This window comes from Neofelis nebulosa, chromosome 10 (assembly GCF_028018385.1).
Source record: "Neofelis nebulosa isolate mNeoNeb1 chromosome 10, mNeoNeb1.pri, whole genome shotgun sequence".
NCBI classification, from domain to species: Eukaryota; Metazoa; Chordata; class Mammalia; order Carnivora; family Felidae; genus Neofelis; species Neofelis nebulosa.
In genome coordinates, this window is record NC_080791.1 from 105339692 (window position 1) to 105445291 (window position 105600).

Genomic DNA, 105600 nt, shown 5'->3' on the forward strand with positions numbered 1-105600 from the left:
CTGGGCTGCACCCGCCCAAATCCTCCCCTTCGGGACTGAAGATTTATTCTCCCAGCTGCGGGCTGCCGGGAAGGTTGTTGGCTAATAGCACTCGGCCATCAGCCCTCCCCGGGCTGAAGGGAGCTGCCTGGCCAAGGTCGCGCCCCTTTCCTGGGTCAACACGGGGGCCACAAAGCCCTGGCCCTGGGCCCCAATTCAGGACAACTCTGAAGGGCCATCCTAGCCTCAGAGGGGGTTGGCTGAGGCCTCGGGGCTTCCCCCTCCTGGCTGCCCTCCCTGCCTCCCGCCCCTCAGGTGCCATTGCTGAGAGGGTGCCCTAGGGAAACCAACCCCTGCTCCTGTTTAATTCCAGAGTCTCCCACCCAGGGAAACCAACCTACAAAGGCTCCTCCTCCGTCCGTCTTTTCCCTTTCCAGTGTAGGAGTCCTCCCAGTATCGAAGTCAGCAGGTGCTTACACGAGTACACCCCCCCCCCCCGCCCCCCGGTTCAGCTCAGGTTTTTTTTTTCCCAAGCCGGGGCGTGGGGTGGGGTGGAGGTGGGGTGTTACTTTCCCACCGGTGGGCTCGGAGTGACATTTCCCCACCTTTCCAAAGGCGAGAAGTGAAGGAGTAGGGCAGCCGGCGGCGGAGCGGGGAAGACGGAGACAGCCTTTAATAGGGAAACCTCAGGGAGGGACGAGGGACGGCTGGAGGCACAATCCCAGGGGACTCCCAGGCCCTCTGACTCTTCTCCTCCAGAGCAGGGAGCTCAGCAGCCCCAGCCTTCCTTCCAAGACAGGCCGCCGTGGTGTCCGAGGAGGATGCGACCGTGGAGAATGCCGTTTGCCTCCTCTCACGGCACATTCCAAATGCTTCTTGGGGACAAGGCTGCATTGGACCCCGGGGACGTTTCCCCCCAGGAGCCCCGCAGCAGTGAGCCTCTGGCGTCGCCAGCCTCGGTCGCCCCAGAGCCTCCCTGCCAGCGCCCAGGGCCCCTGGCAGTTTTCTGTGTCCGAAGTCTCCCAGGCAGGGCCCTGAAGCCGAGGCCGGCTTACCCGGTGGATTCCTCCCCCTCTGAGGTCCCCGTGCGCGGGGGGCTGGGGCTGGCCATGACTGCCAGGGCTGCAGACAGTCTGGAGGCGGCGGGAGAGAGTCTGCGAGGCCGGAGGAGGGTGGCGGGGGTCTCTGAGGGGCTGGGGGCCGTCGTGGAACGGGCTGACGGTTCAGTCAGGACGATGGCAGGCGGAGAGGGTTGTCTGGTCGCTGTCTGGGCTCCAGATGAGGATTCAGGCTCTGGGGTTACAGGAGGAGGCCCAGGAGCTCCAGGAGCGGCTAGAGGTAGAGTGGAGGCTCTTGGAAGGATCAAAGGCCCCGGGGAGGGCTGGGAGGCCCCCGGCTCCCCTGGGAATGTGCCCCCAGGCCCCGGATGGGGTGAGGGTGAGGCCTGGTCTCCTGAGGGGCTCGTGGGTAGAGTCTGCGTGGTGGTCACGTTCGTTCTGAGGAGGAGCTGGAGAACATGGGGCACTGGTCTCTCAGGCAACGCTGCTGGGGGGCCTGGGCACGAGCTACAGTTCACCGGGCCCTCAGTGTCCCCACGGGGGCTCCGAGCTGCCTTGCCAGACTCCACGGCTCTTCTTTCCAGGGAATCTAGAGAAAAGAGGAGGAATCAAGATGCACATGGGTTCTCCGGACAGCCGAGGCGGCTCTGGGATGAGTTGCCCTGGGGACGGAGGCCGCTCACACCTGGTAAGGACCAGCTGGCCCCTGCCTCCAGGGAGAGACCAAAAGGGAACCTTGAATAGAGGGGGGCAATCCCCCAAAGTCACTCTGCCAGGCATTGGCTCGGTGACGTTGTATAAGGCACATAGCTCCCTTGGGCCTCGGTGTCCTCATCTGTAAAATGGGCATCATCACAACGTACAGAGTCACTCTGAGGACTGAATGAACGGTGCATGGGAAATCTCAGCCTAAACCCGGATGTTAAGGACGGACGGACGTTGGGTGATAACCATGTGTCCGTGGAGGTTCGTGGATTGTGGCAAACGGACCATCTGGTACAGGATGTTCGTGACAGGGGAGGCTGTACCGTCTGCTCATTTTTCCGTGAACCTAAAACTGCTCTAGAAAAATAAAGTCTATTGAAAAAAAAAAAAACTTTTTGGAGTCTCAGCCTGGAGCCTGGCACGTCATAAGGGCTTGGCACACGGGCAGAGAACAAGCAAAGGAAGAGGCTTAAGCCGAGAGAGCGAGGAGTGAAGACGCATAAGAAGGGAGAATATTGGAGGGGCGCCTGGATGGCTTGGTCGGTTGAGCGTCTGACTTCGGCTCAGGTCATGATCTCACGGTCCGTGAGTTCGAGCCCCGCATCGGGCTCTGTGCTGACAGCTCGGAGCCTGGAGCCTGTTTCGGATTCTGTGTCTCCCTCTCTCTCTGCCCCTCCCCTGTTCATGCTCTGTCTCTGTCTCAAAAATTAATAAACGTTAAAAAAATTAAAAAAGAAGGGAGAGTATTGGAGAAAGGTATGATCAGAAGGAGACAGATGCTGTCAAATCCATAAAACCTGGAATGATTACATTTTACTTTTTAGAATTTTTAAAAAAATTTTTTGAACGTTTATTTATTTTTGAGACAGAGAGAGACAGAGCATGAACAGGGGAGGGGCACAGAGAGAGGGAGACACAGAATCTGAAGCAGTTCCAGGCTCTGAGCTGTCAGCACAGAGCCTGATGCGGGGCTCGAACTCACAGACTGAGATCATGACCTGAGCCGAAGTCGGACACTTAACCGACTGAGCCACCCAGGCGCCCCTACTTTTTAGAATTTTTGTAATGTTTTCTTATTTATTTTTGAGGTGGGGGATAGAATGCAAGCAGGGGAGGGACAGAGAGAGCGGGAGACGCAGAATCCGAAGCAGGCTCCAGGCTCCGATCTGTCAGCACAGAGCCCCACGCTGGGCTCGAACTCACGAGCCGTGAGATCGTGACCTGAGCGAAAGTCGGACATTTAACCGACTTCATTCCAGGTGCCCCTGGAATGATTTTAAAAATCATCTGAAAGACGGACACACAAGTCTGAATATACCCGAAGGCACGGAACTATATGCTTTGAGTGTGTGAATTAAGTGGCGCATGAATTACATCTCAAGAAAACTGTTATGTTTATTAAGTAGCAAAAGGAAACAATTCATATTCTATTTCAGCAAAAAGTGGCTTCTCCCTAAAAGGAGCTATTGTTAGGAAGAGGCACATGGCGAATGGAGCCAAAGGTGGAGTGTCCCGGGAGAAGCGGCCAGGCTCTGCACCTTACCTCCTTGGGCCTCTGTTTCCCCTTGTGAAGGCAAGACAGCACGGGGCAAGGAATCGGAGAGACCCCGGCTTGAGCCCAACACCAGCAGCTAGAGCTTGAGTGGTGATCTTGAGGTTTGTGGGTTCGAGCCCCGTGCGCCCCAAGCGCGGAGCCTGCTTGGGATTCTCTCCCTCTCTCTGCCCCTCCCTCAGTAGCGCACGTGCTCTCTCTCTCTCTCAAAATAAATAAACATTAAAAAAAAACAACATACAATAGCCACACGTAAGGTACTTTACGGGCGTGTTAAATTGGAAAAATTAAATTCAAGGCACATGGTATAGAGCTGGAGGACGTGTGGGGAGCCGGCTACCCCACGGCAAGTTGCCGCTTGGTCGAGGGGCCCCGTCTGGTGACGCGCTGTCATGCTGCTGGGGTCTCCGCGCCACACCCGCCCCCCCTAGTGCCCCATGGCCCAGGATTCCACCTGCTAACCACAGGGCCCCGACACAACTCACAAAGTGTGAAAAGAACAAAGTTGTCGGACCCAAGATTTTTCACAGCAGGTCCATTATGGATAGACAGAAAAAGAAGAAGAATCGAGAAACTGTCCAAACGTCAGCTTAAAAGTCAGAGGGTGAGCAAACCGGAGTATCTGGGGGCTTTTTACAACGGCCAGCTCTGGGCTACGTCGGTACTTTAAAGCCATGTGTTACATCACTTTGTCTGGGTCCTATCTGTACCTCTGCAGAAAGAGCCACACGGGTGGACCCTCATGATGGAGTGGACAAAAAAATGAAAATCGTGTTCAGCAGTCAGGACAACGCAGGAGCTACAAAGCATCAACTCTGGGCTCAAATCCTGGCTCTCCTGCCCGTCAGTTACGTGACCTTGAGCGTGCCCCTCCACCCCTCTGCGCCTCTGTTTCCTCACCAGGAAATTGGAGATGGTCACACCTAGTATTCAGGACATACTGTTGGTTACTCCCCTGCCAAGTTGATTCAGTTCCTAAATAGTGGGGTGTTTTTGTTGTTGTTGCTGTTGTTGTTGTTGGAAAAGGGAGAAAGAGGAGAAAAAGAGATTAAGGGAGGAGGTAATGAAGGAAAAGGGACACAGGTGTCACGGATGTGGCACAAGGGACGCTGGATGAGGATGAGCAAGCCCAGGCTTGTCTTCACCGCGTGCTGGCGGTGTGGCCTCGAGCCAGACGCGTTCCCCCGCTGAGCCTGGGTGTCTCACACCCAGCCCTTTACAAGTTCTCCGTTTCTGGCAAGAGCAAAGTGCAGGAAGACAGTGGAGAAGCCCCAGGGCCCAGAGGCCCGCTCACCTGGACAGGAGGGACAGCAGTCCCCAGGGGGCATGGAGGGGTCCGAGCAGGCCCGCTGGCAGGGCACCTTCTCGCAGCTCACCTCTCCCAGCTGGGGAAGCACAGGGACACAAGTGAGGAAGCCCCATCCCGTCGCAGGACGGCACCCCACACGCCTCTTACGCCCACAGAAAGCTCCTGGGACAGAGGCTGAACAGCAGGGCCGCTTTAAGGAGACCACAAAGAGGGAGGATACCATCAAATCTGGAGGCATGCTGGCCGGCAATTAAAGCTGGGAAGGCAGGAGGAAGGCGGGCTTATGTTGGCTGAGGGGACTTACAGTTTTGCAAAGGGACAACAGGCCAGATGCAGTCCCTGGCCGGGCAGCCCCTGCGTCCCCAGGCCCAGCTTACCTGGCACGTGCACTGGGTACAAGGCTCATCGTCCAAGGTGAACACCTGGCCGTTCACCACCTTCCTTCCCTCGTAGTTGCAATCTGCAGGGGCAGAGGGGACAGGGCCATGAGGGCCAAGGCCCAGCTGGGAGCCTCGGACATAGGGGTGCTGGTCCCACTCACCTCTGCAGACCGGGCAGCATTCCCCGTCGGGGTGGAAAGGGTAGGTGCAGGTGATGGGGCAGTCCACCGGGGAGCAGGCCACCGAGCCCAGCTGCGGGACACAGAAAACACACAAGGCCTTTTGCTCCGAGCAGCTGATGGGACACTCGGGAAGGACAGCCGCATAACCACGGAGCGACCATCGGAGCCACCACGGTTGGGGGAGAGGTTCATTCACTCAGTCTGTCTTCTCGACAGAACGCAAGCCCCACAGAGCCAAGGGCCTGGCCTTGACCGTGCCGCTCATCTTTCAACAGGTCCCTGCCGATCAAATCCACAAAATACCCAGGAAAAGGTGAGCACCAGAAACCGAGGAGACAGAAGGACCCAGAAGCCTGAAGCTCCCGGAAGCACGTGAACAAATAGGGCCACTCAGAGGCCCGAGACGTTCACCCTGAGTTTCTCTGTTTCTGTAGATCTTGTCCCTTTCCACTCGGCGTGCTCACTCGACTGGCCTCGGACGTTTCCAGCGTGACAAGGAATAGGACTTTTTCCCCCATTTTCCAAACACTAAATGATGTTAACTATCTCGCATGCTTTTTCAGACTGAGAGGCAGCCTGGCTTAGGGGCAAAGGTTCACCTCCTGGAGCGCAGACTCAGAATACTAGGATTCGATTCTTGGCACTTGAGTGGACCAGCGTGAGAATCTTGAGGGAAGGACTTCGTCTCTCTGTGCCTCAGTTTCCTCACCTAGCAGATGGACATGACCCTGGCACCTACCTCAGAGGATTCCCCCGAAGATTAACTGAGCTCATGCAGAGAGAGGGCCGAGAGCTGGATCGGCACACAGCAAGAACTCGATAATGGGAGTATATCACAGATTCCAGCTCAGAGTCCTGGGCTTGAGGCCTTCACCTGCACCCTCAGCGAGCACGCACATGTTTACTACTGGGAGCCCCCAGGACTCCCCCTGATCACCCAGAAGCGGAGGGCTTTCGCTGGGCAGGCTTAAAAAATATTTCTCTGGCCCCGAGTAAAGATTCACCCTCGGTAGGGCCGGAGGGAGCCAACTTTCACCGTGACCCAGGATGACTTTTCTCTTGGAAGGTTCTGGATTTTGCCTCCAAGGTTCATGAGCAGGGGTCAGTGTCTGTGGAGTTTCCACAGATGGGGGTCAGGTCTGGGTGGTCCTTACCAGGCAGATGCAGCTCAGACACGGGTCCAGCACGGATGGGAAGGTCTGGTTGTTGTAGAAGATTCTACCTGTGTAGGTGCAGCCTGCCAGAGAAAGCAGGGGGTGAGCGCCAGCCAGGAAGGTGGCTGGTGACCAGGTGCCTGCCAAGGATGAAGGTCCAAGAGTTTTCTGGGAGCAAAGGTCAGGCCAGCCCCAGGCAGTCAGCGAGGGGTTTGGAGAAGAGACAAAACACAGGTCTGGATTGGGCGCGGACTTTTTTTTTTTTTTTTTTTTTTTTTGGCACTGGACTTAGCAGAGGGGTCAGAGTGGCTCTTCTTCCAGGGAGGGAAGCATTTCCTCCCCTGCCCCTCACCGGGCAAGATCAAGCCGGGGGGACTGGGAGACACAACCTGAGAGCCCGGCACCACAGCCATCCTCTCTGCTCCCCCATCGACCCCCCCACCTTCCAGAACATTCCCCCACACTGCCTCCCTCCGCTTCCCCAAGCCCGCAGAGGCCAGATCTGAGGGCTGCCACCTCGATGCCATTTATCACATTCGAGTAAGTATAAAAGGAGGTGACAGGACAACAGGTAACTCTTTTTTCATGTATATATGTTAGATACATTATTTGTTACTTACAGATACATGTTATAGATATGTTATATAAAGATACTTATGTCTTGAAAAGAGATGAAAAAAACAAAACCATGAGGCTAAAGATGATAAGGGGCCTTTTAAATTGTTTTTATTTTTGCTCTCTGTATGTTCTTCAATACTTTTGAAATAATAGATCAGGTGAAAATTAATATAAAAAAAATAAGTATCAGGGAGCCTGGCTGGCTCAGTTGCAAGAACGTGTGACTGTTGAATTTGGGGTTATAAGTTCATGTCCCATATTGGGTGTAGACATTATGTAAAAATAAAATTTTTAAAAATGGAAAAAAGTATCATTTTTTAAGGTTTACTTATTTTGAGAGAGAGAGAGAGAGAACACTCATGCAAACAGGCAGAGAGAGAGAGAGAGACAGAGAGAGAATCCCAAGCAGGCTCCACACTGTCAGCGCAGAGCCTGATGAGGGGCTCAATCCCACAAACTATAAGATCATGACTTGAAATCAAGAGTCAGACACTCAAGTGACTGAGCCACCCAGGCACCCCCAAAAAGTATCATTTTTATATTCTCTCACTGTTCCCTGTTTCACAGGTATGAACCTTTGTCACCCCACCTAGGCTACAAACTCAGCATCTTTCTCTCTGCTTCTAGCACCCAGACCGGGCCTGCCTTGGGCAAACTGCTTTACGAACCACCCCCCTCACTTTCCTCATCTGTAAAATGGGTTTCTCCCATGGGGCTGTTGTGAGGATGACCGGAGATAAAGCCTGTGTGGTCCTGTCTGGAGGAACCTGGGGCAGGGTGAGCCCAGATGTGGGGGGGAAGGGGTGCTGTGTAGCCCCACAAGCAGGGAATTACCTGCTGAACAGTCCGGACAGCACTGTCCAGGGATCCGAATTGGGTGAGGGCAGGAGTCCACGCAGTCTGTCCTCTTGCAGCTCACTGAGCCATCTGCCTGAAGGAAGGAAGAACTTCACCCAGACCCCACCTGACACACCGGGCCCGGCCTCCTTGCCCGACCCCACCCTCCCCCCCACCAGAGAGGGCAATGCCTCAGACTGGCCAAGGCTTGCCTGGAGGGCGCCATGATGCAGCTAGGACGTGGCAGGTACCCCCACACAGAGGACCGGCTCCTTGGGAAAGGGGGTGTGAGCCTTCCGGGAAGGCTTCCCTATCTAAGGACAAGGAAGGTCAGAGCAGGGTTTTGGTCTCCTCGGCTTCCTGTCCTTCTCTGGCAACAGCCAAAGCTCACCACCACCCCATCCAAATTCTCTCAGCTTTTCCCTGGAACCCTGGCTCACCCCAAACCTATAGAGTACAATAAAATCCTATTTTTATAGAAAACTATTCCACCGGAAATGTCTATTTCAGAAGACAAAAGCACCACATACGGTTTCTTTTCTTCCCTCCGAGAATCTGAACGTTGACAAAGCTTTCTTAGACTACGAGTGCCCTGGGTCAGTCACAAAGGGGAAAGGCAGCGGAGGTACCCTCCTCCCGACTGTAATCCCAAGGAAACGTTCCCAAGTTCTGCAAGGGTCTAAGGCTTTTTAACAAATGGCGCATCCAAGGTACTTGGGGGCTGTGCCTCTCAAAAGCCGGTGTGCACATGGGTCACCAGGGATTAAAATGCAGATTCTGAGCCCGGAGGTCTGAGCAGCCTGGAGATTGTGCGTGTCCAACAGGCTCCAGGTGATGCCGAGGACACCGCCGGTGCAGGGACCTCATTTTGAGAAATAAAGCTCTAAGCTCCGAGGCATGAATCAAGAACTCGAAACAAAAGCCGACGTGCGTACTTAACGAGCCGAAACAATAGTGTTTCTTGGTAAGTGGCTATGTTGGCATATCGGGGTCAACCGGACTCTAAAGCTCGAGCACCCCCTCCTTATCCATTTCTGATGAACTGAGGTCACAGATTCACATTCCCGAAGGAAACACTGCAGCTTCGCAGGAAAGGCCTGCACTACTGAGCCGCGGGCTGTTACGCCCCTTCAGTTACCTGTGCCCGGGGAAACCTGCTCTTGGGACCCGAGTCCTCGCAAGCAGCGTGTGGCACCCCATTTAGGCAGGCTGCCAAGCTCCGCTGTTCCAAAAGAGCTACCGAGGACAGAAGAAACTGGGTCCCAGCCCCTCCTGTAAACATGGAACCTGCCAGCATGGGAGGGAGACGAGGGGCGGGCTGAGGCGGCCCGGCTTCTGGAGCAGGGGGTGCCCGGCCCGGAGGGCCCGCGCAGGGCAGAAGGGCTTGCTTGGGGCGAGGCAGGGACCGCCGGGGGAAGCAGCTGAAGGCGTGCACGCTGTCATTCACCTGGCAGATGCATAACTCACAGGGGTCACCGGGAGACCAGATCTGTCCAATAGGAAACTCAACCCCGTTGTCGTCGAGAGAGCAGCCTGGCCGGGGGACAGTGAGGGAGAAAGCTCGGGTGGGCGCGAGCGCCGAGGAGGTGCTGAGCGCCCGCCGGACCTACAGCAACACCCCACCAAGGACAGCCGCCTCTGCTCGCTCACACTGCCCAGGCAGCTCCCCAGGTGTCTGTCCCGCCACCTGCTGGACCCAGGGGCTGCCCGCAGCTGTCTGTGGGCTCCCTCAGTTAGTGACTCTTCCCTCCAAACGTGTGCCCAGTTCACACAGGCACCTCGCACAGACATACACTTAACCTACAAACCCATAAACACACATAAACCTACAAACCCATTCACACACACATGGGCACACTCGCACAAATACTGCAAACACATACACACACACACGCACACACACACTCACAGAGACATACACGCTTACAGAAACACACACCCTAAGTCTTTGCACGCAAAGCTCAGCCTCCCTCCTGGAGGGCATTGCCATGGGCTGGAGGGCATCGCCCTGGGGTGCAAGGCTGGGGGCCCTCACCTGTCATGGGTGTGGGCTCCCGGCAGGTGAAGCAGCACTGTCCAGGGCCCAGCCACCACTCCTCTCGGGGACAATCCAGTTCCGGACATGGTGTGAAGGAACATTCCACCTCCCCGTTCTGGAAGAGAACCAGGTACACGGGCCAGTGAGGGCAGCTCCCGGACCTGGGCCATCTGAAAGCTGAAGAGGAGGCTGCCAGGCTGCTGCTGTCATTCTCCTCAAAGTGACAAAGAATCTCCAGGGATGGGGGTGGGGGTGGCCGGGGGGAGGCCAGGAGCACGTTCTGGGACGTCCCAGCTGTTGGGCTGGGGGTCTCCGCCTGCCCGGGCCATAGCCCCAGCACCTCTTCCCTTCACTTGTGCAACAGCCTTCTGCTCTCACCCCAGTGCACCCTCACTCTGCAGCCACAGAACGTTCTCGTGCACCAATATGATCGCACGGCTCCACCAATTAAAACCGGTCATCAGGTCTGCCAAGTCCAGAGCCCTCAGCCTGGCCAGAAAAGCCCTTCCTGAGTCTGTGGGAGAGGCTGTGAGGCCCCCTCCTCCCCGCGACCCCTTCCTCTAAGGACTGCCTTTGGTTGACAGCCGCCGAGTCCTTCAGGTGCCTGGATGGTTCCTTCACCCCCATTTCCCGGAGAGCAGAGGGAGTGCATACAACTGATGCGAGCTCCCTGATCTCTGCACACACCCGTCTCTGCCGTGCAACTCCTTCCAGAGCTCCCTGTGGAGTCAGCCTGAGACCCCGTCTTCACCTGGCTCCTTCCTCTGCCCTTGGCTGCCATTCCGAAGATGACTTACACGAGAATCCTGCCCCAGGCCCTGCTTCTCAGACCCCAACTCAAGGACCCTCCCTACGCACAGCTGCCTCTCTGGCCTAGTCTCTTGCACTCTGTGCCCCAGGCAGCAGGGACACGTTCAGGCCTTAGAACGGGCTGTGCGTTCTCGCTTCTGCCGGGCACACCTGCCTCAGGCTCCTCTCCCTCACCCCTCAGGTGTCAACTTAACATCCCTCCTCCAAGAAGCCTTCCCTTCCGGTGAGGAGCCCCGGTCATCAGCCCACAGCCCACCTAGGCTGTGGGCTCCCTGAAAGAGGGGACTGGGGCTGTCTTGTGCTTAGCTGTGTCCCCAGCATTTGGCATTGCTCTGGGCACACAGTAGGTACTCTATAAATAGCTCTGCTGAACGGTGAACTCCAAGGAGACTGTGGGCAGGCCTTGGTGAACGCGAGTAATGCCCCTGCTGCCTCAGTTTCCCTTCTGCTGTGTGGCAGCTCCTAGTCTCCTGGTCGAGGCATGCTGGGAAAGTCCTGCGCCCTGCTCCCCTCCCCCACCCACCTACCTGGCAGACACAGGTGGTACACTCATCACCTCCCACACTGAACACAGCCCCGTCTGCGTACCACCGGCCGTGGAAATAGCATCTCACTGCAGAGGAGAAAGGGAGAGGCAGCTAAAGAGAAAGGGGAACAGTGGGGAGGGGAGGGGCCCTCGGGAAGCTAACACTCCCACCATGCCCTCCAGCATACCCCACACTCAGGGAGCCAACCGCTCCCCTCCAAACCCTTGACAAAAAAAAATAAGCTGTTGCTTAAAAACTGATGGAGAGTGAGTCATGTGCAAACTAAGGTCCTTAACCAAAAAGGGAGGGAATCCCGGAGTAACTAAAGAGTAAGAAAAAAAAAAAAAAAGAAGAAATGAAAAGAGACTGGCCCAGACACCCAAGACAAGGTCTGGGACAAATGACATCCCCTGGAGGTAGGGAGGAGTCAGTGAGAGCCTCTCCTCTGAAGACTGCCCCCCTACAGATAAAAACAGCCTAGGGGCGCCTGGGTGGCTCAGTCGGTTAAGCCTCCCCTCTGACTTTGACTCAGGTCATGATCTCGTGGTTTGTGAGTTCAAGCCCCGCGTCGGGCTCTGTGCTGACAGCTCAGAGCCTGGAGCCTGCTTTGAATTCTATGTCTCCTCTCTCTGCCCCTCCCATGCTCATGCTCTGTCTCTCTCTGTCTCTCAATAATAAATAAACGTTAAAAAAAAGTTGTTTTTTTTTTTTTTTTTTAAAAAACAGCCTAAAAATTGGCCCAGGTCCCCCTGGCTTAGTCAGACCGCCTTCGGTTCAAATCCCAGCTACGCAACCCACTAGGGAGGGATTCAAGGGGACATACTTAATTTGTCTAAGCCACAATCTTTTCATCTGTAGAATGGGGTTGATAAGAGCTGACAAAGGCTCCTACTTCATAGGCAGTATATTACCTATTCAGAAATGTCTTAGCTAAAAATAATACTTAAAAGTTAAGAAAATAATTTTTTAGGGGCGCCTGGGTGGCTCAGTTGGTTAGGCATTCGACTTCGGCTCAGGTCATGATTTCACAGTTCGTGGGTGTGAGCCCCACGTCTGGCTCTGTGGTGTCAGCACAGAGCCTGGAGCCTGCTTGGGATTCTGTCTCTCTCTCTCTCTCTTTCTCTCTCTCTCTGCCCCTCCCCCACTCGCACTCAGTCTTTCTCTCTCTCAAATAAATAAATATTTTTTAAAACGTTAAACAAATTTAAAAATTAAAAAAAAAAAAAAAGAATTTTTTTAAAGAACACCAGCTTTGAAATCAGGCAGCCTTGATTTCCAGTTCTGTTCTGATATTAACTGGTCGTTATGTCTCTGGGCAGCAATGACTTCCGTGAGCCTCAGTTTCATCATCTATGAAATGGGCCTCTGAATCGTACTCCCTCAAGGCTGTGCCACATGGATTCAATGAGATCAAGGGCTGGCAGGCAGCAGCACAGAGCCGTCGGGGAACATTTGTGATGATGATGAGGTCATCCCAGGAAAAGAGAACCACATTTTCAACAAAGGACCAACTCATTAGTGGGGAAGGGGAGACGCCCTTCTAGTCTCAAGACAGAGCCATGCCAAGGATGGACTCACACCCCTTCCTGGCCGTGCTGAAGGCGCCTCCTAGAGCAGGGGCAGACTGGGCTATGAGCCCAATCTAGCATCTAAAGCACTATGCACATAGTAGGCGCTCAGTTAAGCTGGCACTTTGAAATGCTTCACTTGATTGGAGTTTCTGAAGCAAAACTCAATCTCCTTCCCCTGCTCTGTTCACCCTGCTCCCAAAAACACACACAAAAGCCAAGTCCCCCACCCGGAACCCCAAAGACTCACTTACCTGGAATACAAGTACAACAATCTGACTTCAGGGGGGTCTGACAGGGGCCGGGAGGACACTCAGGGGACATGCAGGACACATTTCCGGCCTGAGGAGGGGAGAGATGGTGGTGGGTGGGGGCAGAGGGGAGGAGGGGAACCAGGCCCCAAGGCCCCTCAAGCTCATTCCCTATCTCACACCACCCCTCAAGCTTCCTGTCCAAGACCAAAGCCTCCAAAAGGAAGCCATCCCAAACCTTTTGAATGCCACCATGGTGACAACAAGGACAGTGTGCAGGGACTTAGTTCCTGGCATTTGCTACGGTGTGGTGAGAACATCCTCCCACGGCACATAAAAGCTTCTGGAAGGATGCCGGGAAGAGGCAAACAGAGGTTCCTCCATCAAAGACACCTTCCTGTACATCTGAGTTTTGAACCATGTGACTCTATTGGCTATTCAAAGAATTAAATTTAAAACTTACTTTTTTATTAAAAAATATTTTTAACATTTATTTATTTTGAGAGAGAGAGAGAGAGAGGGAGTGTGTGTGTGTGTGTGTGTGTGTGTGTGAGCAGGGGAGGATGAGAGAGAGAGGGAGGGCGAGACAGAATCCCAAGCAGGCTCTGCACTGTCAGCACAGAGCCCGACGTGGGGCTCGAACCCACGAACCGTGAGATCAGGACCTGAACCAAGAGTCAGATGCTTAACGGACTGAGCCACCGGGGTGCCCGTTAAGACTTAATTTTAAATTTGAAGTTAAGGCAAAAAAATAAAAAATAAAAATCCCCCGCCTCAAAAAAATAAACAAATAAAAAAATAACCCTCCCCCCCCCCCCCCCCCACCTCTGGAGCAGCAAGAGGTGAGTTGCAGCGTTTGCTCCTCCACGAACGAGTCGTGTGACTCTGGACAATGTCCATCACCTCACTTAGCCTCAGTCTCCCTATCCGTGAGATGGGGTAGAAGAGGTGGCTCTGTCAGGGATCGCTGAGGATACACACAATGACGTGATCCACGAAGGTGCTTGGCCACTGCGTGTGTGTGGCGCACAGGAAGAGCCCAGTAAAGCGTGGAGGTGGCTGTCTACCTGCCTCGCCCCCCATCTCACACTGTAGCCTCTGCGGTCACCTCCAGGCCAGTGATGGTTAGAGGCTGGTAGTGAGGGTTGGCGATCAGAGCCCGGGCCTTGGATACAGACAGACCTCTTGGCACCTCCCGGCCTCGGTCTTTTCATCTGTGGAACAGGGACAGTAAAGCCGACCCAGACGAGCTGCCAGGAGCCTCGGGTAAGGCAACAGATGAAAGGCCCCGAGCCCCGTGCCTGGTGCACACTGCGTGCTCATAATCAAATCTGTGTGACGGCACCTGGCGTCACAGTAGGAACACAGTAGGTGCTTCATAACCATTCTTACAGAAGTGAATTTGCCTAAAGCGAAATAATACTCTTAACAAGCTGCGTCTGGTAATAAGCCTCCTCCCTCCCAGATGTGGATACCTTTATTGTGCTGGCAAATATTTTGCCTGGAGAGAAAAACAGCCTCCCTGGTGGGAAGTTTCCGACGGAGTTTCATCCCCTCCCCTTCCTAGACAGATGGACCCTGTTTGCCTGTTGGCTCTTTCCTGCTCAGCAGAAGCCTCCCTGACTCCACAGACCCCCACGCCTTTAAATTCGACAGATTCCAACCAAAATCCACAACCTGGGAACTCTCCTTCCATTTGACAAGCTCACTTTTAACACCCGATCTTTCCCTCTTCCTCTAAAACCCCCAAAGGTTAGGAAAACACCCGCGAGGCTTCAGGGCTCTTGTGAGGCTCACCATGCAGACACAGACGGTGCAGTTCTCATTGGCAGGTGAAAACACGTCCCCTTCGGCTCGGATGACGCCACTGTGAAAACAGCCTTTGAAAGACAAACAAGAGTGGAGGCATCAGACCTCTTCAAAGTGGTGGAAGCTTGAGATCTCATTACTTTTCCAGGCATAATGTACCTGGAACATTCTCTCACTAGCCAGGATGTCCCGGGAGTGGCAGATCCAGGCACCCAGAACTGTGCAGTCCTAGGACCCCCCCCCCCCCCCCCGGAGGGGTAAGCCAGAGACACCCACATCAGATGGCCCAGGAGGGCTCCATTGGTGTCTGTAAACCTAGAACTATATGCAGGACCTGGTATATTTTCCCCATAAGGCAGGAAAGGCAGCCAGACAGCCCTGGGTTCAAAACCTGGCCTGTCCGTTCAGGAACCCGGGTGACCTTGGACATGTCACTTAGCCTCTCTGGACTCAGTTGTCTTTACCATAAAATGGGAACACCACTGTGGGCAGGGACTTGGACGGATCCACAGCCATTCGCAATCAGGGCTCAGTATAGAGCAGGAACGTGGTAAGAGGCCACGAACATCCTGAAGACACCACTAAGTGTATGCTCATTCTAACCCTTAGGAAGATGTCTTCACTGCTATTTCACTCGCAGTGGCCTCAGCATCTCATCACCGGAGCTTCAGAGAACACAGCAGTTCCGGCCCCCCCATCCGCCCAGGTCTACTGAAGGAGAAGCTGCATTGTAACAAGATCCCAGGGATTCGTGTGCAGAGTGAGTTTTGCCAAGCCCTGTTTGAAGGACTCGTTAAGATTCACGGTCATTATCCTTGCAGCAACGGGAAGCCGATGAAAAACTGTAAACAGATCATGGGAGGGAATTGGAAAGAGGACAGGATTGATGAAGGATCCCTCCTCTGGTTGTGGGAGGGGAGCTGGGACAGGGAAGGGGACATCTGGAGAAGGGAGATGTGGAGGAACTCACTGAATGAATGAATGAATGAATGAACGAGGCTCAAAAAGGATCCCCAAAAGATGGAAAGTTCCCCTTGAGGGATACCACAGCGTGGACCAGTGGGTCTCAAAGTGTGGTCCTTGAACCAGCAACTTCAGCATCACCTGGGAACTTGCTGGAAACGCAAGTCCCCAGGCCCTACCCCATGCCTAATAAATCAGAAGCTCTGGGGGTGAGGCCCCCAGATTCTAGTGATTCAGGTGATTCTAATGTACCCCAAAGTTAGAGAACAGCCTTTCAGCTGCAGAGGGGCTGGGGAAGAAGAGAAGCAGGATCATGAGGGGGACTCTTAGCCTCCCCCAGACCAGCTCCCACCTGTGCACGACGGGCAGCAGCCTCCATCTTCGGAGGGAATCGGGTGGGAACAAGCAGCTTCACACATCACCTTTTCACAGCTCACCTCCCCGTTCTGGAAGCAGAAGCAGGACTTCCAGCCATCACAAGGCCCCGGACACTGGACCAGAGCAGCCCCCAGGACCCCTTCCACCTACCTGGCACAGGCACTGGGAACACCCGGCCTCTGTCCAGCGGCTTCCAGACTCATAAGTGGCTCCCAGGTGCCAACAGGCAGAGGACCCTGGTGCCAACCACGTGGCCTCTGGGCCCCTGGGCAAGTAAGGAGTCACCTCCTGTAGTTGCGAGGGAGGTCCCAGGGTTCCCAGGAGGGAGGCACTAGGCACAGGAGTGGCCACCAGGGTGGCTGGCGGCCAAGTGTGTGGTGCAGGGGTGGGAGACGGCAGGCTGGTGGTCCTGACGCCAGCTGGGGGCCCCGGGGCTCCGGAAGGAGGGCTGTGTCCAGGGGAGAGGGCAGGCCGGCCCGCCTCCGGGAGCAGCAGTAGCATTTTGGGCGGGTGCTGCAGGGGCTGCAGGATGGCAGAGGGGGCCAGCACGGCTTTGGGGAAAGCTGAAACGGAAGCACGGGGGTCTCTTGAGGGAGGCAGCAGCAGTGGCAGGAGGCGAGACTGCAGCCCACCGCCAGTCACTGAATGTCTGTGGGCCAGTTTTTCTTCATCAGCATAAGAGTCTAATACCCCAGTTCACCCTAATCCAAGGAGGCTACAGTGACCATCACACAAGGCTGAGGGGAAAGCACTACAGGAGCAGGCCCAAGTGACAAGTTGGGAGTGGGTCCCCTGCTGCCCCGCCCAGACGTGGCTTCCCAAGAGGGGATGCTGAGGCTGGGGATGAAGGAACAGCCCGGGGAAAGCTTGCCATGGGCTAGAAGGAGCATCTTCGGCATTTAGATGATCGGAAACGCATGTTTTTAGGCACACTGTCAAAGTATGGCAGAGTGAACTGACGCCACATCGTCCAAAGTGTCCCTGGGAGCCCAGGTTACTGCGGCTCCTGTCACATGCTCCTCTCCCCGCCCCCCCCCCCACCTTTTACCATTTGGGGGAAAACAAAAGGGTTAGGGAAACAGTAAAATGACAAGGGAGGACGAATGGGTAAAGAAGTAGAAGGAAGAAGTGAGAAAGAAAGTGAAGAGTTGGAAATAACAAAATGAATTGAAAAAGAATGGGTAGAAAAGGAAAAAGGCCCAGCGCTGGGAGGGCAGGGCCAGGGCAGGGGCGTGGCTTGGGTGGGACGGGGGGCGTGGCCTGGGGAAACAGGTCTAAGGATGGAGCTGGAGGGCGGGGCCCGGTTGGGACGGGACCGGGGCCTGGGGGGACGGGCCTAACGTTGGGGCTGGAGGGCGTGGCCTTGGAGCTGTAGGGCGGGGCCTGGGGAAACCGGCCAAAGGTTGGGGCTGGAGGGCGTGGCCTGGGTGGGAGGGGGCGGAGCCTGCGGGCTGGAGGGAGAGGGGGCTGGGTGGGACGAGGGAGGGGGGGCTGGGTGGGACGAGGGAGGGGGGGCTGGGTGAGACGAGGGAGGGGGGGCTGGGTGGGACGAGGGAGGGGGGCTGGGTGGGACGGGGGCGGGGCCTGGTAAAACCCAGCCCAAGGTTGGGACGGAGCTGGGGCCTAGGAGGGCAAGTATGAACGGTCGCTCACCTTCACAGGACACGCGGTCAGCTCGGAGCCTGAAACCAGGTCGGCATGTGCACAGGAAGCTGCCCACGGTGTTATGGCAGGAATGGTGACAGACTCGCCTCTCCAGAGGCCTCCGACACTCGTTTACATCTGCAGGAGAGCCTCGCTGCCAACAGCCGCCTTGTTGAGGCTACTTCTTCCTCCATCCCTGAGCCCAGAAGAGACTGGGAGACTCTCCCAGCCATGTTCTGACAGGGTCCATCCCTACCTCAGAGTGTGGGAGGTGACCCAGATGTCTAGGAGTGGGGCCACAATCTACTGCTAGTCCCTTTGGAAGGTTCACACATCCAGTTGGCGTTTAATGGAGGCACCGGTGACTCATCCCCCAGCACCACGCAGCAGTGGTTACACGCTGGCTGGTGGGGACGAGCCCTGCTGGGAATGTCATCTGCAAACCTTCCACCATCCCACGGGCCAGGTTTGAGATGGTTCAGCCCCTTCTGAAAAGAGTCTCGAAAATCACGGCACTGCTTCAAGGTAGGCTTCGGGACAAACACCAAACTCCGCCAGAACAAGGTCTGTTTTCAGGCCCACGGGATCCCACCTTCAACCCATGAGCCAAGCTTGAGCCAAACATGTCAATCCCTTTCTGGAAATATCTGCTAATGGGCTGAGAAAACAGGGGTCTCCTTCTAAACCAGAGGAACCAAGACTAACACGCTTTATTTACCAAGGGGAGCAAAGGCAGTCAAGAAAATGGGTGAGCAGAGAGGAATCCTTGGGGTGTATCTGGGAGAGGGGTGGAAGAGGAACATAACAGGATGAAAGTTGCATGTGGCCAGGAAAAGTCCAAGACAGGGTCTTCCGTGAGGAGCCACGCCAACCCCAGGAAAAGGCAGGCTCTGAGCAGACGCTCAAGTGCTTACGGGCTCCAGGCAGCCAGGAGGTCCAGACTGCTGGCCCGTCCCCGTCCCTGGGCTCGCCCTGTCCAGGTGACCGGTGGCTGGCAGCCTAACCATGAAGACAACAGGGTCCCCCCACCTTACCTACACAGGAGTGCCGGTTGCCATGGAGATGGAAACCCGGTCTACAGGAACACCTGTAGCTGCCGATGCTGTTTCTACACCTCTGCTGACAGGGGGTCCCGAGGCATTCGTCAGTGTCTGGAAGGGACCAGAGCAAGCCTGAAGGTCATTCCCCCCACCCCACCCCCCGCCCACGGAGTATCGGAATGGTGTGCTCCCCCGTCTTCCTCTCCTGTTTCCATCCTCAGGGCCGTGAAGGACCATCTTAAACCCTCTCTTTCTCACCACCCACATTCAGCCTATCAGTGACATTCTCCCTGGACCAGCCCTCTTCTCTCCATCCTCACTGCCCTACCATAGCCTGGGCTGCCTTTGCATCTAGTCTGGAGAAGCGTAATGGCCTCACGCAGCTCCCCTGTGCCCCTCCTAAGCCATCTGCTACCTGGCCTCCAGGCTGTTCTGTGCAAAGGGCACCTCTCTGATCAGGCCACTCTCTGCTCCCACAGGCACCACTGTGGTACAAATCCTGCACCATAGCTCTCGACCCCCCAGGCAGCCTTTCCTACCTCCTTCCCTGCCCCTCACCTTTGTTCTGCCATCGTCTAAATGCACCATGTTGTTGGGGGCCTCCCTCTTGGCCCATGTTCTTTTGTCTGCCTGGCATGCCTGTGCATCTTGACTAGGGCAAACTCCTACTCATACCTCAAAACTCAGCTTCTATAGCACCTCCTCTGTCAAAGCTTCCCCAGACCATCGTTTGAAATCACGAAAAGCTGGAAATAATCCACATGCTCATCAATAAAAGAAGAGTTGGTAAACTAGGGGGTGTTTGTGCTGCAGAGCAGCAGGCAGCAGTTAAAAAGAACAAGGCAGTGGGGCGCCTGGGTGGCTCAGTCAGTTAAGCGTCCGACTTCAACTCAGGTCACGATCTCACAGTTCGTGGGTTCGAGCCCCGCGTCGGGCTCTGTGCTGACAGCTCAGAGCCTGGAGCCTGCTTCAGATTCTATGCCTCCCTCTCTCTCTGCTCCTCCCCTGCTCATGCTCTGTCTCTCTCTCCTTCAAAATAAATAAAAACATTAAAAAAAAAAAAAAAAAAAAAGGAACAAGGCAGGTTTGTTTGCCCGGATGTGGAGACACCTTCGCGACAGGTTGCTGAGAGGAGAAAAAGCAAGGAGAGGAACGACTGGGTTCAAATCCCAGCCCTAACATGATCTTGGGCAAGTTACTTAACTTCTTCAATTTCTCAGGGGTCCTATCCGGAAAACGGAAGTAAACAGTACCAACCTCACAGGATCAGTTTGAAATGGGAGTGAAATGCCAAAGGCACGCAAAGTGTGAGCACGGTGCCAGAATCCAGTTCTGCAACCGTCTGCTGCTCGTCTCTTGTCCTTAATTAGGTTTAGATGAGGTCTTGAGGCGGCTGGGGGGTGGGGGGGACCCTCGTGACGGGATCGTGCCCTTAGAGCTTGCTACCTCTACTTGTAAGAACCAGCAAGAAGTGACTGGCTACAAGCCAGGAAGGGCCTTCACCCGAAAGTGAATGGGCTGGCACCTTGACCTCGGATTTCCCGGCCTCCAGACCCGTGAGAACAAATTTCTGTTGTTAAAGCGGCCCACGCGGTGGGATTTTGTTACAGCAGCCGGAGAGGGCTAAGACACCAGGGTTATTCCCCAGGCAGAGTAGAGAGAAGGAGGGGCAGAGAAGGTCTGGAACTAGCAACTTTTAAAACTTATTTTCCCATTTATGACCATTTCAAACAATAGAAAATAATAGCGCAGGTTCATGGGGCAGCTTTCCCCTCATCTGCCTCGTTTAAGAGAGAATGCTTCCTTCTGTAAGTCATCTTAAAGGGAAGGGTGACTATGTTCAAAGATCTCCCTCATCCTGTCCACTCAGGAGCAAAGACTCCTTCCTCTCCCCGGAGCTCCCCCAGCACTGACTCCTCACCCCAACCTCGTTCTGCCTCTCCCCACCAGACTGGGGGCAGGTGGAACTAATGAATGCAGGGGGTGAATGACTGCAGCAGGCACGGCGTCCCACGTCCCATGTCCCACGAGGCCCTCCCTCACCTCGGTGGCCTCCTCCGCCCAGCCCCTGGCTCTCCCCTAGGCCTCTCCAGCCCCCTCCCTCCACCCTGCCGTGCCGGGTCAGAGCAAGGGCCCTAGGGTCGACATGCCAGGATTCAAGCGGACTCCAGTGTTTACTGACAGAACGGCCTTGGGTGAGCCTCAGTTTTCCCATCAGCAAAATGGGGGTGATACAATATCTCCCTCAGGGGACCACGGGGAAGGTAAGACGCAGTAATGCACGGATGAAGTGCACATGTTGGGCTGGGTAGGGCCGCGCCTTCAACTCAGAGCCCAGCAGCGGTGGTCACCTGTCCCTGGGCCACTCACCTCGGCAGCTGTGGCGGTCGGCAGACAGCTGCATGCCGGGCCCACACTCACACACAAATCCGCCTTCTGTGTTCACGCACTGGCCCTCGCAGGAGGAGCTTAAGCATTCGTCAATGTCTGGGAAGAGAGAAAACATCTTTGCACGGACGACTCTGAACGTGGCTGCGTGCAGGGAAAAACTCTACCCCACAGGGACCCTGTCCGCGCAAGAAGCCCGCCTTCAGCCGGGTGGAACCCCCACCCGAGACAGAAAGACCAGGCCCCAGGAAGATCATCGGCCATGAGGGAACCTCCAGGAAGCAGAGGCCGAGAGGCCAGGCTCCTGCTCTGTGACCCATGCAGACCAGATGACAGAGAGCATGGCTGAGACAGAACGATTTTCAATGGCCCCACCGCAGGGCGACCCTAGCAGGGCAGAGGAGACTGAACGGGGAGGCTCACTAAAGTCCACTAAATGTTTATTGAGCACCACCTGTACACAGCCGATCTGGAGGGGGGGCCATTGAGGACACAAATGTGACCAAGACATGGCGCAGACTCTCCGGCTGGTTACGGTCTGGTAACATTTAAGAGCCACGACACATGCCTGTGAGGCCAGCGCACGGCCGGGTGATACGTGCCCCCCCAGGTGACGCCCGGCCCCAGCGGCCACTGGAGGAGCACTGGGCAGAGGACCAGGAGGCAGCAGGAGGAGGGGCCAGGCACAGAGACAGGGGCAGCGGGAGACAGGGCTGGAGCAGTGGGTTAAGGCTCGGCTGCAGAGTGCCGATGAGGCTCTGAGGCTTCTGCCCAGGGTGGGGTGACTGGATCCAAGTATCCTCCGGGGGGTGGGGGGGGCGGGGAAGTTCAGGCCTGCAGGGTGAGGGGCACCAGGGGACAGAACTCCCCACCCCCGCTTCATGGCATCCCTTCCTCCTCTAAGAACTGTGGTCCATGGTGGCTCTCAAGGACCGACAGCATCTGCAACCGCCCACTGCAGTCTGCATCCGAGTCTCCCGCCCCCTGGCCCCGTGCCTGCAGGGCACCTGCGTTCTCTCTACTTGCTCTCCCCACAGCGGGCCCCTCGGGACCACAACCGCCGCCTCTAGGAAGCCCACCTTGACTAACCCCATCCCACCGGGATCCCTCGTGGTGGCGGCCAGTGCTGCCCTGCTCGGTGCTAGCTCTGACACTCTTCTCTGGCTTTTCCTTGACCCAGTCCCCTGGGCAACAAGAAGTGTAGGCAGGAAGTACTCCCCATGAAAAACATTCAGGGGAGGATGAATTGCTTCAGCCTGCCTGAAGAGGATGTTGCAATGGGCCCCGAGCACCAACACTCCTTAGTGAGACCCTTGGCCCAATGGTTTTCCTTCTGAGAATACTGAGAGAGGCCGACGAGAAGCCTCCTTCCTGCAGCATTACTGACAGCGAAACACTGCAGGCGACCTAAATGAGGGACAGCAGTGACAGCAGCCACAGGCGTGGCCGGTAAAAATTCTGTTGTAAGGACTGTTCCCCACTCACCATATAAGGTGAGCAAAATAAGGAGCAAAAACTATGGATAAGGCATGACTGATGCCAATTTATAAAACACACAAATATGCATCACGCACACACACACACACACACACACACACACACACACACACACGGCCAGGGAAAAGGGAAGAAAAAACAAGTTCATTTTAGGAACAAATATCTAGGGACATCGGGGACATGTTTGTTTTCATCTTCTACCCTCCTTTTACTTTCCAAATGTTCCAAAATAAGTTGTTTTTCACTTTTATATTTGGGGAAGAGACCTTAGTTTTACAAAGTCCAAATTCAAAAAAAGGCTTTCTTTCAACTCTCTGGAAAGATATGCAAGAAACTGGTCCCAGAGGCTGCCTCTGAGGAAGGTAACAGACTTGGCCTGTAAGAACTTTTTTAAAATCACATGGGGCGTGTGGGGGGCTCAGTCGGGTAAGCTTAGGACTTTGGCTCAGGTCAGGATCTGGTGGTTCATGAGTTCGAGCCCCGCCCCGGGCTCTGTGCTGGCAGCTCGGAGCCTGGAGCCTGCTTCGGATTCTGTGTCTCCCTCTTTCTCTCTCTGCCCCTCCCCACTTACTCTCTGTTTCTGTCTCTCAAAAATGAATAAACATTAAAAAAAATTTTTTTAAAGGGGCGCCTAGGTGGCTCAGTCTGTGAAGCGTCTGACTTCAGACTTTGGCTCAGGTCATGATCTCCCAGTTTGTGCATTCAAGTCCCGTGTCAGTCTCTGTGCTGACGGCTCGGAGCCTGGAGCCTGCTTCAGATTCTGTGTCTCCCCTTCTCTCTCTCTGCCCCTCCCCCACTTTCTCTGTTTCTGTCTCTCAAAAATGAATAAACGTTAACAAAATTTTTTTTTCATTAAAAAAAAAGAACTTTTTGAAATCACAAACGAATCACACTTTTACACAGTAATTACTGAGGTTTTCTTCCCTCAGTGACTCAAACATCACGTTCCCAAGGGAGCCTTCCATGGTCAGCCCTGACTCCAGTCCTGGTTATCTGTCCCCCTGTGGGTCCGGCTCCAGGCACTTCACCACTTAGGGTCCCATCGCACGGGGCTGCGGTTACCCTTACTTGTCTCCCCTCCTCCGATTCCGAAGCGGGGGCCAACCCATGACTCGTCACCGCAGCCCCTCGCTCCAGTTCCTGGCCCCGAGCTGCCCAAATATCTGTCAGATGGATATTTGGGCATCTGGAGGGCTGGCACCTCCCTGCCCACTCTCAAACCAGAGCTCTCCCCGGCTCAGCCTTGCCCTGCATCTCTCTGCAGACTGTTCTGGAAGGACGGCAGAGACAGAATCCCCTCGCGCCCCGTCCCCGCCAGCTCCCAGGTCTCTCACCCGTACACCTGATGCCGACAGCTGTCTCTGTCATGGTGAAGCCCACGGGGCACACCCGGGCCACCTCCTGACAGCCGCCATGGTTACAGGTAAGGTCACAGCCATACTCTCCACAGGGTCCGTGGGCTTCTGAAACAGGCAGCACACGGGTGAGCACACACCATGCCCCACTCCCGGCCGTCCCCACCTCAATTCTGCTGGGAAGGGGCTGGGGAGGCAGAAAGGCCCGATCGTAAATCCAGCACTGCCATTTACCATGAAACCCTGGGTGAGCCACTAACTTCTGTGCCTCAGTTTCCTCATCTATAAAATGGGGATGAGAACGCCCACCTAGGTGGTTGTCGGAAGATGATACTCTAAGACCAAACCCCGTGCCTGGCACATAGTCTCAGCCATGTCCCACCCCCACCCCCATGCCACCCCGTTACCTGGGCAGGTGGCCCCTTGCTCTCCGTCCTGGCAGGAGCAGACGTTGGGAGCAATGCAGATACCCCTCCCGCAGCCAAAGGAGCAGAGGGCTGAGAGGAGAAATGCAGGTGAGGTAGTGGGGGCTGGGGCCCCCAATCTGCCCTATTTAGGCCAGCCCAGGGAGTGAGCGCCCTGCTGTGGAGGATGTTTGGGGCACAGGGACAGGCACTTACGAAGGGTGCAGTGCCCACTGCCCATGGATGGTGCCCAGCCAGGGCAGCAGCCACTCCCGAAGCCCGAGAGGCAGACGTGGGGGCCCAGCCGGCGTCTGGAAGAGAGGAGAGAATGCTTTTCCACATTTCTGCACCGGGCAAGGGACTGGTCTACCAGGCCGTGAAAGTCTCCCGGCCAGTCAACAAATAGTTCTCGAAACCTGCCAGAGGGGCAGTGGGAAGTCCCCAAAGAAAAACGACGCAGACAGTCTCTCCCGGAGGCAGGACAAAGAAAAAGGGGTGAGAGAACAGACATCAGCCTCCTACAGATACCTGCCACATGAACAGAGGCAGAGTGGCCGGGAGAGAGGGGCCTCAGCACTGACGGGGAAAGATGGCAATGGCTGAAGAGCCCCAGGCATGGCTGCCGCAGGACCTTTGCACCTGCAACTCTCTCCGTCAGGAAGGTTCTTCCTCAGAAACGCACCCAACTCTCTTCTGCCTTTACCCAGGTCTCTCGGCTCATGTACCTTCTCAGAGAGATCCTTCTTGCCCACTCTTATCTTGCTTTATTCTTCTTCATAACACGTACTTTCTGGGGCATTCGGTTACTTATCAATTTGTTGATTCATTCATTGTGTGTCTCCCCTCTCATTCTCTGAGGACCAGGGCTTCATCTTTTTTGTTCACCTCAGTGTCAAAAGCGATGCCCGCCGGGCACACAGTATGTGCTCAATAAATGGCAGTTAAGGGAAAGGTTGAGAAAGGAAGCCAGCAGAAGAGACAAAGGAGGAGGCCAGCCCCAGAGAAGCCAGAGAGAGGTCATTCCCCAGGTGACATCAATGTGGTGGTGGGGGGGGGGGGGGTGCCAGCAAGCTGCCCAAAACAGCAAAGGGGAGCGTGTGCCTGACCCTGGGTGAGGCATAGCACTACAGCCAGGAACAAGTCACTTTCCCCACCTTCAAGGGGCTCTGGGCAGACAACCAGGCAGAAACGAAATAGTGTGACAAGTGCCACAATGGGACAGGCTTTGGAGTCCCAAGGAGGGTCAGGGGAGGCTTCCTGGAAGGACAGAATCTAGGCTGAGGCAGGAAATAGTAGAGTAGGGGCAGGCTGTGAGAGCGGAGGGGGGTGGGGGGTGCTCCAGGCAGAGGGAACAGCAGGTGCACAGTCCGGGAGGGGGATGGAGGTGGTGAGGGGAACTGGTCCTGCGATGGCTAGGCGCCGAGATGAAGCCCAGCCTGGTTAGAACTGGGAATCCCGGCACCGCAGGAGAGGGACAAGAAAGCCCTGCCCTACGGAGGCTGCTGGGAATATGCTGCCACTCAGGCAGTCTACGGAGCACCCAGAACACCCGCCACGTGCTAGGTGCCGCAGCAGGCACTGGCCACATGGGAAAGGCAGACTCACTCCACGCCTGAGAGTATCTATCAAGAGCGACAAGTGCTCCGGAAAGGGGAACTTTCGGCACACGGCAGTCCAGAAACATCTGCAGCAGACGGTCCCTGGAGCCTCAAAGACTCTCCCCTCTCTGAAGTTATCACAGAAGAAGCAAAGACGCGCGGGGCTGGGGGGCTGGGGGGCTGGGGGTGGGAGGTGCTGGCAGTGATGTCCCACCCGCTACCCCTTGCTAGAGCGATTTTGTCAGCAGCCTGGGAAAGAGGAGCCAGCGGCTCCGGCTCCTCAGACGGGGCTCTGAAAGGGGCTGGGGTGCCACCAGAGCGGCGGACGGAAGGATGCTCGCGAGGCTGGTGGAGCCGCGCCCTCAGGTGGGCTGCGGCCGAGCGCCCCGAGGAGCCTCCTAGGGCTGGCGGTGACGGGGAGACAGGTGGCTGGAAGGCTGTGAAACGCCGCGGGGGCCCGGCCCATCTGGGCAGGAACTGGCGGTGGCTGCGGAGCACACGTGCGAGCTGCGAGCCTGGCGGGGCCGCCCCCCTGCGCGCCCCCCGAGGCGGTGGCCGCGGGCCAGGCCGCCCGCTGACACCGTGTTCCCTCGCTCGGAGCATCACGCACACGCGGCGGCCCGGCCTCCGCCGGGAGGGGACTCGAGGGGAGGGTGGCATCAACCGGGAAAGAGCAAAGGGGCAAACACCCCACCCCCGCCCGCGCGCGCGCACAGGCGGAAACCGAAACGTGACCCAGGGAGAGCCCGGCGGTTCCAAGGTCCAGGGGCGTGCGTGCAGCCTGGACGCAGAGGAAGCCCCCAGCCCCGGCGCGGCCGGGAGGCCCGTTCGCCAGCGACGACCAGCCGCTCCGGAGACCAGGTGGCACGCCCCGGGCTGCCCTCGCCAGGGGTCCGCGCGCCAGGGCAGACTCAGAGGGGCTCACTCAGCGCCTGGATCTCCATCCCCCCAGGTTCTTGTCAGGACAGCCCCTCCAGGGGCGCAGAACGGGTTCCCGCCCGGAGCACAGGCTGCTGTCTCTTTGTCCGGACCCCCCCCCCCCCACGGGCTGCGCCCGCGCACGGACAGCGCCCGGGAGGGGAGCCCCGAGGCGCGGCTGCCGGCGGCTCCGGGGCGCCCTTCTGCCCCACGCCGGGAGCGCCCCTGCGGCGGGGCAGGGGAGGGGCTCGAGGCGCTTACCTCTCGGCCGCGAAATGCCCGGGCGGCTTCCTCCCGGTGTAGCCGCGGGCCGGGGCCCCCGGCAGCAGGAGCGCGACGCAGGCGGCCCGGAGGAGCAGTCCGGCCCACATGACCGGCGGCGGCGGGTCCCCCCGGCTCGGCTGGGCTCCGGCGCCGCGCGCGGGGGAGGGGGCTGCCGGCCCTCGCCCCTCCTCCTGGCGCCGCGGGGAGCGAACCAGCGAGCCCCGAGCTGGCACGCAGAGCCGAGCAGGGGGGCTGGGGACTCCGAGAGGAGGGGCCGGGGGCCGCGAGGGGACGCGGCGGACGGCTGTGGCGGGAGTGGGGGGGTGGGGGTGGGGGTCTCTGGCACCTCTGAGCGAAACGCACAAAAGGCAGCGCCGCCGGCCGGCCGGTAGCCTCTAGGGGAGGCGCGGAGCCCGGGGCGGGGGCAAAGATCAGGGACCCCTGGGGGCGGGGTTTCGGCCTCGGCCCACACCCCCTGCCCGGGTTTGGGAGTCAGCTTCCTGAGAAGGGCTGTGGGCGTCAGACTGAGGCCCTGGGAGGAAAGAGACTCCCGGAGCAAGGCTGGCGCGGGAGGCTGTGCGCCGGGGCATTGCCGGTCTCCGTGGAGCGGGAGTTGCCTGTGTTGTCACGAGAAGGTGGGACGCTGGGTCACTGCGCTGCTGGGCAGTTCTAGGCCGGCTCCCAGCCTGCCAGCAGATCAGCACGCGAACCCTGGGTGCGCGGGGTCAGTGGATCCACCTGCGCCCCGGCCAGGGGGCACTAGCGGGTCTTGAACCCACAGGCTGCTCTTTGCCCATTTCTGCAGCTGCCCCAGGCCAACAATCGGAGACTGGTAGGCAGGGGGAGTGGATGAAAATCGGGATCGTCCAGCTGGGAGGAAGCTGGAAGGATGACCAGATTGTGTGCCCTCTGCCCTGTGCAGGAATCTTCCCTAGCGGCCCCGTTCCAATGAGTCAAGCTTTTGCTCAAACACTTCCAGGGATAAGGAACTCCCTGTCAAAAGGCAGCCCAATTCAGTTTTGAAGAACTACATTGGTTAGGAAGTGTAAAGAATCCCAGCTCCTTTGGTTCTGCCTCTACAGCTGCCCTCCTACGGGCCACCTTAGGCTGTCACTGAGACCCGTAATAACACCCGTGACCACAGACGAACATGGTGTGCCAACAACCGTCTGGACTCTTGTCTCCTTCCAGACACCATCCTTTTGTCAACACAGCCCAATAGGACTTGGCTTTCCCGGCATCCACATGAACCTAAGTTTCCAGTAGAGGTGTTCTTGGCTGTCATGTTTTTATGTGGTTATTGTTGTTCATTGAACGCAAGTTACTAAGCCAATCTCCCTCCCTGAACCTGTGAGGTCGACTTTTCAAAGGTGTTCAAAGATAGGCCTGTTGTCTCACCTTGTCACGCTTGATCCATCTTCCAATCTAAGCAACAAATTCTCAGCGAGTAGGTCACCAAAATTCTGTATCGTAAGATGAGTGTGACTTTCCTATTTATACCCATTCTGAGTCCCAAGGAACCTCAGGCATCTTTCCTTTTTGCCTCAGAACATCCACAGGTGCACTTTCTCCCTGTGCCTCATACTGCATTCCTGTTACTTTTAAAAAAGGGTTCCGGCGTCCACATAGTCGAGAACCCAGCCCTGAATTATTCAAGAGTAAGAATAAACCCAAACCTTTCCTTCACTTGAGCCCCCCCCCCACCCCCCAAATCTAGTACACCACTGCCCTTAATCATTCCTACTTGGCCACCACTCACACAGGTGCTCCTTTTCCCTGGTCTCAGGAGCTACCCACAAGTTCTCAACACATTTACACAAGACAAAAATTCCCTTGCACACACCTGTCCCACCTCGTGCCATCCTCTCCCATGCTCCAGCGCGACTCAGCTGCCTCCTTCCTATACTCTGCTACTCTCTGTCCCCTCCGCCACCGGCTCACCCCTGGAACTACAGCAGGGTTTGCTCCATATTGGTCAGTGAGCAGCTGGACAGTTGACCTGCAGCTTTGTGCTTGAAGCAAATCCTCATTTTCCCCTCAGGAGGAGCCCAGGATGTTTAAGACATGGTAAATTCCAAAATTTACTCATTCCTCGGTGAGTTCCAAAAGAAACCACTTTCTCAACAGCCCCGGGCATTTCTTTCCTTTCCCCCAGTTCCTTTTGGACCTTAGGGCATTCACCTTGCTCCTCTTATCATCAGTTCGCTTCTTTCCTTTGGTGTTTTGCTACTTTCTTTTGTCTTTTGGTTTGTTAGATCTCGAGGCTTCTCAGAGTTTGGACTCTGAGAGGCTCGTATTTAATATTGTTCGTCTCCAAGGACTAGTTTAGGCATACCCCTTCGTCACAGCTCCTCCGTGTTTCCTCCCCACTTCTGTGGCCTGTGGCTTCTCCGTAACAAAAGGGACCCTCCACTGAGGGCGGAGGATCCAAGTTGTTGTTGGCTGCAGAAAGGCGGCCTCTGGCTTGTGACCCTTCCAAATGGTCATGTGATGAGTCAGTGTTTCTATTATTCTCCCAAAGGTCCCTTCGTGCAGAGGCCTGGGGTGAGTAGCTCATCAGCGCCTACATGGAAAGGAGCCACTCCAGCTGGCTGTAGCAAAGCTCCAAGGGCAACCTTTCACCCCTCGAGAGGTGATTAATCGTTTTTAAGAGGGGTTGTGGGAGTGTGGCGGGAGAACGTCAGTTTCCAAAGGATTGCTGGAATTCAATCCAGAGTGAATATACCCAAGATTCTAGCAAACAAAACAAAACTGCAAGGACTCCACAGCTCCCAAAGTCAAGACTGAAGCCACTGATACGAAAGAACCTTCTTACTCAAGGTAGCAGGTCTCCGCGGCTGCAGGTCAGACCACGAAAAAGGACCGGAATAATCCTCCCACCACAGCCTCTTTCTCACCTCCGCACCTTAGAGTCAATCCTCCATCTAGGATTAAATTTTTAAAATAATCACAATCTGGAGACCGTTGCTTGCCTGCCTCATTAAAGCTGGTCTCTGGCATGGGGGCAGGCCTTTTCAATTCAAACCATGACTTGAAGAATTCAAATCACAGTGTTGAGTTTCAAGTTCAAACTGTGGTTTTTTTTGAGAGATGCTGATTACTTTTTCCCTTAAGACCCTTACTCCCCACCCTCAGAAATCCCAGAAGAGGAAGGGGAATAGAATAGTAAAGAAACACATGGAATGCCTCCTAGGAAAGGAGACTTACTCCCAAAGACCCCCAAAGCGGAGATGCTTCCTTGCCCTTTCTCTTTTAAGCTAGAATCTCCCAAAACCACAGTTTGAACTTGAAACCACAATTTTCCTGACACTGTATCAAAGGCTGGTCTTAAAGGAGCCTGCCAATATGCCCAGGATCAACCCTCCTCTCCACTGTTGGGACAGAGCAGCCTTTATTCCCACTGGATCACTGGTGGAAATGTGGGCCCAGACACTGTGACCCACTGAGCCAAAAGAAGACAGGCTCTGTTTGCTGGACAGAAGGGTGAACCCCAAACGTGTCCTACTCCTGTATTCTCAAACCCAAGGCGCCAAAGGTTTACCTGATTAAACCAGAGGAAATAAAATCAGACTCCAAAGGGCATGTGGCAACAGGAAGCTGGGAGGTGCATGAGGAGCTCCTTGCCCTGGCCAAGGAGCAGCGCCTGGGGGTTGCTTGGCTGGACGCTGTACACGTGTCTAAAATGACACCAGGAAAGGGAGCCCCCAGGAGCAACCCCCAGGCCCAGCAGGTTACTAACAGAGGCGACTGGGAATCAAATGGTGACTACAGGGTCAAGAGTAATCAAAGGCCACTGAATTTTGAAGACCTGACTCCCGTTATCCTTGGGATCCCACCAAAAATGATCACATGGCAAAGATGACGCAGCTGTCGTTTCCCTCCTTGGGAACCGCTGTTGCAGCAGCAAAGGCAAGTGACTACAGCAGCTGCCGTAAAGGAAGGAAAGGACTTTACACTGAACCGGTGCAGTGTGACCGGGTTGATGCTGGGGAGCTGGGCAACCAGAAGGAAAGCGGAAGCAAATGGATCTTTCTTCTTAGATTCTACTTTATTTGGTAAAACTCGGAAACTAACAACCAATTCACGGCCCCCGACCTTCTTCCCTCTGAAGAAGGCAGTTCCCCAGAGACAAAAAAGGCTGTGGCTTGGGTAACACCCACCATCTCCAGGTTTCAGACTCAGAGCAGCTCATGGCCTGGTGGTCAGGCCTCCAGACCCAAAGCTCTCAGGCAATAGAGAAAGCAAAAGGAAGCTCTCACTTCAGAGACAATGACCCGTCCCACCCCCTTCCCCCCTACCCACAGCCTCCCCACACCCCAACCTAAATAAAAAGATAGCAGAGGACAATGCATGAGTGTGATACACACACACACATACACACACACATACACACACACACACACACACACACACACACACACGCACACACACACAGAGCTTCTTTTCAGCCCAAGAGCTGCAAAATCCCTCCCTGGAAGGACAACCGGCAACACCAATCAAGGCTTGGTGGTCCAAAGCGATGGCTGGAATCATCTGAGACTGGTAAACATCCAGGGAGAAAATACTTCACCTTCACCCCGTTCCCAGGTCTCCAGTGAACTGGTTTTAGTTCAAAGAAATCCCCATTTCCACACAGGTAGACTGTGGCCTCTGGGACAGCTGGCTTAGGGGAAGGTTTCCCCTGGCCGAGAAGACAGCGGTGGGGGAGGGGAGCAGGGCAGGAGAGCAAAGCCTTCAGGGAGGGTCTGGGAAAGGGGACCCCAGCCCTTGGCTAATGGATCCGCGTCAGCTCCTCCACAACCTTGATCAGGTCGTCGGCGGTGGCCTCTCGCTTCATTCCGCTGCCATCATCGTACTGCAATGAGGAAAGGGGAGGACTGTGAGGGCCACTGGGGTGCTCTCTCACCCCAGGGAGGGGGAAAGGACAGTCACAGCGAGAAGCACCTGTCGGCAGTATTGCCGTGGCAGGGAAGGAGGTCTCATCGGAAACCCACACCTTTCCTTAAAGGTACAAGTCAGCAAGGTCTCCTGACAGCAAAGCTGGTTCGAAGGCCACCACCTGGCATACATTTCTCTCCCTTCCAGAATGTCCCCCAGAGGCACCATCTCCAGTGAACAATACCCCAAAACTCTGCACTGTAGCAAGGTCTCTTCCCTATAGGATCCTGACCCTGCCTCCCGTCTGTGGGTTGCCAGAGATCTGCACATGCCCGAATATGCCCTCACTCCTGGAGGTCACACAGGTGAAGTTCCTCGTACAGTGCCGTGACCCTCAGCCACATCCCCTTGCCTTCAGACTCCACCTTCCCACAAGGGTAGGAAACTACTTAGAAAGGGCCGCTGGTACTTGGGGGTGGAGGCAGGAGACACCGGCACTCTGGTGTCTCCAGCACGCCTGGCCCCGCCATGGACTTGGGTCACAGTCCAAACACCGCACAGCTCACCTGTAGGTTTGCCACGACCTCCTGCATCTTGGGCCGGCTGATGTCTAGGAAACTCTCAATCAAGTCTCCATCAATGAAGCCTGTGGCCGGTTCTGTCTTTCGCTCAGTATGAAAGGATCTCCAGGTGGACAGGTGAGTTAAGGAACATGCAATTATCTGCAAACAGCCTTACTCTCAGGCATCCCTGCCTCTGCCCAACACCACAATCTAAAGTGATCACCAGGATGAGAACAAGAAATGTTTGCTCTTTAGACAGTTTTGGAACTGAAAGGCCTTAGGTAAAATTATCACCTGATCCAAATATTCTCTAGTAGAGTGATCTTCAAAATGTTTTTAAAACATATCAGGGGCACCTGGGTGGCTCAGTCAGTTAAGCATCCAACTCTTGATTTCAGCTTAGGGCATGTTCTCACAGTTCATGAGATCGAGCCCCGTGTCGGGCTCTGTGCTGACAGTGCGGACCCTGCTTGGGATTCTGTCTCTCATTCTGTCTGTCTGTCTCTCTCAAAATAAATGAACATTAAAAAAATACTTTAAGAAAACTACAGATCAGACCCTCTCCTTAGCACAGAGCCTGGCCACATACGGACGTTTTCCACAAGCACTCCAGGTAGTCCAATGTACACACCCGGGAAGAACCAGGCTTCTAAGTGTAACCTTGATCTACACAGATGAATAAACTGAGGCTTAGTGGGAGAAGAAGCATGCCAAAAGCCCTGCTGGGTAGCAAAAGCTGACACACCAGCCCATCGCCTCTATCGCAGGCAAGAGCTGGGCCGTCCTGCCTTGGAATGGGCCCAGAGCCCTCCCGCCCTCCTGCCTGGGGAGGGCTCTTTCTATCTCCAGGAATAAGCAAATGTCCAGCAGTACTTGGATCCTGGGTGTCACAGGGGCCTGATCCCTGGGCTTCTGGAGCTTTCGGCTTCTTTACTTTTCCCCTCTTCTCCCACCAGCCTCTCCCACAAGAGTTCTCAGACCCTGCTGTCCCCAACAAGATTTCTGAAAGCACATTCCTACGTGGTCATCTAAATTTCCTGTTTGACATGCAAGGTCAGAAAGACCAGAGGCATATTTCAAGGACACAAATAATACATTTCTAAAATGAACCAGGTAAGCTGGGTGATAAGTACATGGGGAGTCACTATGCTATTCTCTCTGCTACCGTGTGTTTGAATTTTTCCAGAAGTATATTAAGCGCACACACACACACACACACACACACACACACACACACACACACTGGGGTGCCTGGGTGGCTCAGTCTGCTAAGCATCTGACTTGATTTTGGCTCAGGTCATACTCTCACGAATATCTGAGATCAAGCCCCGCATCAGGCTCTGTGCTGACAGTGGGGAGCCTGCTCAGCTCTCTCTCTGCCCCCTCCCCATGCTTGCTCGCTCAAAACAAACAGACATTAAAAACAAAACAAAACAAAACAAAACAAAACAAAACCAAACCCACAAAAGTCCATTCCCCATGGGAAGCTAGTCAAGACAGTTCCTAAACAGCAGCAGTTTCCAGAAGCAGCCTAGGGTAATGCAGCTGTCTACCTGTGCTGGGACACGCCCCTGGAAAGGATATAAAGAGTGCTCGATCTTGCCCACACTTTTGATGACTTTATTGAGTCGATTCTGCATGTCCAACAGCAGGTTGTACCAGCTCTCGGACAGCGAGGTCACCAGCCCTGGAGAAGCAAAGGGAGCCGTGAGCCGCAGAGCCCGCGGCACGCTTCCTCCTCCGAGGGCAGCCCGGGGAAGCCACGCGAGGAGAGCCGAGCTTGCGGCGGCCTCTGCTAGCGGACGCCTTGGCAGCGGCCCACCGCCGTCCGCGTCCCTCCGAACGGGGGTCCGTGCTGCAGCGCGCCCTGCAGGCGCCCGCCTTACCAATCATGCCGTTGACTGTGCCAAAGAGCACCGAGCCCTGCGTGGGCGTGGAAGTCTCGCCCAGGTTCTGCATGACCAGAGAGCCGTGGCAGAAGACGTTGACGAACTCGCCCAGGTGGAAGAGACCGACCTCCTGGAGGTGCTGGCGCTCCTCGTCGGTAGTGGCAGCGCTGAAAGACAGCGTGAGAAACTCGCTCCCTGCACCTCCCGTCCCCGCCACGGACCACACGCACGGGACACCATGTGCTCCGCGTCCCTGGTGAGCCCACGCACGCCCCAGCGGAGGAGGCGGCCTGGAGACACCGACTGCTGTGGCTCTGACTCCCTCGTGGAAGAACTCTACCTCAGTGAGGAGGCGCACGGACACCGAAAAAGGACCCGACGTCTTCATCCACCACTCGGGGGCCCTGCCCCCCGCCCCGCCGTCCCCAAAGCTGGTCACTCACCTATCCTTTTGACACACAAACAAGTTAAAAGCATTTTCAGCCCCCAGGAAATTGTCGTCATCCAAGATTTCGACAGCACTCATCCAGTTAGGATTGAAGTCTCGAGCAATCTTCAAATAGTAAGGTACAACAAGAAAATATAATCAGCAGTGTGTAACAGAAGCGAGTTCTCCGACTGGTCTTTTGGCCAGAGGCCAAGAGCCCGCCCCGCAGAAGAGATGGCCCTGTGTTTAACGACTGCCGCTCTACAGAGATGCTAACCCCCATCTCCGGCCAGTGCATCCCAGCTGGTTGCATCTGAATGGGGAGATTCAAGTGCCAGGGGAGGGTCCTCCGAAAACACCTAACCAAAGCAGAAAGTATGCTCCGGGAAAAACCTGCCCCCGCTGGGCTTGATTACCCCTCCCCACCGCAGAAACACTCGCGGAGGCCACATCGTGAGAAGTCTGCCCCCGACCCCAACTACCTCTTCAAAGTTCCCCTCCATGGGCTTGTAGGCAAGCAGCAGCACTGAGCGCATCAGGTCGCCCACCAGGATGAAGTCGCCCTTGGTCTTCAGGTAGAGGGCCATGATGTTGTTGTAGTGATTGCACTCGGTGCGAAGCTCCTTCTCTGTTGTCCACTCATAAAGCCGCACCTGGGAAGGACATCCCGTTTCTCTCAACCCGAGGGGCCCCAAACCTCTCAGAACGGCCCCTGTCCCCCTCTTCAAGCCTCCATGTGCAGCACCATTTACCGGAGTGCAGTATGGGAGGTGAGCCGGCTTGCTGCGGAACTTGCGTGAATATTTTATTTTGGTATTACACACTTACGAGATACGAAAATAGAGTGAGCACGTCAAACTGGTAATAAAAAGTTTTCCTTTACATAAAAAAAATGAGTCCAGTGTCAAGAAAGATACCAAGTAAACAGTAACGCAAGCAATACTAAAGACACAACAAAAGATGGTCTTCTCGTGACTGACAGTTGAGAACTGACCTACAGAAATATTTCTGGAGAAAGAAGATCCATCTTGATCAGAAAGGAACAAGATCACCTCCCAATGAACCGTCTTTTCTGAACCCTTCTCAGAACATATGTTCTTAGAACATTCTGAGGTGAACCCAATGAGCAGAGAAAATGGAATAGAAAGTCCAACAGAAACATGGTCGAATAACTCAAGGACTCTTTCAAATAACTGAAGGCTCAGGTCTTTATCCCAGGGTCGTGGGATCAAGCCCTGCATTGGCCTCTACACTGAGCGTGGAGCCTGCTTAAGATTCTCTCTCCCTCTCTCCGCCCTCTTCCACTTGCACGAGTGTGTGCGCTCAAGAAAGAAAGAGAGAAAGAAGAGAGAGGAAGGAAGGAAGGGCCCAAAGAACTAGATCTGTGGCCACCCCTCCATCCAAAGATCTTTCCCCCCTTTTTTCTTCTCCACTGCTATGTTTCTTCAGTTCCAACCACACCTCCAAACTAATGCAGATGCTTTACAATCCAGCAGACAAACAGATACATATTCGGCACAACCCAGTCAGAGGACTCCACTCCCTGGAGAAGCCTGCCCTGGCAGACCCCCAGGATCCAGGTGGTCCCGCCCAAGGCTTCGGCACATACAGGAACTGCTGGACAGAATGTATTAAGCCATGATTTCTCAGGGTACGTGTAAAGAAACCGGACTCCAAAGAGGCGCCTGCCCTCCAAGAGTCACGCGTGACAATTACAATGGCTACCACACCTCCATCGGCAGGGTCATGGGTACCCAGAGCCCCCCATCTTTGGGTAAGCCCACTCCAAGCGTGGAGTAAAAATGGGGCCAAACACTCAACATGCTCCCGGCAACACCCCCCACCCCCTTCATTCACAGTCTGTCTACTCTGGAGACGGTCAAAACCAAGGTCAGACACCACCAAAAATCCAGGATGTCCACTCTTTAACCCAGCAGGTTCTGTCTGCTATCTAATATGGCAGCCACTAGCCACAGGTAGCTACAAAACACCTCAAATGTGGCTAGCCCAAACTGAGATGTGCTTTAAGAGTAAAAACACAAAGCAGGTTTTGAAGTCTCTGTATGAATAACTCACAAAATATCTCCCTAATAATTTTTGCATTGACTACATGTTGAAACGATAGTTTGTACCTATTGGGTTAAATAAAATACATTCCTCAAGTCAATTTCATCTACCCTTCACTTTTACTCACGTGACAACAAGATAGTCTAGAATTACACCTGCAACTCCTACGGGAGCTCCGTTAGACAGCAATGGTCTAGCCACCTCTTCCCTAACCACGTCCCGCGCACAGGCTCTGCACCCGCTTGCTGGAGCACAGTCCCTGGGCAGCCTCCTCTCTGGCCAATCTCCTCTCTCTCAGACGTGGCTCTTTTCACAAGGACTCCAAGCCCTCTCAACTTCTCCCTGCCCCCGTCCCCTGTACTGCCGAGGCTGGAGGAAAGACAGGCTTCCAAGCACTCCCAGCCGGTCCTTTCTCACCTCCATCCTGCCTCCTCCCTGACATGCCATCCAGAAGCCCACCCCCTCAGACTCTGCCAGCCCCAGAGCAGCCATGCACACCCCCACCCCACCACTCTCCCCCACACAGCCTTCCTGGGATCCTTGGTGACTTTCACATTCATAGAAAAGGCCCAATACCGACTCCTTTCCCCTCCTCACCCCCCTCTCCTCACGTATCTTGTCCACCCAACAGTCACCCTCAGAACCTGCCACTACACGATTCCAGAATCTTGTGTCCTTGGTTTCACTGCCTCTCAGACCACTCACAGACAGCGAGCTCCTTCTACTTCCCAGTAACCGATACTCTCCTGGTCCGCGGCCCTCCAGGTCCTGAGGCTACGAGCCGTACCTCCTGAACCCTCTACTCCCTCCGTTTCCACCCTTTGTCTCAGCTCCTTCGGAGGGTAGACACAACCAAGTGGGCCGGTGCTTCCGACATCCGGGGCCCACAGGGGTACTGCGTCCCACCTCCCATCGGTCTACTCAAAAACACAGCTCCGGCACCTCGTGTCTAATGGACCGTTCTCGTCCACACAGAAGCGTGCAGCCGTGTTTCCAAGCTTGAAAAGCTAACAACTCTCTTGTCCTGCCACCCCTGCAGTCACCCCATTACTCTTTTCTCCCTTCAACACCAACTCCCTGAAAGCGGTTCTAACGCCAGCAGCCCTCTCCTCCCAGTCCTGGTCGAACGCTCCTCTCCCAGCTTTCCACCCCACTGCCCACCCGGAGTTGCTCTGGCCGAGGGCAGCAATACCTTCCACGGTGGCAAAACCAGAGGCCAACTCGTAACCCTTACGTTACCTGACTTCTGACAGCACCTGTAATTTATCAATTCGCCCCCACCCGAAATTCTTTCTGTGGCTTCCAGAACACTTTTCTCTCTTGGTTCCTCTCCTACTTCATTCCTCACCCCTTCTGCGTTTGGCTCGTTCTTCCCCATCACCCCAACTTATGGGCCGGAGGATCCCAGGGCTCGGCCTTCTGGTCCCTCCTCTACCCACTCTCAGCATGTGGATGATCTTGGGTGACCTCATCCACACTGCTGGCTTATTTATTTATTTATTTTAGTGTTCATTTATTTTTAAGACCTAGAGAGACAGAGCGTGAGCGGGGGAGGGGCAGAGAGAGCAAGACACAGAATCCAAAGCAGGCTCCAGGCTCTGAGCTGTCAGCACAGAGCCCGACACGGGGCTTGAACCCACAAACCGCAAGATCATGACCTGAGCGAAGTTGGACCTTAACCGACTGAGCCACCCGTGCACCCAACACACTGCCGGCTTTAAGTGCCGTGTCATAACCGCTGCCCTGCCATCTCTAGCCCATCCGGCAACCATCGTGACATCTTCGCTAACATGACTACTGAAACCCAGGAGGTCCAAAACCAGGAAACCTCTGGTTTCCTCACTGGGACACAGAAAAGTACCTTTGGTCTCTGCCCCCAGTTCCTGACCTAGAGTGCTCCCCAAACCCTTGTAACTTCCTAAATGAGAGCAGCATTTTACACTGAGCTCCTAAATCCCCCGGAATTTCCCGGGTGACAAGAGTCCTTGGTTCTAATGAGGTGCCTCTTGGTGGTTCCTGGATAGTTCAGGACGTGGGCCGGTGCCCATGATGAGAAGCCTGGACCTGTTGGCCCCCTCCCCCATCCTCTGGGGAAGGGAGAGACCGGAGATTCAGCTAACGATCGATCATGCCTGTGTGCCGGAGCCCTCCCTCCCTTCTCCAGCGCCCCTGCTCCCAGAAACCAGCCGCTGCTGTCTGCATCAGCACCACCGCCTGACAGATCTCACCGCTGCTGCCCTTGGGCTCCTCCGGCCTTTCCTAAGATGTGAAGTGATCTTTCCAAGACAGAAGTCCAACCACATCCAAGCATTTGCTCAAACCCTCTAGAAGTCTCCATCATCCTCACAGTAAAACCCCAAAGTCCTTAAACAGCCTATCAGGCCCCTGGCTGCCCCTCTGACCCCCCTGCCTGCCCCAGCTCGCTCCCACGCAGACAGCAGGACCGCTCCTACCTCCCACTCCTCGCACTTGGCTTCTCCGAGACACAGGCATGGCTTCTCCGTCCCTCAGGAACCTGCCCGGATGTCACTTTCTCAGCAAGAACCGCCCCCCACCCCCAACCATGTGATGAAATAGCAGTCCCCACCCCATGCTGCTTCTGGCACTTCCTCAGTCCCTGCCCCACTTTTATCTCTCATCGTCGTGTACTAGCTGCTCGCAGGTCCCAGAACCAGCTCTTTGTCCACTGCTACATCTCACACCTACAGTGGACTGTTTCACGGGACCAGTACTTCCGGGACGTACCGAGGATAATAACACGGCTTGGCTCACCTTGTTCCGTACAGATGGAATAGTCCCCCACCACGGCCCACTCGCAAGCACAGGGACTGCAGCCCGCACCCTGTTCTCAATACCCACAGCGCTCAGGATCTGATAGGCACGGGGGGCTCCCGTAACCAAGGCCAAGAGCTGGGCCAACCCGAGCTCCCCAGATGCCCAGCTGCGCCCTCCATCCCCCCGACCCTGTCATCCTTAGCATCTGACACACAGGCAGCCTCGGGGAACGTGAAAGAGACATGCTCTGCAGACGACAGGGTGCAACCCAGGGCGTGACACCAAGCGGCCTCACCGTGCTATTGATGCTGGCTAACAGCTTCCCGTTGAATTCCACCATGGAGTACACGGCCCCTTTCACTTCCTTCTCAGCCACAGTCTGTAGTTTTCCTGAGGGGAGAGGGAAGAGACTCTGAGTCTCCTTCAGGAGCCCACACTTTAACTCATCAAAAGAATCCTGATTCCCCCTCTGGCTCTAATTCCTGCTCCCAAACCACGCATCTGAATGCAGGAAGTAGAGTCAGTGTCTCCTGGGGTTAACCACCACCACAGCTATGAGCCCCAACAGAAATGTGCAGCGACTCCACGCTGTGTCCAAGATCTGCCGCCCCCAAAATTGCAGCTCCGACTCCCGAGATGGAGACCACATTCCATCTCAGCCATCTGAGCTGAGATTTTGGGGTTGATAGTGAGTCCTGAGAACCCTCTTGGGTAGGGGAGATGAGAAGAGACACATGTGCACACGAAGCACTAAAGCTGCAACAGGACCCACACGGCTGAGCAACCAAGTGCAAAGCAAACCTAGGATTCCTCTCCTTCTGGCCGCTCGATTCTCTTACCCGTACTTCACCGCCCCCGCCCCCGCCCCCGCCCGTCTTCCCTTCAAAGAGTAGAAAAGGAAGAAACGCAAGCTAGATTTTACTTGTGGGTCTGCCGCCCCCCTCTGTGAAGACTGGTTCAGATCAGCAGCAGCTTGAGTGGCAGAACACAAAGTCTCGTGGCACAGCAATGAATCCAGGCTCTTCTGCTGCTTCACCAAGGCCCTGAACCCAAACGGTCTCACTTTCCCAGATGTCAGATCTCTCAAAGGCTGGGGACAGTGCCCACTTACCGTCGGAATACTGAAAGACCACGATCCGACCCTGCTTGGGCTCCGCCTCTTCGGGATACACCATGGCCGTGCCCACGATGAAGTACGTGTTGGGGTCTTTGCCCAGCTTGCAGGAGACCAGGCTGAGGGCATACTCGTTCTGCAGAAACTGGTGGGCATGAAGCACTGGAAGGAGACCGGGAGGCGTGACTGGCTGCTGAGCCCCACACACAGGTACCCCTGTGCTCCAGGGAGGCCCCCAGCTGGGCTCCAAGCACGGTGCGGGCGGTGCCGGGACGCCGCCTCCAGCTGCTCCTGTCCCCTCAGCCTGTCTCCGTCCCTCACCAGCCTGTGCTGACGGGAGGCAGCCCGGCACCCTGCACTCCCGGCCAACCCAGAGGTCCCACCCCTCCTTTCTTCTCCTCCTCCTGGGATGGCCTGCCACGAGGTTTACCCAACTTCGGAACCTATGAGAGCCTAGAATCGGCTAGCTGAGGGAGGAGGACGTGGGCAGCAAAGGACAGAAAGAGCTCATCTGCACCTTCGAAGGTGTGCTGGTCAATGATGAGGAGGTTGTGCACCTCCACCTCTTCTCCAAAGGAGGTCTCGTGAGGCGCTGTGCTGCTGGAGAACAGCTTGCTGGAGCTGACGCTGCTGGACAGGGCCTGAGAACACAGAACGCACGCGCCCTCTCAAAAGGAGAACGGGAGGGGGTCGGCCAGGACCAGGGGACAGAAGCGGATCTGAAGGAGGAAATCTCAAGGTTGGCAGCTCGAGGGGAGCCAGAAGAACAGAGAGCTTCGGAGAGGACACGGGGACCGAGGATAAGGAGCCAAATCCCGTATAAAATTGCCACAGCAGTCCAACACAGAAGAGCCTGAGGGTCGCTAACAGCCATTAAGACAGTGATGGCAAGTCACTCGAACAAAGCGAATGAAGAACTAAGGCAACCTAGCGAGGGGAGAGACTCCAGCTCTGCCGATGAGAAGCGCAGGAAGCAGGTGAAATAAAGACAGGTGTAAAGACCTTATGCTCTGGGTTAAGGAGAGATGGTTCCAGCACAGACGTCTGGGAGCAAGAAAAGCAGAGAACACGCGGAACTAAAGCGTCAGCTAACACCGCCACTGAGTCTATCACGCGGGGCCGCAGACTGGCACCCGTATTTCACAGATGAGAAATCTGAACTTTACGCTTGCCCAAGGTCACACAGCTAGCAGTAAACCCTGAAGACAGTTCTGCCAGACTCCAGACCCCGCCTCTTACCTGTTATGCTAACGCTGCCCCCCGTTACTCATACCTACGAAGCCCTCAAATTGATGAACCAAGAGAATTACTCATCCCGCAAGGCTACGGACTAGCAAAATCACGGACTTCCACACTTATCCCAAATTCTTCTCAACCCTCTGATGAGGGTGCCAAATCCAGCTCGCTGCCTGTCTTTATAACACGGTGTTACTGGAACCCAGCTATCCTACCTGTGTCGACGGCTGCTTCCGTAACGGCCGACTGGAGGAGTCGTTCCCACAGGGCCGACAAAGCCGCACCCATTATGTGACCCTTTACTGAAGAGTTTGCCAGCCCTGCTGTGATGCCATCTTTCTGTGTCCATGCCCTCACCTGGGTGCTGGCACTGGGCCTCAGGGCCGTTGTGCCCCCACTCGTGTCCTGGACTTCAATCCGGCTAGAAAGGACCCCGAAGCACTGGGACACTTCCTGATAGCAGATCTTCCTGGAGAACAGGTGCGGACAGTGCCTCTCAGAACAGGTCTGAAGCGCCCACACCGACGCCCAGATGGCTGAGCTCCGCGGCCCTCCTCCCCTGGCCCTCACCTGGGGGACTCGTAGAGGGGGACCGTGCGAATGTGCAGCTTCTGGATCTCGTCGATGGTGCCAATGGTGAGGGTGCTATTGTTGGCCAGTGCCAGGCTGGAAAGAAGGGTCTGGGTTTAGATTGAGTAGACCCAAGGAAGGAAAGGATTCTACGAGGCAACTCCGTAAGGGGAAGAAAAACAAGGCAGAATTACACTAGCTTACTCGTTAGTGGTTCTCAACTTTGACTCTATGCTAAAAATCATGAGGGGGTGGAGAAGGGGGCGATCTTGAAACATTCAGATCCCTGGTCTCACTGCCACCCCCCATCTCACTAGTAAGTCTGGTTGGGCCTAGGCTGAGATTTTTTTTTTTTTTAACGTTTATTTACTTTTGAGAGACAGAGTGCAAGCAAGGGAGGGGCAGAGAGAGAGGAAGACAGAGGATCTAAAGTGGGATCAGTGCTGACAGCAGAGAGCCTGATGAAACTCACAAAACTGTGAGATCAGGACCTGAGCCACTCAACTGACCGACCCACCCAGGGTTGAGATTTTTAACTGCTTTCCATTTAATGCTAAAAATGTAGCTACAGAATCTACAACTAGGAGCCTCAAAATCTCATTTGCATCAGAATGAGCGAGAGTGCTGGGCCCCACCCCCAGGGTCTCTGATTCAGGGGAGTTTGCTGGAGCTGGAGCTGGGGGGGGGGGGGGGGGGCGGCACGTGGGGAGGGTCATACTATGAGAAACCCAGCTCTAGAAGAATACACAATCATTTCTAAATCAGGGGTTCAGAAACCAACTAACCATCTGAATCACTAGGGAGGTTTCCTGAAAATATAGATTCTAGGGCTGAATCCCAGATCTACTGAATCAGAATCTGAAAAGGAGTCAAAAGAAATCTGTACTTTTTATAAAGCATCCCAGGGATTTCTAATAGGCAGCCAGAGCTGAGAACCTCTGTTCTACATTTCTCATCTTAGCTATTTACACAGATTCAACTTTGGGAAAAGGCTAGAGGACAAGGGTTTGAGGAAAACATCACTACGCCCTCCATCAACGGCATCTGTTGAAGAAAGAAAAAGAGGCTCACCTGTCAGGATAGCCATCAGAGTTGAGGGGACACATGTAGTTGACTTCCTTGAGGTTGACATTGGAGAAGACCAATTTGTGGTTGCTGCTGTAGATGACAGTGGGGCGGTCAGAGCAAGCAAAGACGTTGGTGGTAGAGAGAGAACGGAAAGTCCTCAATACCGTGGGCTGGGTGCCCAGAGTCACCTTCTTCCGATCGCTCAACAGGCCTACAGAAAGAACGGCATCAGGAGAGAGAAGGACAGGACACGGGACAAACAGCTGGGCCGTGGAGGTTCAAGAGCAGTGGGCCGAGGCTAAGGCCACTAACTGCTCACTCCTGATTTCTCAAAGACTCCCCGTCCAAAGTGTTCTGCTCACCCGTCTCAATGTTGAGCCCGAAGTAGAAAAGTGCCCCGTCTCCCAAGGCACAAAGGAGGTAGTGGCTGCTCTCAAAAGTGGTCATCAGGATGGAACGAGGAATGATCTCTGTGGGAGAGGGGCACGTCAAGATCTTGCTCCACATTCTGACTTGGATCCCAACCCCTAAGGGTCCTCGGGAGACACCTACCTCCACCCAGCATCTCTTTGTGCAGTAGCTCAAAAGAGGGCAGCTTCAAGATACGTGCGGAGATGTCTGTCCACAGGCCAATGGCACAAAGAGGGGACAGCCCGTTGCTGTCCCCCAGCGGGGTGATGTCCAAGCAGGCCACTTCGTGTTCCATCTCTGTGTGGCTGAACAAAGAGGAAGATGGCAGAGGCAGGACTCCGAGGACGAGCGAAGACCCGGAGAACGGGAGAGGAAAGGCAGAGCAGACCAACCGGCACACACCTGATCTGCCGGAGCTCCTGAGGGTGGATCTGCAGGTAGTAGAGGGCCCTTCCCACGGCCACCACCACCTGGCTGCTGTTGCAGGAGGCCACGCTGATGTTCTTGCCCTGAGGCTCCTTCCACTCACTGACCAGAGCTTTGGGCTCTTGAGAGACCAACCTCACAGATGCTGACGTGATCTAGAAAAAAGAAGAGCAGTGTCTCCAAGCACCTGCTGGGATCCATCCGCAAGGGGGACGGTGGTAAAGGCTGCCCTGGTGGAGCCCTAAAAGTAAACTAGGGAAGTCCTCTCTGCCATGTATTTTTCTCCCCCAAACACCTAGAACGATTAGTTCCGATAGATGCCATCTGTCGTGGAAGCCCTGAAGAAGGCTGGCTTAAAACCACTTCCAGGGGCGCCTGGGTGGCGCAGTCGGTTGAGCGTCCGACTTCAGCCAGGTCACGATCTCGCGGTCCGTGAGTTCGAGCCCCGCGTCGGGCTCTGGGCTGATGGCTCAGAGCCTGGAGCCTGTTTCCGATTCTGTGTCTCCCTCTCTCTCTGCCCCTCCCCCGTTCATGCTCTGTCTCTCTCTGTCCCAAAAAAAAAAAAAAAAAAACGTTGAAAAAAAAAAAAAATTAAAAAAAAAAAAAAAAACCACTTCCAGCTGACATACCGGAAAAAAAAGGTAACCTGACTCATTCTGATGAAGTCTTGGGAAAACTATCAACAGAGGAAGACCCCGTGACTACCGGCCTAGGAGTCTTTCTCAAACCAAAAATCAGTCTTCTAAAATAGTCAAGCTCTTTACTATACATGAACCATTAAAATGCTTTAAAATTTGGAGGCTCCGGGCTGGCTCGGTCGGTGGAAGAGTGCGACTCTTGATCTCAGGGTCATGAGTTCAAGCCCCATATTGGGTGTGGAGATTACTTAAAACTAAGATCTTGAGGGGAGGGGTGCCTGGGTGGCTCAGTCGGTTGAGCGTTTGACTTCGACTCAGGTCATTAACTACTGGTTCGTGAGTTCGTGCCCCGCATCAGGCTCTGTGTGGACAAGCTCAGAGCCTGAGTTTGCTTCAGATTCTGTGTCTCCCCTTCTCTGTTCCTCCCCCACTTGCACTCTCTCTCTCTCTCTCAAAAATAAACATTAAAAAAAAAAATTTTTAAAAAGTCTTAAGGGGAGCCTGGATGGCTCAGTTGGTTAAGCATCTGACTCTCGGTTTCGGCTCTGGTCACGCTCTCACGGTTCGTGAGATTGAGCCCCACGTTGGGATCTGTGCTGACAGAACAGAGCCTGCTTAGGATTCTCTCCTTCCACCCTTCCTCCATCCTCTCAAAATAAATAAACGTTAAAAAAATAAAACCCTTTACAAAAGGCTACGAAATTATGTTGAAATAAGTTTAATGTATCTATTTTATCACTGAAATAAAATAAAAAGCAAGTTGATGACAGTGTAATGTCATTGATTCATCTCACCTATCAAAACTGAGTTCCTATTTAAAGAGTAAAGCCCTTTAATAACAGACACACGAGCTGGTGCCAGTCTTCAGGCCACTAGTTAGAAAACACTGACAAAGCAATGAATCAGTATCTGGGCATCTCCCACACTTGGTCCAGAAACCAACAGAACCTTCTCTCTGGCTTTTACCAAATCCACCACTGCCTGCTGACTAACAGGAAGACCCAAGTGGATAAAAAGATGGAGACAAGTTCATTAATCCTCAGGCACACAAATGCCATGCCCGACACCGGCAAACACTGACTGCTAAGGAAAGTGCAAAAGGTTGAGAGGGATGTGCAAAAAGTGAAGAGAGCCAGGGGTCACTCCAAACTGAAAACAACGAAGGCGTGGGAAGGCGCTCAGAAATCAGGCTCCCGGGGCTAACAAGCGCCAAAAGGACACCTGACCCCCGTGTCACGTATATATTTAAAACAAAATCAGAATACAGTAAGTTCTGGTTCTAACAACGTGGAGAGTGTTGCTGACAATCATATATGGACGGGAGCATTAGGACTAAACAGGTGTGTGTTACTATTAGAACAAGGGAAAAAATACGTCTCATAAAATAAGCATAATCAGCGGTTTGCCCAAATGTGGCACCCCAAACCATAAAAATGTTACGATCCCAGTCTATAAAAGAGAATGTGAATAAATACAATACACGTACATTTCAGAAAAAAACAAAGTTAAAAGGAACAACTCCAAAATTAACCCACCGCTGGGTGGTAGGTCGAGTAATTTTAATTTTCTTTCCCTAGGATTCCTGCTACTTTTAGAGTCATAACAATGGACTGTCTTAAAATCCTGTGGTGCTCTAGACTGCACTGTAGGTCAAATTCAAGCAAACAGCGCTTGCCCCTTTCTCAGTTACCTGGATAAGTTGCTGATGAGCCACGTTGCCACAGAAGAAAGTCTGCTGATCATCCACGAAACCCATCAGTTCGGTTTCCTCCACCTCTTCTCCGTTCAACATGAGAACTCTGCGGCAGAAGGGAAGGCCCAGGTCAGCCGGCCTGGCTTCCCCACCTTGCACCCTTCACAGGAGCACCTGGAGCTGGCATTAGACTCACCCTTACCTTGTCTGGCCCACAAAAGAGAGCACCAGAGTGTCATCAGTCTCCCGGTTAGGATCAGACCGCAGCGGCCACAGGCCTGGAAGAAAGATCAAGGAGTAAGACTCAGAGCACAGCCCAACGCTCGGCTCCCCACATCTAAGGAAGGGCAGGCTGGCCCCAAGGAGCGGGAACTTTGTGGAGTCCGTCCTAAAGCTGAAATACCCACTCTGTTCTTTCCTGGCTTTAAGACCCTGAAGAAGTTCTTTTTAAAACTGTTTTGAGCCTAATATCTTTAAGTTTTTCCTTTAATTTGGAAGAGGAGAATACATTTTTCTAGGACTCAAAATCAAAATCTGTTCTTAAAATGTGTACACAGAGGTTCCATTCCTATACCTCTCCCTGAAACCTATCCGCCAAATAAGTCATCAATAGTCTCCTGTTTATTCTTCAAAAAGAAAAAAAATTTATAAGGAAATTGGCAGTATTTTACAAGCAAATACAAATACAAGAGATGTCTGGCTGTCAAAGTCCGTGCAGCATGCAGCTTCTTGACCTCAGGGTTGTGGGTTCGAGCCCCATATTGGGTGTCGAGATTACTTAAAAATAAAACCTTAAGAAATATGTACATACATACATATGTACATATATACACACATACATATACACACATAAATATACGTACATATACACATATATACACATATATACATACACACACACACATATACGTATACACACACACACACACACACACACACAACAGCCTATCGTACACTGTTTGGCACCATACTTTTCCGCTTTGTATTAAGCCCTTATCAAAACTGAACAGTACTTTGTTTTTAACAGATGCACAGCATTTAAATATACAGACACACCAGTTTATTATTAAGTCTTATCTGATGGACACTTTTTCAGTATTTTGCACACAATCCCACAACAAATGATCTTGTATTTATGTCATTCCGTACATACGAAGGTCTATGGGGTAGATTCCTAGAAACAGGATTGTCTATAAATCATTAAATGCATGTGTAGTTTTGGCAATATTACCAATAAGCATGCTTATTTCCTCACAGCCTCACCAACAGTGTTGTCAAACTCTTAGATTCTGGTCACCTGGTGAAGAATGGTATTGCTACTCAGTTCGGATTTGCACTTCCCTTATTACAGGTAAGGCCCGTTACCTGTCTATGCATGTTCTCCTACAATTTGGGGACAGGAATTTTTGGTGATCCCCTTTATAGAAATGTTTGGATAAATTAGGGAGGTTAGGCCTTTGTCTATAAGGTGAAGTACAAACGTTTTTATCTGGTGTGCCATTTCTCATGACTTAACCTTACAGAGTTTGGTTTCTGCCATGCAGAAGTGTTTTACTTTTATGTTGCTGAATTAACCAATCATTCCCTTTGCTTCTGTACTGGAGTCATATTTTAAAAGACCTTCCCCACTAAATTATAAAGGGGGGGTACCTACGTGGCTCAGTCGGTTAAGGGTCTGACCCTTGACCGGCTCAGGTCACGATTTCACGGTTCCTGAATTCAAGCCCCACGTCAGCTCTGCAGTGAGAGTGGAGCCTGTTTGGGATTTTGTCTCCCGCTTGCTACCTCTCTTTCAAAACAAATAAAAATTTTAAAAAAATAATAAAACAAATAAAATTATAAAGGAATTCAACTTTTTCTTTTAACTTTTCTATAGCCGTTTTTCAAAAAAGAAATTTTTATGTTTATTTATTTTTGTACAGTCTCCTTTTTACATGGAGTCTGATCCATGTGGATTCTAGTAAGGTATACAAAGTACAGCACAGATCCAAACTCATCTTTCCCCAGTTGATGACTGCGAACACCATTTATTAAAAACCATTCATATGTTTCCGATTCTGTGTCTCCCTCTGTCTCTGCCCCTCCCCCGTTCATGCTCTGTCTCTCTCTGTCCCAAAAATAAATAAAAAACGTTGAAAAAAAAAAAATTTAAAAAAAAAAAAAAAAAAGGGGCGCCTGGGTGGCGCAGTCGGTTAAGCGTCCGACTTCAGCCAGGTCACGATCTCGCGGTCCGTGAGTTCGAGCCCCGCGTCAGGCTCTGGGCTGATGGCTCGGAGCCTGGAGCCTGTTTCCGATTCTGTGTCTCCCTCTGTCTCTGCCCCTCCCCCGTTCATGCTCTGTCTCTCTCTGTCCCAAAAATAAATAAAAAACGTTGAAAAAAAAAAAAAAAATTAAAAAAAAAAAAAAAAAAAAAACCATTCATAAAAGAATCATCTTGGGGCATCTGGGTGGCTCAGTCGGTTGAGTGTCCGACATGGACTCCGATCATGATCTCACAGCTCGTGGGGCTCACTGCTGTCAGCACACGGCCCACTTAGGATCCTCCATCCTCCTCTCTCTCTGCCCCTCCCCTGCCGGTGCTATCTCCAACATAAATAAACATAAGAAATCATCTTTGGGGCCCGTGGGTGCCTCAGCTGGCTGAGTGTCCAACTCTTGATTTCGGCTCAGGTCATGGTCTTACAGGTTGTGAGATTGAGCCCCTGGTCAGGCTCTGTGCCGACAGCACAGCACCTGCTTGGGATTGTCTCCCTCTCTCTTTGCCCCTCCCCAACGCATGTGTGATCTCTCTCTCTCTCTCTCAAAATAAATAAACTTAAAAAAAAAATCATCTCTAGCTCACTGAACTGAGACACCACCATTGTATACTTAATTCCCACATGTAACTATGTCTATTTCTGGACCTTTTTTAAATTTTTGGATGTTTGAATTTTTTTAATTTCGGGAGTTTTGCTCAAGGAACCCTGCATGTTAGTGCACCGAAACCACACTTTTATTCACTGAGGTTTAATGGCACATTTTAGTATCTGGTAGGGCTAGTCCCATCTCCTGACTTTTCTTGCTTCTCCCTTTTTCCATTTGGACCTTGGATTATCTAGGTCAAGAAAAAAAAAAAAGAAAAAAAAAAACCCTGATATTTTATTGAGATACATGAAATATAAAAATAGGTCAAGGACTACTTTACAATTTCATTTATAGCACGTTGGCATGTCTTTTTTTCATCTGACCAAGCTATCCTTTGAACCTTTAAGGAGTATTTTAATGTTTTCCCTGTAGAAGTTTTGCACACTTTTTATAAAGTTTATTCCTTGGTATTTTGCCTTTTTACTGCTATTGTAAATTGGCTCCTTCCCTCCACTATACCTTCTAATGGACTGTGTTTTCACGTGAAAGCTATTAACTTTAGTACGTTAATTTTATATCCTACTACCTTAATGAATTGTTGTGTAGTTTTCCAGTCAATTCTCCTGGGTTTTGTAGTTTTATGATCTCTTCCTTTCTAACTCATAAACCTCTATTTCTTTATTTATCCGTTTCCACCCTCTTATTTAACAGTCTTTTTTTCTGATGTGTCTCTCTATGTATATATCTTTGGTTTTGCTTTATGATTCAATCTGATCGTCTTTCTCCTTTAATAGGTGAGTTTTAACCAATTCACATTTACTTAACATGACATATCAGATTTTTCAGACACCCATGCAGATCTATAGCTGTTCTGTCATATTACCCTGGGTCACATCTACTGCCTATATATCATAAAAGCCTTTCACTATATGGTCTTTCTTCGATCTTGATTATTATAGTTCTCCCGGAATTTAGGTTTTTACTTTTGTTTCTACAAGTTCCCTTTACACTATATGCACTTGTATGTGATGTTCTCAGTCTCCTCTTTTTTCAGGGATTCTATTAGTTCCCTTATAGAAACGTTCAATTTAACTTAGAAACTTTCCCATTTCTCTACTCCATTATCCAATTTTGGTCAATAATATATATTTTCGAGTTTACTTTGGCACTTATAAATACGTTCAAGCTTCTACCACTGATTTGTCTTTTCCATTTTTTTTTAATACTTCATCTGACCTGCTTTCCTCTAGCTCCCACCCAAGTGCCTTCACAACTCGTAATGAGACCAAAGATCAAGGTCACTCAACTAAGATTTGCACCCTACATCCACCAAAAGGTTACCTTTGATGCCTGGTAAGTCAATGCTGGCATGCTCATGGATTCCAATTCCATTTCGGATGATCCGCAAGGAACCTTCCTTGAAAGCCCCAGAGCAAGTAACCAGCTGCAAATAGAGAAAGCGTTTCTAAATACCCCCTCGCAAGCCTGGGGCCATCATACTGATGCCCAGAACGTAAACCCAATGACCCTTCCAGTGGAGCTAAGTTTGAGGATGCAGACTTGGCAGAGGCTGATGTCCAAGTCCCTCAAATTGTCCAAGCAGACAGGACATTCTAGTCCAAGAAGCAAAAAGCAACTACCACTGCTCCTAGCAAGGTGGCTTCCATCATTGGAACCTAGAGTGTACTAGAAAGAACACAGGATCTAGACTCAGACACACCTGCCATTTGGGGGTTATGGGACCTTGGACAAGTTCCTTGATCTTTCTCAGTCCCAAGTCTCCTCACTTCTGAAACAGCCAAGAATTCCTATCTAATAGGGTGCTCGTGTGATCACAGATAATGTAGATCTGTATCACCGACCTAGCGACGCACTCAACAAATGGTAGTTATCCTTGCGTCCTCGTTAGTGAGCAAGGCTCTTAAAACTTATCTTCAGTGGGCACACCCCACTCCAGATAGGCAAGTCTAGAAGAACACAGTTTGAGTGAACGTATCAACCATCCATTTCTAGGATGGCCCTCTTACCTGTCCCTGCCCCTGCCTCTCCAGGTCCACCACGCACATGTCCACAATGGGTCCCAAATTAGTAAAGGTTTCCATGGCCACTACATAGGAGCCTTGTTCGTTGCTGTCAACATTGAGCTAACAAGAAAAAACAAGGTTAGTCCTGGAATGCCGCTAAGAGATCCACCCTAAAGAGACGGTTATCATCCAAGAGAAACTCTGAATCCTACAAGATCTGCCCTTCTTGTACTCCACTGGATGCTTCTAGAAGGGGATTATTGACTAAGGAACATGGTTAGCTTCTAGAAGACCCACGAACCAGTCAGGGATGTCTAATCTGTGAGTCCCATGGATGGATTTCAAAGAAGCAGTTTGGAAATTAATGTAAAACGTTTGCATGTATTTCTCTGCAGAGAAATCCAAAGTTTTCATACTCCAGAGGTGACCTGGCACAACACACTATGACCTCTTTGAAGGTAGGAGCTGGGTCTCGTTTCATCATTGTATCCACTGTGCCCAGCACCTTGCCTGGCACATCTGTTGAATGAACCTTTAAGACAAAGAGCTAGGGGCGCCTGGGTGGCGCAGTCGGTTAAGCGGCCGACTTCAGCCAGGTCACGATCTCGCGTCTGTGAGTTCGAGCCCCGCGTCGGGCTCTGTGCTGACAGCTCGGAGCCTGGAGCCTGTTTCCAATTCTGTGTCTCCCTCTCTCTCTGCCCCTCCCCCGTTCATGCTCTGTGTCTCTCTGTCCCAAAAATAAATAAAAAACATTGAAAAAGAAAAAAAAAAAAATTTAAAAAAAAAAAAAAAAAAAAAAAAAAAGACAAAGAGCTAGTCAGGGTAGGAAGGGAAATCGACCGAGGAGACAGCTGCATAGTATGGAAACAGATGAAATGAAGAAATTCAGAGGTTCCAAACACAGGAGAAACGTGACAAAGAAGCAGTGAAGATGGCGAAAAAGCCAGAAAGAAGAAAGTATCTTCTCACCTTCACAAGCTGGGAGTCACCGAGGCGAGACCCAACGAACACAACACCATTATCGAGGTATGTCAAGCATTCGGCGATAGAGGTCTAGAAGAAAGTCAGTGGCATGAAAGGCATCAGAATGGACACTCCCTGGGAGCCCGACACTGTCCTACCACTGTCCTCTCACCTCTCAGAGGTCTGCTAAGAAAACAAACAGCTGCAGCCACGAGTCCCGAAACAATTCTCCATTTCAAATCCCCAGGCCCCACTAAACAAATGTTCCTAAGTCTCTGAAGTTTGTGACTCCATTTATCATATCCTTACAGTCAGAAAAATCTATTCTTTCTCTTGCAGGTGCCTCCTCCGAATGATCATCTTAATCCCAATGGCTCCAGTCTGCTCCTTAACTTTTTTGGGACCCTCCCCCTGGAACGGAGTATTAGCGTTAGGTTAATCTTCCATTCTGAATGGTATCCTTTCCATTTCTCGCCCTTTGTGTGCTTCACGTAGAGCACGGCTGCCTGCGAGATTCTCCAACATCTAACTCATTTGAAAACCAACTTCCGCAGCAGGACTGACCACGTGTCGCTAGGTGGTACGTAACACAGTTCCCAGTCACAGTGTGAGACCACACGTCTGGGGTCACTAGGGCGCTAGCAGAAGACAGCAGAGCAGGGACCAGCCCGACCTCTCCAAGGAGCTCCACGCGGAGATCTTTGAGGGTGACGGTGCCGTCCATCTGCTCCTCCTTCTCCAAGAGCAGCATAAAGAGTCGTCCTTCCATGTCTCCCAGCAGATAGCGGGAACCATTGGGGTCCACACGATTGTGACACACGATCGTGCTTTGCTGCCAAGAGGGAAGACACGGTCATTAGAGATTAAGTGTCTCCCATAACCAGAGAGCAAACCCTCATGAACCACTCCCTTTACCAAGCCCAGCCATTTCACAGGCAAGGAATCCACTTAGCAAACACTACGTGTGTGATTAAAAATGGGGACATTTTTATTCTGAAGACGATTTTCTGAGGAACTCAATACACCTGAAATGTTTTTTCACAGATTATCCTATTGGGAAATAGAAATACATAGAAAATAGGAAGCAGCGGTAAGTATTCACTGGACTATGAACACTACCACAGATTTTGTTACTTACCGTCACGACTACGAATCCCTCCCACTGCTAACGCTACCAAAGACTATGTCATTTACCCTTTAACTTAATATTCTAATTCTTATGACTTAAAACACTGAGATTTGAAACTTTTGTGACCAATTTTTTTAAGTCTGTACAACCGATCACTCTATTACCCTCACATGACTTGAGCTCTGAGAACATTTAATCAAATCTGCAAAATCCTTCCCTTCATAAAGTCGCCCCAGTAGACGGGAAGAGTAAGCCTCCTTCGATTACTACTTCCTTCTCTCGGCTAGTGGGCAAGCTCTCCGTAAGCAAAACCAGGCCAGTCTCTCTTCGTATTCCCAATGCCCCACACAGTATCTTACGCACATAGTAAACGCTAGGACAGACATCTAGAAGTGTCCCTTTACAAACGGGGAGAAAGAAAGGAGCAGGGTAAGAACGAGGGCAAAAAAAAAAAAACAGAGAAGGAAGGAAAAGTAAAAGAGTGCTGCTCACCTTGATGATAGGAGGGGCAATCGCCAGGTATTTGTCACCGTTGTGATACGTGATCGACTCCTGTCCAATGATGATGGCCCCTCCAAAGGGCTCTGGGACTGCAGGGGAAAGGACAGCATTAGAACGCTCAGTACTCCAGACCTGCCAAGCCCTGTAGCGTCAAGGGCACTGATCCAGCCACCTCTGGGGCAAACCTTCAGGAAATCATTATTTTTAAAAAGACAACCAAGTCCAAGGAACGTGGCGGCCTTTAACTGACGCTGCTGTCTGGGAAATGTCAGGCTGGCATCACCTAACCCTGTATTTTTATCGTCACTCTTCCAGTGTTTCCGAGCCCCTACGGGTGGGGCGTCTTCTCTGTGCTCTTCCACCTGCACCCTCCCCCTTTCTCTCCTCAACTTTGATCTCTCGAACTCAAAACGGTTATTCTTTTTCCCGTTCCTTAGCTTACTTTCCCCCGTTACCAGGGCCACCATTTAGAAAAGCCAATTCTCACTTGAGAGTTCTAAAATTTCTCTCCTAAGCGAGACACATAACATGATGTTGAGGGCAGGATATGGGACAAAGAGCACAGAGGCCTGGAGTCAGGCCGAGGCTTTGTCAGCGAGGCACAGGCACGGGCAAGCCCCGTGGCCCAGGCATCCCCATCTGTGAAAGACTCAGATTAGATAAGCTCCACAGGCCACCCCGCCTCGGTTTTTCAACGTTATGCCCAGCAATGAAATAATGAGAGTAATTTCTACACACCACTCTGCAAATCAATCTCAGTACTTAACCCCGCCACCCCAAATAAAGGAAAGCTGTACTTTCTGGGAAGACTAAAAAACAGACAATCCCAAAGACAAAAATGGGAAAAGCAAAGGAAAGCACATTTAGAAAACAGGAGACGTCAGGGCTGCTGAGTAATGCACGTGCATAATAGCATCTGAGCCCGGAAATGAAGGCACAGAGAAGGTGAGGAAGGAGCAAGAGTAGGGAACAGACCCAGACCTGGGGGGCGGGGGCACATTTCCAAAACCCCAACCAACCTGCAATCACCATGGAAGCCTCAGCTTCTACGTTTTCCTGTTTCCAAGGGCCCTTATTGAACTCCTTCTCTCGGAGAGACACCTCATAGGTTTTCACATGCCGCCCCTGAGGGTCCTAGGTGGGGGAAAGGTGGAGTGGTTAGCCCCAACGAAGGGTGAACCCTGGACTGGACAGGAGTCCTGAAAGGGACAGGCCATCCCCACCCAGCATCTGACCATCCTATCACATTGGCCTTACTTACTACCCTGATCCATCCATATGCTGACAGCCACCAACTAAACCTATGACTGGGTAGGCTGGGACCCAGACCTGTTTCTAACAACTCAACCAACCAAGACAGGCGTCAGAATTAGAAAAATCAACGTGGCACGCTATACCGATCACCGTAAGAAATACAACATACACGTGTATATTCACGGGTGTGTCTAAGACATACGTTACGTCCTAGAGTCCTTGGTCTCAAGGAACTTACTATATTGAGAAGCTAAATACGTCTAAGAGATTAAAAAATTTATCTGAGGGGCGCCTGGCTGGCTCGGTCCGTGGAGCATGCAATTCTTGACATCGGGGTCGTGAGTTCGAGCCCCAAACTGGGTGTAGAGATTACTTAAAAAAAAAAAAAAAAAGATACAATTCTTAAGCACATTCTGCAGGGGTGATGGGAGTGAGAACAGAACACAACTCTACTCTACAAGGAGGTTTTAGCTAAGACCTCCAGTCCTGCCTTTGTCAACACCTTCCCCCGCTTCTCCTGAATCCTGACTCACATCAGTCCTAGGGCCATCAAAGTCACCTTTGAGGCTAGAAGAGCAGGGACGGGGAGGCTACAATCGGCCAGTGGGAGATGGCATCAACAAAGGCCAGATGGAAGTCTAAGAAGTTATGGAAAGAATTCCACAATGTGTTTCGGGGCAGGGGCCACATCTTAATCGCTGCTAATAGCTCCTGACACACTTAGAATGACTATCTTTCAACGGGCAAGTCCCTAAATGTTTCCCAAGTTGAATTTTTGGCACAAAACAGGAGATAGTGGTTTTTAGTTGAGGAAAGGTCTTCCCATCAATGACAGGGGTAAGACTGAACTTCATGAAAAGTTCAAGCTGGGGTTTGCATTTGGACCCCTGAGACATATACAGAAACGAAGATCTTTCACAACTGGCAGCCCTGAGGCTAGGAACAGACAGAATCAGCCTTGAATAACCAACATCAATGTTTTAATGACCTGGTAATTGACAAAACTGTACACGAGAGAGAAATTCTTAAGTTTTTATTTCAGCTTCAGTAGTGAACTGTGAGCAAGATCAAACAAAATCTCCTAAAGTCGTTTGAACCTCATTCAACTGAACTTCATTCCGACCAGCCTCTGAACTCTAGCACTTAAGGGGACACTAAATAATATGCAAAAACAATCAGTGTTTCCGAAGCTTAACACAGCTATCGAACGTGCCCACGCGTCTCACTCGGGACTCAGACTAGGTTTCCCTCCACCATTGATTCAACCACATGCAAGCGAAATGACCTCATGCTATCTGGCTCTTTGTTAAAAGGCGGAGATTTTTCTAAGATACAGGCAAGTGAGCCTGGTGTTCTGCCACCCCGCCCCCACTTAACAAATCTGGCTCAGAGAACAGCTGCCCAGGATCAGCGCGGCTAAAGTTTGAGGCACAGACCAAAATAGAAGTCAACAGCCAACAAGTCACCAGAAAGTGAGGGCTGGACAAAATGCAAACCTCTTCTTAGAAGATGCAAATAAGACATCGCCAAGATGATTTTTCTTTTGCTTATAGGGGCAATTTCTAAATCACTGCTCTACAGCTAAGTTTTAATAATCCCCTAGCATGCCGGTAAGAGACTCAGACAAAGTATAAACTGGGTCACCCTATAAAATCTCCAAGGTCCACAATAATGTAATCTCAGGATTAAAACCTGCTACCAGCCCCAGAGAGCTTCCTGCCTCATTAAGTACTACTGCGCTCAAGAGGCAATCAAATTCTGACCCATATTAATCATATCATTCAAAACATTTAAGGACAAACACGTTCAACTCTCTGCCTGCCCTACTGCCAAATCCAGACATTCCAATTAGCGGGAAGCAACTCCCACTGTGCAAAACCACACCGCTTCCCCCTCTCTCCTCCAGCTCCAGTACCTGGTAGACAAAGCAGATGGTAGGTGCTTGGCAACCATATAAGAACTTGACGTCGATGACATGCAACTCCTCGAGGCGGATGTTAAAGGCCTTGAGCTCTTTATTGTCCCGGTCTAGCGGAATAACCTTGAAAAGCCCATCATAGAGTCGCAGGCCAATCATGCGGCACTCGGGGTCAATAATGCCAATGATGCCAGTCTCTGAGGGGCGGCCAATACGGTCCTAAGAAGTAAAACTGGGGTTAGGAGGGGCGCCTGGGTGGCTCAGTCGGTTAAGCCTCTGACTTCAGCTCAGGTCACGATCTCACAGTTCATGGGTTCGAGCCCCGTGTCGGGCTCTGTGCTGACAGCTCAGAGCCTGGAGCCTGCTTCAGATCCTGCGTCTCCCTCTCTCTCTGCCCCTCCCCTGCTCACGCTCTGTCTCTCTCTCAAAAAAATAAAATTAAAAAAACTGAGGTTAGAAAAGAACCTCAACACTCAGGGTAACAGAGGATACCAGGCACCTCCTCCCCAAGGTGACTTTAGGGGTAGTAAAACCAGCGGCATCTACTGGCCATGCCAGTGAGCCCACGTCAGTGCATGCCTTTTCGCAGAACACTGAATCTCAATGAATTAGTACCCTGTCCCTTGGACTCTTCCTTTCTTCATAAAAGCTCAAACCCTTAGGATGTTCTCTTTGTTTCTCTGATCACAGAGAGAACTGCCCCCAGCAGCTCAATTTTCTCCATCAAATCATGACAGCTCTACCCAAAAAACTCTCATCAGCCTAAAGCAGCCACCTCACCTGGACGTTGCCATGGGCTCGTGTTATGATATCAATGCTCTCGCCGCTCTGCTTGTACTCCAGGATGCAGGCATTGTACTTAGCTGTCAGGATAAACAGGAGGTCCTTGCTCTCCCCCTGGAAACCAACATGATACCATTAAAAGAGGTTCTTTAAAAAAAATTTTATTTTTAATTTTTTTTAGTTTATTTTTGACAGAGAGAGAGAGAGCGAGAGCGAGTAAGCATGAGCAGGGGAGGGGCAGAGAGAGATGGAAACGCAGAATCTGACGCAGACTCCAGGCTCTCAGCTGTCAGCACAGAGCCCAAACGTGGGGCTCAAACTCATGAACCACAAGATCATAACCTGAGCCAAAGTCGGCCACTTAACCGACTGAGCCACCCAGGCGCCCCTAAAAGAGGTTCCTGTTAAAACAAAAATAGCTGTCCAGCCTTTAAGCCTCTTTCTTCAAGCACGCTAGGTTCTTGAAGAACTTTCTTTTCTCCCTGAAGAGAAAAATCCCAGTGAATAGGTAACACACATCAGGTACACACACCCTAAGGGTGTGTGCAACAGGCCAGAACTAAAGCAGGTAAACATCTGGGCTTCACTTTGATGACTGTACTTGTCTCTGCCCTACCCACAGTAATGTCTTGTCTATTTCCATCTCAAGCTAATCTCTCATTCCATTCAAATTCTCCAAGATGAATGCAATGCCTCCTCTAATCCTCTCCCAACTATTCGAAGAGGGAAAAACATGTGAATAACGATGAGAGCTAAAATGGATCTACAAAGTCTTACTTACTTATTAACAGAGACCCCAAAAGACTGAATATTTTGTTCCAAGGCTTACAGTTGAAATTTTGAACCCACTGCTTTCTTGTCAGAGTCAGTTAGGATACAATGAAGCAACACAGATGAAAGCATTTGAGTTACAATGATGACGATAATACTATGATAATTGTTAATGTAACAGTAAATGCTTGCCATGTAATAGCTCCTATTATAACATTTCCTCTTCACAGTAACCCAGGAGATTTCATGTCGTTATCCCCACTCTGCACACAAGCCAATAAGGCTCTGAGGCTCTGAAAGGTTAGGTGACATCCAAAGTTAGAATCAATAAGGAATAAAACCAGGATGGCCCTCATCAAGAGCCTACTCTCTGAATCAGTATGGTGACCCACATTTCAAACCACTGTAGTCTCCCCTTCTAGAGAAGTCAACCTGACTTTTTTCCTAGTGACCCTGTTCTATATCTAGGAAGCTTGTTCAACAATATAAATTGAAACGTGCCATGCAAAAAAAAAAAAAAAAAGAGAAAGAGAGAGAGAGAGAGAGATTTTTCTCTCCTAAACCCCATTCCATCCATCCCAAGACAAAGTGAAACCATCCACACGACAGTTCTTGTTGCTGGGCCCAACCCAGAGCACTTACCTTGGGCCTGAAAAGCTCCATGACAGCAATCTTCCCATACATGCCCACCTCTTTGACGGGCCGAAGCCCCTCAGCAGTGACCACATAGATCTCTAATCTCGTGTTTTTGGCAATCAACAGGTTCAGGTCTTCGGCTGATGTAAAGTGTCCTGAAAGGAACAGATCCTCTAACTTTTGAAGCCAGAGCAGTATCTAAATAATCCTATCCCTTGTCCTTAAATACCCCCAGAATTCACATTTATTTCAGAGTTCTCTGGCTCCCTCCATTCACTTCCTTCTTGCCAAATCCAGCACCTCAGAGAGTCTCACTTCATACGTTCAAGAAAGCTACTTCCCTAATCAGACTAAGAAAACTGGCCTGGGCCTAAGAGCAGCATGTCCTTCAACTGACAATGACTGTGAAAACCTTTCAGATGGCTCTGTGCCCTCAAATTTTACTTTTCCTACTGCAGTGGCAGACTTATCTTCTCGGTAAGGGATGCTGGAGAAAGCGTTCACCTGCATTCAGTCCTTACCTACATTCTCACAAAATCTTGACCAAACAGACCGGATGGAATGCAAATTCTCAGAGCTTTGTATCAAGACACTGTTTTGTCCACACCTCTTGCCTTCCCAGCAGTCGACCAAAAAACCCCCCCGTCCACACTCCCTCACAGCTTCCAACTCTCCAAACAACAAGAGTTTTGTTTTGGAATCGTGATTAGGATGTACACAAACATACAACTTTGAGGCCTTCATATTCTGCTGTGAACGTGGTTCAAGACGATTACTCCCGGGGTTCTGGACATCTGTGTCCTTTGTGATCCTTGTCTAGTCAACAAGGCAAACCCAACACAGGGCCGGGCCATCCGAACCCTCCGCTCTAGCAGCCCCCTCCAGTAAACAACAGCCCCAGGCAGAGAAGACTCCTCTCCTTCGGGTGAGAGCGTACATTCCTCACATCCCTCCACCTCCTGCACCTTCCAGGCTCTCCCGCTGGAAAATTCTGACCCTAAGAAAGTCGCCATCGCCACCGCCCCTTCCCCTGACCACACGAGGCCAATCTCGCCCCCCCCCCCCCCCGCAACACCGCACAATCCACTCACACTTCGCTCTGTCCCGGTGGGGCCCGTCCCTGTCCCCGAGGCCAAGTGACCTCCCAGGACGAAAAGGGGACCCCCAAGCGCAGCTTTTACTCCCCAAAAGGAGCGTGCTTCTTTTAAGGACACCTTCTTTAAAGCCGTGGGCTGGCGGAGCTCGGTCGGCCGCCAGCACCTTCCATTCCCGGGACTCGGTCCCGCCCGGCCGCCCCAGGGGCCGCGGGCCTCCCTAGGCCTCGGTGCCCCCCCAGCTCCCTCCCTCGCGGGGTCCCCTGCCCCGGCAGCCTCACCGGTCACGCAGCCGTTCACGGCGGTGGGCTTCTGTGCCGTTACCACGTAGTTGTACGACATGTCGAGGTCTGGGGCGGCCCGTCGGCACTCGAGCGCAACGATAGAGAAATGGACACAGGCGAAGAGACAGGGGCCCCCACCCGCGCGCGGCGAACTCCAATGCCGCTGCCTCCGCCCCAGAGACACGTTGCAGGCCAGAGCGGCCGGGGCGCAGGGCATCACGGGACGGCCTCACCTGGCCTCTTGGAGGACTCACGGCGCCCTAGGCGGCCAACCAAAAGAGGCCCCGCCCCTAGAGGCCCCGCCCCGTCTCTTACCGCCCGAGCCCGGAGTACCCGGATGAGGGCGAGCCGTCGGGGGTCCTTAGGAAGCGGCTGCGGTTTTGGAGGTGGCTGTTGCGGGCGTGAGCGGGTGGGGGACCCTTCCTCCGCCCTCGGAACCGACCCGCTGCCCTCAGCCCCCGTCCGCGTCTTTCGCCCAACCGAAGACCCCCGTCCTCTCCCTCTTCCATTGCTCGGAGAGTTCTCGGGGCTGATCTCCCTTTTGGAACCGGAAGTACTGCAGAGGTCTAGGAGGGTCAGGGAGGGGACAGCGATTTGTGCACCTCCCAGACTGGAACCAAGGTCCGGACCTCTCTCTCCTTAGCACCCCCAGTTCCTCCAAACTCAGCCGGTACCCTCACCTGGCCCTAGGATGATCGATCACTCTGCCTTACCCCGAGGACACCAGGAGCCTCACCTTTCCTCTTTTAAACTGTGTTTTATTTTTCAGATATGGGAGGGCCCGCTAGGCCACTTGCCCTCATTATTAGTGCCCCCGTTGCTGTAGAAATTCTGACCTCAAACACAAAACCGGAATTTCCCCAGGGTGAGACCTTTAATGGCCCAGGAAAGCAGTCAGTCCTGCAATTTCCAGGCCACTCCACCTCAGAGAGGCTTTGCAAGGAAGGAGTAGGAGGAGGACCACATCGCTTGGAGCAGCTACAGCATGCCACAGAGAAGGCAACCCCCATTTTACAGATGAGGAAGCTGAGGCTCAGGGGAATTGGTTTACCTGAGATCTCCCCAGTAAGTCAGGCAGAGCTAGGTGGGGACCCTGGGTGCAGATTCTTTCTATTGTAGATGCAGAGTGAGCATGAGACCTTGGATGACCCCAAGATACCTCTGAACAAGGCTGCACTGAGAGAAGCTAAAATGTCATTGCCATTTACCTACGTAAACAAGGACTCTGCCTGACTTAGGAAGCACTGAACAGCCAGTAAAAAGAACACAGGCTTTGTAGAAAAACTAGGCCTGAGTTTGAGTCCTGACTCTTACCAGTATGACCTTGGACAAGTCATTCGAGCTCTCTGCCTGTTTCCCAGAAGTAAAATGGGGTCACAGACTCAGCTGCTCCCTTCCTGGTGTGGTGCCAAGACCAAGTGCATGAAGATCTTTGTAAATGAATTCACTGCATGCGATGCCCATATAGGAGTTGAAGTTACTCCGTGGGTAAACGCCCCTTGGTGATGAGGTGGGTGCTGTTCTTGGGCATAAAAGCAGCCCTGTGCCCAGCATGGATCAGTCTGTCTTCTGGCAGCCAAGTGCAGGTGTGAACCTTGGTCAGCCCCATGCTCTTCTCCATTCGCAGCCCACGTACTAGAGTTTGGACTTGGATCAAAGTCTGGGGCAGCTCCCTCATTACTAGGGCCCTGGATGCGTGATTGTGCCAGCAGGGTGCCAGTAGGCTGCCAGTGCCTCCAGCGGCTCATACTGTTATCCTCTCCTACAGGTGCTCCTACGACCTTTGCTGTGCTTAGACCCAGGTAGTACCCACGGGATCGCCCAGCCTCTGGCAGCTCAACGTGAAGGCGTGAACTCAGCTTGCTTCAGAGCCTCCCCACCATGGTGAGTCCCATGAGGGCCAGGGCAGAGGAAGGATACCGTGGCCTTAGAGCAGTGGGGGTGCCAGCCCTAGGCATGCTGGAGTTCCTTACACCCTGACAAAAAGACGCTGCTGCCTCCTGAGGTTCACAGAGGTTATGAGAGGAGAGGGGGTCATCCTCCCTCTCAGGGCCGGATCTCTGCTTCCCTCCATTTCCCAGCTGGTCCCAGCCGGGCCCGGGGCTGCAGCCTCTCAGTCCCTCCAAGGCCCATCTGCCCCTGGTCTCGGTCATACATTTAGATTAAAACATTCCTAGGTGCCTATTCTATAATAGACACTGTAGCAGTCACAGGAGAAGTCACAAAGGATCTGGTGCCTGTTCCTGAACCTGAGGCAAGTGTGGGCTGGTCCCAGAGGTGTTCCTTACACCCTGTGGGTGGTACACCTCTGGTACACTGTGGGTGGCCCAGCATGCCCCTGGGCCTTACTCCAGGTCCACTCTAGAACTAGATCTGAACCAAAGCAGGCCTTGGAGAGACGTGGGTTCACATTTCAGCCTGTCACCAACCAGCTGTGTGACCTTCTTATAAAAGACTTGATCTCTCTGAGGTGGTTTTTTGTTTTCCTCACCTGCCGTGCGAGGCATATTAGGACCCACCTCCAAGTGGCCGTGAGGTGTTAATCAGACCTGAATCCGGGAGTCCTCACTCAGTGCCTAATCAACTTCCTTTACTTTTACTTTTCTATCCTCTCAGGCCACTGGGAACCAGGGTTGGCACGGTTGCCCGAGCCCCCCCTTCTGCCTCTGGTTGCAAATCCCAGGCAAGACTGACTGTCAGGAGTGGCAGGGGGACACATTCTTGGAGGCTGGTGGCTCTGAAGGCTGGGCTTGAAGTTGAGACCTACTCAGAATTTCTTTGCGTATTCCAGTCCCCAGAGGGCTCTGAGAGCCACAAGCCCATGCCCTTACTAGGGCAAGACTTCTGTCGCTCTCCGCCTCCCTTCAGCCCCTCGGGAAAGCAGCATGATAAGGCTAAAATGGGACTATCTTTGGAGCCAAGCAGACCTGGACACTCACTGGCTGTGTGACCCTGGGCAAAGTCACTAAACTATGCCTCGGTTTCCTCTTCCAGGCTAATCTTTCCTGCATAGTGTGGTTGGGAATATTAAATGAAGCATGCCCGGAAGCACTTAGACCCAGACCTCGCTCTCAGTCCCTACTTGGGAACAGAGCCAGTCTTATTATTCTGCTCGCTTCCTGCTGACCTGGGCTGCTCTCCTAATCCCAGAGCAGGTGGCTCGGCTTTGGTCCCTGCCAGAGTTTGCACAAAGGAACCGGATGCCCATAGGTTTAGGGAAGGAGCCTCAGGGAGATGCACCTTGACAGGACCTGGCTCAAAGCCGCCCTGGGCCACCAGGCGGCGCTGGGATCCTCCCCTCTGGGTCCGTATTAGGCTCTAGTCTCTTTTTGGGACAAAGGCAGAACCCACACCCTAGTCTGCAAACCTTGTTCAGCTAGCAAGGGAGAAAAAGGGAGTAGCTGCCTTTTATTCAGTTCTGACCCTACAGCAGGTATCTACTCTAGTTTATTAAGTCCCCAATTTGCCAAGGAAGACAGAGGTCAGAACGGTGAGGTGTCTTCCCTGAGCCTTCACAGCCGATGAGAGGCAGACGTGGGCTTTGAGCCCAAGCGCTCGTGACTGCAGAACCCAAATCTCTTCCACTCCAGTCCCCGCACTGGCCGCCTCTGCCTGCACCCTGTGTCAGCTCGGCTCTCCCCTCAGGCAAGCTGCCCCAGACCCTCCCAAGCGAGGTGTCCCATGGCCAGGTCCCACCTTCTACTTGTAAGGACCTGCCCACCTCTTCCTGACGGTCACTGGTTGCTCATGTCATTCTAACTTGCTTCCTGGCCCGGCCACCATATGCTTTCACACCTCCAGACCCTGGCGTGGACTCTCCCCCCCGCGACCTGGAATATCCTCATCCTTTTTCCCTACCCCGGGCCTCTCGTGTCCTTTCCCTTCCTAACTCCTACCTGTCCTCACAAAGATTCTCGGGATCCACCGAGGACACGGGGCATTCCTCTCGTGCTGCACTTCCCACAGCATGTGGAAATGATCTCTCTGCACTTCCATCAAGGGCAGGACCAGCGTCTGTTAACTCTTTGCACACAGTGCCTAGCACCGGGCACACCAAGAGGCTCAGGAAATGTTTGTCCTGCACCAGAGGCCCGGCGGGAACAGGGTGCCTCCTCCAGGCACAGGAGCCTCAGCCTAGGGCTTCTCCTCCTTAGAAGAAGACTGTTGGGCCCTAATGTTATTACATTCGTTAATACTCAGGATTCTAGGTCCCCTCTTTTATTTCTACTGAAGCCATTCTCCCAGCTAAATTTGACCCATAGTCCAAAGCGCTTCATAAATTTTGCCCTGAATAAATGATCCCAAATTAAGAGAACTCCCAGAAGCAGCCACCTAAGAAAGGCATGCCCAGTTCAAGGAACTGCTGGGCCTTTGGGGTCTCCCTACGGTTAAGGGGTCCTAGCCGCAGCAGCATGTCCCTGCCAGCCGCACCTGGAGCCTCCTCCCTGCTCTTCTCTCACAGACATCCAAGAAGCTGGTGAACACGGTGGCAGGCTGTGCCGACGATGCCCTTGCTGGCCTGGTGGCCTGCAACCCCAACCTGCATCTCTTGCGGGGCCACCGCGTGGCCCTCCGTTCTGACCTGGACAGCCTCAAGGGCCGCGTGGCACTCCTGTCAGGTGGGGGCTCCGGCCATGAGCCTGCCCATGCTGGTGAGTAGTCTGGGCAGAGTGCACGGGCTCCTGGGAGATCCTCGGGGCTCCTGGGTGTTGAGGACAAAGCCCCGGTTGGGTCCCGATTCCTCCTCTCCCAGTCCCTCAGGCTGAGATCCGGGGCCAGTCGTGGCCTCTCTCTGGGCCTCGGTCTCTGTGTCTCTGAAGCACAAGGTTGGACCAGATGACCTCGGAGGCCCTTCCAGCTCTGCGAGTCAGTGATTCTGTGAATCCTGGCCTTCCAGGCCCACGTGACCCTTCCCCTCCTCCATGAAGCCTTCCTGACTTTTCCAGCCTAGAACCGTATACTTTTTCTGAATTCCCACCCTGCATTTTCGCATATAACGTGGACAGTCCTAGGTTGTTTCCTGTTCAGTGCCAGACATGGGAGTTTTCATTGAGCAATCCTGGGGGGCAGGGACCAGGCTTTGTATCATCTGTACCTTTTCTGGCTCCCTCGGCAAAGCCATCCTGAGCACCATTCACGAGAACCTGTTGTTGCCTGGCACTGCTTTGGGCGCTAGGCATGCACCAGTGAGTCAGAAAGATAAGGTACCTGCCCTCACAGAGCTTCTGTTCTCCTTTGGAGATGCAGTAACCAGGTAAACACACAGTGAAAGAGCATTCCAGGGGCATCTGGGTGGCTCGGTCAGTTAAGCATCCGACTTCGGCTCAGGTCGTGATCTCACCGTTCGTGGGTTCGGACCCTACATTGGGCTCTGTGCTGTCAGTACAAACCTGCTTCGGATCCTCTGTCCCCCCCTCTACTGCCTCTCTGCTGCTGGTTCTCTCTCCCTCTCTCCAAATAAGTAAACTTTTTTTTTTTTTTTTTTAAAGAGCGTTTCAGAGCGTGTAAATCAAGTAGCAGAGACAGGAGAGCAGGGTAAAGGAACAGGGAGTCACTGGGGATGGGGCAGGGACTTGCCTCCGTTGGGAGGTCAGGGAAGGCCCTCCGAGGAGACAGCCCCTGAGGAAAGGTCTGTGGAGGGTGACCCAGGTGTTCTTTCAGCACTGAGCACACAGTAGGCCTTGCCAAACCGTGAAGCCCAGGAGCACGGGAAACCCTGGGGACTGCAGGCCCAGGTCCCCAGCGAGCACCCGCTCTGTCTCCAGGTTTCGTAGGGAAGGGGATGCTGACAGGGGTCATCGCAGGAGCCGTGTTCACCTCCCCGGCAGTGGGCAGCATCCTGGCAGCCATCAGGGCAGTGGCCCAGGCAGGCACAGGTAAGCCTGGCGTGCAGGAGGGGCTGCTGCGGGGAGGCCAGGCACTGAGGGGGCCCTGCCGGCTGCCTCTGCAGTGGGGACCCTCCTCATCGTGAAGAACTACACTGGGGATCGGCTCAACTTCGGCCTGGCTCGGGAGCAGGCCCGGGCTGAGGGCATCCCCGTGGAGATGGTGGTCATCGGGGATGACAGCGCCTTCACCGTCCTGAAGAAGGCAGGCAGGCGGGGACTCTGCGGCACAGTGCTCATACACAAGGTGAGATTTCCCACCCGGGACACTGGCTGGCCGGCACCCCCCACCCCCAGCCTGCTCTTTCCAGCCAGCCCACCTCCCAAGAAGCCACTCCTTCCCCAGTGCGCCCTGATCCAGGAAGCCCCTTCAACTACCCAAGCAGAGAATGGAAGCATTCTCCCGGACCTTTCCCTCTCCTTTCCCCACACCCACCCAGTTGCCCTGTCCTAGTGATCGGACTCCTGAATGCCCCTATGACGCACGTGCCCCAGAGCCCTGCCCTTCCTGTCCCAGCCTTGGTTCAGGCGCCCATGTGCTCATGCCCGGGTGGTGGTCGCTGCTCCTCCCTGGGTTCCCTGCCAGCTTCCTGCCTACCCCTCCAGTATGTTCCCCACCCTGCCCCAGAGGTTTTGAAAATGTGTATCTGACCAGCTTGTTCACCTGCTGAAAGCCCCCCCCAGGCTTCTGAGAGTCAACCAGGGTTCCTTGGCCAGGCGTCCACCGACTAGCTGTGTGACACTGGACCAGTCACCTCCCTTCTTTGGGTCCATTTCTCTGTTTGCAAAGTCTCTTCTGGCTCCCAACACATTGGGGTTCTTGAAGATTCCTGGCAAGTGCACTGTGAATGCAAGAGGGTGCACTCTTCTGCCCTAAATGTGGTGGGCCGGGTTGAGTGATGGTACTGAGATGCCCTCTTCCCAACTAGAAACTCAGCCCCAGCCGGTCGTCTGCCCCCAAGTGGTACGGTGACCCCTTCCCCTCATTCTGTGCGGGTGCAGGTGGCAGGTGCCCTGGCTGAGGCAGGTGTAGGGCTGGAGGAAATCACAAATCGGGTGAGCGTGGTTGCCAAGGCCATGGGTGAGTGCCGTCCCAGGGATTTGGGAGGGGCCGGTGGGAGGATGAGGCTGACCTTGGGACTGACTAGGAGCAGGTTCCCTGCAGCTGCATAGGAGGGCTTTCCAGGCTACTCCCCAGGGGCTGAGGGAACGTCTCCTGGGGGAGCTCCAGGGGACAGGTAGCTTGGGTCCCCAAGCTGGGTTTCCCTTCCACCACCGAGGTGAAGAGTCTGGTGGCCTGTGTCAGCCAAGAGGCTGCCGTGGGCAGGGCTCCCGAGGTGTCTCTGCTGCCTGGCCCGATGCCCGGTGCCGAGAGCAGAATCTTTCTCACGCCTTGTCCTCGTTCCCGCAGGAACCCTGGGAGTGAGCTTGTCCTCCTGCAGCGTCCCTGGCTCCAGACCCACCTTTGAGCTCTCACCGGACGAGGTGGAGCTAGGCCTGGGTGAGTTTGGGGCCACCCCTGTCCTGGCCGTGCCTGCGCCTGGGTCTTGCCCACGTCTTATGCCCTGGGAGCTTTCCTCCCTGCTCACCTGGAGCAGGCGCCAAAGTAGTCTTCTTTGTTGGGGTTTTTTTAAGTTTATTTAAGTAATCTCTACACCCAACATGGGGCTTGAACTCACAACCCCAAGATCAAGACTTGCATGCTCTTCCGACAGAGCCAGCCGGGCGCCCGGGTCTTACTATTTTTATGTGGGCACTTGAGGCCCTTCTGGCCCGGCCTGCCTGGTCTCTTTACCTGCTTTACCGTCCACGCCTAGGGCTCTGGCCATGGGGGCTCTGTGCACCACCCACCTCCTTGTCTTTGTTCACACCACTTCTGGGCCCCTCTACCTCTGCCAGAAATCAGCCCTTCTTTCAAAGGGGGTCAGAGGCCACCCAGCTCCCTTCTTCCTCCCCCACGCTTCCCAAGTGATAGGCAGAGGCCTCAGGTGGCCTCGCCGTGATTGCCTCTAGTTAAAGCTGCTTAACTAGTTAAAAGTTAAGTAGTTAGGTTCTAGCTGTCTCCACTACCCAGCCATAAGCTCCCAGAGAGCGGACTGTGTAGCTTTCATTATTCTGTCCATTGCCCCCGACACTCCTCACATACACGGTGCCTAGCCTCGTGCTGAGTACTTAGTAAATCCTTGAGCAAAACATGAGAAGCAAATCCGCAGGCCCCGAGTGGGTCCACGGTGACCAAGTCTATCCACAGGGATCCACGGGGAAGCTGGCGTGCGCCGGATAAAGGTGAGAGGACTCCGTGGCCCAGGCTGGTGTAAGACCAAGGCCTCCCAACGCAGCTCACCCCTGACTCTTCCTTCTGACAGATGGCATCCGCCGACGAGATCGTGACACTCATGCTCGACCACATGACGAACTCCTCCAACGTGTCCCATGTGCCCGTGCAGTCTGGTGAGGGGCTGTCACGCTGCCTCCCAGCCTTTCCTCCCACTCTGGGCAGGGGGCCTGGAGAGTCTCACCTAGGTGTCATGTCTGCCCACAGGCTCCTCAGTGGTGCTGATGGTCAACAACCTGGGTGGCTTGTCATTCCTGGAACTGGGCATCATGGCCGACGCGGCTGTCCGCTCTCTGGGTGAGCCCTGCATCGGAAGGGGACCTCCCCGACCCCTGGAGCTGCTTTCCCTGCAGCCCTTTGAAGCCAGACATGAGAAAAGCAGCCAAGATGGGGTCTTGAGATGGCCCAGAGCAGGGGCGTACAGGCAGACGAGCCCAAATCAGGCCATCACTCTGCCAGCTGATGATTGGATGCCTTGAGCCTGTCTCCTTGTCAGCTAGGAAGTGGCAACAATAGTATCTGCTTTATAGGGTCGTTACGAGAATCACACGAGATTAAACAAACATAACACACTTAGCATACGGCTTGGCACCTGCTGAGAACTCAGTAAAGGAGACTTGTAATTACCTCTCTTCCTTATAGAGGGGGCACCTCCAGGGAATGTGGTAATTTGGGGCATCCCTGAGGGAATCTGGCCCTCTCCCTACTAACCTCAGGACCCTAGCTTCCAAAGTCCTTGTTTCTCTCCGTTTCTTTCTCTGACGCTCTGAGGACAAGTGCCCACCTTCCTCTCCTTCCCTCATGGACCTCCACACTCTGGTATTGCAGAGGGCCGCGGGGTGAAGATCGCCCGTGCCCTAGTGGGCACCTTCATGTCTGCCCTGGAGATGCCTGGCATTTCTCTCACCCTTCTGCTGGTGGATGAGCCTCTCCTGAAACTGATCGGTGAGACCTGGAAGCGGGGGTCATCCAAGCCTGGCCTCCTTGTGGCCAGGAGGAGCCATGGGGACTTGGAGACACCCCCTCAAGGACCATGACCTCTGTGGAGTGGCCCTTTGTGGCTTCTCCAGCCTTCAGCTCTCACTTGAGGCGTTGGTAGTAGGATCCTCCCCAGGGACCCTTCACACTTCCCTTGTACACAGCAGGCACTCAGTACTTGCTTGTTGAGATGGAGGGAACCAGGCACAGGTGGGGAGTCCATGTCCCACTTAATCCCTGACCGGCTGACCTGTGTCTACAAGAGTCCTCCTGCTGTTCCTAGATGCTGAAACCACCGCATCAGCCTGGCCCAACGTGGCCAAGGTCTCCGTGACTGGGCGGAAGCGGAGCCGGGCAGCCCCTGCCGAGCCTCTGGAGGTCCCCGATTCCACTGCCACAGGAGGTACTGAGCTGTGCTGTTAGGGAAGTGGCCCAGGGATTTGGCCTAAGCCCCGAGGGGTGTGGGGTAGACAAGGGATCTCCTACCCATGCCTCCCCACACGGGTCAAGTTCAGCCTCTTCCCCGCTGGCCTCCCTCTCCAGGCTTAGCCTCCGGGCAGACGGTGCTTGTGCTGGAACGGGTGTGCGCCACCCTCCTGGGCCTGGAGGAACATCTGAATGCCCTGGATCGAGCTGCCGGCGACGGGGATTGTGGCACCACCCATAGCCGTGCTGCCAGAGGTTGGTGCCAGGGTCCCTCTAGGGTTAAGAGAGGAGCTGGTGTAGAACATTGGTTCTGAGATTTTGGCATTTCACGAACCAGAACAATTTTTTTTTTTTTTTTTTGGCGTTTATTTATTTTTGAGACAGAGAGAGACAGAGCATGAATGGGGGAGGGTCAGAGAGAGAGGGAGACACAGAATCTGAAACAGGCTCCAGGCTCTGAGCGGTCAGCACAGAGCCCAACGTGGGGCTCAAACTCACAGATCGTGAGATCATGACCTGAGCTGAAGTTGGACACTTAACCGACTGAGCCACCCAGGCGCCCCGAACCAGAACAATTTCAAAAGCACTGGGAGTGTTCACATGGGACGGACAACTTTTATTTTTCCCTGAGGTCATTCATAGGATCTGGCATCCCTTTCACCTGTTTTTATAAGAAAAGGTTCTTCTAGGGGCACCTGGATGGTTCAGTCAGTTGAGCATCTGACTTCAGCTCAGGTCATGATCTCGCAGTTTGTGAGTTCAAGCCCCGTGTTGGGCTCTGTGCTGACAGCTCAGAGCCTGGAGCCTGCTTTAGATTCTGTGTCTCCTTCTTTCTCTGCCCTTCCCTGCCATGCTCTCTCTCTCTCTCTCTTAAACATAAACATTAAAAAAAATTTTTAAGGAGCACCTGGGTGGCTCAGTAGGTTGAGCGTCCAACTTCGGCTCAGGTCATGATCTCACAGCTCGTGAGTTCGAGCCCCACGTTGGGCTCTGGTGCTGACAGCTCGGAGCCTAGAGCCTGCTTCGGATTCTGTGTCTCCCTCTCTCTGCCCCTAACCCACTCGCGTTCCGTCTCTGTCTCTCTCAAAAATAAACATTAAAAAATACTTTTTTTAGAAGTTTCTTCTAACACTACAAATGTAGAAATGTTGTTATTGCAAAATAAAATATTTTTTTGATAAAATTACGTATGTACATATGTATGTATATACGTAAGCTCTAGGCCCAACATGGGGCTTGAACTCACAGCCCCAAGGTCAAGAGTCGCATGTTCTACTGAGCCAGCCCGGTGCCCCAACGTGTAATCTTTTATAGTGAATAATAACTTTCAGATTCAAGGAAAACTCATATAATTGTCCTTATGTTTCTCAGCTTACCCAGACTAATGAAAGGCTCTTAATTATCCAGCCACCATGGGCTGGATTCCATCAAGAATTAGGCCCACCCCGGGCCTGGCACTGCTCTGCGGCTCTGAATACAATAGTAAGCCAAGCAGATAAAACTCCCTGCCCTCGTGGCTTATGTACGGGTGGGGGAGGCAAACAGCCGACGAGGAGTATCCAGGAAGGAGGACGCAGGGCAAAGGGCCGAGAAGTGAAGCAGGGGCTTGAGGCAGGGAACGCCAGGCCGAGGGTATCCGGGGCATGCCTCAGCTTCTGGGTGACAGGTGCCAAGGTCCCTGTCAGTCCCGGTTTCCCACCGCTCTGCAGACTGCCCAGAGGGTGTAGAAAAGGAGCTTTGGGGGGGCGCCTGGGTGGCTCAGTCGGTTAAGTGGCTGACTTCGGCTCAGGTCATGATCTCACGGTCCGTGAGTTCGAGCCCCGCGTCGGGCTCTGTGCAGACAGCTCAGAGCCTGGAGCCTGTTTCAGATTCTGTGTCTCCTTCTCTCTGACCCTCCCCCATTCATGCTCTGTCTCTCTCTCTGTCTCAAAAATAAATAAACGTTAAAAAAAAAAGAAAGAAAAGGAGCTTTGGGAATCTCCCGAGGTTGGATTCCTCAGCCTCTTCCTGTGGCCATTACTTCAGCCTGGCAGCGAGGCCTGGGTGCTTGGTTGGGGTCCAGGCAGATGGGAGAGTCTGAATTCTTCGATGATTTTCTGTCTGCAGCAATCCAAGGGTGGCTGAAGGAGGGTCCACCCCCTGCCAGCCCTGCCCAGCTACTCTCCAAACTGTCTCTCCTGCTGCTGGAGAAGATGGGAGGCTCCTCTGGGGCGGTGAGTGCCGGCAGCCCCTGGGACCGGAGGGCTGACAGAGGGATCCCCCCGGTTGGCTAAGGCCCAGGCCAGCCCCGTGTGCTCAGCATTTTGGTCCTTCCCAGCTCTATGGCCTGTTCCTGACTGCAGCGGCCCAGCCACTCAAGGCCAAGACAGACCTGCCAGCCTGGTCTGCTGCCATGGATGCCGGCCTGGAGGCCATGCAGAAGTGAGCCAGAGCCCCGGGCCTGAGACCAAGAGTGGGCTGGGGGCAGTGGATGATGTCACCCACTCCCAGCCAGGCCCGGTCCCCACTCCTAAAGTGACTCCCTGCAGGGAGTCCCACACATTCTCTTTCCCTGCCAGGTACGGGAAGGCTGCTCCAGGGGACAGGACTATGGTGTGTATTCAGCCCAGCCCTTCCCTCTTTTGAGTATAGAGGCCCTGAAGGCCCCCCTCTGTGGCAGGGCCTCTCCTCAGTCCCCTTTCCCTCACCTTATCCAGCTGGATTCCCTGTGGGCAGCAGGACAGGAGCTCCAAGCCTGGAAGAGCCCAGGGGCCAATCTGTTCCATGTTTTGACAAAAGCAGTCCAGGTGAGTGAGGCTGGGACCCAGCCACCCAGGAAGACAGGCTTGGAGCCACTGGGCTCCCATCTCTATGTGACCCTGAACAAGTTAATATCCTTCGTGTACCTGTTTCCTCCTCTGAACAGGAGAGGAGTACCTATCTCAGGGGTACTGTGAGGCTAAGAGAGACGTGCAGCCCCAGCACAGTGTCTAGGACATAGCAAGCCCTCAGGAGATGGTAATTCTTGCCCTGCCAGACGTATGTGAGAGGTGACCTGTCCACCCTGGTGACAGTACTCAGGGCGTTGATAGGGCTGGGGCAGAGGGGTGCAGGGTCCATGGGAGGAAGGAGGCCTGGTGGCTTGTCTTTGAGCCTGCTCCCATGTTCCCACTCAGAGTGCGGAGGCTGCGGCCGAGGCCACCAAGACTATGGAAGCGGGAGCCGGGAGAGCCAGTTACATCAGCTCTGCGAGGCTGGATCAGCCGGACCCTGGGGCAGTGGCCACGGCCGCCATTCTCCGGGCCATCCTGGAGGCCCTGCAGCACAAGGGTGTGTGAGCGCCTCCTGGGCCTCTGTGCCCCTCTCACCGCGGCTCAGCGGTGGCCACTGGCAGTTCCTCCTGTCTTCCAGCTGTGACCCTCCCTGTCCCCTTGCCCCCAGGGCCTGTCCTGAGTTTGGCAGGGAACCCTCTACCAACCTCCAGAATTCCTACAGAAACTGCAGGCCCAGAGTGGGTCATGTACCACCTTACGCTGCCCTTTCCCTCTTCAGGGAGGTGGAATTCTGGGGTCATGCTGCTCTGCCCCAGCCACCTTGAGGCCTCAGTGATAGGCATTTTCCTTGGGTGGCAACATGGCCTTTAACTGGCCATGCTAATTTGGTTTTAAGGCTTCCTGTGAAAGGCCTTCCGACCTTGACCCTGAGCCAATGTGAAAAACAAGCAAATAAACCACATGGAAGCAAGAGCTCTGGCTTCTGCTGAGGGAGATTTTTCCCACCAATACGCCAGGCACTAAGGCCTCAGCCTCTGGTTGAAATGATCATGACCCGGGGTGCCTGGGTGGCTCAGTGGGTTAAGCATCCCAACTTTGGCTCAGGTCATGATCTCAGAGTTCGTGAGTTCGAGCCCTGCGTTGGGCTCTGTGCTCACAGCTCTGAGCCTGGAGCCTACTTCAGAGTGTCTCCTCTCTCTGCCCCTCCCGTGCTCACATTCTGTCTCTTTATCTCAAAAATAAATAAACATTAAAAAATTAAAAAAAAAAAAAAAAAAAAAAAGATGATCACGACCCATACCCTTCTACGTGACACCCAAAGGTAGGGTCTACGCAGCTGGGCTGGCTCCACTGGGATCCCATTCCCGTTCTCCCTCCAGTACACACACCACACCTCCTAGGCGTGCTTTTCTCAGCACTACGATAACCTTCAGGAATCCAGTGGGCAAACAGGACACCAGAAGAAATCACCGTATTTTATATATAATTTTTTTTGAAATCACCATATTCTAAAGCTCAGTGGTAGGACAGAAGCTGCACCCAAGCCAAACCCCAGGTCCCTAGGGCAATCGCGGATAGCACCTGGGCAAGCAGGAGGGGCTGCTGCGTCCGGTGCACGGTAGAGACGATACGCACACCTGGCCCGTGCTCGGTGCAGGGGAGCAGTTAAAGGCACTGGTGTGGACTCAGACACAACTAAATCCCGATTTGGCTTCAAACCGGCTACATACATAAACTCAGGCCCACTATTTAGCCTCTTGGGATCTGTAAAATCAGAACAGTACCCATCTCACAGGGACAAGGACAGGGACTGACATGAACTGAAGGCAAAGCCCCCAGCACAGCCCAGGTGCTCACTCGCTGAGTTCCTGTTATCACTAGTGTCTGCACCCGACTCCTGCCGGGTCATCTGATCCACCAGCAGGAGGTATCTACACCTCATCACAGAGGGAAGGGGGCCCTCCGTCACTTTACCCAAAGTTGGCCGCAGGCTCCCTCAGTCCCTGGGCTTCTCTATTCAGGGTCCCCTGTCCATCATGAGCCTGCACCTCGGGTCCCTCGTCACTAGGTATGGTTTTCAGTGCATAGGTGCGCACACCCAGCAGCTGGGAAGGAGACTGGCATAAACACCTGGCCTGTGGATCCCAACTCTACCACTTCCTGGCTGAGTGATCTCAGCTACCAGTGACCAAGTCACTACCCAGTTTCTGAGTTCCAGTTGTAAAAACAGGAAACATTTCCTTCCTTGTGAGATAACCAAGTACTCAGAAGCTTTTCGTTATTAAGGACATCCAGACATACCATGAGTCACATACCATTCCAGGAGGGCAGCCTGGAGATCTCTGGCGCCTTTTGGTGTGTTTCTCCCCAGTCTGAATGTCACAACTGTCCCGAGGCTTTCACAAGTTTCCCAGAGCTCAATTAACCATAATGTGATCACAGTAGAGAAGGCTTTGATTCTTTAAAACACGATTAAAGGAAACCAAGCTGCGTGAACAAGTTACAGCTCCACCCATACGGAAAGAGGGGGCGCGGGGCACGTGACTGAGGTGCCTGGAAGTCATCCCAGTGGCTTCAAAGGCTCCATCCCCTCAGGAAGTCCAGTCACAGTCCTGCCGACATCGGGCCACACGGGGTTGGGGTGGACGGTCCGCCTCCTCACCACCTGCCAGGGGTAAGTGCACTGGTGCTGCTGGTCACTGAGCACGGCAATATGGAGCTGGGTCCCAGCAGGGCTCATTTGGAGAGGGCGGGAAAAGCCACAGCCCCATCACTTCAGAGAGGAGCAGATTCCCCCGTCCCATCCCCCACTACTCACCCCCCCCACCCCCCCCGCAGCTCGCCCTCAGGCATAACAGGAGACTGGGTTTGGCCAAGAAAGTAGCCACTGAGGGGGCAAATGAGGCACTCCGGTACTCAGCAGGGAGCACCTTGGAAAGCGGCCCACGGGGCACAATGCACCACAACTTTGGCTTGTTGCATGGGGAGCTAGAGAGTGAAAATCAGCTGGGCAGGGGCTCTGCCAAGAGAGCGAGGCTGAGCCTGCCCGGGGCCAGGTGGGGAGGCCCTGATCCAGGCAGGGGCATCCCTTGTGGGGCAGCCGGGGACACGCGGTTCTTGGGAGAGCAGGTCATCAGGGTTCCTCGGGCTGCCCGACATTGACGGGCACGTAAGTCACAGGGAAAGGCCAGGATCTAGGCCAGGGCTGTGGCAGCAGCGAGAGGTGGAGGCACGTGGTCACAGTGCAGGCGGACGAGGAATGCAGCGACACGAAACAGAACAGCAAAGAGCAGTCAGCTCCTCAGCTTCTCTGCGGAAGCCCCTCTGCTGCCCTTCTCCTCCTTCCATCACCTTCCATCACCTTCCACCTTCTCCATTCCAGCCTCACGTCTGGGCGGGCTGGATGGAGGGCACGGCCGATGCTGGCCGCCCAACGGTCAGGGCGGCCCAAATATAACGCACGCCTTCCAGGGAAAGCTGCCGGACACCGTTACCTCCCTCACTTTCCACGTACAGGTTGCACCTGCGTCCTGGCTTATCTGAGCTGGAGAGAGTCTCTACCAGATCCTTAGGGGCCGAGAGGGGAAATCAGCTTGACTTCACACAGGGAGCAGGGAGCACACAGCGTGAGCAGCTGGGGCGGCGTGTGTGGAGAACCCGAGAAGTCGATGCCAGGAAGGGGTAGAGAAGCCACCAAGCAGAGCGGGTGGGCAGGAGATCGGTGGGGAGAGCAGGCCCCACGTGGAGGCCAGAAGAGGTTCGGGCCCAGAGCGCAAAGCTGGTCTGTTGCCGAAACCAGAGAGGAGGCCCTGGCAGAGAAGAGCTTCTGGGGGGAAACACCTCCACCTGCTCGTGGGTGCCCTTCCCGCTTCACTCCCCGTCACACAACAGGGGCTGGAAAGACAGAGAGAGGCACAGGCGTTAATGGCAGGACACCACAACTGCCCCTGACTGGCAGGAGTCGCACCTGGCCCGAGCTGTTCAGACAGACCCCCGACCCGCAGGGCGGTCCCCGCCCAAGCCACCACATCTCTCAGGGAAGCCCCAAAGTCCCTCAGTCCGATGCACCCCCCGTCTCACCACATCCCTCAGGGGGAAACCTACCCACACACGGAACCCACACCGAACCCGTCAGCCAGCACCTGCTGGATAAGCTCCGCCCCCAAGACCAGCCCCAAAGCTGGGAGAATGGGAATTCCGACACCCTCTCGTCATGCTCAAGCCCTTCCTTGGAGGACAGAAGGCCACACTTTCCCCTCATGAAGCCACAGGAATTTGGAGAAGGGCATAACCGTCTGTCCTCTCCCAAGGGACAGGCCCCGGGAGCCTCTGAGCAGCTCCATTTGCCACCATGGCTGGGATGAGCCGCTTTGACACACTGCCCCCCCCATCAGCCAACCTAACCCCACCATCAGTCGACCCAGTTTCCCACCATGTTACTGAGCGGGCTTCCCGGCAAGGCCCGAACCCTTCCTGGGTGGCCCTTCTCTAGGCCTGGCCCTACCCCAACCTGGAATGAAAGACCCAAGACCCCGTACCTGTCCTTCGCTCAGGATCCCTGGCTCTGGACGTTTCCAAGATGAAACCAGGAGGATATAGAGCACCAGTAGCCCAAAGACCACGACCAGCATCCCGGTGCTGTTGGCAAAGACAGCTTCACTGGGCAGACTGGAGTATGGCTGGGTGTTGTTGTTCCTGAAGATGACAAAACACCGTGGGCCCTCGAGAGACTTTTGCCACCTGTTTTGGCCCAGTGATAGACCCAACACCCTTAACGGGATGGTGAGAGAGAAAAGCTTCCGAGGACCATCTGTGACCTGGAATGTTAACATAGTTTCTGGTCCCTGCCACCACCACAAGTATCTGCAGGATGCTTCTCACCTATGAGGAGACTAAAGCTCAAAAATATGAGCTTGCCCACAGTCGTACAACTAGTAAATGGCATAGCCCAGACTTAAACCCAAGTCTGACCTCATAACTTCCTTGCTTTTCACTACCCACCCCCCATGCCTTAAAATAATGGGGGATGGTAGTGGTTAGGCATGAGGTGGTCATCTTAACCCCCAGCTCTGCCACTTTCGGGCCGTGTGCCCTTAGGGAAGCTACTTAACTTCTCTGTGCCTCAGCTCCCTTATTTGTAAGCGGCAATGACAACAGTATCCATGTTGTAAAACGATCAGAGGATTAAATTTAAGGCGCTTCGAATAGCTTCTGACACACAGTAGGTACTAAGTCAATCTGATGGCAGATAAATTTTTTGCTGACCAATTTACCAATCCCAACCTAAAGATTCCATGACCTTCCAGATCAAGAACAAGCCCATCTCCAAAGGCTCCCCACCCCTGGATAGGCCCTGTGATCTCAGGGTGCATCTTTGGAAGACGCTATGCCTTCCCCTCGACATTAGAGCTGGGGGCCCCATCCCACTCACAAACTGAAGAAGAGCTTCTCATTAATGCCGGAAATGACAGACGCAATGGACAGAAAGAGGATGATAACTCCAAAGAAGACGTGGATGGGTTTAAGGAGGCTGCGCAGCCACACGGACACCCACGGCAGAAGGAAGACGACAAAGCCCAGGAACCACTGTGAACACAGGGAGGTGCCTGACTGCACCATGCTGTTCCTGAAGGTGTAGCAGGCCATCCCGCCCACTGGGCCCCCGACCCCGCGGTGGCCTCTCGCCCTTGTTTCCCAGCTCAAACCTCCCACCAGCTCCCGCACTATGGTCGATTTCTTAGCCAAACCAGAATGTTCCACGAAATGCTTAGCTTATAAGCCCAGTCTCCCGAAAGCCCAGCCACCCTTGTAATGTCTCTGCTGCCTTCCAGTCCTGCCCCATAAAACTCGCCTGTGCAGGGCTGACGTGAGTGTGCAGAAACCACTTCCAGAATTGCTTCTGGTTCACAGAAAGGTGGGGACGGGGAAGGTGGAAAAGACCACAGACCGCATCAGCGTGGTATGTGCTATGATAAAGCTAGGACAACGGAGGGGCAGGGGGACGGGCGTGGGAACTACCAGTCTCCTGCGGCCACTTAAGCTGCCGATTCTATGGGATGCGCCCTGCAGGGCCATCTCTGGGCAATAACCGGAGGGAGTATTTGGTGCGGATGCCAGTGAAGTCCCAACCGGAGCCCATGGCCGCCGTCTGGGAGCGGGAACCCGAAGGAGAGGACCCACCTGGCAGGCAAAAAGGAAGACGGTGACGATGCCCAGCCAGCTGTGCAGGGAGTAGAGGCTGACGGTGTTTTCGTGGTTGTGAAACTGAAAGACGACGACCAGCCCCAGCACGGTCAGGATGAAGGCCAGCAGGTGCAGGACTGCGTGGCCAATCTTCCATGGCAGCTTGGGCCCCACCCACGACTGCGGCAGGCGGTACACCAGCGATGCTGCGGGAGAGAACGTCCCAGGGCCCGGCCTCTTCCCCTCGGCTCCCCCAGCACCTTAGGGAGAATTAACCTGACGCGGTCCCACACCACCTCCCAACCAGAGAGGAAGGAAATGCTAGCACGTGGCCACCCACTCCCCGGCATCTCCTCTCCTCACATCGTTTCAGCCGTGAAGGGGGCAGAGGGAGACAAAACAGTGACAAAAAGGGAGAAGCGGGTTTCTTGGACCCACCGGTCTGTCATTACATAATGATGTGTACATATGTCATTACATAACAAATGCACTCAAGCACAGTTCTGCGGGTGAGAAAGCAATGTCGCTTTCGTTATTTCTTCCGCCTTCTTACAAGCACAGTTAGTTGTCACAAACCCGGGCTCTTAATCAGGTTACACAGACCGAGGTCCACAGCCCGGCTCTGCCTCTCAGCTCTGTGGCCTCTTGTTTCTAAATCTCAGTTTCCCCATCTGTAAAATGGGGAGAGCGGCAGAGCCCATCTCGCAGGCTTCTCATAGGAACAAAATGGGCTGAGGTATCTGAAGTGCACAGGATAAGCAGCTACGACCAATGTCATCACCGTTCCCATTTTACAGGTGGGGAAAGTGAGGCTCACTTGGGCCCAAGGCCCGGCTCTGGATGCACGGGGCAAACACGGGCCTGGCACGGGTAAGCAGCTTCCTCATGGAAGGACCCGTGTCATGAGACGCTTCAATCTCCTGCTCCCTAAAGCAGAAGTTGGCAAACTACAGCCCATGGGCCAAGTCCAGCCTGCCATGCATTTCTGTGAGTAGTTTTACTGGAACACAGTCACGGGTGTGTTTTCATGTCATCTATGGCTGCTCACGATACAAGAATAAGGATGGGTAGCTGCAACACAGATCGTAGAGCCTGCAAAGCCTGGAACGTTTACTATCTGGCCCTTTACAGAAGAAGCGTGCCAACCCCCGCCCCAGAGTGTCCGTGAAGCTCTGCTTCTCAGGTGGCCCCCCTCCTCACTACTACCTTCCTGTAAATGACACCGGGGGCCACAGACAGCCCGGCCTCCCCCACTCTCGTAGCCGCAAACCCGGCAGTGACAAAGGCCAGCTGTGGAGAGGGAGAGCTCTGCCCCGGCCGGGTCTGGGTCACGGCACGTCTCCCAGGGCCTCGTACTCACCAGCACTGTAGACCACCACTGAGCCGGCGACCATGAACACGGGGTGATAGTTGAACATGAGGCTGGTGCCATCCCAGGCAAAGCCACCATGCCACAGCTGCATCCAGTAGACGGCGAGGATGATGCACATCAGGCCCAGCAGCGACAGTGCATAGAAGGACAAGTAGAACCACCCGGCAGCCATTCTGACCAGGCGCCCCTGGAAGCAGCAGAGGCCACACGTCCCCGCCGGCTCTGCCGGCTGGAGCGCACCCCACACGCCAGCTAAAGGAGGGAACACTGAGCTCACTCTTGCCCAAGGGGTGGGTGCTTTTCACTTCAGATCTCCTGCCACCAGCCCGGGCACTGCCCCGTGAGGCCTGATCTCTGGTTATGGACAGTGAGGCTGGCCCCACCCCAGCACCCAACGGTACACAGTACGGCCAGCTTGGGCCTGCGGCCGGCTCTGGAGAGGGCCCTCCTCTGCCGGGGCCGGACGTCAAGGCTCTGGGCCCAAAGCCCTGCGATTAGTCTCCCTTCACAGGGCCAAAAGGTAAAGAATCCACCCCACCCTTTCCCCACGGAAAATGAGGGATAGGAATCAAAATCCAGGCTAGAGTCGTAGAAACGCCTCAGCCCTCAGTTCTACCAGAAGGAGGCAAAACCATAATCTGCAAGGAGCAAACACACCATCATTAGGAAGAAGGAAGAGAGGAAGTCCTATGATCTCCCACTTCTACAAAAAAGTTCTTCCCTAGACGGTGAACTCCGTGGGGCTAAACCTCCCACTGAGGAAGTAAGATCAGGCTGTTGCTCTAGAACCCCCCACACTCCACACTTGCAATTGGACAACAGCCCTCAGGTGCCCCCAGGCCTGACACTTCTGCTTTCTCTTCCTCCGTGGAAAGTTCAGAGGAGAAAGGAGGAAGCAAGAACTCATGGTCTAGAAAGCAAGAGTTTATTTTTAGCTTTCCCTGTGTACCTGATAAACTCAGAAACCAACTCTGGTTTCAGACAAATGCCTCGGGCCCTAAGCAGTTGCACTTTAACACCAGGCAGGTGGGTGTGAGGTTTGGCGGGCAAACACACAAAGCCACAGGGCTGTCTCGGCTTTTCCGCTAACTACACATGTAGGCAGCACGGGCCCAGCTCTCAAGGCGGTCACCCTGTCCCGCGGACTCACACCGAGAAGGGGACACTGCGGCAGGCTGCAGTTCAGATCCCTTAATCTGAGGCCGCTAACACAGAGGAAAGGAAGTCCCTGAAACCGGCCAGAACTCCCAAAGAGGTAACACACTGGATTCCCTCACCTTTGGAAATTAGTGGTAGGCTGACAGAGGGCGGGCCTAGGCTCCGATCCTTATGAAATGAGGCAACTGGAGGAAATCACTTAGCATGTGTAGGACTCAGTCTTCTCATCTGAAAAAAAAGGCATGGTAACAAGAATAGAACTTACTGAGTAGAACCCGTGAACACAGGATCCCATTTGCTCCTCTTGACAACCCTGTGAGAGGTCCTCAACCCCACTTTACAGAGGAGGAAACCAAGGGTCAGAAAGATTTGGGGCACCTGAGCGGTTCGGTCGGTTAGGCATCTGACTCGATTTCAGCTCAGGTCATGATCTCACGGTTTCGTGAGTTCAGGCCCCACGTGGGGCCCTGTGCCGACAGTGTGGAGCCTGCTTGGGATTCACCCAGTCTCTCTGCCCCTCCCCTGCTCGTGCTGTCTTAGTCTCTCTCAAAATAAATAAATAAAACTTAAAAAAAAAAAACTTAAAAAAAAAAAAAGAAAGATTAAATACCAGCATTAGGACCCAGTAAAGGGGTAGGAAGTTTCAAATCCTTGTCCGTTTGGCTTCAAGTCCCCTGTTTTTTTACCTTGACCATAGGTTGTCAGAAGGTCAAGTGAGGGGCACCTGGGTGGCTCAGTTGGTTAAGCGTCCAACTTCAGCTCAGGTCATGATCTCACAGTTTGTGAGTTCGAGCCCCGCGTCAGGCTCTGTGCTGACAGCAAGGAGCCTGGAGCCTGTTTCGGATTCTGGGTCTCCCTCTCTCTCTCTCTGCCCCTCCCCTGCTTGTGCCTTCTCTCTCAAAAATAAATAAACGTTAAAAAAAAAAAAAAGTTTTTTTTAAAAAAAAGGTCAAGTGAGAAAATGTCCGTTAAGGACGCTGTGAGAGCTAAATATTCTGCTTTTCTTGATGTTGTCACAGCAGTTCATCCTAGCTACCAACTAAAGCCTGAAGCTCGTGGTCCCCGTGGCTGCCCAGGCCTCTCAGTGGCCCCAACGGCATGTCACGCCAGTTCTCTCCATGACAGGTGTCCACCTAATCAGCAAAAGGCACTGAGCTCTCACAATGTGATCCAAGTTAGCAGTCACCACACTGAGAAAGTTAGATCCGAGGGCTGGGGGAAAACCAAGCTTCCATAAGGCTAGAAGGAGAAAATAATGTCTTCCTAGAAGCTTCCTGACTCAACTCCTGAGCTCGGAGATTTGCTGCCCAGCCTCTGAGGCGTCCCCTTAGTCCCCGTAAGAGCAGAGGAAGTTTCGGGTCACCAGATGTTCAGTCACCCCCCAGTGAAGTCAGCATGAAGCACTTGGTCAGCAGGCTCCATCCATCAGACAGTATCTCTCATGACTTTCTTTTCCTTTGGAGGAGAAAAAAAACAAAAGTAAATATAATCCAAAAGAGACTGTCTCCACCCTCCTGGATTACTGCTCTGGGACAGACTTAGAATATTCAACGGGGACACTTTGCTGAACGAGGGCCGCAATATTACACTGCTCACAGGACACAGAAGAGCCCTTCCTCTGCCCGAGTGTGCAAAAACAGAGAAAAAAAGAATACAGTGAAAACTGCAACCCAAACGCTGAGAACAGTCTTTCATTTATTCCAAGAAAGTAGGTTTGTGCTATGATTTCAGGGTGTGCTCACCATTGTTTGGTCTCTGATTCTGCCCATTCCAAAGCAGAAATCCCCATACGCTTCTACAAAGGCCCAGAATGGTAAATACCTGAGGCTTTGTAGGCCGGACAGTCTCTGTCACAACTATGCCATCGACTCTTCTGATGTAGTGCAAAAGCAGGCACAGACACCTTCACAAATCAACACGGCTACGTTCCCCCAAAAACTTTATTTGCGGGCAAATTTCAGGTTCATGTCGTCTTTACGTACCACAAATATCCTTTTCGTTTCTGTTACTTATCTAAAAATGGAAAAACCTTGGAGAGCCGGAGTGGCTCAGTTGGTTAAGCGTCCTGACTCTTGATTTCAGCTCAGGTCATGATCTCACAGTTGCGTGAGCTCGGGCTCCACGTCCAGCTCTGCGCTGACAGCACAGAGTCTGCTTGGGACTCTCTCTCTCTCTCAAAATAAATAAACATTTTTTTTAATCAAAAAAAAAAAAATGCAGGTGTGTCAGATTTGGCCTGGAAGTTACAAGTTTTGTCAACTGTGATCTAAGAAATATACTCCCCAACCTAATACTTTCCTCGGTCCCTTGACAAAAAGGATTCTCCCTGGCTGCATCAGGCCCTGGCGTAGGAAACGGGTAAGTTTCCATTCAGCTCTTAATTTTAGGAAAAGGCTCTATTCCAAGCTCTTATAATATTACTTTTATAATTTAGAACTACAAGCAGATGAAGGGATAGAAAGTCAATTTGTTGTTCCTGCTTCCAGATGAATGGTGGGGGATTTAGGAATCCTGAGAATCAGACTTCGGGTTCAAGTCCTAAACGCTTCTCTGACAGATCAAAATCACCGGGACCCAAAGAAAGAAAGCGACTTGGCCACGGTGAGTGGCAGAGCTGGTACAGGAACCCAGGTTCACTTCCCCTCAGCTCCAAGAACGCCTCACTTCCAAACGTAGCTTCTGTAAAATCAGGGCTCAGGAGTGAGGACCCCTGAACTCCAGCCAGGAGGTAGGTAAGCAAGGTGCTCCTTAGCACCACAGTGATTACAGACCCGCCCTTCCGGACTGCTCCCGTTTGGCTCCGGTGTCGGGAGAACCGCTCCAGGAATCCGGAGCCCGATCCCTGACTCTTCTGCGGGGACGGAGGGCGGCTGTCGGTCCTAGCTAACCTTCGGTGAAAACTACGGCGAGGAGCTCCGCCTGCTGACTGCGACTTCCGAAGAGCTTTCGTGCCTGTGCAACCACACCTGTAGAAGGAAGGACACGGACAGCGGTGTCCATTTCCTACAAAAGAAAGCTGAGCCCGAGCGAGGGGTAGCGACAGCACGAAGGGAAATAGCAGCGGAGCCAGCACTCGAACCCAGGTCCGTGAACTCCCCACCCGAGCTCTTTCTCACCCCCGAACCCCAGAGGGTCGCAGGGGTCTCTCGGACCCGCCTCTCGCCACCCGGCGCCGCGGCTACTAGGACTCCGGGAAGTTGGAATCGGGGACTTTCGGAGACGGACCCACCGCCGGGCACCGCCACCCAGTGCCAAAAGAGCCGGGCCGCCGCCCTCTCTTATAGGCTCATAGCACTTCCGGCCGCGCGCGCGGCCGCCTGGGAAATGAAGTCTGGAGTTGTGGACTCCAACATCAGTCCTTCCGCTGGTGTTTCTTCCCTAGGGAGTACCGCCCCGGCTCCGCCCTGCCTCTCACCCCGTCCCCCATCTCGCGTTCGGGAGGACGCGAAGCCTCTCGCCTGGGGCTCGGTCTCAGCAAGGCCGCGGGACAGCGACTGGGAGGGTCAGGAGCTGGACGCGGCGACGCCGGGAAGGCACCAGAGGACCGAGCCCAGGGAAGCGGGGGCCCAAACATGGCGGCCGGACTGGCCGCAGAGCGCGGAGGGAAAGCCGAGGACCCGCGGACAGCCCGGCACGGACGGCGCCCGCGTCCGCCATCTACTTCCGGGATTTAAAACCTCTTCCCGGAAGCCAGGCCGGCGTCCCCATGACAACCGACGTTGGGTCTTCGAGGTGAGCGTGCTTGAGGAGTGGGGAAAAGGGACCAGGGTCGGAGTTTTCATTGTCGCTGTTTGGGTTTGGGTGTTTCGCCAAGACAGTGCCGTGTTGAGGTGAATTGGGAAGGGTGAGGAAAACTGCCCTGGGGACAGAGGGAACGCGGCGCCGAGCGGTGGGACGGACCGAAGACGGCTTCGTTCTGTCGCGCATCACTGCTGCCCTAAAGCGGAGGTCATCCTTCCCGTAGATTTGGCGGTGGGCGCTTCTGGGTCCCGGTTCCTCACGACAGCTCTCCGTGGTGGCCCGTGAAGTCCTAGCTTAGAGCGCGGGCTTTGGTGTCACCCCCCGTTGTGAACCCTGGCTCTGCTCACCAGCTACCTGGAGGAATGACTTGAACCCTGACCCTGTATTCTTGTCTTTAGAACGGGGGATCATTCTTAACTACCTTGCAGAGCAGTTGCGAGGACTAAAGGAAGTTATACCTGGTTGCGGTTAACGTGGTGCTGGTAGGGGGTGATAGCTATCAATATTATTTGACGAATGAGTGAAATTGCCATCATGCAGCCACTCAAGGTGGGGGGGGACTTCTTCACCAGGTGAGGTGGATGCGGTTCGCTAACCTCTCAGAGCCACTGTATAATATGGGGATTATATTCGTAATAACTGTCTCCTTCTCAAGATGGGTGTAGGAGTAAATAATGTAATGAATATAAAGAGTTTGTAAATTGTAAAACACTTTATAGATGTTAATTAAAACTTTTTAAATATATATTTATTTTTGGGAGCGAGAAAGAGAGAGAGGGAGACAGAGAATCCGAAGCAGACTCCAGGCTCCCAAGATGTCAGCACAGAGCCCCCACGGGGGTGGGGCTCGAACCCAGAACTGTGAGATCATGACCCGAGCTGAAGTCGGACACTCGATCGACTGAGCCATCCATGTGCCCCGATTTACAGATGTTAATTTAATTTCACTCTCTTACACTTCACAGCATTTTGAAATTTCTTTGTAGATTTCACCGGGCTGGAGGGGTCACAGGACACCTTGGGCCTTGGAATGTACCTTCCCCGGGGCCACTATGTGGCTGCCACCTTAAACATAAAAGTTTTGCAGGAGACCACGATTTCCTCTCAGCCTTTTCTGCCTGCACCTCTTCCCACTTCTGTGCCAACGTCTTTCCCACCTAGTGACATATCAGCCTGTTACATAACAGGCAACTTTGGGCAGTAGTTAAGAGCACAGACTCTGGACCCAGGCTGCCTGATTCTGAATCCCAGCTCTGCCACTGCTACTGGCAATGTGATCTTGGACAAATAATTTTTCCTCTCTGAGCCTCAAGTGTCCTGTCTGTAAAATGGGTAGCGTAATGATAGTGTGTCTTCTACTTCATGGGGTTATTATGAAATTTAAATAATGTTAGTGCTGAGGATAGTCCCTGGCAGGGATGCCTGGCTGGCCCAGTTGGTGAAGCAGGTGACTCTTGATATTGGGGTCATGAGTTTGAGGCCCTCCCTCCCCCCAACAAAAAAGTCCCTGGCAGGGGCGCCTGGGTGGCTCAGTCGGTTAGGCGTCCGACTTCGGCTCAGGTCATGACCTCGCGGTCTGTGAGTTCAAGCCCCACGTCGGGCTCTGTGCTGACAGCTCGGAGCCTGGAGCCTGTTTCGGATTCTGTGTCTCCCTCTCTCTCTGACCCTCCCCCGTTCATGCTCTGTCTCTCTCTGTCTCAAGAATAAATAAATGTTAAAAAAAAATTTTTTTTTTTAAAAAGTCTCTGGCATATTGTGGTATATAAAGGTTTGCTGCTTCTATTAGTATTAGAATTAATATTACTACATGGCAAGACAGTCACTCTTTGTAGTACTCCTGGATTCCTTTGAACTCAAAAGTAGTTAGAAAGAGTTCTGCGTTGGGGCGCCTGGCTGGCTCAGTCGGAGGAGCCTGTGACTCTTGGTTTCAGAGCTGTGAATTCAAGCCCCCTGTTGGGTGTAGAGATTACTTACAGCAATCAAGTAAATTAAAATGAAGAAAGGAAAGGAAGGAAGGAAAAAATGAGCTCTGCACTTAGAAGCTTCCAGGAATGGAGAAAGTTGGAGGGTAAGAGTCCCTAGAAGGAGGGACTAGTGGATTTTTTGGTGGCGGTAGTGGTTTTGGTCATTGGTGTGTCCCAAGCACATAGAATGCTGCCTGGGACGTAGTAGGTCCTCCGTGAATATTGTATTAATGACTTTCTAACGACCTTTTTGTTCTGTTTTGTTTTGTCCTCAACAGGCCCTTGTCTTAGAGCAAGGGGAACAGCCCTGATTCTGAGGAACTAGTGCTTCTCCCTCAGTGCTGGGGAGAAAGCCAGGAGCAGTTTTCTGGGTAACTGTGGAATGTGCCCCGCTGGGCCCACCAAAGCAGCAGCAGGATGCTCCAGACCAGTAACTACAGCCTGGTGCTCTCCCTGCAGTTCCTGCTGCTGTCCTATGACCTCTTCGTCAATTCCTTCTCGGAGCTACTCCGAATGGCTCCTGTCGTCCAGTTGGTGCTCTTCATGTGAGTTCAGGGGGTGGGACTGGACAGCTGAACCCAAGCAGTTAGAAGGCCCCGACGATTATGATTTAGCGTTTTAAAGTAGCTGATGGAAAAACCTCAGGGAAAATCAAATTTCACCCACGTTGGGTACTCCGCGGTGCGGAGACATGTCAGAGGTCCTTCATTTCTATACTTCTAGCAGGGGTCCGGGTTACAGGGAGCAGTCAGAGGGTCAGACTGCTCACCGTGTCATTTTCTTCCTCTGTGAGTAGAAATCTTGGCTTACACTGCCGTGAAAGGGGGTTGCAAAATGGCAGGTTAAAAGGGTACTCGTATCAGTTCTCTATACGGTATGGAAGTGGTTGGCATTTTTCCTGCGCAAAGATTCAGAGACTCCACGAGGCAAGTTCTCGACAGAAGACTAGTTTTCGGCACCGTCTTGCTTCCTTCGGCACTGTCGCATGAATACATGTGACGGGTATTCATTGGCCTGCCGGACCGTTTCTAGTTGCAGTGGCAAACCTGATAATTTCCTGCTCTTGCACGGCTTCCATTCTAGAAGTCCCCATTGACCCTTCCCATTGAGAGGGACAATGAACCCATTTTTTCAAGATAATTTTATAGGGTAATAAATGTTTACAATGGATGTGAAGTAGGTGGGGGTGGGGAGGGGAGGGCGACCCTAGGCGTAGGGTTAAAGAAGAGTCTTTCTGAAGAGGGGACGCTTGAACTGAGACCTGAATGCCACTAAGGCACCGTCTGTGCAAAGATCGGGGGAAAGGTGTTGCCGTCTTGCTAGATGAAAATGTTTGACAGGACCAGGTTATGCGACAGGCGGGGCCGGCTTTGGACAGAGAGAAGAAACCGTCTTCTCACCAGCGTCTAGAAGTTAAGAGTGTCAGAGCAGGAAAGCCTTGGTCTATGGACTGCAGCTCAAGTGATGGGGCCAGCCCGTAGTTTTAGTCTCGTGTCACTTGGGACCCAAAGTCCATGCTATCTCTGGGGAGTTTCCGGAGGTCTAGATCACAGGGAAGGCCAGACTTCATAGTGTCCCTTAGGACCCAGGGCCAGCTCTTGGGTCATCCCACAGACCTCCATTTGGCTGTGCTTTGTTTTATGTTTGCAGCATCCAGGATATCGCAATCCTTTTCAACATCATCATCATTTTCCTCATGTTCTTCAACACCTTCGTCTTCCAGGCTGGCTTGGTCAACCTCCTATTCCATAAGTTCAAAGGGACCATCATCCTCACAGCTGTGTACTTCGCCCTCAGCATTTCCCTTCACGTCTGGGTCATGGTAAGAGCGGAGCTCTGAATTCCTGAACCCTTAAGGGACTAGGAGTAGCTTTTTCTCGAGGAAGCCACGAGGAAGCCAGCATCATTCTTTTACATCTCGAAGAATCCTTGATGGGAAACCAGTGAAATGAGTGTGGTCCCGCCTGGGGTTGGGCATGTGAGAGCTCCATGAGGCACCTCTGCCCAACCTTTTGTGTGAGAGAACTGCCTTATCCAAGAGTCAGGGGCCATTTCTGGAATATTCAGTTCACCTTTGCCCCAAACAGTCCAGCCAGAGCTAAAACAGGAAGTGGAATCCGTTTTATCATTAGCTATTTGGGCAGGTGGGTGTTGAGACGGGGAATTCTGAGGCATTCGTGTCCTATGGGAAATGGCCAGGCCAAGAGTGCCCCTTGCCCTTTAGTGCTTCGTGCCCTCTGCTCTGTCCCCGTCACTTATACTGGAAGAACCCTTCTCCAATGTGCCTCAGAGCAAACGCCAGGTTTCGTGGTTCCAGATTTCTCCTGCTTCACGAATGGTTCTGTCTGTTTGGGTCTGGCCTGTGTTTCTCACGTACTCATTTTGATGGAACACAGTAAAACCTCAGGGTTCTCGTCGTTCCTATAGTAACACCACCTTCTTAGACTGAGCCGTCTGTTAAGTTGCCCTTGTTATTCCAGGGAGAGAAGTAGAGCTCACAGGAAAGAAAGAGCAGTGCCAAAGTCTCTAGGTGCTTCCTGAAGAAGATTGTCTCTGCTCTCGCTCCTGGGGCCAAAATAGGTCCTGGCTTTGTAGTGTAAAGCTGTTAATCTGATTAAACCTTGAGAGCACTAAGCCTTTATCTGACAGGAACCGAGCCTGAGATCTTCAAGGCAAGACAGTGACCACACCAAACTCCTTCCTGAGATAATGTATAGCACTTCTCCTTGGAAAAGGCTGTGGAATGGAAGGAAATAAATAGCTTAGTTCAAACTTCCTCCTTCAGGGTTAAAAGGATATTTCCTTTGCAGCAGAAAAGGGAGTTTGAAGCTCCTTTGAGAAACACTACTTGGGGTTGTGCGAAGAAAGGAGGGGGAGATTAGCCTGATTTAAAACCACATGGCGTGTCTGCAGCTAACCAAGGTGGAGATACTAGGGCCTCATCTGGTGGCTAAGCTTTCCCTGTCTCCTCATGTCTCCTGCAGAACTTACGCTGGAAAAATTCCAACCGCTTTGTCTGGACAGACGGACTTCAAACGCTGTTTGTGTTCCAGAGATTAGGTAAGGACCAGAGCAACCTCAGGCCTCACTTCGGTGCCACCATTGGCTCAGGCTACTAAGGCCCTTGATCCTGCCTTCCCCGTCCATCACGGCCAGCATGGGGATGAGTGGATCAGCCGTGGCAAGAACAGGAGAGATTATGGCCCACTGCCCTTGCTGGGAGTCACTGGGAGATCCTGAGGCAGGGCGCCCCTCCGCCTTGGTAGGTTTCGTTCTTAGCCTGAAACGAATACTCAGGAGCGTCCCTGAAGCTTCTTCTCTACTTATCCACAGCGGCAGTGTTATACTGTTACTTCTACAAACGGACAGCCGTGAGACTGGGCGATCCTCGCTTCTACCAGGACTCGTTATGGCTGCGCAGGGAGTTCACACAAGTCCGGAGGTGACCGCTTCTCGTCACACTGATGGAGGCCTTTCCTTCCTGACAGATGCTACGCTTGTGGTTCTGTGGGGTGGGGGTTGGCCCTGTGCACAGGAAGCAGCTTGACTTTCCTAGGACAGGCTCAGGCCACTTGTGTTCTGCAGTCAAGAAGGAAGACCTTCCCTCTTGCAAGTTAAAGTGTTTCCCAATACAGATTTCAGTACACATCCCTCCCCGGCCTCCTACCTCAGGTCCCTTTTCCTTTTCTGCCCTCTACTCCTCTTCCTCACGGAAGGCGGTGAGGCTTTATCCTTGGCGAGCTATCACTTAGCCTGGTCCAGGAGGGGCTCCTGGCACCTACCTTCTTTGCACCAAACGCTAATTAATGACTGAAGGATGCAAAGTGTCATTTCTGAGCTCCTGACTGATAACACCATAGACATGTAGATTTTATACCCAAGGCGCTTTTTTTACATTTTATAAATAGGAAATAAATTGAATTCTTTTTCCAGAAATGGTGGAGTCTGTCTGTCTAGCTACATCTCTTCGCAGATAAGAGGCGTGTCAAGTCCTAACCTAGCGTCTTCTTGAGCCACAGAACAAATACAGATATTGATTGAGTGCCATTATGAGTATAAGCTATTTTTATAGGAATTCGGGATGTAATCTGACGTCCCACCCCGACCCTTGGAGTTCCAAACTTCTGTGCTTTATCCAGAGTCTCCCTGCCATTAGGACCCTAAACTGCCCTCAGAAGAATAAAAATGTTCCTTAGCCTGCTTTGGCAAAAGAAAATTTTAAAGTGCATGTGCCCGTAGTATCCGTTTTCTGTTGTCAGAATAGTGTGTAACACTACCACGAAACTTCACTGGTGCGTAACAACGAACAGTTACATGGCTCTGGAGTCTCGGGGTTCAGCTGGTCGGGCTGGTTCAAGTGATATCTGCCGGGCTTGCTCATGTGTCTGTGGTCAGCTGTGGGTCAGCCAGGCGACTGTGATGATCTTGGGATTTGGGGCTCTTGGCTAACCTGGGCCGGCCTCAGCTGGAATGACTGGGCTGTTCTGGTTCTCATGACTCATCCTTCAGAAGACTAGCCTGGGTCTCTTCACATGACAGCAGCCGAGGAGCAGAAGAATGAGCCCCATTGTGTAATCTTCCTTCAGCCCTCTGCTTTCATCGTGTCCCTTAGACCCCCATTGGTCAAAGCAAGTCATATGACTGAGCCCGGGGTCCAAGTGGGAAAGCACTACAAAGCTTCCTGGGAAGAGGCACGGATACAGGGAGGGCCGCTAATTCAGTCTACCCCACTGGCAAGTTGCTCTATGGAACTCATTGTTCAGAGGTGCTTTAGCACGGAGGTTGGCAACCTTTTTCTGTGAGGCACCAGATAGTAATTATTTTAGATTTCAAGGGCCATAAATATGGTCTTTGTTGCAACCATAAGCACACCTTCCTTTACCGTACTTCACAAGTGCTGTGGTGTTTCGTATAAATACAAGGTTCGTGGCAACCCCGTGTCGAGCCAGTCTGTTGGCGCCATTTTTTCCAACAGCATTTGCTCACTTCATGTCTCTGGGTCAATTTTGGTCATTCTCAAAATATTCCAAGCTCTTGCGTTGTTAATGTATTTGCTGTGGTGTTGTGTGCTCAGTGATCTTGTTGTTACTATTGTAATCGTTGGGGGCACCGCGGGCCGCGCCCATGGTAGACAGCAAATATAGGCCATAAGTGTGCGGCATGTCGTGACCACTCCACCGACTGGCTGTCCCCATCTCTCTCCCTCTCCTCGGGCCTCCCTGTTCCCTGAGACACAACATTATTATTGGAGTTAGGCCACCGAATAAGCCTAAATGGCTTCTGAGTGTTCGAGTGAAAGGTAGAGGTGCACATCTGTCACTGAAAATCCAAAGCCAGCGTGACTGAGCTCAGTGAGGAAGGTGGGCTTCAAAAGCCAAGATGGGGGGCGCCTGGGTGGCGCAGTCAGTTAAGCGTCCGACTTCAGCCAGGTCACGATCTCGCGGTCCGTGAGTTCGAGCCCCGCGTCAGGCTCTGGGCTGATGGCTCAGAGCCTGGAGCCTGTTTTCCGATTCTGTGTCTCCCTCTCTCTCTGCCCCTCCCCCGTTCATGCTATGTCTCTCTCTGTCCCAAAAAATAAATAAAAAACGTTGAAAAAAAAAATTTAAAAAAAAAAAAAAAAAAGCCAAGATGGGCGGAAAGCTAGGCCTCTTCGGCCGAGCGGTGAGCCAAGTTGTGAATGCAAAGGGAAGTTCCTAAAGGAAATGAAAAGTGCCACTCTGGCATTCATACACACGAAGCAAAGCCACCTAGTTGCTGGCTCCCAGAGAGTCTGAGCGGTCTGGAGAGAAGACCAAACCAGCCTCAACAGTCCTGTAAGCCGGCGCCTAACCTGGAGCAAGGCCTGAACGCTCCTTAATTCTGTGAGGGCTGAGAGAGGTGAGGAGGCTTCAGAAGGAAAGTCCGAAACTAGTGGAGGTGGGTTCAGGAGGTTTAAGCAAAACGATTACAACTCACTGGAAGCTCGAGTGACGGTTCGCAATTTTTAGCAATTATTTTTTAATTAAGGTATATGCGTAGTTTTTTTAGACATGATGCTGGTTAACACTGGCTTGACCGCAGTGTAGTGTGAGCACAACTTAGATATACACCAGGAAACCAAAGCATTCACTGGACTCGCTCTATTGCGATGTTTTTCTTGTGGCGGTCTGGAACATCCTGAGGGCTGCCTGTGCGCAACCTCAGCGTCATAGCGTGAGAGCAGCATGGTGATAGGTCAGCGAGTGCCTGTGGCTGTGTCCCCATAAAACTATGGACACTGAAATTTGAACTTCATTTCATGTTCATGCATCACAAAGTATTTTTTTTAGACTTTTTTTTAGCCACGTAAAAAATGTAAAGCTACTCTTAGCTCAAGGGCTGTGCAAAAACAGGCTAGATTTGCCCCGGGCCGTAGTATGTTGAGCCCTGGTTTAGAAGCCTAGAATCAAGTTCTGGGGAAAGAGAGACTATAGGTAATCTGCTGTGCTGTCGAGACTTTAACAGATATCAGGAGTGCCTGGGGGGCTCAATCGGTTAAGTGTCCGACTCTTGATTTCAGCTCAGGTCTTGATCTCACGGGTTCGTGGGTTTGAGCCCTGCGTTGGGCTCTGTGCTGACACCACAGTCTGCTTGGGATTCTCTTTGTCTCTCTCAAAAAAAAAAAAAAAAATATTTTAACAGTTATTGAAAAAGTACAATGTTCAAATAAACCGTGTAAGGGGTGTGTGTGTGTGTGTGTGTGTGTGTGCGCGCGCACACACTTAATATGTTCATGTGGTACAAAATTCAAGTTCTAAAAAGTTCTATGCAATTAATCTTTCCATTGCTGTATCTCAGCCACTGAGTTCCTTCCTCCCCCCACCCCTGACAATCTACATTTACTTATATACTTCTTATAAACACTGTTAACATGTCAGAAACATTTTTACAAAAAAAATATACAAAAGACAAGAACAAAACAGTTGTCATCATCCTATCCCAGCCATTTATTTCAAATCTTGGATGATATGTGTATATATTTTCAATGCAGGTGTGATTATGGGGAATATGCCATAAACCAGTTTACTCCCCACCTCCCCCCAACCCCCCTACCCCCAACTCAGCAGTAGGAATGTGTTTTTTAAATGTGATGTTAAATTAACTCCCTGGGGACAGTCAGCTTTCAAAGTTCAGAGGAAAGAAAAGAATTTTACAAGTGCTTAAAGACTTAATAGCATGCAGTTTCTGCTGGCTGACCAGTGCTCCAGCCAGTAACTAGAAAAAAACCCCAAAAAGATAAACTATAAAAAATCGTCTCTTAAAAGGGCTTCAGAGAATTACTGAAGGAAAGAGGATTGGGGGACCTAAAATTCTATAGCAGGGAGATTCACAGAGAAGCGAGCTGACAGTTTGCGGCAGATTTTTCCCAGGGGGCGTTTGCCGATTCTGGGTTTGAGCAAGAAGCTAGGAGTCCAAGCATTTCCCAGACGCGGGTTACATAGCCAGGAAGCCAAGAGGCCAGCCGAGCTTAGTGGTCTTATCACACTGGAGGAGCAAAATCGAGGGCTAGAGGAGCCTTAAAAACAAAACATTATCTCCTCAAGATATTTACCTAATCTTCGGGCCAGAGGCTATCAAAAGCTAAGCCTCAAAGCTCTGAGAAGCAGAACAGAATTTTTGGCAGATTTATGGAGCTGATAATTAGAATCCAGGAGGGAACGGGTAAGCAGATAGAAAGCTCCGGAGGACCCCTTACCGGGAACACGATGAAACAGGTAGACTGGTACCTATCAAAACTGGAGTGCAGCCTCAAACCATGTAGTTCCTGAGTGAGTTATCTGCCTTGCAGAGAAAAGAGTAGAGGAAAAAACATCTAGAGACACTATTACTTATTTATTTATTTGAGAGAGCAAGCACCCATGTGCAAGTCGGGGAGGAGCAAAAAGAGGGGGAGAGAAAGAATGCCACGCAGGCCCCTCACTGACAGTGCAGAGCCCGACGCAGGGCTTGAACTCACGAACCATGAGATCAGGGCCTGAGCTGAAATCAAGTGTTGGATGCTTAACCGACTGAGCCCAAACAGCTCCTTGAAGATACTGGAGATTGAAGGGAAAGGTTGATGGGCAGTCCACACTCAAAAGAGGAGAACTATGCGAGAAAATTCCCTATCTGTGCTCCTTGTAGCTTGGTAGTAGACAAAGTGACACGTACGATACGCTGGCGGAAAATCCCAGTACCACAGCCCCGAGCCCGGGCAACCGGAGCCGCTGGCAAGAAAGATGAGAATCTCAGAAGGGGAGGAGCCAGACAGGCGGGAATCCCCAGATTCTGTCTGTCCACATTTCTGCCCAGGCTCTGGACCACGCATGTGCAAGCCAGACTCAAGGCCGCTCGGCGAAAGACAGATGGGAGACTGAGATTGGAGTCGTCACCCAGTAAGTGTGGCCTGCGGTGTGTATCCAGCCAGGCTGATTACCTGATGCAACCAAAGGAACATGGCTCTTTGCAGACACAAGTAACAGAAACCGGAGTGTCCACACTTCAGCATTCAGAACTGACACGGACACTGAGACGAACCAGATCCTGGAATTAACAGACAAGGGTATTAAAGCAGCAATGGAAATCCGTTGTCAGCAAAATGATAGGTGACCTCAGCACAGAAACTAATTATTTTTGAAAAACAGAAATCCCGGATTTCTGAAATAAGGACATTTGCAAATAAAAGACATTTGCAGATAAAGAGAATTAGTTGCCAAGAAATGCTGAAGGAGTTCTTTGGCTCGAGGGAAACGACAACAGATGGAAACTCAGATCCTCAGAAAGGAATAGAGCACATCAGAAACCATGTCTAGTTAAATCTTTTCTTTTTTCCTGTTAATTTCTTTACAAGACATATGGGTGTAGTATGCACATTGTTTTCAAGTACGCAGGATATTGGCCAGTATACGTTGGGCCATAAAACAATTCTCAATGCATTTAAGAAACAATAAATTTAAAAGGATAGAGTGAGTTCTTTGATAATAATGGGACTGAGCTAGAAATCAGTAACAATAAGACAGCCAGGTGGTCAGTCGAGGTCCAATCAGGAGATAGAAACCACATGGTCATTTAAACACGACAAGTTGACTGTAAAGAATCATTAAGTTAACGACAAAAGATGTAGAGAGAATTCTAAAAGGGTACCTGAGGGCTGAAGGAGAGTACCCAAGGGAGGACAAGCTTGGCAGAGTCCCCAGCCCCCAAGGCCAGGGGTTAGACCTCACCACAGCCCACCGGGTGTAGACAAGTTCACTGGTTTGCCCAGGCCAGAGCTGCTTCGCAGTTGTTAGGCAAGAAACAAGCCCTCCAGGACACAGGGAAGCTGAGGCTGGTGAGCAGGTGCACGGGGCGGTAAGGACACCACCTGCAGGCACCAGGCCCAGAGCACACAGTGTCCGCAGGTGGGTCCAAGCTGTTGGGAAGGTGACCAAAGGAGTTAAGAGTGTCCTATGTGTGCGAGGCCCAAAGCGCATGACCTCCACATGGCGGGGGTGGTGTGTGGGGGGGTGGGGGTGGGGGTGGGGGGGGTGGGAATCAGTGGGGAGAAGAGCCAAGGTTGGTGAGCAAATGTACAGAGGGAGTTGGGGCACTGCTGTGGGTACACAGTGTCCATGCCTGGAAGGTTTTGGGGAAAATCATCCCAGGCGTAGGTAAGAGGCTGAGGGGCGCAGATGCATAGAATTAGGGAGGTGCCCCAGGGCAAGCCCTCGCCCCAGGGCAAGCAGTATCCTTGACAGGAGGGCCGCGGCAAAGTAGTCACTGGGCCTGGACCAGGTCTGCAAGGTTGCTGAGGGAGTGCCTGCTTCACCTGTTGCCCCCCTGTGCACCTGCAGTGCTGATGGGCCAGGGCAGGAGCAAAGAAAAGCAAACCAGAGCTCACTGGAGCCTAGAAAGACCCGTCCTTTCCTTCCTTCAGTGTCCCTCCGGCGCCCTCTACTGACCAAGCTAACATCATGCTCATGCTCGCTGTAAAGGAAGAACCGCTGCCAGTCCACTAACATACTGAAGGGTGAATGTGGAGCTCAGAGGCAAAAAGTAGATAATAGAATCCGTCTTTCTGGCTGCTCAGATTGCATATGCACCCTTCTGCACCTGTTTGAACTTCCCCATCAGTTCTGTTCCTACCAACAAGATCGATCTATCCTTCCAAGTGATGTTCTCCCCCTTCCCCCCAAATGAGAAGACACAGTCCCAACAGTCACTGTATCCAGAGCTGGCTATAGTAATCACCCTACGGTTTTGGTCATGGTTGCACTAAATATTCTCTTACCTAAAGATTAGATCACAAAGCTGACCTACAGTTTGTACGTAAAATGGGAAGTGAAAGGGGGAAAATGGTCAGTAGATGCAAACGAACACACACAAGAACCAAAGAAACCCACGCGAAACCACTACGGTCCTCGTTTTTGTAATTGGTCTCTTTGTAACTGGTCACGAGGTCGGAGCTGATATCCATGGCAGGCTTCTTCAGCTACCCCCTCCATGTTTCCCTTTGCCTCGGCTGAGAGTCTGCCGCTCGGGGCTCTTTAACCCAGTAGAGTGAGGCAAACGCTCATTCTGAGCGATGCTTGTCTTTAACTGTCCTGCTTTGCGTGGAGCATGGATGTATTGGGAGGCGCCCCAGAGGCTCCTCTAGGCTCCAGACATAGTCTTCGTCGCCTCCATTGTGTAGCAGCAGTGGAATTTTCCCTTGAGAACCAGGATCAGTTACTCCGGCCAGTAGATTGGACCCCTTCCCTTTTCCTTGCCCATCGGTTTAGTGGCGTAAGGAGCCCAGAATGGCCACGTGGCAGTCCCATCTTCCAATTCAGTGGTGCCATCCTCGTGCCCCCTTCTGGACCATTCCTCACTTGGGAACTAACGTCTCCAAAGCAGCAGGCTCTAACTCTTCAGGATAAGAGGCAAAAACTCTACGGGTGGGGAAGGTATAATAGGAGAGTCATTCCTACTCCCGTCCCGTCGTTCCTGGCCCCGTGTTTGCTGGCCAGGGGGCTGACAGCACCATCAAATGGCCTCTGATTCAAAGACCTACTTCATTCTGTAAGTCAACCCTCATCCTTTCATGGTGTTGTCTCCCAACTGGTGCCATAACCGGGTCTTCTGTAAGCTGTTCCGCTTTGCAGTTAAGCCCCCTGGTTCCAGGTAGTGATGCACGTGCGGGAAGACTTGTTAATTCCAAGGGCAGAAGCCCCTGGCCACACTTGCTCTGCTGCGAAATGGGTATCTTGATCAGACGCAGTGCTGTACGGAGTACATGGCGTATGTACATGACGTCTCTGTCGGGAGGGTCCTGGGAAACAAGGCTCCAGGGTGTGGGTGAGCCAAGGCTGGTGGGCGGGTGTGCAGAGCAGTCGAGGCACTCCTGCACGGGGCTGGTCTAGAGCCTGCGGTGTCCGTATCGGGAAAGTTCTGGGAAACTCCCTCTGGGGTGCAGCAAGCTGAGGCTGGTGGGCAGGAGTACAGAGGGATCCGGCTGGTGTGAGGCTGCGGCAAGGGGATCCCAAGCCCGGGGCGGAGGCTGAAAGACGGCTGCGGGCCCCTCCCCTCTTAGCACACAGCTGTCCCCACCCCCCACACACGTCTGGCGTGACAGACTGTGCAGCGAGAGCAAGAACAATAAAAACGCAGCACACTGGAACCAGGACGAAAGCCCCCTTCTTCCTGCAATGTCCCTCTAGCGTCCTCTTATCATCATGCTCACTGTAAGGGCGAAATGCTTAGAGTCCAGTCCACTGTCACAGAACAGGTACTGACAGGTGAATCTGGGGCTGAGGGACAATATAGTGATAACTGCCACACTGAGAAACCACTACATATTTAGAAAGTAAATAATAGCACTTGTAAACAATCCACAGATCAAAGAAGACCTCAGAAGGGAAGTTAGAAAGTCCTTTGAACGGAATACTGATGAAACGTAAACATTTTTAAATGCCTGTGACGCAGCTTTTATAGAAAAAAAAGATCTGGGGGCCCCTGGGTGGCTTATTCAGTTGGGCGTCCGGCTCTTGATTTCAGCTCAGGTCATGATCTCACGGTTCGTGGGGTCGAGTCCCCCCCATCGAGCCCTTCGATGACCGTCGCTTGGAGCCTGCTTGGAGACAGATTCTCTGCCTCCCTCTCCCTCTGCCCCTCCCCACCCCTTCTCAAAAATAAATAAATATTGTTAAAAAAAAATAAAGATTTTTCTCTCTCTCTCTCCCTCTCCCCCACTCATGCTGTCTCTCTAAAAATAGAAAAAAAGATCTACAATCCATGGTCTAAGTTTTTACCTTAAACCAGAAAAAAGAGCAAAGTACAAAGAAGAATAAAACACCAGAACTAAAGAGAACATGGACAAAGAATAAAAATATATATAAAAATCAAAGTTAATTCTTTGAAAAGTTAATTGATAAATCTTTACCCAGACGGATCGAGAAAAAGAGAAGACACATATTGAAAATGAAAGACGGAATGTTCCTATAGATACTATGCATATTAAAAGGATCATAAGGTTGTTGTGTATAGACAATTTTATGCCAATGCATTTGACAAGTGTTATGAAGTGAACGAATTCATTAAAAGACACAAATCACCAAAACTGGTCGAAAAAAAAAGAGAAATTAAATTCATAATGAAAAGTTTTCCCACAAAGAAAACTTCAGGTATGGACGACTTCACTGATGAATTCTATCAAACATTTAAAGAAGAAACAATATTAATCCTACACAAGCTCTTTCAGAAAACAGAAAAGGAGAGGGGCACATGGGTGGCTCAGTCAGTTAAGTGTCTGACTCCTGATATGGGCTCAGGTCATGATCTCAGTTTCATGAGTTTGAGCCCCGGGTCGTGCTCTGTGCTGACAGCATGGAGCCTGCTTGGGACTCTCTCTCTCCTTCTCTCTGCACCACCCCCTCCCCCCTTGCTCATGTTCTCTCTTTCTCAAAAATAAATAAACTTAAAAAAGAAAATAGAAGAGGAGAAACATTTCCCAGTTCAAATGATTCTATGATACCCTGATACCAAGATTGACGAATACTTCACATGGAAATAAAACTAAAGATCAATATCCTTCAAGAACATAGATGCATGGGGCACCTGGATGGCTTAGTCAGTTGAGAGTCCAACTTTGGCTCAGGTCATCTCACAGTTCATGAGTTCCAGCCCCACATCAGGCTCACTGCTGTCAGCCTGTCAGTGCAGAGCCCGCTTCAGATCCTCTGTCTCCCTCTCTCTGCCCCTCCCCTGCTTGTGCTCTCTCCAAACTAAATATTAAAAAAATAAAAAAGAACATAGATGCAAACATTTTTTTTAATTTTAGCAAACTGAACCTGGCAATATAAAAAGAATAACAACACATCATAAACAAGTGGAGTTTATCCCAGGAATATAAAATTGGTCTAACATCTAAAAATCAATGAGTGCAATTCACCAAATCGATAGAATAACGGAAAAAAGGCATTTGATCATTAAACAGATGTAGCTGTGACAAAATTCAATACCCATTCATGATGAAAATACTCTGTAAACTAAGAAGAGGAGAGAAATCCATTTACCTGGTAACTGGCATTTCTGAAATGCCTGTAATTAACCTACTGTGGTGGAAGACTGAATGTTTTCTAAAATCAGGGAAAAAGCACATTTCATCCACTTATACTACATCTATTCAACATTGTACTAGATGGCCCAGCCTGAGCAGTAGGAGAAAGGAAAATAAATAAAAGGCATGTATATTTTTTTAAAGTATGCTCTAGACGCAACACGGGGCTTGACCTCATGACCCTGAGATCAAGAGTCACACACTCCACTGACTGAACCACCCAGGCACCCCAAAAGCCCTACATATTGAAAAGAAAGAAGGAAAACTGTCCTTATTTGAAAATGATCACAGTGAACATAAAAATCCCTAAAGAAAAAGCAAAAAGGCATGACAACTAGTAAGTTAGTTTGATTTAGCAGGGCATAGGATTCAAAGATGCAGCCAAATTAGCATGTAGAGGGAAATTTATAGCCTTAAAACAAACAGAGAAGAAAGACTGAAAAGGTAAGCTTTAAGTTTCCATCTCAAAAAGAACACCGAGTCCTATAAGGAAGGAAATGAGGAAGAGCAGAAATCTATAAAATAGAAAACAAATATAAAGGGAAGAAAACCAAACCCAGAAGTTGGTTCTTTGGAAAGATTAATAACATTGAGAAACACCTATCAAAAATAAGAAATAAAGTTATCAGGAAGAAAAAAGACATCATTACAGATCCCATAGGCATTACAAAATACAAGGCTGATGGAGTTCCTGACTGGCTTGGTTGGTAGAGATGTGACTCTTAATCTCAGGGTCGTGAGTTCAAGCCCCATGTTGGGTGTAAAACTTACTTTAAAAAAATGTATGTATAGGGGCGACTGGGTGGCTCAGTCGGTTGAGGGTCCGACTTCAGGTCAGGTCACGATCTCGCGGTCCGTGAGTTTGAGCCCCGCGTCGGGCTCTGGGCTGATGGCTCAGAGCCTGGAGCCTGCTTCTGATTCTGTGTCTCCCTCTCTCTCTGCCCCTCCCCCGTTCATGCTCTGTCTCTGTCTCAAAAATAAATAAAACGTTAAAAAAAATTAAAAAAAATGTATGTATATATACACATACACACACACACACACACACACACACACACACACACATATGGATGTTATGAAAAACTTCACACCGACACATTTGAAAATTTATAAAAAATGGGAACATCTTTGAAAAACAGAAATTTACCCAAACATTACTCAAAAAGTAGAAAATGTAAATGATCCTATACATATTAGAGAAATTTCGTTATTATAAAATTTCTGACAAAAACAGTTCCAGGTTTAGATGGCTTCATCAGTGAATTATTCTTCTAAAGAAATAAACCTCCGTTACACAATCTCTTTCATGTAACAGAAAAAGAAGGAACACTTCTCATTTCATTTTATGTGGCCAACTCAACCTTAATACCTAGGTCCTTACAAGAGAGTAAAATCACAGATCAATCTCTCATAACATATGTAAAAACTTGAGCAAAATATTAGCAAATGAAGTCCAATGATGTATAAAAAGGGTAACATATCTACCAAGCGTCCCCAAGACCACCCCCCAGGTTCAATGATTTGCTGGGAGGACTCACAGGACTCAGCATACAGTCCTGTCCGTGGCTTTGATTTGTTACAATGAAATGATACAAAGCACAGTCACAAAAAGAAAAGGTGAAGTCTAGAGGAAACCAGGAGCAAGCTTCCAAGAATCCTCTCCCAGTGGAATCACATAAGATGTGCTTAATTCCTCCAGCAAGTTCTGACGACACGTAGGAAGTGTTGTCTACCAGGGAGGCTCATTAAAGACTTGGGTGTCCAAGGGGGCACCTGGGTGGCTCAGTCGGTTAAGCAACTGACTTCGGTTCAGGTCGTGATCTCACGGTTCGTGGTTCAAGCCCCGCATTGGGATCCGTGCTGACAGCTCAGAGCCTGGAGCCTGCTTCAGATTTTGTGTCTCCCTCTCTCTCTCTCTGCCCCTCCCCTGCTCGTTCACCATCTCTCTCTGTCTCTCAAAAATAAATAAACGTTAAAAATAAATAAAGACTTGGGCGTCCAAGGATTTTACCGGGGGCTGACTACATAAACAACTTCTGCTTAATATGCACCTACTAAAACTCCAGACTCCTGGAAGGAGACAGGTGTTCAGCAGAAACCACATAGTTTGTACGAACAGTTTAGGCACAGTGAGCCACTTTGGATTGGTGGAAATGTTTTTGAAATCCGAGTTTCCAGACAGTGGTCAAAGGCGAAGCTTTGCAAGTAGGACTTCCTAAGGATAGCAGTCCCAGGCCTGCTCTGTCAACTGTTTTCTGCATGGTATCATCACCAAATGGGTTTCTTTCCAGGAAGGCAAGGCTAATTAAACCTTTGGAAATCAATGTAATTCATTCCATTAGCAGAATAAAAGGGTAAAATATGATCATCTCAATAGATGCAGAGAAAGCATTCAATAAAATGTATCATCAGCCTGCCAGCAAACTAGGAGGAGAAGGGACCTTAAACAAATTTTTTTTAATGTTTATTTTTTTTTTTTAGAGAGAGAGAGAGAGAGATAGAATGCAAGTGGGGAAAGGACAGAGAGGGAGGGAGACACAGAATCCAAAGCAGGCTCCAGGCTCTGAGCTGTCAGCACAGAGCCCCACGCGGGGTTTGAACTCACCAACCATGAGATCATGACCTCAGTCGAAGTCGGATGCTTAACCAACTGAGCCACTCAGCCACGAGAAGGGACTTTCTTAATCTGACGGAGTATCTACCAAAAAAAGAAAAAAAAAGTCTATATTTAACATATTGATGGTGAAATTTTTTTCTTGTGATGAGAACTTTTAAGATTTTCTTCACAACTTTCAAATTCGCAATACAATATTATTGACTATACGTTAGCATGATGTACATTACATCCCCATGACTACTTTGTTTTATAACTGGAAGTTTGTATCTCTCGATCCCCTTAACCCATTTTGCCCACCACTCACCCTCACATCCTCCCGTCTGGCAACCATCGAATTATTCTTTGTATCTATGAGTTTTGTTTGTTCATTTTTTTTTTTAAGTTTATTTTGAGAAAGAGAGAGAGAGAGAGCAGGGGAGGGGTAGAGAGAGACGGAGAAAGAATCCAAAGCAGGCTGTGTGCTGTCAGCGCAGAGCCTGATGCAGGGCTCGAACTCACGAACTGTGAGGTCATGACCTGAGCTGAAGTCAAGAGTCTTCAAGAGTTGCTCACCTGAGCCACGTAGGTACCCCTGTTTTGTTTCCTTTTAGATTCCACCTGTAAGTGGACTCATCCAGGAATTGTCTTTCTCTGACTTATTTCATTTGGCATAATACCCTTAAGCTCTATCCATGTTGTTGCAAATGGCAAGATTTCTTTTATGGCCGAGTCGTATTCCATTGAATATATAGAAAGAGCACATCTGCCTTCTCCACTCATCCGTTGACGGACGCTTAGTCTTTCTATATTTAGCTATTGAGAATAACGTTGCAGTGAACACAGCGATGTATCTGTCTTTTCAAATTAGTGCTTTTGTTTTCTTGGGACGAATACCCAGTAGTGGAGTTACTGGGCCATGTGGTATTTCCATGTTTTATTTTTTTTTTTCAACGTTTTTTATTTATTTTTTTGGGGGACAGAGAGAGACAGAGCATGAACGGGGGAGGGTCAGAGAGAGAGGGAGACACACAATCGGAAACAGGCTCCAGGCTCCGAGCCATCAGCCCGGAGCCTGACGCGGGGCTCGAACTCACGGACCGCGAGATCGTGACCTGGGTGAAGTCGGACGCTTAACCGACTGCGCCACCCAGGCGCCCCTCCATGTTTTATTTTTTGAGGAACCTCCACGTTTTCTAGAAGGGCCGCGTTAATATAACATGCCCACCAACAAGTGCACGAGGGTTCCCTTTTCCTCCGCATCTTGTCAACATTTGTTATTTCTTGTCCTTTAGATACCAGCCATTCGGATAGGTGTGAGGTGACGTCTCATTGTGGTTTTGACTTACATCTCCCCGATGACTAGTGACGTTGAGCATCTTTCCATGTGCCTGCGGGCCATCGGTAGGTCGTGTTTGGAAAAATCCTGTTCGGGTCCTCTGCCCGTTTTTTTCATT

At 52.4% G+C, this 105600-nt stretch overlaps 5 protein-coding genes and 2 long non-coding RNA genes across 10 annotated transcripts; 3 read left to right on the forward strand and 4 right to left on the reverse strand.

Moving 5' to 3' along the window:
- Positions 1-626: 626 nt before the first annotated feature.
- VWCE (von Willebrand factor C and EGF domains) lies at positions 627-28312 on the reverse strand. Of its 2 annotated transcripts, none has more exons than XM_058689209.1 (20): positions 27224-28312; positions 24663-24757; positions 24450-24539; positions 24022-24150; positions 21173-21289; positions 18797-18913; positions 17772-17900; positions 16269-16681; positions 16093-16186; positions 14766-14848; positions 12972-13059; positions 11150-11235; positions 9810-9927; positions 9242-9307; positions 7772-7864; positions 6320-6402; positions 5145-5235; positions 4981-5063; positions 4589-4679; positions 627-1626 (listed from the first exon to the last, which is right to left on the reverse strand). In XM_058689209.1, the coding sequence occupies exons 1-20, from the start codon at positions 27331-27333 to the stop codon at positions 1031-1033; spliced, it is 2772 nt and encodes a 923-aa protein (XP_058545192.1). In that variant the 5' UTR covers positions 27334-28312; the 3' UTR covers positions 627-1030. The 2 variants fall into 2 exon arrangements, with proteins under 2 accessions (XP_058545192.1, XP_058545191.1); XM_058689208.1 differs by having other exon boundaries at positions 7772-7868; positions 9222-9307; positions 27224-28311.
- LOC131487970 (uncharacterized) lies at positions 26444-28610 on the forward strand. Its single transcript, XR_009250035.1, has 2 exons — positions 26444-26996; positions 28309-28610. It is a non-coding gene; the product is annotated as an uncharacterized LOC131487970 (long non-coding RNA).
- A 2645-nt stretch (positions 28611-31255) lies between these two features.
- DDB1 (damage specific DNA binding protein 1) lies at positions 31256-61394 on the reverse strand. Its single transcript, XM_058689210.1, has 27 exons — positions 61180-61394; positions 59811-59959; positions 58395-58511; positions 57612-57833; positions 55462-55576; positions 54434-54531; positions 53486-53644; positions 52819-52902; positions 51853-51969; positions 51167-51269; positions 47184-47259; positions 46979-47087; positions 44627-44805; positions 44366-44529; positions 44176-44283; positions 43817-44024; positions 42746-42841; positions 42533-42644; positions 41457-41580; positions 40937-41101; positions 40121-40215; positions 35466-35636; positions 35000-35109; positions 34554-34723; positions 34252-34354; positions 32671-32794; positions 31256-32081 (listed from the first exon to the last, which is right to left on the reverse strand). The coding sequence occupies exons 1-27, from the start codon at positions 61238-61240 to the stop codon at positions 31998-32000; spliced, it is 3423 nt and encodes a 1140-aa protein (XP_058545193.1). The 5' UTR covers positions 61241-61394; the 3' UTR covers positions 31256-31997.
- Positions 61395-61462: 68 nt separating this feature from the next.
- TKFC (triokinase and FMN cyclase) lies at positions 61463-74531 on the forward strand. 3 transcript variants are annotated; one of them, XM_058689212.1, is made up of 18 exons: positions 61463-61568; positions 62951-63066; positions 65645-65834; positions 66948-67058; positions 67133-67314; positions 68070-68148; positions 68479-68568; positions 69319-69353; positions 69434-69518; positions 69610-69699; positions 70231-70347; positions 70664-70783; positions 70924-71061; positions 72913-73019; positions 73124-73227; positions 73365-73398; positions 73503-73592; positions 73962-74531. In XM_058689212.1, the coding sequence occupies exons 2-18, from the start codon at positions 63064-63066 to the stop codon at positions 74121-74123; spliced, it is 1737 nt and encodes a 578-aa protein (XP_058545195.1). In that variant the 5' UTR covers positions 61463-61568; positions 62951-63063; the 3' UTR covers positions 74124-74531. The 3 variants fall into 3 exon arrangements, with proteins under 3 accessions (XP_058545195.1, XP_058545197.1, XP_058545196.1); XM_058689214.1 differs by having other exon boundaries at positions 61488-61591; XM_058689213.1 differs by lacking the exon at positions 61463-61568 and adding an exon at positions 61601-61803.
- Positions 74532-75995: 1464 nt separating this feature from the next.
- On the reverse strand, positions 75996-81789 carry LOC131487973 (lysosomal membrane ascorbate-dependent ferrireductase CYB561A3). Its single transcript, XM_058689215.1, has 6 exons — positions 81772-81789; positions 81103-81301; positions 79740-79948; positions 78991-79145; positions 78098-78254; positions 75996-77453 (listed from the first exon to the last, which is right to left on the reverse strand). Exons 1-6 carry the CDS (start codon positions 81775-81777, stop codon positions 77430-77432), a joined length of 750 nt encoding a protein of 249 aa, XP_058545198.1. The 5' UTR covers positions 81778-81789; the 3' UTR covers positions 75996-77429.
- A 3253-nt stretch (positions 81790-85042) lies between these two features.
- On the reverse strand, positions 85043-85530 carry LOC131487975 (uncharacterized). Its single transcript, XR_009250036.1, has 2 exons — positions 85389-85530; positions 85043-85238 (listed from the first exon to the last, which is right to left on the reverse strand). It is a non-coding gene; the product is annotated as an uncharacterized LOC131487975 (long non-coding RNA).
- A 111-nt stretch (positions 85531-85641) lies between these two features.
- Positions 85642-91913, forward strand: TMEM138 (transmembrane protein 138). Its single transcript, XM_058689216.1, has 5 exons — positions 85642-86004; positions 88256-88522; positions 89628-89799; positions 90962-91037; positions 91311-91913. The coding sequence occupies exons 2-5, from the start codon at positions 88395-88397 to the stop codon at positions 91421-91423; spliced, it is 489 nt and encodes a 162-aa protein (XP_058545199.1). The 5' UTR covers positions 85642-86004; positions 88256-88394; the 3' UTR covers positions 91424-91913.
- Positions 91914-105600: the final 13687 nt, after the last annotated feature.

Excerpts from the sequence above, each read along its gene's own strand:
- VWCE (XM_058689208.1), bottom strand. The coding sequence starts at position 27,333 with ATGTGGGCCGGACTGCTCCTCCGGGCCGCCTGCGTCGCGCTCCTGCTG. Across the intron at positions 24,540-24,662 it reads CAGTGGGCACTGCACCCTTC|CCCTCTGCTCCTTTGGCTGC; the intron begins GTAAGTGCCTGT and ends TTCTCCTCTCAG. Across the intron at positions 4,680-4,980 it reads GTACCCAGTGCACGTGCCAG|CTGGGAGAGGTGAGCTGCGA; the intron begins GTAAGCTGGGCC and ends GTGCTTCCCCAG.
- DDB1 (XM_058689210.1), bottom strand. The coding sequence starts at position 61,240 with ATGTCGTACAACTACGTGGTAACGGCACAGAAGCCCACCGCCGTGAAC. Across the intron at positions 44,806-46,978 it reads CTCATCAGCAACTTATCCAG|ATCACGTCAGCATCTGTGAG; the intron begins GTAACTGAGAAA and ends TCTTTTTTCTAG. Across the intron at positions 44,025-44,175 it reads CGGGCTCAACATTGAGACGG|GCCTGTTGAGCGATCGGAAG; the intron begins GTGAGCAGAACA and ends TTCTTTCTGTAG.
- TKFC (XM_058689212.1), top strand. Across the intron at positions 67,315-68,069 it reads GCACAGTGCTCATACACAAG|GTGGCAGGTGCCCTGGCTGA; the intron begins GTGAGATTTCCC and ends GTGCGGGTGCAG. Across the intron at positions 69,700-70,230 it reads CGCGGCTGTCCGCTCTCTGG|AGGGCCGCGGGGTGAAGATC; the intron begins GTGAGCCCTGCA and ends CTGGTATTGCAG.
- LOC131487973 (XM_058689215.1), bottom strand. Across the intron at positions 79,949-81,102 it reads AGTGGTGGTCTACAGTGCTG|CATCGCTGGTGTACCGCCTG; the intron begins GTGAGTACGAGG and ends TCTCTCCCGCAG. Across the intron at positions 78,255-78,990 it reads GAGAAGCTCTTCTTCAGTTT|GAACAACAACACCCAGCCAT; the intron begins GTGAGTGGGATG and ends TGTCATCTTCAG.
- TMEM138 (XM_058689216.1), top strand. The coding sequence starts at position 88,395 with ATGCTCCAGACCAGTAACTACAGCCTGGTGCTCTCCCTGCAGTTCCTG. Across the intron at positions 89,800-90,961 it reads CCCTTCACGTCTGGGTCATG|AACTTACGCTGGAAAAATTC; the intron begins GTAAGAGCGGAG and ends TGTCTCCTGCAG. Across the intron at positions 91,038-91,310 it reads GTTTGTGTTCCAGAGATTAG|CGGCAGTGTTATACTGTTAC; the intron begins GTAAGGACCAGA and ends ACTTATCCACAG.